Source organism: Typopeltis vanoorti, chromosome 9 (genome assembly GCF_054136105.1).
Source record: "Typopeltis vanoorti isolate ZY-2024b chromosome 9, IOZ_Tvanoo_1.0, whole genome shotgun sequence".
NCBI lineage: Eukaryota > Metazoa > Arthropoda > Arachnida > Uropygi > Thelyphonidae > Typopeltis > Typopeltis vanoorti.
In genome coordinates, this window is record NC_143557.1 from 125975401 (window position 1) to 126097296 (window position 121896).

Consider the following 121896-nt stretch of genomic DNA (forward strand, 5'->3'; position numbering starts at 1 on the left):
GATGTTTCACTGAAATGCCGTCGCTAGAAAAGAACACAAAGATCAGTAATAAGATCTAGTTTTGGTCTAAAAGTGCATATTAATATTTCTGTGAGAAATTTTGTTCGAGTTACTACACTGCGCTGTATGATTCTTCGGATTCTCAAGATTTATAATGATTTTAACTTAACCTAATTGAAAAAATGCTTCACGAACTTTTTGAGAAGACTATAGTCTTATTATTCAAGTAACTGAATTTTATCAAATTAGAAGCTGTATTGATGCAACTTAAATAAGAAATTTTATTTCATTATACATTGAAAGCAGAGGATTTTTCTCCAACCGAAGTGTATATTTTTTTAAGTACAGTATTGGACTCTAAATAAGAGAGAATGGATATCGGATTTACTCAGAATACAAATAAAACTCAGTAGGACAGGAACTGCATAAATATGAAAAATACTGAACCAGTTTTCTAAAATTAATTTTAGAAAATTATTTTTAGAAAATGCATAATGATTTAGTTCTTTAATAACTTTGAATAAAACTAAAATGCTATTAAGTGCAAGAATATTCAAAAACTTTCTTACTCTCTCTTACTTACATAAATGAAGTTGAGAGGTGATGGGGACCATGCAGGAAAGACATAATAAAAAAACAGAAAAGTAGTTAGTGTCATTAAGAAATACGTACTGCAACTTCTTATCCAAGTAACCATGAGGACTATCGGACAAGGTCCAAAACAACATAAAATGCGCACCAGAAGTAAATATTATGTAAAACCTGATTACGTTAATTCAAATAAAAAAACAACACGATGAGTTGTCGTTTCTTTGCAAATCAACCTAATTTGTTTGAATCATTGCTAACCACGCAAACGCCTCAAGCAGTTCTCCAACATCTCACCTTCTTCGAGTATTATCTACACTAACTCTCATATTTCAGCGATACATGCAAAGATTAGAATACATTTCAAATCTGAGCTAAACAAAAGTTAAGCAACTACAACAAACTCCCTCAAGGACATCACCTGGTGAGAAATGAGGTTATCGCTAATATCTACATCAGGTGTGTCCGCCGCGTGCCGCAGAATAGTTCCCCACCGCCTAGGGTGTACTGGCTGCACTTACCTCGTCTGCGTCCTGCACGCAGAACTTCCGACGCTCGTTTTTCCTTCAGATATCTCGCACTGGGAAGGTCACTTAAACGATGACCCCCCTGCGGTCGGAAGAGGGTTTGTATAGATATCCACGTGTGGTCACTCAAAGAGGGGTCATTGTTGTGCGGACTGGAGCGGGACGTTCACGTGCATGCTAGGAATTTCCTGACCTCTCAGTTCCGCTTTACTTGATCGGACTATCGGAAGTCTCTCTCTTGGCTGTGACGTCATGGGAAACGTTCGAAATCTCTCTCTCTCTCTCTCTCTCTCTCTCTCTCTGACTGACTCCTTCTGTTTCTCGGAGGAGGAGGACAGTTCAATATTGCGTGTGAGGGAGTTAGGTTGGCGGGGTGCGCATGGTATGGCGGGATTGCCGACGGAGTTCCTTCGGCAGTCACAGAAGCCTCCACCTGACTGAGAGTTTAAAGAGATGATAAATTAGAGGCAGGTGACATCTTGGAGTAGACACCACGCTATATAGTCGCTCTTACGTAAACATTAGGCTTACGAGAGACCAAACTAGCCAGCCGCCATTTTTTTTTCTTAAGAGGAAATATTCTTCAGATAAGTTTATACATGAAGATATCTTTATATCAAAAGGTTAAGGAAAGGACGGCGTTTTCTTTTAGATTACCGTCACACTAAGTTACATTTACGCACGCACGCATACACACATACACGACTTGACAACCGCAAACTTTTTCGCAGTAAACCCTTTCTTCTTAAGTTTAATCTTGGAAAAGCTTCGTTCTGAGAAAGCGGCTGTCACTGAACTGACAGAGTCACCCTTGTGTCAACAAATACATTACGACATACTTTTGGCAGTTGTTCACAATTATAACTTGAAAAGTGCTCACGGTATCTTTATTGATCACCCTGGTCCCATAGCATCGGTAAATTTCTTGATTACTGGTCATTGGTAGAATAGCTGAAAACTAAAATCAACATCCAAAAAAATCGCTATTCACCTTGTTTGGATTAATATTTAAATTAATGTTCTGATAGCATAACATTCATTGTGATATCAACTTTTAATTAAAATACTTTTAAAAAACAACAGATGAATTATTGGAAGAGGTTAGCAGCTTGTTGCTGATGCACTTGCTAACACTGCGCAATTTTTCATTTACAGAAACAATCGTAAGTCCAGAAAGATGGGTCATAGACATTGCTTTAAGTTCGTACTCGGTCTTATTTGCGCAATATTGTAAAAGAGAGCATAGAACCACATTAGAGCGATAATCGCTAGTTAGTCAAAAATTATTATTGTTGTTGTTACATGACACCTTTAAGGAGTCCAAGGACTCATCTCCGGAAGGCACCAAGCAACCCACCGCACACACTACTTATATACTATGTTATGCCATCAATCACAAGCCAAGAGCATTTTTGTCTATCAACTGCGTGTGTTCTCCAGCCGATATGCCTGTATGCCAGATGAAAAAACAGAGTGTGTCAGAAAAAAATCCTTTCTAACTCCGTACGAGATCGGTTAACCTACCTTTAACTGAAATAGCCAATACAAATATTCCTCTCGATAAAATAATCGAAAGTCAGATTTCGATGTCGAAATCTGAGTTATTGACATACCGTAGAACCAGCAGGTTTTCATTCGCTCTAGGGGATTAACAAATACCCACAAAACTTCAGTAAATCCAGTGTCCTGACAGATCGTTAAATTAATAAATTTCATGTAACTAAGTTAGATGAATACACACATTTATTTGAACCAAAGAAACCTGCAGAACCTTATTTGTCTTTACAGTATAAATTAGTCTCGTTTTGTTTGCTTTATTAAGACAGGTGTGATTCCAGGCGTCTGTATTCCCATGGTAACAATTGCTGCTCCAGTATACCAGATGGTTACACAGTGGGCTCGTTAAATAACGAGACAGTTTATTTTTTATTTATTTTTTACAGCTTCATTATTTCTAGTGTAGACGCTGAGTGAGACAGTATTAATACCCATGTCAAGAATTTCCTTGAAAAAGTTGACCAAGATCGTACCATTTTAGAGAATCGTGACCAGTGATGAATCGTGATCCTTCTAACACGACTCTTTTTCTTCCTCATTCGTGGAACTGTTCATTAGGAATTTATTCGATTAAAAGTCAATATTACATCGATGTTATGCAATGTCAAAATTAACGCATGAGATGAGTCACAAGAGAGCAGTACTGAATAAAAACAACTGGCTCTTTCCACACGACAATGCACCTGCACATTATGCGTAAAACATGAAACAGTTTCTCTCTTACAAATCCACCACTGTGATCAAACATGTGCAGTATTTGCATGATTTGGTACCACAGGTTTATTTATTTATTGTAGTTTTTGTTTGCGAAACTGGAAAGAAAATTTATATCATAAAATATCACATAAAGTTGATATTTCAGCGTAAATAATCGCCAAAAATTTGCACATGATTTAAAAAATTATTTCTTGCTGTTATTAACATTTTTAGAACTATGTTAGATTGCTGTAAAAATGAGTTTTTTTGACAATAGTGACTTGCCTACATAAGGAAGGATTATTGTGTACAAAATGTTGACAAGAGCGTTTTGAGGATACTTGGTCATGTTTCTCGTTTAATTCCACAGAGAAATGAAGCAAGTTTTGAATGCTTTAGTTTGGGAAGAGCTGTCATACTTTTAAACGGCCTGACAGTTCATTGAATTTTGTTGTTGCTCTTTCACTTCCACTGAAACTCAGTAAAAGTAGTAAGCCTATATCTGCTATGAACTGCATTTACTTTCCCATAAAAATCACTTAAAATTATGATTTGTTTTCATTAGGTAACAAACCTTATGAGAATTTTGCATTGCTTTATGACATACGCAAACTCTTTAATTATTTGGTAAATTTAAACCATTCCCGAGGAAACAATTCGCCTGAGGTGACGCTGCCTAATAGCACACAACTAGTTTGGCTTTCTGCCAAGGGTAGTTTTATTTCACATAGATAGCTAGGAAAATGTAAAAACAAATGGATAAGAAAGGCAATAAAATGAAAATTCAGCTTTATGACTTATTAACAGACATATTATTATTTTAATGATCTAATTTGCAATTAATCTTAAAAGAAATGCCACTCATTAATTATGTACAGTTTACTTAAACGTTCTGATATCTAAATAGCTTGTTTCGACTCAACTTCTATAACTAGACGTAGTGACGGCACTTCGATATATTTTCACTATAACTTTCTCTCAGTGATTCTTAAATTCTATGGAGCAGATTACCTAATCTTCCTAGTTTAGTTAGCATCGATAAAGCCCTATGGTTTGAATGGTCTGAGTTCGAATTCCATCTAAGAGACAGAGGTTTCCACATCCCGGAAATTTATGCTTTTTTATTTTTTTTTCATGAGCCAAAATATTACGACCCCCCCCCCATCTTGTTTTGGCAACCAAACTACACAGCTGGTTGGAAACAGGCTTGTGGTGGCGATATTTTGGCATGGGGTTTGTTTTCATGGACATCACTTCGTCCTCTCATATCCCCAATGAACACATCTCGGCCGCTAATTCTTACCTAGAGATTGTTTCGGACCAAATCTTGCCCACAATAGTGACAATGTGGTCCGAAGAATCGGACTCTTCCAGCAAGACAACTCAAGGGACTTCCTTCCCACAACATTCTGGGGCCTCATTACATGCCTACAGGAAGAATGGTTCAGAATTCCAATTCAATTGATCGCTATCGTACGCTTGTTGAAAATATGCCCCATAGGATTGCTTCAGTCATCGCAGCGAAAGTAGCCTATATCTTATAAACAGCCATGGTGGGCGCCATGGCTGTTTGTTCCTCAAGCTATGGTGTCCTTTGACTTCTTTCCAAAGCAGTACATATTAGACATATTTTTAATATCGATTCCACACGCTGGATGTAGAAGAATCTACAGCACAGCAGTGCCGTGTGTGATGGCGCAGGTTATTATTATTATTATTAAAATAGACCTCCAGGGAGTCAGGGACTCATCGAGGGAGGCCACATATTACATACACCAGCTGTCATATCTGATCTTGAATTCATTCACACTGTTTGCACTCGCAACATCCAATGGCAATCCATTCCAATCACGCACCACCCTCTGAGAAAAAAATCTGGCCCTCACACCCTTCTTGGCAACATTCGTTTTCAGCTTCCAAGGATGCCCTCTCTCATCCTTTCTCCACCCTCCATAAAGTTAAAAACTCCATCAATTGAAATCCTGTATGACCCTTTCAGAAGTTTAGTGCTTATTATATTTTAATAATAAAAAATTATAGTCATACATGCTAAAACTAAAAATTTTAGAACCCACTTATTAGATCCGTGTTTCTCAAAGTGTGGTACGCGTCCCTACCCCCCCCCCGGGGGGGGTTCGCGTACCACACTTTGAGCTTATAAGCACTTTTATTGTGCGATATCCCCGTAGAGTAAACATTTAATTAATATTATTATGTAATCTTTTGCATTAATGTTTCTCTTGTAATAAAAACAAAATAGCAATTGGATATTTTCTTCTATTTTTGTCTTATAATCCATCAGGGGCGATATTTAATTGTTTGTCTCTGGGCGCGATCTGATCTGCGACAGCCCTGTGCGCACAATAGTCCAAGTGAGGTCTTGACAAGGTCTTGTAACGAGGCAAAATAATATCCTTATCTTTATATATTAAAGTTCGTTTCAGCATTGCAATTATCTTTCAAGTTGTACTTGCAATCTTTGCTACATGGCCCCTGAACTTCAACCTGCTATCTACTAACACTCCAAGATCCCTTGCCTGCTCAGTTTCTTCTAGCATAATCCCACCAATATCATGCGACGGTGGATATTTAATCACGTCAAAGAGCGTGACTTTATATTTACTGACATTGAACTGACGATTCCTGATTATCCTACCTATCTTTGCATCATCAGAAAATAACTGTATGTCGCTTGTCAAATCCTTCCCAATATCATTAATGTGCAGATTCAATAACAGTCGACCAAGGACTGATTCTTGTGGTACGCCACTGGTTAGCTTAAATCTTGTAGACTCACATCCCCCGTATACCACTTTTTGGTATCTGTCAGTCAATCATCCTCTGATCCACGATAATATTTCATAATCTAAACTCATATTCTCTAATTTATTCAACAGTCTTCCATGCTGTATTTTGTCAAAAGCCTTCTTAAAATCCAAAAACTTCATGGTGTGTCGATTCCCCTTGTCTAGTTGTAAGATTATTATATAATATGAGCAAATTGCTAAAACATGACCTTTCCTAAGTAACTCCATTTTGCTCATGGCAAAGTAGAGATTCCTGTCAAGCTATTTCTGAATGCGAGCCCCAATTTTTCCAAAATCTTCACCACCACTCCTGAGATACTGATTGGTCGTTAGTTCGATACATCAGTCTTTTCACCACCTTGTGCAATGATATTACCATACATTATTTCCACTCCTGTGGAATCTTCCCTGTTCTGAAACTCAAATTATATAGTCTGGTCAAAGGAATGGCCAGTTCAGCTGAACACTCTTTTAGCACACGCGCTGATATCCCATCAATCTCTATTGGGAGTTTTTTTCACTTGGTTACACTATAAATTATATCTTTAGTTTAATCCTTTATCCAAGTGTAAGGAAACAAATTTTGCGCCTGAAGTATCTTCAGGACTAGGGAAACTCGTGGTAGAGGTGGCATAAGTTCTCGTCCCTTGCCTTAGTATCTCCCATAATGCAAAGTACATCTTCTTACAGCCATGCATAATGCTATGCATTAAGGAAAGGGCCACTACCAAGACCGGTTTCAACCTTTTATTGAGGTCTCATCAGTGGGAGCCAGACCTACTGGTGGTGATACCAAGGTGGAAGTAATGGAGAAGTCATATTTGCATATACGAATTGCCAAAAGGTGTACCACCTTATTATTAAATTACTCTGGATTAGAGAAAGATGTTGGAAGTTATTTTTTTCACTTGGTTAGACTATAAATTATATATTTAGTTTAATCCTTTATCCAAGTGTAAGCAAACAAAGTTTGTGCCTAGTATCTTCAGGACTGGGTCTCCCACTGATGCGACCTCAATAAAGGTCAAAACCGATCTGGGTAGTGGCCCCTTCCCTTAATGCATAGCATTATACATGTCCGCTAGGAGATGTGCTTTGCATTATGGGAGATACTAAGGGAAGTGATGAGAACTTATACCACCTTTACTACGAGTTACCCCAGTCCTGAAAGTACTTCAGGCGCAAACTTTCTTTGCTTACACTTGGATAAAGGATTAAACTAAAGATTTTTTTAATAACGAAATCTGTGGTGAGATCATAATTAAAAGAAACACATGTTAACCACAGCGAAGATTATTTAATTGTAACTATTTCATCCTAAGTATCTTAGGACATCATCAGTACAGTAGTTTAAAACAATAATAGGAATAACATACAGTTAGTGCGCATGATTACAATAGAATCTCATTAAACGTGCGTAACGTGTTACAGAAGTAAAAAAAAAAAAAAACCTAATAATAATTATTTAACACAATTTTGTATGACAATTTCCCATACTTTAGGAATAGTAAGAACGTCGTTGCGGTTTAAATTTGGTCTGTGTAGTAGGGCTTCAGAACTTTCTCATCCATCTCAGAAATCGGGCATTATTAAATCACTAGTTTCCAGAGCACACAAAATCTGCTCCTCTGAAGAATCTCTAAACCAAGAATTAGAAGTAATCATACAGTTCATCCTAAATAGATATAATCCTAAAACAACTCAAAAAATCATCAGTCACTTTCCCACACATATCAAACCATTGGATTCCCATACCTTACGTCAAAGGCATCTCAGAACGTCTTTCTAAAATTATGAAGAAATACAATTTTTGCCACTACTTACAAACCTATCAACCAAATTTACAACTTGTTACCTTCTCCTAACGACAAACTCTCACCCTTGATGTTACCTGGCGTTTATGAGATTCCATGCTCATGCAAATTGTCTTACTTTGGACAGACAGGTAGGTCTGTTCAGAAACGCATCTCGGAATATCAAGACCACATTCGTCTTTTTAAACTGCAGAAATCTGGCCTCTCTCAACACGGAATTGAAAATCCAAGCCATAGGATCCATTGGGAAAAGTCTAAACTTTTACATAGATCTTTATATAAACATGAACGTTTATACAAAGAAAGTTCTGAAATCCTACTACACAGACCAAACTTAAACCGCAACGACGTTCTTACTATTCCTAAAGTATGGGAAATTGTCATACAAAATTGTGTTAAATATTTTTTTTTTACTTCTGTAACACGTTCTGCACGTTTAATGAGATTCTATTGTAATCATGCGCCCTAACTGTATTGTTATTCCTATTATTGTTTAAACTACTGTACTGATGATGTCCTAAGATACTTAGGATGAAATATTTACAATTAAATAATTTTCACTGTGGTTAACACGTGTGTTTCTTTTAATTATAAACTAAAGATATAATTTAACAATCTCTATAGTTGAATTCTTATTCAGTTTGTGCAACAGACTGTACTATGGGTTTGGAAAGCAAGCAGTTTACTGTCATTTCTCTTCATGAACTGGAGTTCACAGTTTTTTGAGAAATGAGGTTCCTGAGGACAGAGATAGATGAAATAAAAGAGAAAGAGGAGAAGATGGGTAGTGTGCTTGCAGTTGTACTGAAAGGGGTTGGGAAGCTGTTTCTCTTTCTTTAACAAGTCCAGAAAGTAGAAAAATGATGGTTACAATTCTCTAGAGAATTATCAGTGGAAGTAACTGTGGAAAACATACAGAACCGAAACAGCACATCTGTGAAATAGGAGGTCGAAGTGCTGCTTTATAAGGAAGGGTCATTTTTCAGCAGAAGCGCCCTCCTCAGAACAGCGTCGAGAAATTTTAGTGAGATTTGAGAAGCATCACCCGAAACATGTGCACAGTACTGTAAATATGGGTGGATTTGAAAGTTTTATAGTTAATAGATGGATGAATGAAAAGTAGCGTTGATCGTGAAAGAATGAAAAGTTTTTCGAGCTGAAGACGTTACTGATGTGATAAGCTTATGCCAAGAGCGGCTGGAAGTGAATGTTAGTCCAAGAAGAGAGAGAGAGAGAGAGAGAGAGAGAATCTAATATTGTCTGACTTCTATATTACTCATGGGATAACTTATCTCAAGGCTGAGATAGCCTTCTGCCTGAAAACAAAAAAGCAAGACTGCGCTTTGATAGCACTGAAGGAGACCAAACTATCCTCACTCCACCAAAAGAACAGAATGAAAATTATTTTGTTCTTTTCGTGGATACAGATATTTTTGAAGCTTGGGATGTCTTTAGTACTGCATAGTTTGTTAAAGAGTAATCTGAATGGAGTATAGTATAGTATCGTAGTGGGTAGGATATGTCGTAATGGAGAGTAGACCATGTATGTATAAGAGAAAGAAGGTGAGTGATAAAACAGAGTCCGAGGCGCTCCTGCATTGATGGCAAAGCTCGAAGAGGGGGAAGCCATCGGCTATGGCCAGCAGTGAATTACTAGAGAGTCAGCTGGCTGCCCAGTTACAGAAGGCAGCAACTAGACGAGTAAGCATGTCGCGAAACTAGACACGATCATATGTTCTGGAAATGCCAAACCTTTCCGTATGGTCCATGTGTGATGGTGGGTGGTGTAGGAAAGGTCATCCGTAGATCATCTTGATTGGCAGAACAGGCAGAAGTTGACTGGTGATTCCTTATTAGGAGAGGACAACGATGAGAAAGGATTCTTAAATCATTTTACTAGATTCAGTGTTCTATCCATTCTGCAATTCATTTTTCAATAATGAAAACACCTAAAGGAAGTTTCAAAGAAAATGTATCTCTTCGCATGTATCGACTGACCTCCGTTAAGGCCAAGTCTAGCTGATGGCACGGTGGGTGTTCCAATCATGTGGGTCCAACTATTTGTATTAAAAGTTTAAATTTAAATGGTTCACACCACGCTGTCGAAAATCTCCGCTAAATTTCAGAATCATTCGTATCTTAAATTATGAGAGTCCTCGGTGATTTTTTCAATACCCGTGCGTGCATCTATTACATGCTTTCATCGCATGTTAGAAGTTGTGATAGATGTACAGAAGTTAATTCAATTAACTATCTATTTTGTATTTCTTATACATTTTCAAAAAGATCACTGGTTATTTGAAATGCACAAAATAGAAAATAGTGAAAAATAAATAAATAAATAAAAATAATTCTGATAACTGTGAAGAAGAACACGTGATGCAGCAGAATAAAATATTTGTAATAAAAATAATCAGTGTAAGCCATTAATTTATTATAACCCAATTTATAATTAGTCGTCTTGGAAATAAACATTAGTCTAATTTCCCTCAAATTACTTGCCTCAGAGCGGATCCAGAAGTGTCATTAAAATTTTAAAAGGGATTCGCAGGAAGGAAAGCTTGTGAAAAACTGTGCTAGATGATTATTTTACACATGTATTAAACATAACGTTTCCTTAAAAATAGGACAAGAATCTTTATAGTTTTTATGTGTTCCAACTGATTATATTTCTCACAGATAAAGGTAAGTTACAGAACAGTATGGGAGCTAAGTAAATGCTTAGACGTATTTTATATTTTTCATATGCTTATATATTTCATGGCATGTCCGCTAAAGAAAACATCTGGTTTAATATTCACATATTTATTATCCTTTTTATGAAATATCAGTAACCCATATATATACATCCCAAGTTAGCAATCTTCGTAGCTCGGTCGGTATCGATGATGCCCTTTGTTTAGAAAAGATTCGAATGGTTCGTAGGATACGAACGACTTTCATTAGGGCGTTTCGCATAAAGGAGAGTTAGCCAATCGCATACGATGGTGACAGTGTTTGTTTTTTCCTCCAGACACTCGGGTTTTTCATCTTACAAAACACGCAAAGTGTCATCATAAAAACACACAATTTACAGACACCACTGCATTATAGCTATAGTTTCTTCGGCCGTAAAAAAATCAGTAAGAAAGTATGAAAACGTTAAGAATATAATATTTTAAACATTTAAATTATAAAATGTACGCAAATAGTCAAGTCTACTTATCGTAATCCGTACTCTATTATACTGTAATAAGTTGTAAAATTAAGTTTGTGTCCTGAATTGCAGGTGTATATTATTATTATTATTATTATTATTATTAAGAGAGACCTCCAGGGAGTCAGAGACTGATCGAGGGTGGCCACATAACCACTAGTTATGATACTTATTCTTGAATTCATTCACACTGCTTGCACTCATAACATCCAATAGCAATCCAGTCCAATCACGCACCACCCTCTGAGAAAAAAAATCTAGTCCTCACCCCCCCCCTCTTCTTGGCGTCATTCTCAGCTTCCAAAGATGCCCTCTTGTCATTTCCCCACCCTTCATAAAATGGAAATTCCATCAATTGAAATCCTATATGACCCTTTCCGAAGTTTGTAAGTCTCAATCATACCGCCCCCCTCTTTCTCCTGTTTGCTAGTGTCAACAGTCTACAAATTCTCAATCTTGCTTCATAATCAGTATTCCATAATCCTCATATCTTTGTAACACTCTCCTTTGCACTCTCCAGTATATCAGAATCACAACGGAAATCAGGAGACCAGACCTGCGCACAATAGTCCAAGTGAGGTTTTATCAAGCCTCTTTACAAGGCCTTATCTTAATAAGGCCTTGTAAAGAGGCAAAATAACATCCTTATCTTTACATGTGAACGTTCGTTTCAGCATTGCAATTATGTTTTGAGTTGTATTTGCAATCTTTGCTACATGGCCCATGAACTTCAACTTTCTATCTATTAACACTCCAAGATATCAAAATATTTTTCCTGAAATCCTATAACTTTTAACTCCCCAAAAACGTAACTACTAATAGCCTACTGTTGACCAGGAGCCTTACCGGTCAACATTAACACATATTTCGTATGCTATGTATGTATTATATACTATATTATTACAATAAAGTAAGCTAGAGAAAAGAAAATCACAAGTAAGTGAAAATGCATTTACAGTACTGTACTGTTTTTATCGATACCGTAAGTTTACGTCGTCTGCTTACAAGATGAATCGTCTGCCTGTCAGTACCTACATCAATATTGTCTTATATGATACAAAACACCGTAGATGTAGATGTTATTACTAACACTAGACATCAAAAATGAAAAGATAATGTGAAAAAGAAATTCCTATTTATTTACAGGTATAACGATTCATACATTGATAACGAAAAGCATCAATATGATTGCTTTATGGTAGGCTAGTGTAATCGATACGATTGTTTCAAGGTAGCCTAGCCCATACACTAATGAATGAATCGTTATAAAAATTTTATTTTATATTAATTAATTAATTTAGTTAATTAACTAATTAATAACAGTTAATTTTATGCAGTTATGATTTAATAATGCATCTTTAAGTTTATTTACATTTCTCTCGAACTACAAATGGTCATCTACAGTCTGTAAGTGTTTGTGTGCGTAAGTTTTGATAAATTTTACCTTTTTATAATAAATCTATGTTTATTTTATGGTAGTAAATGATAAAATAGACTAGCATCTATATATAGTTTATGCATTCATGATATACCTAATTTTTTCGCTATTTCTAGAACTTGATCTAGACTTTCTTAATAAGCTACCATCTTATGGTCTTCCTTGAACCCTTTGCGATTTAACCACCAGCTTCCTCTCCTGTCGTTCTTCATACTCCACGGTAGATGTCTTCCTTTCATCAGATTTTTATCTGTGCTGGAGTGCCTAAGGTTCAGTACTCTTATTCACACTCTTCCTCCGACTTCAAATCCTATTCATGCTGATGACAGTGTCTCCATTCCATTCCATTTTTTCATTCAAGAAACCTTGTAGTACTCAAGTGATTCAAGCTTAAAGATCTTCCATAACAAATGTCTTAAACACTGATCTCTTCGCCATTCTTCAGTGGAGTGAAGGTAAGCTAGTTAATTTCAATGCCATCAAAACACAATCTTACACGCAAAAAAGATCCTACTTCAGTCCCTCTTGCGTTTGATAATGTTTCGAGTTCTTGTCGACATGTTTTCCTTTCGTAGGCTGATAGTTGAACTTGGCATAAATATATTCTATCCATAACTCTCTGAAAATTAGTATTATTTTCTTTCAAAAGCAATTTCTCTCCTGCTCACCTCCTAATACTCTTTAAATCCCAAATCCGACCAAAATTCTAATATCGTTCTCACATTTGAGATGAGATTTTGCATCCAAAAATTCCCTTCTCATAAATTTCCTCTTTCCTGTGTAAGAGTTCTCTAGTAAACAGAAAAGGGCAATCCGCCTAAGAGGTGAACTTTTTCCCGGGCAGTCTGTTTCTGCATTATACTTATTTTTGCAGGTACTTTCATTGGCGTTGCTCCACCGAATTGCCAACTATTATAATTCCTTTAATTATGTAAGAATTAGAGTAGGCAGTGGTCAACATCCATAGACAGTTCGACTCCAAACATATTAATCCAAGCTATCATCCTCCTTTATTCTACCTGGGTGGGCGACTTGGTTGGTGAGTGTGTGAATGTTTATCTTTTCCTCTAACAAAAACGCAATGCATTTAAAAAATAGATTAGTTACCTTGGAATAATATTAACAAAGAAATATAAGGGGTAAACGAAATCAAATTAATTACAAATATTATTTTGCACTGACCTCAAATACAATGACTATCAAAATGTTAGTACAGTAAAAAAAAATCAGATACATTTTCTAACTTCTTTATAAACATAGGCAGGCACGAGCACGCTTTTATTTTCAAGACCACAATTTATCGCCAGACCACTCGAAAAGAAAAACACACAATGAATCCGAACTAGAACATTCTTCTCTATTGTAGAATAGGTGAACCAGGTGAACTGAAAAGTGCTTCCAATCTTCAATTATTAATCAAGGAAAGAGAACTTTCTTTCACAAAGAAGCGATCATTTCCTGAACATGACCATGCTTGACATGCTAGCTCTGAACAAGCCAACCGCGATGTCTTTTACCTGACACAAATAACAGGGAAAGAAAAACCGCCGATGTGAGTAAACTATTGTATCGTAAAATATTCACAAGGTCTCTTTTAGGTACTTGTCTCCTCTAGTCGTATTTGTAGTGTTGCTTAGCAACCGGGTGTCTGTTCGGAAGGTGTTTCCCATAAATCCCTTGTCTTACTATGTCATTAGATAGGAAGCAGTGTGCAGTGAAATTGGAGATTTGTTCCATCTGACTCAGCCCCCCTTCCCCCCTCTCTCTCTCCCCCTGCTTCAAGGGCTGTCATTCGTCTCTGGCAACAAGACGTGGCTTCCTGACGCTAGCGGACAGTCACACGTTTGACAGGCCTTCAGGGACTTGGCGATCCTCGCCAAAGGCGTTAACTTGTATCGCTGGGAACAACTTAATGAAATTACGTACAGGAGTGGTGATGTAAAAAATTGTGATCAAACAGCCAAAAAACTTAATTATATAAATTTAGGGCAATAAAACAAAGTTTATTAATTTTTTCATCAATAAATGACACATTACATCGCTAAATATGAGATCCATCGTGAGCGGTTGCCCATCACCAGCAATGGATTGACCTCTTAGGCTTAACTGCAGATATTGTTACACTCTTACAGGACCGTGTTATGATCTTGTGCGCGCATGCGATAGCTTTATCAGATTAGAGGAAAGTGAGTGGATGTACCTCATCGCAGAAACTTCGGCTACTTATCTGATGTAGCGGATTCTCCTAATTGTGATGTATCGGCTATGCTTTGCTGGTTACAGTTCTACTAAGTGAACTTGTACTAACGAGTCTAACTGCTTGTGATGCCTGGAGAAGTATGTTACGTTTTAAATCAACTAAGAACATGCCCAAAATTAACTTAAGATCATGGTTTGTTCGCATGCGTAATAAATATTCGTTTATCCTATGTTGGAGATATTTATAGGGTGCACTTGTTCGCCCCCGATAGGAAGAAAATGTCAAAAGGTATCGATTGAATTAGTCTCAGTTGATCTGATTGGCCAACTTAGAAAATGAATGAAATAAAGTGAGCAACGTCAAAAATAGAGAAGATTAAACTTTGATAAAGTTCCCATAAAAATTCACATCGCAATTACAAGCATGCATGTTACTGTCTGAATTAAAATAGACTCGTGTGACGTCATCGATTGAATCCATTCTTCACGAAAGTAAAAAAAAATAGCTTTAGTTGTAACAACACAAAACCTTCGGCTCTATCACGAACAATTGAATGAATTTCAGTAGCTTAGGGATTTAATTTGGTGGTTGTTTAATGCCCGAGGGGAGGGAAAAGACTGTGACATTCACCCTATCGGCATAGACATATTTCACCATCGTTACACATAGCTCCGACTACGTCACCTCCAGCTGTCCAACCCTCCATTACATTCCACTGTAGGGGTGATTTACATGAGCTCGTGCTACAAGCGCATCCCTGGCACTGATGCATTTGATGCTTATCTTTGGATCCCATTAGGAAAGAAGGGTATTACTACAACAAGAAAAAAAAAAAAATCTCTATTACTTACAACATTTGTCATTCTGTCTTGCATGGGAGTGGCCGGATGTTGCTCTGTGCCGGTTCTTTAAGATCGAAAGTTTTTTCGTTTTAGCCCTACGGCCACGCACTGCGCACGGCAGTGGTCGAAAGGTCACAGGTATAACCTTCAATGTGTCCGCTGCAAAACCTGTTGGAGATCTTTCTATAAATATAATACAAGTCGATTTGAGATTCCGTAAAACTTTTGAGCACTTTCTGGTCGTTGTTTCTCCCCGATTATGATTTTTACCAGTAGAACAGACGCTAACGGATCAATGAAAACAGTGGATTTGTGAACTGAGAAGAATACGTTAAATAAAGCGACTTCCAACTAATTAAACAGGTAAACTGCTCAGTGTCAAACAATTGGACGATAATTCACTTCTTGTTTGTTTGTGGGGTTTATCAATGACCGGTTAGGCGGAAGGCAAGATTTATCACATAGCGACAAGGTTCATTAGAGACTAATGAAGTTCCCTCATTACGTGTTGCCCTAATTGTCTGTTATCGCTGATAATTAGCTCTCGGCTGCACAAGGGACGGATTTTACTGATGCTGGGTGTGGCCCCCCTCGTGCGAGAAAACTATGCGCTGTCAATAGTACGGGAAACCAATACCAAAGACTAGGGAAAAGCACGGACACAATGCATGAAAGTTGACGGTTCATCTAAGGATCACGTGATTGAATAATGAGGAAAGGTTGTCACTTGTTGGTTCTAACTCCTCCGTCAACTTAGTGGGTTTGTAACCCTATATTTGAGATAATTTATTTTTTCTAAGGTTCTGATCCCGCTAAGTAAAATATTGAAAAATGATATAAAATACGCTTTAATTCAATCCAAAATAGCAGAATAGAATAAGAATCTGCACTAAAAATCAATGGTAAACAAATTTGTAAGGAACTGTACTTGCCTATATACTTGTCGCTATGCAACTTTTATTGTTTACGTAGCAAATATTTGCCTGTACGTTACTGCGCCCCCTATGATATCAAATTAAAACACTGTTGTTATAGCAACAGAAAAACGTGTTTATTCCTATCATAGCAATGGATCTATTACTTTTAGCGATTGTGTGTTAATTATGGATTGCACATCATGTCAGTTCGTATACGCTTCATATTGGTCAATTTAACATGATCACAAAAGATACTAATCAGGAGAACCTTATAAAATAATCAGACAAAAATATTATTGTTATTATTTTGTCCTTAAAGTATAAACTACAGTTTTAATAATGACAGCCTGATTGACTTTGGTCAGTAAAACTTTCAGTTTTACTGACCGCTGAAAACAGTGGTTTTGTTTTACTGAACACAAAATTTTAATATTTTAATTTTATTACAAATTAGAATATTAAAATTTTGTTTTCGATAAAATCAAATTTTATTATTTTTTTAGAATAATAATACCGTAATAAAGAAGTGAAAGAGAAAAATAAGATCCATTATAAATGTATTTTAAAAAATAAGGAATTGGGCTCTTTTTTGTTTGGGGGGAGCTATTTTCTTTTCTCTCTTTCTCTATCGCTTTCCTTCGTAGGCCAATCATATTCTCCATGATGGGTGTCTTTGATAAAGTCAAACAAACACGCGTGACAAAAATCAAAAAAAAAAAAAAAAAAGCATAAAAAAGGCTTCATTATGCTGATGTGGGGATCTTCTTTGCCGGGAGTCATGCAGGTACGTGTGTACCGAACCACACCCTGTAGCAGTGGCGACCGGGTTCTTAATGACACTATTCCGCTACTTCAGATTACTGCATGACACTGGAGGGGACTTTTTAATCTCGTGCTACACTTCTGCCCACTGGTACTAGAACTTATCACACTAGTAAATGTCTTCAAGGGGAAGAGCAACTTCTTTTCTTTTTTTTTTCTTTTTTCTAGATTGGCACATCTAGAGGTGGACATGAAGTCATCTCTACTCAGACAATTAGCGTCCAACGTTCGTAGCTGGGGTGGGAATTCGGTCAGTACGTTATCAGTAGCAGGTAATGATGTACTTCTAACCCTAATCGTTAAGTGACTGGTTGTAACCTACTTCATTACGACCTCGCCAAGCTCCTGACGAATGGGAGAACTGGAGGGGATTCATGGGTTGCAACGATACATGAAAGCTACTACGTATTAAGGAGCTAGTAGAGGAAGATCATAATTTAAGCCATTAATGTTTTAGGTTTTATGCAAGACAGATTTTACTATAAAATAATGAAATTCTAGATAAATGAATTCAAAAAAAAACAAACAAAAATGACTAACGATCCCCTTAATTTCAAGTTATAGATCAGATGTCGTTCATAAACTAGTTAGCACTATTTTTCGAATTTTTAAAGAATATCCTCCTAAAAATTACTAATAAATAGGACATCCTGAAACAGAAGTCACATAAAAAAGCTCATGTTATTTTAAGGTCTTCATTTTATAATATAAAATTAAATATTTTATTTTATTTTATAATAAAACAGATATATACTATAGATATATTACAATTTGGTTGTTTAAATCATTCAATAAAATAGAGTATTCAAAGCTTAATAATTATTTATTTTAATATACTTATCTCACATATTTAAATAGTCATGAATATTTAAATATTCATGACTATTTCGTCAAAATTCATCAGGTTTGTCACTAGTCAATCAATTTCATTTATTGATGAATATTTTATTAAAATGAATATTATGTTGATATTACTTTTTGAGGGATTGTCCAGGCGTATTGTTCATAATTTAATATTATATTATTTCGAAGTCCGCGAGGTTAGCCGAGTGGCTTTGCGCTTCGCAAAACCACTCGGGAAGGAGTGTCCTAGGTTCGATTCTCGTCGACGACGTGTAGGAGTTTAAGGATCTTCCTCAGCCATAGCCAAGTTAGCCAGTCTTGGGCGTGGACAGTAGGGTTTTTTCCGCCAGTTTATCTTGGATTTTCATCCCGCAAACAGGCCCTTGAACAAATCTTTAAACTGTTATGGATTTGAAAGCCTATGCTAAGATAGAAGCAAAAGAACAAGCCTTGGACAGGATGGCATGGAAATCTCTTTGGAAAAATCTCGACGCTTAAAAGCACAACAGATCATAGACGAAGAAGTCTATGCTTAAACATTGAAGACTAAATAGTAGATCATGTCGTTTAATGATTGAATCAAACTACACTTTAATCAATGACTCTAAGCAATGATCATCTAATAAAAAATTAACAATTATTTTTAATTGTAAATTAATTTTTTTTTAATTATAAAAAATTAATCAACAAAAATATATCACTCTAAGACGATTTGCTTTTGTTGGGTTGAATCATGGCCGAAACGACCAAAGCGATTAAGGCCAGTATTATGTTTGTTAACTGCATGTATTCTGCTAACTGTTTTGTAGAACAAAAATTTCGAGTTTCCAGGAGGGGAAAAAAACCTTCCTCCTCCGATTGAGACTAGCTAAGCACTTTCAGATGAAAAAAATCTTTAAAAGTTCGCGTTCTGGACCCAAGTCTTTCCAACTAAAATCGTCGATACCGATTGAGCAATATCTTTCGAACGAAGGCAAAGATGCACTGATTACATGCAAGCATATCCTACTGTTGCAATAGATCTTGTTAAAATTCATAAAACAACGAGTTGTATCAGTCCACAGACTTTATTTTGTACCACATTATGATGCAAGGAACAACAGACTGACAAATTAAGAAACGCATCAGATGCTGCACATACTTTCTCGGCAACCTTGTACAAATCAATGAAACAGTACGGTCAACAGAGGGAGTTGTCAGCAGTTTCGCTTTTTACGGCAGACGCCAGCCTAGTGCTGCTCACATTGCGCTACGGCAGAAGGGTGGAGTGGCGTTCTTGAGTTAATCTCTCCTTGGCGGTATTATTAAGCGTTCGGAGGAAGGACGGGTACCGTGACTGACATACATACACGATCAACGATATTAAATAATTCAGGGCAGTACAATGTTTAATCACGTCTGTCAGCAACATTTGGGAGAAATGGATGAACCCCAAGAATAGAAACAACTTGTGGAAAAATCCCTGACGCACGCCTTTCACCGAATGTTCCCAAAACTCATTAAGTTCGGTAGAGGACAAATATTTTACTCCCGGATTCAATGTAGTTTATCCATTACTGAATAAACTGAACTGTGGGGAAATAGTTCACGACAGATTTCCATACTGCGTACATCGTTTGTTCAATTTTGTGTACCAATGCTTTTATATAAAGGGTAGAAGCGGAAAGGTCTTAGAGTATCGTGTCAAGCTGGAGTAGTTCCTTGACTACTTAGCTAAAATCTGAGACATTCTTTCATATTTGTAAATACACATACTAGAAGACTTCAATACTTTAAATCCAATAAAAATGCCGGAATCGTGATAGTTTTTCAGTCACTAAGGCACATTCTTATCAGTAACATAGAATATTCTTTATCTTCTCCGTGTATGTGTGGCTTCTACACCTTTCGGTGTACTGAAGGGCAGCCCGTGCCGTCGGCCGTCCTTGGAGACTCCCTAAAGGGTGTGATACAGTGGCATGAATCACGGACTTATCATTTAGTATGGGGGTGGAGCCCTTTTCGCGCGACAACAGTAATGACAGATGTAGTTCCGCCCACAGGAAAGCAACGGATTGTTTTAGTGAGTAGTGTGGGTTCGATTCCCTTGTGACAGTGGGAGGTATCAGGCTGACTTTTGATGGTTAGAATGATAGAGTGACCGAGAGAATCTACCAATGGACAATACCGATGCTTCCACCTCCCAAATTTCTTGATGAAGCCTAACTTAGTAGTTAGGTTTTAAGTTTGTTCACATTTTATTTTACTTTTAAAACAATCATGAATTAATATTAGAAACAGAGTCGTAAGCCTTATCTTCGGAGATGACATCCCTACCCAGCAGGTGTTACAAAGCGACATTAACTGTCTTCTCCTTTTCGGCCATTCTGCACTCCCTCTGTTTTACAGTTTAGATTACCAGCATCCACAAACCGATTAGCGGCATCCTGTCTGTTGTTTATCCTGCATCCATCCCTCGCGTGCCACCACTTATTCCGGATACTGTCCATTAATAATGTGTCATCGTTAATGGTACACACATACAAAGCAAGAAATAAAAAATGCTATAATGTCTGGCGGACGCTAGAATATGAATGGAAAGAATATTATTAGTAACGCCAAAAGACCTTGACAATTATGAAAGCATTTGGTAGTAAAAGAACCTTCAATTCGATGGCCAGATTTGTATTTCAGTAGGCTTTAGATTTTTAAGCTTACTAAATGACTCCCGATTTCTCTTGGCATGACAAATCTAGTTCCATAGTCCAAACATTCCATAGCCTAATAGGGAAACCATGGAAAAGCATGGAAAGCTGTCAATGTAACAGAATTAGGGAAAAACTTGGTCTTATTTGTTATGAATTTTCCTCGCGCACACACCCACACACGAAATGTATAATTTGAGATGAATGTCTACAGAGATGCATTCGGCATAGCTTCAGTTCCTTTTTGAAGAAATTTAAACTGATGAAAAGCAATGTGGTCAAACCCAGTTATCTCTGTCAAGGACGAAGGCGGCCATTTTATTCATAAAGTAATGTTTGATGGCTCTCTCTAGACATACGTACGTCAGATTAAGGAAAAGGCGGTGCGTGACTAGCGTTGCACGAGCAACAAATTAAGTCTGCATCATATGACGGGAAAGATGGCAGGCAGATGGATGAGAATGGCGGAGGTAGAGGCCTGTCATTATACTTGGGACAACATCAACACTCTGATGAATCCTTCTTTAATTGCGTCCTTGAACAATGAGTGCACCTGAAGTACGCCCATTAGATATCAGCGGCCTCTAGCGGAGGAGGTTGTATCATGCGAAGTTATCGACGTTAACAGATAAGACCTATCGGATGTAACAGGCTAAAGGGGTGTTGATCGTATGTTCTAAGAGTTTTCTTTTAATTATCAATTTGATGGATGTTCAGATATTAGGACCAAGAAGTTCAAGGGTTGACATGTTTAAGTCTCTCTCTCTCACTCTATCTCTCTCTCTCTCACACACACACACACACACACACACACACACACACACACACACACACACACACACACACACACACACACACACACACACACACACACACACACACTATACACACATACGTACAACTCCAGTTAGATTTGTTCTCATCCACATAAATACGTCATCTCCCTTTACTGCCCTGCTTACAAGCAAAGTAAACATATCGAGTAAGGTCGGAAGTTGTGGCCACCCACACTTTTGTATCATTAATCTGTTATTATTGGCATTTCGTCGGCTCAAGAATGTTCATAACGTTTTTGTGTTCTGTTTTGATCTGCCAACTCTTAATAAAATCAAAAATAAAGTTTTAAAATATCTTCGATTTGGTGTCGTGAGTTCTCTCGTGGTGCCGATTGAAAAGGATGAGCTCTTTGAAATAACTTTGCTGTCCACACAGTTCATTCTACTTCCATATTTCAGCGTTTCCGAACTCGGAGACCATCAAAAAAGCCAATGACGTCAACACGAGTGAGTGTCGCTGTAACAGGAGTCGAAAATCTAGGTGCTATTTTTAGTTGAGCGAATTAAAGTGTGTGTGTGGGCTTTTCACTTTCTCACGGCGTCACTCACGGAATTCTATCTCCTGCCGATGATTGACAGAGGAACAAAGTTCGCCGTCCCGTAAAGAGATATACAAACGATTTAGAGCAAAGTTCGGTATCAAGTATTCTATAACTTTATATAGGTGTCTCGTTGGAATTTTGCATAATAGATTTTTTCCTTCAAATAATCGACCCAGCCTTATTTCTAAGGCTACTAAAACTACTTGCTAAACTTTATAAACTAATAGATATAATCTATTAGTTTATAAAGTTTAGAACAGTCAAGTACTGACGACTGACAGCTTAAAACAGCACCAAGATTTCCTTCTCTTTATTCTAAAAAAAAAATACTTTAAAAAATTATAAAAAACGTATAAAAAATGGTGCGAAGTAGCACATATTTGCTATAGCAGGTTATAACCATACCATCACAGCCTCCAAATCACTTTATATAATGTCGCAAAATTAACAACAACAACAATATTTTTTTTGTATTATTCGTGCGGGGTTCCCCTCGTTCCTCGACCGCTCCTTACAACTTGTTGAACCCTTCTAATGAGGGATTAAGTACACAGGGCTTATCTTGCTTGCGGGATAAAAAACCCCAGATAAACTGAAGGGAAAAAACCTGCTGTTCACGCACAAGACCCCGGCTAACAGGCATATGGTTGCAAAGCGCATAGCCACTAGGCTAACCGAAGACTATAATAATAATTTTTTTTTTTTATTTCTCAGATAAATTACATACATTATATGAAGACAATTATGAATAACAAATACTTTCTCGTACATAAAGTTTTTTTTTAAATAATAATAATAACAATAACTGTTTACAACATATATTATTATAATATTCATAATGATGATTATTACAGGTGTTTCTTTGCAATTTTTACACTCTATATATACAATATCAATGGATATAATCACTCTATATTGCATACTTTTGTTACAGTTATTACATACATTACGTACATTGGTTTACATATAATACATACATTAAATACTTTGGTTTACATGTGATACGTACATTACATGCACTTGGTTACATATGATACATCTTCGATGAGAAGTAATTTCTCTGCTTTCATCTTCGAAGCTTATGTGTAAGCTTATCTGAGGATGACACCAGTTGGTTATTATTTATTGTTTTTTTTTTTTTTGCTATGTTGGGAAGCTACGAAATCTATGATTGAGAAATGCGCGCGCGCACGCACGCACACACACACACACACACACACACACACACACACACACACACACACACACACACACACACACACACACACACACACACACACACACACACACACACACACACACACACACACACACACAATAACTTGGAATGTATTGATGCGTCGCTGAACTGGAAGCCTGAACGAATTTATTGTGTTTCATTAAGTTTGTATGGTATTTTGGGTGCGTGGTTCTTGTTCGTAGTATGTCCTTAGAGCTCTTTTCAGGCTATTGTAGTTTGTAAGGTTTCTGTATTCAAAAGGTAATTTGTTTATCATGTCTGGGATGTAGAAGTTTCGCGTGGCCTTTCCGTAGTGATTATTGTATTTATATGTGATATAATTAATAGTCTGAGTTCTTGTTATACGGTATGTATTTCTGACTGTCCTGTAGTTGGCATCGAAATAATGTTGTAGCAAGGCTGCATAGTGACATAAATGTTTTGCTGTCAGTATTTTGTGTTCTGACATTGCAATGCTTATAAGGTCGTGATTTTCTCTTTGTTCCCAAAAGATCAGTTTTATCATTTTGTACTGTAGCGACATTAATCTATTTAATTTGTAGGGTGCACAGAAAGCATACGTTGTTATAGCGTATTTAATATATTTTGGCATAGTGCTTTGTATATTAGTGTTTTTAGGCGTATGGGGAGTATGTCTTTTAACTTGTAGAGTTTGCCAATTATTGTTCGGAGTTTGTTGTGTAGATGGTTTATGTGGCTATTCCAGTTCATATCTGCATCGAGGTAAATTCCAAGGTATCGTATTGTTTCAACCTGAGTGATTGTAGTGGTATTGCTGTTCTGTGTGTTTTTTATGTTGGAAAGAGGATGTTGGATGGTTATATATTTGTTATCAACTGGTCGAGTCAGTGGATTTCTGAATATCATTAATTTTGTCTTTTCTGAGTTTAGGTGTATGGAGTTTTTCGTACTCCAGTCTATGATCAGATTTATGTCATGTTGCATATTTGTTTGGGCTATGCTTGCGTTATTATGGATGGATATTATTGCTGTATCGTCTGCGTATCGTCTGCGAGTGGTAGCAGATTAATATCGTGCGTGTAAATGTTGAATAGAGTTGGGGAGAGTACAGCTCCCTGTTGTACTCCACAGGTTACTGGTAGCTCTCTGCTTCGGTTTGACCCGATACGTGTGATATGCTTTCTATTTTGAAGATAGTTTGTAAACTACCTGTGAAGATAATAATAATAATAATACGAAAGCAAGTTTTGTCTTGAAACTTTTACACACTAATCGGAGTTTTTTTTTTTTTTAACAAAAGTACCACATTAAAGTTCTTCCGTTTATTCTTTGTGTGTGTGTGTGTGTGTGTGTGTGTGTGTGTGTGTGTGTGTGTGTGTGTGATTCTGTTTTTGTTGGCAAAACAATTTATAATTCAATTTTTTTTTCGTATTTTTAACTGTAATTAGGCATTTTAACTGTGAAATTGGGTTAATTAAATATTTTTCATGTGAATTATCTATGATAAGTTGTAAATCTCTGGTAGATTTGTACCATACATAGGTGGACTAAAGATTTTATTTATTTTTTTATTTTTATTATTTTTATTTATTTATTTATTTATTTTTTTGCATAGTCCTGAAACCCTGTAGAGACCAAACATGGAATTGTTCAAGCCACTTCGGCTCTCCAATAAGCGGTCTTACACCGGGCAATGAAATTCATCTTCTCCCCCTTCTTTAATTGAACAAAATTTGTGATTATCTACGATGATTTTTATTTGGTTATGTACTGTAGAAGTAAATTTATTGTGGAAAATAATAAAAAAATCCTCTGAAGCCTGTTATACTCCAAATTAAAAAGGTGCTTCTTTAGCTAACTTTTAAAAGAGGGGAAAGAGGTCTCCACCTTTCAAGCATTTACTAATTGTGAATCCATGCTATCAATAAATCAAAGGGTTTCAGGGAAAAAAACGAGAGAGAGAGAGAGAGAGAGAGAGAGAGTCTGGCAAACGATTGCGCTATCTTGTTGCACTAAAGTTAACACTCGTATTATGATCGCCTGTAATAGTGTGAGTCAATTTTCTTGAGATGCAGGGTTAAAAACCACAGTTTCCAGGAGGAATATTCTACTTACTCGTGCCGGAGGTTGACTAACTAGGAAACCAGTGAGAGAAAGGCTTAGAAAACGTTCTTCTAATTAGCGGTTAAAATCGTACGTAGAACGCTCTTTCTTTGGGCGGTTTAGTCCTATAAATGCAAGCACCAATTTCACAGAGCAATACACCTTTATTTATTATTATTTGACATAATTTTGTTTCTTATTGAAAAGTAAGAGGACTAGAATTTTAATAGAGATCCTAACTACCAATGTCGTAAAAGCCATATAAACAAAGTGGGTTATTACATTTGTGCTAGCCTGAATTATTTTGCTAAATTTTGCTAAAATTAAGATGACTCATTAAATTTTAGTAGACACATCAAATTTAATGAGATCTGCTCAACTATAACAGAATCGTTTAGAGTATTTACTCGAATATAACTCGCACTTTTTTTACGAAATTAAAACAATCATGGTGGGAGATATATGCGGGGATTTTCAGAAACTATAGTTTTTCAGGAAAACATTAAATTGTCGTTTATAATTAAATTCTCAGTATTCATTATAATTTAGAATTGTTCCATTTATTTATAAAATGAATGCATTTCAATTTTAATTATCAACATCATTTACGCGATCGGCCGCTCACCATCATCACGTGATATATTTGAAGCTTTTAGCGAGAATGCTTCTACAATTAAATTAATTATTTCTATCGAAATCATGTCCCAAGCTCTCAAAATCCAGTTATACAACAGTTCTAATGATGGTCTCTTAATCTTAATCCACTCCTGCGCAATCTAAGATCGAGTAGAAGTTAATGCTCTCACTCCCACATTTCCTCTACTGGTTCCTTCCATCTCTATGATTGGTGTGGTATTGATAAAAGATCACGCGACTCAACGACAAAGGCAAGCCGACGATTGTTGAGTTGAAATTCTAATTTTCTTCAACCGAATGCCAAAATATATGAAACTACCATAACAACATTTCTTATCTAGTTCTTAAAGTTTTAAACTTTTTTCGTGTGCGAACTATATGAGATATATTTTCTTTTTTCTTTTTTTTTTTTTCTTAAAGTAAATTATGGGGTGCGAGATATACGTGAGGGCGAGTTATATTTAAGTAAATACGGTATATGCGAAGAACAACACGATTTTAATAAATTAATATTTTGCGAAACGCACCCGATAATGGCTTAGTCATAACCGGAAAAGTCGATAAAGGAATTATGCCTGTATTCATCAACAGGATTCAAAAAATATTTCTGGACCACTGAAAATAAAGAGCCAAGAGGCTTCACTTCGGCGATGCAAAATTGTTCAAATTAAGTGGATATTGAATCCAACATTATTTCAAAGCTGAATAGAGAAACTACAAGAGTTTCGTACCGAATAGAGAAACTGCAAGAGTTTCGGCTGATCCAAGCGTAAATAAACCTTTCATGACAGGGGCAACTCGTTGTAAAGGTGGAGTAAGTTCTGATCACTTTCCGTAGTATTTCCAGTAATGTAAACCACATCTCCTTATATAACATCATACATGTCCGCAAGGAGATGTGCTTTACATTATGGGAAATACTACGGAAAGTGATCCGAACTTACTCCACCTTTACAACGAGTTGCCCTTGTCATGAAAGGTTTGTTTACGCTTGGATCCGCCGAAACTTTTATAGTTTCTATATTCGGTACGAAACTCTTGTAGTTTCTCTATTCCGCTTTGAAATAATGTTGGATTCAATATCCACTTAATTTGAACAATTTCTGGAACATTTTAATTAATCTTAAGACTTTAAAAAAAAAAATTCGAATTGGAACGAAGCGATTGCTGATAGCATACATGAATGCTATTGACAATTACAGAAAAACTATTATTTAACATACTGCATGTAATTCGACCTAACTGATTGTGATTTCTGAGTTATTTCTATGAACAGGAACTTCGCAGAAGTAGATACCAGAAAGTGAAATTTTAAATTTTAAATTTTAAATTCATATTATATATGAAAAGAGTTTCTTTGTTTAATGGCAGGTCATCCTCTGGAGCGTCACCGATCCCTTGCAATCAGTAACTCGAATGGCCCACTTTAACTACTCTCTTCGTGGTCACATTATATCGGTGTCTTTTTCGGGAAGCTGCTCCATTGAAGTTGGCAGGACCTCACAACAAGCAAACAGGAAGTCATACCCTAGTCGAACCTCTTTTGTTACGGGATCCCTGCCTTCATTCATTGTTTAAAGGCAAGGTCGCCCGTGGGAACGAAGTCGTCCGCTTTACTTGGTCTCATGATAACAAAAAAAGATTTTCCCATTTTATGAGCTGCCTATTTGTAGATGCGTTCGCCACACACACACATCAACCCTTTGACAGGGGAGTCTCCTTGGTTGCATGTGTTCAGACGACACAGGGCACGGCTTGCGCGTGCAAATCACTCGCCTGAATGTATTAATGTTCGGTACCCACGGAGATGAAAAGTACTTGTGACATTCGCGGTGCATTTCCCAACCCACCCTTCCCCTTTATACTTAACATGATTGGGTGTTCTCTCATCAGTTAAAAATTTCATTTTTTTCCGATATTACGATTCATAACACGAAGTTTTAATATGCACTTCTTGCTACATAATAATACATTAATTTCCTTTATGTTAGAAATATTTCTACTTCAATAAGTCTACTTCAAATTATGAGTATTTTTTATTTATTGTTGTTATTATTATTATTATTTATTTATTTATTGTAAAAATTATTTGGATGTTTCAATGTTTCAGCGGAATCTTGATTTCACAAAGATCGATACATTATCGAGCCACGTTCGGAGCGATTTCAGATGACGCACCTTGCTAGACTTTACATTAAACCCTAATACAAAATCACAGGTGTTTGGTTTTTTTTTTTTTTTCCCTATCAAAACGACAATCGATTCTTGTACTGAAACAACGTATTGATTTTTTGTACCATTTCCTCAGATATCATCAAGGTCCTTGTAGTATGATGGATTATCATACTAATACTCAGCAGATCATATCCAGCTGTCTGCAGCGTGGGCAACACCAAAGTATCCAAAATGTTAATATAGCGTTTGTTGCCCATTTTCAGGATACCACGATATGCCGTCTCAGTCCTAATCAAAAGAATCATTCCACGAAATAACCATTACCATCGTACTTAACAGACACTCTTCTTGACATTCTCTCGATATTTTCATACCAAACAAATAATTTGAAAGGTCTGTAATGTAATTTTTCACTCCAAATCAAAATTTTCCAGCAGTCAGTTATCCAACCACAGTATATTTCTATATCATGACAGTGGCAGAGAAATATATTTTGATACGAACAATATACTGTGATACATTTTTCTGTGACTCCCATCAATGGTTGTAAGCTGTAGCACATTACTACCGTGAGTAGGCTAAGATTTTTTTTGTTTAATTAATTTTTTTATTCCACTTTTAATCTCCAATAAACAGAATGCTGGTCTCGCACGCACAGAAGGATAAAATTCATCTCCCATCTAAAGACAATCACAATCATCCATATCCGTGACAGGATTTGAACCAGTCAGTTTGATAAACTGAACAATGTTGTGGCACTAAAAGCTGGATTCCTAAACTCCTAACGAAAAAGAGTCCACTGATGCAAAACGAAATGGACACCAATAAGCTTTTTCATCACTCTCCTAAACTTACCATCGATTTGTGCAGTCTTCCAACTGGTTCTTATTCAATTTTTTCTTCACAACCACGTTTCTTTCTTTTAATGATGTCAGCAGTAAGTTGTTCCGAACACAGATGCATATTTCATATTTCAATGCATGTCTCCTCAAAGTGGGAAATTGCTTATCATTGCTAATGTAATGTTTATACAACTCAAGCAGTGGGAGGTTGTTGTACCTAGCTTTCAGCTCAACATCGCTTTGCAACTGAATGATTTAGTGTTGTAGGTTATCTGGCACATCAGTTGATTCCGCATTGAACGGCATAGCAAAGATGTTCGATTCCATTTGTTTACTTTTCACGTCCTTGAATCTTTCATTAAATGCCGCAATTAGTTTCGCACATTCACCAGCATATTCAAGTGTGGTAGAAGGCTTTTGTCCTTCCAGAGTGGGGAAATGCAGCGTGTTATTCCTTTCGAGTTTCACTTTCCACCACCTTAATTTAGCTTCAAATGATTTCATGTTTGAAAGCAGGGAGCTGAGAAGCTGGTTGGGATCCTGCAGCTTGACGTTCAGCTCTGAGAGGTACTTGGTAATGTCCACCATGAACGCTAGATCACACAGCCACTTCCTATCATTGAGTTCCTTGACAGGTTTTCCCGTCATCTCCATGAGCTGCTTGTCTTCATCCCGCAGTTCGTAAAACCTCATGAGCATGTTCCTGCGACTCAGCCACCGCACTTCATAGTGATAAACAAGATCATCGTACACAGACTCAAGATCATTCAGTAACTCCTTAAACTGGAGGCTATTAAATCCTCTGCTTTTGACAAAATTTATGCATGACACTACTGTTGACATCACATTGTTGAGCTGCAACCACTGTGAACAGAGACTTTCTTGGTGTATGATGCAGTGGCATCATACACCAAGTGATTTCATATATAATTAAATCACTTGGATCAAGACTGAGACGATTCAGTTCTTTCTTGGCAAATCCAATTAACCCTTTTTGCAAGCGAACCATGGCTGGAGCTCCATCTGTAGTAAGGCCACTTACTTTTTAAATGTTAGCTCAAGTGTTTTCATTGATAAAACAGTCTCTCAAACAAGTCCTCACCTCTTGTAGTGCCATGTATGGTTTCCAGTGACAGCAGTTCCTCTGGCGTGTCAAACTCTGCAGATATCCCAAGAATAAAAACGGCCAGTCGAGCAGTATTTGTTATGTCCATTGTCTCATCACAAGCCAGAGAGAAAAATTGGAAATCTCCTGCAGAATCCTTCAATGTTTTTTCAATATCTTGTGCTAAGTCAGTAATCCGATCTGAGATGGTTCTCCGAGGCAAACTAGCACTCACAAACCCTCCCTCTACATGAAACCTCAGCTTCTTTGCGATTAGCTCGCTCACTACGTAACTCGTCTGAATAACGTTGTCTCTGTCACAACGAGGTCTAGTGAAAGCAGCTTCCAAACTCCGCTGAAGAGCATTGATTTTATCCAGACGCATTTGACCTCCCAATTCATTGATTTAGCATGTTTTGAACTGTAATGACGCTTCAGATTGGCATTTTGCATCGCCACAAACTAGGCACACAGGTTTGCTTTGACTTCAACAAAAAAATAGTCATTTGTCCATTTCTCTTGGAAAAATCGACACTCTGCATCAACTTTTCTTTTCGTTGTAGGAGCCATTTGTAGGATGTCACACGACTTAAGTTTTAATAACTATCCAGTGTGTATGTCGCCAACGACGCGATTATTTTGCTTTGATCTCTGTTCTATCCTGCATCTTGGAACATATCCAACGTTCGTACTTGTCTCGTAATGTACTGGTATCTGTCCTGTCTATCCTGTAATGAACGTTCCTTGCTTGTTCCCCAAAATTTGCGTCATTATTATGATTCACTTAATGTAAATTTATATTGCTGTGAAAAAAGCTCCTAGATTTATTGAATTTCGAATCCGGCCTGCTGTTGTCTTAGCAGGGCCAGACCAAATCCTGCTCGAAAACATACAGGGTGTTCAGGATAAATTTGACAGTTTCGTAAGGAAAAAGAAAATCTTCTTTGTATCTATTAAATTTAATGAATTGACAAAAAAACATTACAGGCAGAGTTAATTACAATACTATCAACAAGATTTACTCAAAATAACCACCATTAGCATCGATCACAGCTTCAATTCTGCTTCGGAACCTCGAACAAGCTGATGCTACAGTCTCCCTGGGAAGGGCCGCAAAAACTGTTTTAATTTTATCCATTAACTGGGCTTTTGTATTACTGGAAGTGCGATTGGTGTCTTTTTCAACTGCGCCCCATACAAAATAATCCATGGGATTAAGGTCTGGGGAGTTTGGAGGCCAAACATTTGGACTGGTGAAGTCGTAGAAATTTTCAGACAACCATTTTTGACTTTTCCCAGAGGTGTGGCAAGGGGCCGAATCCTGCTGCCATACATACGGCCTACCATTGGCTACCCTTGTTATCCAGGGCTTGACTACAGTTAGCAACTCCACGAACAAAGCCCGAATTCCAATGCCAGGGTTCTTCAACACCTGTTCCTGCAGATTTGCGAGGAATTCTGCTGTACGAACGCAATCAGATCGTCTGCTAGGGATCTTTCTTCTTGCTACATCCTCGTAGTCACCATTGCAAGTCTCTAGTTCATGCCTGATTGTTTTTACTGTATTCAGGGAGCATTGGGCAGCAGACGTAATATCCTTATTTTGATGGCGGGCACGAATCATCATGATACAAGTTATTCTCTTCCATGATTCAGGTGGGTTCCAGCTATCCATCCTTTCTGACATCTTGTATATGAATGAAGAAGGGTCCAAACTTTTAAATAAAGAGAAGTGTGTGTTAATACATGTAACTTACGGAAAAATATAATTAATTATAAATATGTCAAATTTATCCCGAACACCCTGTATATATATATATATATATATATATATATACACACACACCATTTCATAAATAAATTTCCTAAATAAATATACCTATACGATTTACTGAATATCACACTTCTACAGAGTAATCAGGTCTTAACATTAACATTTCTGGCTAAATGGGTGAAGCAAAATTGCTTTTCATATTCCCCTTTGTCTTGTAATGGAAGAACTTTGAATGGAGTGTTTGTGAGCTATATGCTGGCCCATTTAGGGCAGTGAAGTTACCTGTGTTCAGCTGAAATTAAGATGGACTTTGGTCTTTTATATTTGTTAATTTCTGATTCATTATATTCCGAGGCTTCCTTGATTAACGGGTTTGGATGGTTACTTGTCTTGGTAAAGAACTTCTCAGCTAGATTTAGGAGAAAGGAAGAGATATACGGGATATTAACTTCTCTATGGATCTGGGTGTTTCTTATAAACCAAGGGGCATCCAGAATCATCCTCAGGCACTTATTCTGTAATCTCTGAAGTTTTAGAATGTTTGAATTCGAGGTGTCGCTCTATGCTGGGGATGCGTAAGTGATCACCGGTCGAATTACCATCTTGTAAATTGTTAATTTTGTTTGTGTGTCCAGTTTACTTTGTCTGTTGATCATAGGGTAGAGCTGTGCTAAGACTTTGGATGTCTTTGAGATAATGTAACTAATATGTTTGCTGAATAGGAGTTTACTATCAAGAATCACTCCAAGATATTTAACTTCAGCCTGCCATGGAATCTTTACTCCCAATAAATAAATATCCTCCATGGTATGGATTTTTTTTCTAGTAAACAATATAGGTGAGCTTTTCTGAGGGTTAACTTGGATCCTCCAGTCTGCCATCCACTTTTCTAAAATGTGTATGCTGGTTTGGAGTCTTTTAGTCGCCAGTTTTGAGCTCAGTGATCTTGCCATCAGTGCAGTATCATCTGCGTATAATGCAGTGAATGTTCTTGGGTTCAGAGGGATGTCCGCTACATAGATTGAGAACAGGAGAGGTGCCAGAAGAGATCCCTGAGGTATGCCTGCTGAGATCCTGCGTCTGGTCGAAATCGTTTTGCCGACCCTGACCTGCATATATTTGTCTTTCAGGTATGAATGTATTATTTTTATTAACTTGACTGGCAAGTTAAATTTTATCAGTTTGTAGATAAGGCCTTGATGCCATACTTTGTCAAATGCCTTCTCTGCGTCGATGAAGATGGCAGCTGTGTTGAGTTTCCAGTTAAAGCCTTTAGTAATGATTTCTACCAGCCGGTGCACTTGTTGAGCTGTACTATGGGCCTTACGGAAGCCGAACTGTTCATTAGGAAAAAATTCCTAACTTATCTGTTTTTGCCTGAAGTCTTGAGAGGATCACTTTCTCTGTCACCTTTCCGAGGCTGGATAATAAGCTTATGGGTCTGTAGCTTTCAGGAAGGTGAGCATTTTTTCCTGGCTTCTTCAGTGGTATGATGATGGCTGTTTTCCATGAAGTAGGGAACTGCTGGAATCTAAAGATGGCATTTGTAATGTTGACGAGATGGACTATGACCTTTCTTGGAAGTAGTTTTACTATTCTGTTGGTTATGCCATCCGGTCCTGGAGCTTTTTTACTGTTTAGATGGGAGATGATATTTATCATTTCTGCCGGATTTGTAGGAGTGATATGTTCGGAGTTAACAGTGTTCTGACTTAAGGTTGTCCTAACATGACGATGAATCTTGTACATAAGGTTGATATTTAGATTTGTATGAGCTGGATTGCACTGAGATTCTAGGTTATCTACTAGTGCTTCGGCTTTCTCTTCATCTTTGCGAACTGTCCCTTTCTTGGTTTGAATAGGGGGTATGAGTTGCTTTTTGGTGCGGATTACTCTTAAGAATTTCCATACAGAATGATCTTCAGTATTGATGTTAGCCAATTTGGTTTCCCATTGATGGTTTCTGTGTTTTTGAAGAGCTTCCCGGACCTGCCTGTTTAGATTGTTCAATACTGTTTTATCTTGTGGGGCTCTGGTATGGTGGTATCTCTTTCTGGCTCTATTTTTTCTCTGATAAGCTCCACGATTTCTTCAGGGATAGGTTGGTTGGGTGGAAGACAGTGGATTGTCTGACTGATTCTATTGCTTTCTGAATTTGTATGGTTAAGTTATTTATTGCTGTGTCAATCTCTTCCTTTTTACTGATATTGGGCACCGGACCAATATGATCAGGAAGAACCTTGGCTAAATTGTCCCATGGTATGAATGTGTGCAGAGCAGAGAATTGATCTGATGAACCTAGATTGAGCACTATGGGACTGTGGTCAGAAGATAATTCGTTAACTGATTCCAATTTGAATTGGTATCTTAAATTTTTAAAGATGACAATGTCTAGTACATCCGAGTTACCTGAAGGGCTGTAGTGGGTGGGCTCGGTAGGGCCGGCCACAACAACAGAGTTGAGCATTACAAAATTGAAAAGTGTGTGCCCTTTGGTGTTAGTTGATGAGCTGTACCAAGCTGTGTGTTTTGAGTTGAGATCTCCTGCTATTATTATGGAGTCTTTCGGACCAAGTATGGAGTCCAGATCTGTTGTCAGCAGAGGAATGCTTGGAGGGTTATAAGCAGCATAGATCTTGAGACTCGCAGCATTGAAGGTATGTACCTCCACACCGGTCACCTCCAGGTTTACTGTTTTGGGCTTGTCTATTGTATTATGATTCAAACAACTCTTAATATATATGGCTGTGCCTCCACCTCTTGTGGCAATTCTGTCGTTTCTGTACATAGTGTACCCCCGGATTTTTAGGCTATTAGCTAGTCTTAGGTGTGTTTCACCAATCAAGATGATATCAGCACTGAGACGAGTTGAAAATTCTTGAAGTTCCAAGATCTTGTTCATCAATCCATTTGCATTCCATGCTATTATCTTAGGAGCTTTTGGTTTGAATTTATTACTCATCACAGATGCCTGTTATAATGTTTTGAATGTCTTGCAGGAATCTCTTTCTGGAAGATGTTGAGGGGCATGTCTTTCTGAATTCCTGCAGCATAGTGGCAAGTGAGGCTGTTAATACGGATGTTATGTTGGAGTTTTCTAGCTCGAGAGATGTAGGAGGCTTAGTTCTTGCAGCCTCAGCATGTGTTTTGGTCATGGTAGTTCCTTCCTGTGAGGTTGAAGGCGAGGTGTTTTGGACTGGAGGACGATTTGTTTGGTTGCTTAAACCGTTGTTACGTGGAGGAGCAAGATTGTCTTTTGTTGATCCTCGATTTTTTGGATTGGAAAGGCATCCCTTGTAGTGCGGGGTGAGGTCTTCTGCAATTTGCACAGCATGCTGTAGTTGTGCGTGGTTTGATGCATGTGATGGTCTGGTGTCCCTCACCACACTTCAAGCACCTGAAGGCTGCCTTACATAATTTTTGGGCATGACCAAACCTTTGGCATCTATGACACTGACCTGCAGATGCTCTTTTCCTAAGAGGCTCAGTTGCAATCTTGAGTCCGCATACTACAGTCAGTTTATAGATCTGATTTTGTGTGTTGCTTATTTCCATCAGCACCAAAGGCATTGGTCTTTTATCGGATCTGAGCATTCTGCTCACTTTTACTGGGGATAGGCCCTGTCTGGAGAGATCAGTGCTCACATCTTCAGGAGTGATACCGTCGGCTATCCCACGTAGAACTACCTTTAGGTTCTTTTCGCTGGGTAAAGTGACGGTGTGATATGGGACTTTAGCATTGTCCATAAATCTAGTTATCTGTCTGTAATCTGAGACAGTAGTGGGTTGTATTTTAACTCCCTCATCTGAGTTTTTGGCCCATGAGAATGAGATGTTTTGTTCTCTGAGGAGACAGGGATCCATTTTTCCTTATCCCTTAATATGACTGGTGGTATCTTTTCTTTAGGACCATTGAGTGTTTCTATCCCTGTTGTTTTGGGTTCTTCCACATCGGTGGAGATTTTCCTCTTCTTTTTGACCATTTGGAACTCTGTATCTGTTTCCAAGGTATGATAACTGCTGTCTTGGGATGTAGCATCTTCCATACTTGGGGAGTGTGCAAAATCGGATTGCGTCAGAGTTATGGGCTCTTCGCTTATGTCATCCATATTGTCCTCTGTGACTGCTGTGGGTGGGAATGTGTCAAAGAGCTTGATTTTTCCTGGCCAATTATCACTCAGCAGCTTTCCTAGTCTGAGGAATTCCATGTACATTTCCTCGAATTTGGTCTCATTCAGAAGTTTTGCCATTACAATAATTTAAAATGTGTTAAGACACAGATGGAGAAAGAGTAGAGATTTCTCAGGTGTCCCGAGCAGGTAAAGATAATCCTGTAGACATTTGAGGGTCCGCTAGCAAATCCCGTAGACACTCTTAGGTCTCTATCAGCAATAAACGCCCTTGTAATTACAAATGACTTACCTGGATATTTCTACTATTACTAATGAATAAGCATAAAGCGCTAAAAAACACATACTAGACGCCATCTTCTTATCACTCAATACCAAACTCGTAATCAGGTCTTAACATTAACATTTCTGGCTAGATGGGTAAAGCAAAATTGCTTTTCATATTCCCCTTTGTCTTGTAATGAAAGAACTTTGAATGGAGTGTTTGTGAGCTATATGCTCGCCCATTGAGGGCAGTGAAGTTAGCTGTGTTCAGCTGAACTTAAGATAGACTTTGGTCTTTTGTATTTGTGTCTTTCTGCTTCATTATATTCAGAGGCTTCCTTGATTAACGGGTTTGGATGGTTACTTGTCTTGGTAAAGAACTTCTCAGCTAGATTTAGGAGAATGGAAGAGATATAAGATATATTAATTTCTCTATGGATCTGGGTGTTTCTTATAAACCAAGGGGCATCCAGAATCATCCTCAGGCACTTATTCTGTAATCTCTGAATTTTTAGAATGTTTGAATTCGCGGTGTGGCTCTACGCTGGGGATGCGTAAGTGATCACCGGTCGATTATCAGGTCTAAGTCCTTATAAGGACTGGCTTAAAGGGGAGAAGCAAGAATGCTTTTCATCTTCCCCGTTATCTGTAGAGGACAGTGTAGCATGGATAAGGTGTTAATGAGCTATTAAAGTTCTGATCATGGCAGGAGGGTAACAGCAATAGCCGAGCCTCAGTTATAACTTCATTGATACAGCATTGCCATCCATTACCCTCCAAGGGTATTAATCACAGCATCTCGCGGTCGATTCCTAATTTTCCCTCTAAACCTAATCAGATCTTATAGTCCTTATAAGGACTGGCTTAAAGGGGCGAAGCAAGAATGCTTTTCATCTTCCCCGTTATCTGTAGAGGACAGTGTAAGGATAAGGTGTTATTGAGTTATAAAGCTCTGATCATGGCAAGAGGGTAAGAGCAATAGCCGAGCCTCAGTTAGAACTTCATTGGCTACAGCATTGCCATCCATTACCCTCCAAGGGTATTAATCATTCTTCCCCATCAGATATTAATCATTCCTCCCCATCCAATATACTCTAATCAGACCTTCATATGCCAAGTAGTTTATTATTGATATTTATTTCAGAGATATAGAGGTGTCCGAATATTTTTGCGATATAGTATCTGTAAATGGAAAATAATTTTTATTTGTGAAAATTATTTAAATCTGTGTAAAGCATGCATTATTTAAATTAAAGATACCATGAAATTTTATTCTTGTTTAATCCTTTATCCAAGTGTAAGCAAACAAAGTGCGAGTGAAGCATCTTCACGACTAGGGTACTTGTATAATGAAGCTAATGAAGTAGCCAAGTCAAGAAAATACTTTATCCGCAAACTTTGATTGCTTACACTTGCATAAAAAAATTAAACAAGAATATAATTTCTTGAGCTAATCAAGTGAAAAAACTTTCAGCAGGTGCTGTATTTTCTGGGTATATGTCTTCTACAAACTACTAGTGTGATTCTTTGAAGAATTTATTTAATTTGAAAACAGAAAGGAGACAGATTGATTTAGGAGCAATTCATGGAATTATATATGATCTTATAAAGCATCTATCAAATGATTTTCAAAAAAAAAATCTAAGTAGTGCTGGGTCCAGGAAATATGTGGGATATCACCTGTGAATTTCTTTTTTGGTATTCAATGACATTTTTTAAAAATAATTTTTTTTCTTTTTCTTCATTTCTCAATTTTTTTTTATAGATTTGCAGTTGATTTTCCTCTGCTATTATTTATACAATTAAACATTCTGTTTTTGTTTTCAAAACCCAACCCCTTCAACAGTTTCATGACAATATGATGTTGGACCTCAAGATAGCTTGTAGTGCTTTGTAAAGAAATGTAATGTCTTGAAGCATTACATTTCTGCTTAAGCGTCGCTCCATTTTCATTACAACGTGTTTGAAATGAAATTGGAGTACAAGACTAGTCAAGAAAATACTAGGGTATTGCATGGTAACTACACCCTCTGTCCAAAAAGAAACCGAACTTTTCGGAAATAGAAGAAACTAGTGGAGCGACGACCTGTTGTATCTTTTTGCTGTCGACAACGTTCATTGGTGTTGTGTCAACTGTTTATGACATTTGTTTCATTAGAAGCCGAGTTATAGTGCCAAGAGTCACAGTGAGTTTGGACGAACGGTCGGAAAATGAGTTTCAAACAGAAAGCTGCGATTGACTTTTGTGTTAAAGTTGGTAAAAGTTTTACCGAAACGCATCAAATGCTTCAAAAAAAAGCATACGGTGATGAATGCTTATCCCGTACTCAAATTGACGAGTGGTTTAAGCGATTTCAAAGTGGTCGTGAGATGCTTGATGACGACGAAAAGAAAACCCGAAATCGTCCGTGAGATTGATTGAAGATGAATTGGGGATTCCAAAATCAATTATGCACAACATTTTGACCGAGAGTTTGGGCCTTCGTAAATTGAATTCGCGATTTGTTCCCCACAAGTTGACCGACGACCAAAAAATGTATCGAATTGAACACTGCAAGGACCTCATGAAAACCGCCACTCAAACTTCCTTGAAACGATCGTTACTGGTGACGAAACGTGGTGTTTTGAGTATCAGCCCGAAACAACCAGAGTGCTGAGTGGAGACCACCAGAAAAGAGGCATCCGAAAAAAAAGTCGCTTGGAGAAGTCAAAGTAAAGACAATGATGATTTGTTTCTACGATTCCAAGGGCTTTATCCACAAATAGTTCGTTCCGCCTGGCCAAACGCTCAATTGTGAGTTTTATGACCGAAGTTTTGAAGTGATTGATAGCTAGAATTCTTCGCGTACGGCATGAATATCGTGATGCAGGCAGTTGGTCACTTTTGCGCGATAATGCACCATCTCATCGTTCTAACATTGTGAGACAATTTTCGAGCAAAAACCAAGTTTGTGTTGGATCACTCGCCGTATTCACCTGATTGAGCACCCTGAGACTACTTTCTCTTCCCCCGACTTCATTTGCCGATGAAAGGAAAGCGATTCGACACCATTGAAAACGTTCAAGCAGCAGTAACCATGACCCTCAACAGTATCCCAAAAACCGATATAAAAAACTCATTCAACCAATTAATTGACCTTGCCAAACGCTGTATCGAAGCTGAGGGAGAGTATATTGATTGCAATAAATGATTTCGATAATTATAATTGGCCTGTGTTTTGTTTTCTATCAAATTTCGGTTTCTTTTTGGACAAAAGGTGTCTTGCGCCTTGTCAGCTTCTACGTTTTGTAGGAGGAAATGCTCGAATTTCGAGAGGAAAGACTTAATAATTAATAATAATAATAAATAGGGAAATTTATTTTTTTAAAATTCAAGGGCTGTATTTGCATAACCGATATCAGATGACGCAGTACTGAATTTTGAAAAAAAAATGTAAATTAAAAATAAAACAACACTTAATTCTTTTCTTTCCTATCTTTCTCGTCCGTCCTAGGACGGGTTGAGGGGTTACTGGCGTATTAAGGGGTTACTCCTAATGAGGGGTTACTGGCATATTAATGCAGCAGGTTGTGGGATCAAAAATCCCAGATAAACTGGGGAGAAAAACCCTGCTGCCCACGCCCAAGACCGTCTAACTTGGCTATGGCTGAGGAAAATCCTTAAGCTCCTTACGTCGGTGACGGGAATCGAACCATATGCCTGCGTAAGGACATTCCTTCCCCAAGCATATGGTTGCGAAGGACACAGCCACTAGGTTAACTGCGCGGATCTTAATTCTTTTAATAAAATAAAATTTATATATTAAAATATTATATCAAATTATACATGATTTAAAATTTTTTAAAATATTGAAAAGAGATTAAAAATTTTGATTAATATAAAATTGAATAATACAAAATAATAATTGTACACCTTTTTTTAATTACAATAATATTTATTGAATTATAAATTGGAACAGCTACAAAGTCATTTTTAGGACTTCCAGGGTAACAAATGGCAATGCTTTAGCCAATGAAGTTTTAACTGAGGCTCGGCTATTGCCGTTACCCAGCCATGACTAGAGCTTTTTAGCTCAATAACACTCCATCCACACAGATTTTCTTCATTCAGATGACGGGATAAAGAGTCAAGGACTAAGTCCATCGCCCAGTTCTTTTAAGAACTTTAAGAACAGTCGATGGGGGACGATCGGATTGATTCATTCAATCCAATACCCTTGGAGGGTAATGGATGGCAATGCTGTAGCTAATGAAGTTCTAACTGAGGCTCGGCTATTGCTGTTACCCTACTGCCATGATCAGAGCTTTAATAGCTCAATAGCACCTTATCCCTACACTGTCCTCTACAGATAACGGGGAAGATAAAAAGCATTATTGCTTCGCCCCTTTAAGCCAGTCCTTATAAGGACAGTCGATGGGATTCACATGTGATTAATACCCTCGGAGGGTAATGGATGGCAATGCTGTAGTCAATGAAGTTCTAACTGATGCTCGGCTATTGCTGTTATCCTCCTGCCATGATCAGAGCTTTAATAGCTCAATAACACCTTATCCCTACTGTCCTCTACAGATAACGGGGAAGATGAAAAGCATTCTTTCTTCGCCCCTTTAAGCCAGTCCTTATAAGGACTATAAGGACAGTCGATGTAGAAATAGAGAGATTGAATGAGAATCAATCGACCGTGAGATGCGGTGATTGATTCATTCAATCCAATACCCTTGGAGGGTAATGGATGGCAATGCTGTAGCCAATGAGGTTCTAACTGAGGCACGGCTATTGCTGTTACCCTCCTGCCAAACGATCAGAGCTTCAATTGCTCAATAACACCTTACCATACACTGTCCTCTACAGATAGCGGGGAAGATGAAAAGCATTCTTGCTTCGCCCCTTTAAGACAGTCCTTATAAGGACAGTCGATGTATATCTGTTTTTCTTTCGTATATATCTTTTTTTCACTAGTTCACTAGTTTTTTATTACTATTATTATTATTTGAAAACAGCGTGTGGCTTTCAAACTGTGGAAAAACCCTGAAAAAAGCAAATAGTTCATCTGCTTTTTCCAGGTTTTTTTTTAATTTTTTTATTTATTTTTAACAAGTATATGCAATTTTATGGGGTATGCTTTTCCTTCGTGTTGGGTAATTATCTCGTTAAATATCGTTACTCAGGAACTATTAGTTTTTATATTATATTTGGTCTGTTGTAGGTGACCACATAACACCAATGTCAGAGCCTGTTTTAATTTCCTTTCCTTCATGTACGTCATTTCAATTGAATTGATAGTTGCTCAACTAGAATAATGAAAGTTTTTTTTTTTAAATCATTAGCCTGCTACCCACACAATGAACAATCTGAGAATAGCCTCACGAGACAATAGAAAGAATAACAATGCTGTTAGCTAGCCTTAAATTAGGACGAAATGAATTTTAATTTAAACGCAAAACAAACGAAATGCTCCAATTGAATTACTGCGCATGTTCTGTAAGGTATTTCTAGAAAGAGAAAACAAACGAGGAAGATTAAAGGGGGGGGGGTGAGTGTTAGAAGGCATATAATACAACTTCATTGATCATAATCTTCCTTCCTTTGCCCATCCCTGAAGGAAATATAGAATATTGTGTACGTACATGTGACTCACTATTTCTGCCGATATCACGTCACTGTCTACGCCTGAGACAAGTCCAGTTAAAGTCAAGGAGGAAGTACATTGCATAACATAAACTATGACTTCATCACACACCAAGGAAGTGTCCACAATAAAAGAAACACATATGAAAGGCTAAGTTATCGTTCCCTGGAGCTGTTGATTGAGGTTGCTCTGTTGAGCACTTCCGACTGGTTGTAGATCATATTCTGACCTTCACCCAACTGTGTAAGTGTTTTGCACACTGTACGTCTCTTGTAGGGTAAGTACTTAGTCAGTCTATCTAATTTATCATTGATACAGATAGTATTTGGCGATATTGTGATCATAACTACTCATAGATCTTGATTTAGATATAGTGATACGCTTTTTGTGAATCTTGAAGAAATTATGGATACTAAACAAGTAATATCACAAACACTGATAAGCTGGAAGAAGCAGAATGCTGTAATAAGTCTAGAAAAGTGGCTAATAATTCATTTAAAGTCAGTTCTGCATACCCATTTGTATTAGTGTTTCTTTCCTTATAAAATATTATAATTAATTAAAATGTATTAATTATTATAAAAGTAAAATCTTTATTTCATTTATTTTATAAAAAAAAAGAAATATCCTTCATTCATTAAACATTATAATGAATAATTATAATAAAATCCATTTGCACAATGCTGTTAAAAAAGATTTCATTGGAATTGTGGATGATTTTAAAAGAAAATAAGTTTGAATTCCATTTAAGATGCCAGAAACATTTATAATGGCTCTTTATTTATTTATAAAATTATTTTTATTTTTATTCAACTTGAGTTAAGTAATTTCAGATCGAGTTCCCCTACAAAACAGATAAAAGGAACAAAACACACGCAAGCACACACAAACGTATCCAGTTAACCGATGTAGTGTACTAATACTATATAAATATATATAGCAATAAACAGATTTATATATTCATTGTTACATATGTATGAGAATAAATTCATATAGAATACTTAGTGTTTTATGGAGCGCTCCTACACAATCTACCTCATTGGCAACTTAGCCAATAAACATGATTAAGGCGTAAGATTCAACAAATTTTAGGTTAAGAAAAGAAACGTGGCTATATCTTTCAAGGTTAATGGAAGGAAAGACCTACCTTCGGAAATTCTAGTTGGAGGACCTAATTGATTCTTCTGTTTTGGTATGAAATCCGTAGTTAGCCAAATTAAATCCTACAATATAAGTAAAATACAAAATAGATAAAATATATATCAAATTAAATAATTAATTGAAATCAGAGCTTTCTAATCATACCCAGGATACGTTAATAATAATAATTCAGTCTTAAAACAATCATGAAAGGCACCTAGAGCATTGATAATGCCATGATTTGAGAGATTAATTTAAAAGTTTTAATTTAATATAAACAAAATATAAACAAACATATCAAAATTGAGAATTGGGAGAAATTGAGAGTTCCTAATCGTGCCCACGCATCATAAATACTTGGTTAATAAATAAAATATAAATAAGGATGAGGAAAAGTCAAAGAATAATGAGATAAAGATAATACCAACCCAATTACTAATTATGTAATTTGATGAAAATAAAACAAAAGCCTAAGCTGGTGTCTGTAAAATAGTCAAGATCTTAGGAACGACTGATATTTGTTACCAAGCCAATGATACATGAATGTCCAAACATCCTTTGAAAATGAAAAAATAATTCATCTTAAATTAAAATAATTAAAATTGATTACTATAATTTTTTATCAATTCATACTTGAGTCTTCCGCAAAGATCGCTAGAACAAATATCTTCTAGAAAGAGAAGAATTTACAAAGATAAGCAGTGGCAGGTCGTGGCTTGAAATCGCGGGGGGGGGGGGGCGCTGCAATTTTTCGAAATATACATACACACTATAAGTACAGTGTATACGTGTTTGGATAAAATATCAAAATTATCGTAAAAATTTTTAAAAAAATAAACATGAAAAAATATTGTTTATTATCGATAAAATTATACGGTTTAGTATAATTCAAAATTACTTAAAAATAAAATCCATTCTTTAGTCAAGATCTTAGGAATTAAAGGAATGGATTTATAATTTTTGTATATTACAATTAAATCCTTTAATTGTAATGTCCAAATATTTAAAGAGACGGAGTAAACACGATAAACACTACGAACACTCTCTTACTGGCGCAAACTGCATATAAACAACAGTGGAACTGCGCGACGGACAGTGCCGCATTACGCTAATAGATCGCATCTCACTATGACGTGCATATGCTTGCGCGCGTAGCAATATGACACTGTGGTAAACACAGTACTGCTAGCGTCCTTCGCCCTCCTAAGTGCTAGAAGATGGATTTTTATTATTTCTTATACAAAATAAGAGAATTGTATAGGATTGTTGATGATAAAATGAAATATTACGAGCAAATATAAATAAATTAATAAATATATTTACATATCGAGAAAAATTTGGGGTGCTGCAGTTCTGTAGTGCCTATGCATGAGCTGCCCCTAAAGATAAGGGAAGGAAAGTTTTCAGTATAAATAAAAGAAAACAGAAAACCGTTTCGTATCTTACTATCTACGAAGATAAAGCAATTAAAAATAATCCAGTGGAATTCTCATATCAGTCAGTTAAAAGAGAGAGTAGTGGAAGAGTAAAGGGATCTACTGATTTAGAGCATCGTGCATGTAACACATTCCTGCATCGAATGTCCAAATTAAGTATTTCGTGTAGGATGGCAGTTGGCATTGCCTTCCCAGAAGACCATATACGAATTAGAAGGGCATCACGGTCTGCACGTGCTAGCTAAAAATACTGTCTCTTACTTCATTCATTCGTTTTTTTTTTTTCTTTTTTGAAGTGGAAAAGTCGCGTGAGAGTTGATGCAGATTTACACCGGCAGAGTGAGAAGGAACAGCTGAATCCGAAACTGGATAGCTGCTGTGATGTACATCATTATGAAAACGACTCGTCCACCCATCCGTACATAGCCCTTTTTCCGAGTCTCGTGCTATCTCCCAACCCTCTCTGTCACTGTGCACGAATTTAAATGATTTGCGAAAAGAAAATAATTACTCCCTGGGCAGTTGTATGCAGGGCGTGCCTCGAGCAAGAACGGAGATATACGAGATGGGGTACGACTGCTTGATTTTATAATTACAGCGCGAACACTTTAAAATTGCAGCTTGAAGATGCCTTTCGTCTATTTGTCGATGGAGGGATTTCAGTTTCGTAACCTGTGGGTTGGAGTTCAATACACTTAAGGTGTCATTCACTGCCTGATTTCATTCCAGGAATTTTATAAGATGAACGTGCAGGTTTATATTTCACAATTCCTAGTACATTATCATAACATAAGATTATAATGCTCAATTGTTTTCTCTCTCTCTCTCTCTCTCTCTCTCTCTCTCTCTCTCTCTCTATATATATATATATATATATATATATATGGACAGGCAAACAATCAAGAAGAACAAAGACAATTAACATCATAATACATCCTTGGATGTATCTACCGCAATTTGAAGCATCCCAGTTCCCTCCCCTTCTCTCTCTCTCTATCCATCTATCTTTCAATTGAATCGCACCTAGGACGCTGGGAGTTACTTTTCTTTTATTTGGATATGAGTTGAGTTTTGAATACACAAGCATGATACACGTTACCAATTGATGCTATTTGAAATCTAACAAGGACGAATTTTCCTTCTTTTTTTCCCCCTTCTAATTTTGAATTCTCTTCTTCGTAGGAATTGATCATCGTTGTTTTATTGATCGAATCCCAACTTTCGTCTCCTCTTTTACATCTCTTATCATTCAGAGATTGGTAAAGCATGGGTGATGAAATTATTTTGGTTCGATTTTGATTCATTTGTGCCAAAATACATTCTCGGGTCAGGGGGGGGGAGGCTTAAAAAATACGTAAAAAATGCAAAAAATACCTATATTCAAATTTGGAATATTCGGTTGAACAATTGAAGTGTTTGCGGAGGAAGTCACTTGTACTGTGAATTTTTTTCTCTTCATTTAGTCTGCTTGAACTAAATTATCAGCAGACCTTAAGCAAGCGTAAGAAACAACTGTATTCCAAATTTGATTAAAATCGGATGAACGATAAACTTTGTAGAAACACATCGTTCGGTCATGATACTATTGTGAATGTTTGTTAGGTTATTTTGTTTTTGTTTTTTTAAATTAAAATCGCAACAAAAAGATATTGCGTACTTGTTGTACCTATATGATCTAAAAGTTAGTCTGATCTAGAGATCAAATGATATTCTTCATGCCACTTCAGACTTTCATGAAGCAGGGTAGTGGTCTTCCACCGTCGATAAAAATCATCCACCAGCTCAAGTCATGTGCGAGCATCTTGCCCATAGTGGGATTCCAAACACAACCTGTTGATTGACGAGTAAAGGTCTCCACAATATCCACAAGGCAAGTAGACGTCTCTCTCTTTCAAGCGCACGCACATACAATATGCGCTTGCTTGTTCTCCTGTTCCCCTTCTTTCTTTCTTTCTCTGTATTTTCTATTTTCATTCCTTTTCCTTGTGTTTTTTCAAGAAAAAATAGAAGGAATGTTTCTTTCAGAAGTAAAAATACTCCTGAAAGAAACATTCCTTCTATTTTAAATTGTTGGGAGATCCGACAAGGAAGTTGGGTTTACTTTTTTTTTTTTTGCCCTATTTTTAAACTCTCTTCTTCCTGAGTATCGATTATGCACGAGGTGTGTAAAATCTCTCATTACAATATAAAAAACGATGCGTAGAGCATCAAGGATTGTCAGATAAATGAGCTTGTTAAGCACAACTAGCTGTGTGAGTAGGTGAAGTCACCAAAATAGAAGAGATCGAGTCACTTCCTTATTACTTCCACTTACGCATGTGGCGGCTTATCACTGTACAAATCCATTGTAATCCCTTCACCTATGCGGGATACATCTACGGAAACGAACCCACGCAACTTCCGTGCAAAAAAAAAAAAAAAAAAAACCTGCGACTACACCTAAAAAGACGAAAGCAAAAGAATTCAGTGGGCCAAGTCAGAGTAACGGGAAACAACAGAAACAAGAACTTTAAGTATTTAATAATAAAGAGAACGGATGCGATTTTTAAAAGATGAGATTTATTTATATCAACAAAGAAACAACTATTTAAAAATGAATAAGGAGTTTTGACAAACAAACGGAAATAACTTTTACGTCATAGAAGAAATGTCAGTTCTGATAGCATCGCGTGTCTGAGGCTCGAGTCAGGTGTACACGTATCTGGTTAAATGTAGATTTGTATTCCGGTGATACTGCCATCTGGTGACAACTATTCGAACACGAGTGAAGCGTATCTCAAGGTTATCCGGCTACCTTCATTTGAATTCTTGGTCACGTTAATACTTCCTCCAAATGTGTCAAAGGTCAAATTAGGGTGTTAATTCTCGGCATTGCCTCCTTCCTGGAAAAATGATATGTTTTATACGTGAGCTATTTTAATGTTTTTACTCCTTCATACTCGTAACATAGACGCAATCTCAAGCGAGAATACAGTTCAAATAAAAAGAAATATTGCCATTTTAGCATAGAGGTGCTGAGTTCGTTTTTGCTACCTTGCAAACCAGATTTGTTTCAGCATGTTTCACAGCGGGGAGGTTGCCCAGGAGTGGTCTTTATTGAGCTTCACTGAAACATTATTATTAGCTATCCCCGAAGCAGTACAACTTCCTGTTTTCAGGTAAGTGGAAAAAGAGAAGAGAATTTCTAAAGGGAAAATTTTCTTTGTAGGGTTGCCATGGGGACTGCGTTCACCGAAGCCATAAGGTCGAAGGGCAGAACGGGAATCTAAGGAGGCTGCCAATCATTTTTATTGAACACCAATCGAGAAGAGGGGTTACAAGATGGGATAGTAGCTTTTGAAGACTCCGTGCATTAATTGCAGATGGTCTATGACCGAAGACACTACCAGTACACGGGAGGGAGCTTTTCAAGGTAGTTGAACCTCCACAAGAAAGTAGTTGATTCCTTGAATTTAGCTTGGCAGTGTGAGAAAAAGTAAAAGATCTGTGGTGGAATTTAGTATTTGCTTACTGAAGAAGAGAAATGAAAAAGTTTGTATTAATCAACAGCTAACACACAACTTTTGATTGTAATTTTTGCATAATGGATTTAGAATTCCAAACTTGGGATATATTTATTTATTAAATTATTATTATTATACTGTCACAAAGTTTTAAGTTTTTAAATAGTATCCCATATGCAAAAAAAAAAAAAAAAAAAAATTATGAAAACTATATTTAATATAGAATTTATACAAATATTAAAAAAGGGTATTAACTTATTATAAAACTACTCTGGAGAAAAATAAGATAAAGAAAAAATTTTCATTTAATTACAAAGTAAATTATACTTAACAAGTAATTTATTACTTGACAAGATATTTTTTATTATTTTCAATAGAAACTAATGCCATTTTAATTCCAAATTTCAGTAGTGCAATTGTAATACTTTAAAAAAAAATGCATCAACGACTTAGAAACTTTAGTGGTAGTTGCTATGCCAACAACCACTTAACAAATATGCAAATATAAAAAAAGCTGTTTTCATTTATTTCTTTTAATTGCATTTGTTCGTTCTTTAATTTATATTCATTTAATTCTCAATTATTCATGAATTCATTTATATTCATTTTCATTTATTTCTTTCTGAATTCACATTTCATATATTTTAATTAATTGAGAATGACTGCATAGCAATTAGACCTCAACCACCAGATACTCTTTTTACTGATGGTCGCAACAACTATGGAGTATCGCACTACTTAAAGAGTGCGGTAATAAATTAGCTGTTGCCTCAATAAGGAAACATGAATAAAAGAGTAAGAAACACTACTAACTATTGCCATAGTAACAACAACTATGTTGCCATAGTAACAAACACAAAACAACGTAGCCATCAAAATTGAAAGAAATTTACTACACGAATCTGAACTTGGAAAGAAGAAAAATACTATCACACGGTAAATTTCCGTTGCTTAAAAACTTTAAAGGACCATCATGGGATTTGTATGGCGTATTTATTTCAATTATACGATCCACTCAGGAGTACTGAATCAGCTAAGCTTACGGTGATATCATAAAGCAAATGGGAGGAACAAATTTACATAAAACACAAAATATATCTTTTTCTCTTTTCTCTTTTTTTTTTTTTTTTTTACTTTAAAGAATGCTACGTGGCGAGGATGAAAGTAAGTATGAGAGATGACATAGAAACGTAGACGGGAGCTGATGGCAGAAGACATATGATCGTTGTGAGCATGCGTAAATGATGTTGGAAAAGGAAAGAGAGTGAGACATCATTTGGTTGGTGACCAGAAGCCTGTGGTTCGCGCTGAACGAAGAAAGATAGCCAAACACAAATGGATGGAACAGAGGATACCGAATTTTGCTGGATATGTCATCAAGGGGGCCTTCAATTCCCCGTCAGCTGCAGCAGGCGGAGGTTAGATGGTGCATCGCAAACCACACCAGAAATAGTATTCTGACACCGCTACTTGGAGTGACAGGAAAGAACGATTATGGCTCGGTCGATAATGTTACAGGAGAGAGAGAGAGAGAGAGAGAGGTAACAGCTGGATGCACAAGATCGAGATCTAGTATGGGGTTGCAATTTTGGAGGAAGAGCACATTTCCTGTGATTTTACCTTCAAAAAGCGTCTTCTCTGTCAACTACATAGAACATACGCACATACACACAGACAAAGATTTGAATAATACATTCTAAAACAAATCTTTCTCTGTGTGTGTTTAAACAGAGATGTCCAACTTTCTACATTGTTTGTTCATTATATTACTCATCCTTTTAATGAAAAACCAGGAAATCTCTTCATTCAAAGGAATATTTGATCACTCGAAATCAAAATTGTTATATCATAAAATTCTGTAAATCCTAACACCAATCTATAAATGCAATTTCGATTTCATTTGCAAGTGGTCATAGGTGTATAATAGAAGAATCAAATAGGGTACTGCAATGATAATGATAAATAGCTAAAAAGCGATGCCAAGCAGAAAGCATATATCTTGGCTGCAAAAACTGCTAACAATGCGAGCGTTATAAAGAAAAAAATTTAAAAAAAAAAGGAGTGTAAAATGCTGTCAGCATTCATTCCTCCAACAATCGTCTTCAGTTAAAGACATTTAACAACAGATGGTAAAGAGAGAGAGAGCTTTGGTATAGTCGCAAGATCTTACATACATGTTTCTTTATCCTGCTGAAGACTACAATAAGCTCATTATCCATTTGTAGTCAGATAACACACAACAACCATTGTAATTGAGACCATAAAGCGAAAAAGAACAAAGTAAGATCAAAACTACTTTTTTGTTCCCACACTTTGACTTGCTCTGATTGCGTCAATGATACATCCGCCATTCAACACGAAACGTAGATGCTATTAGTGCAGTTATGCGTGTTTTAAATTACAAAAAGAAAAAATAAAGAACTGTACGGTCTCATTTGGTGGGTTTGAATAAAGGAAATAAAAATCCATTAAGAAAAATAGTCCGCTCGAAAGACAACTGTTTTTTTCCTGTCCTATAGGATATTTGTTCTTTTACTACCCAGGGATTTTTCTTTCCCCTGCTCGCCCCCATCATCCCCGGCAACATACCGTGTTTACACATCGAAGGTCAAGATCCTGTCGGCCTCCTCGCCTTCCGTTGTCTGAATGTGCGTCCAGTCAATGCGTATTTGCTTTTTTTTTTTTTTTTTGCTCAGTCGTCTTTGTAGGTGACCTTACGTGTCTGTTAGCCACACCCCATTGACCTCGGCTACTGTGCGTGTTGTATACGAACACACGTTCCGTTGGTGCTAACAGAAGAACGGAATTTTTCTTACTCGCACGTGTTGTCCTCCGTTGCCCTCATTAGTTTCGCTAAGTGCGTGACAACTTTTAAAAAGCTCGCTTAGTGTTCGCTTTCTTGACGACAAACTCACCCCCTTGAAAGTCGCGTGCAACAAAGATGTGCCATCCGTTCTGTCACGTGTTTAGGCTGCTTTCTAATATCGGAGCTTAGAGGCCCTTCGTCCGGATGTGAAATTTAGCGAACTTGGGAACACTTCAGAGTATGAACTTTCTCTCTCTGCAAGTCTCCCTCTAACTTTAAGCATGAAAATATTTAGCCAAAGCAACTAGCTTTCTCCGTCATATTGAATATGGGAAATCCCAGTAATTATCATCACCGTGAAGTTCCGGAAGACTTCGTTATTTACTCTTAGTCACGTGATATGCAAACTCTATGTAGCCGCTCAAATTAATTTTGCGACGAATTTTCTCTGCAGTCAGAGATTCATAAACGCTTATGTAATTCTCTTAATTGCACTTGGGAGAAGGGAAAGAAGATGAAGATCTAGCCACTGACATCAACTCTCTGGTTTAACTTTAGGTAAACCTCTATCCCCTCTATTACACCTATAATAACGAAAAACTGCGACTACATACCAATATTGCTCATCTGAAAATACAGTTCTCTAACGACTAACGACATTTAATATTTACGAAAAAAAAAAAAAAATATATATATATATATATGGAAAAGCTTTAATGACTGTTACCGAGAGATAAAAAGATGACAAGATATATTTAAAAAGATACTACTAGTACACTAGTTTCGTTGAATAGATCAACATCCTCAGATATCACAATCAAAGAAGTAAATAAAAAATTACAGAGACTTAAAATTGTAATAACAGAACAAGTATAAAAAGACAGTAGCGTGTTTGAAAACAAAATGCGAGTATGAGTTCCAAACAAACGTATACTACGCGCTGTCGCGAGTGCACCAGTACTGAACAGAAGCAACGTGTGCGTCAGAGAGATTGTAACTCAGGCTGTTGTTGATATGAGAGGAATCTAGAGAAATTTCCCTGGATTCGACAATCTTTCTTTCGAGTTCATCGTAGCACACATGGATGTTAGAAGTTTGAGTCCAGTTTACAATGTGCTGGCGGCCTTCGTCTGAGTTAGCTGAAAAGAGAACATGGCTAGAGAGAGCGCTAGCTCTAGTCCTGTTATAGGAGATATCTCTACGGTGTTCATCCAAACGTAGAAGGATGGATTTAGCAGTCTGCCCATAGTATGGCTTTCCACAATCACACAAAATCTTGTATACTCCTGGAAACTGAGTAGGAAGATGTTTATGTTTGCTAAGTAATGAACGAAGTTTTGGAAGCGTAGTGAAGCAAATTTTGAAGTTAAATTTCTTGAGAATCTTACATCAGCTCTCTTTCACCAAAACTGGCCAAGATTCTCAAGAAATTTAATTTCAAAACTTGCTTCACTACGCTTCCAAAACTTCGTTCATTACTTAGCAAACATAAACAGAAACATCTTCCTGCTCAGTTTCCAGGAGTGTACAAGATTTTGTGTGATTGTGGAAAGCCATACTATGGGCAGACTGCTAAATCCATCCTTCTACGTTTGGATGAACACCGCAGAGATATCTCCTATAACAGGACTAGAGCTAGCGCTCTCTAGCCACGTTCTCTTTTCAGCTAACTCAGACGAAGGCCGCCAACACATTGTGAACTGAACTCAAACTTCTAACATCTATGTGTGCTACGATGAACTCGAAAGAAAGATTGTCGAATCCAGGGAAATTTCTCTAGATTCCTCTCATATCAACAACAGCCTGAGTTACAATCTCTCGGACGCACACGTTGCTTCTGTTCAGTACTGGCGCACTCGCGACAGCGCGTAGTATACGTTTGTTTGGAAGTCATACTCGCATTTGTTTTTCAAACACGCTACTGTCTTTTTATACTTGTTCTGTTATTACAATTTTAAGTCTCTGTAATTTTTTATATACTTCTTTGATTGTGATACCTGAGGATGTTGATCTATTCAACGAAACTAGTAAACTAGTAGTATCTTTTTAAATATATCTTGTTTATTTATATTATATATATATATATATATAAATGCCATTTTTTAAATAACGAAAATATATATACATAGGTAATAAGACATGAATGCTTGTAAAAAAGGCTGCTCTAGCGAGCAAGGGTACTCTATGGTTATTATTATTATTATTATTATTATTATTATTATTATTATTATTATTATTATTATTATTATTATTATTATTATTATTATTTCGGGCTATTCCAGTTCCTTTAGTTTATAAGCTTGTCTTTAATTTAAAAAATATATTGTAATCGTATTATTAGATACATCTACTTAATAGTGAGTAGCATCCTCTCCTGTATCTTCTTCAAATAGTCCGAACTTGTCAGGACATGAATGCCATAAAGTGCTAAAAGTGTTTCACAGGGATGCTTACTTACACGACTCAGTCGATTCCATTGTTGTCTCAGACTGGTCGACGTCAATTTTTTGCGCGAACAATTCGTTTCACTTCGTCCCACAGATCCTCCAATGGATGGAAATCCAATGACTACTCAGATTAATGAATTATGTGAAGTTTCTTGGAAACAGTTCCTAAATGACCTTGTAAAATTGTGCTTGTGGTATACATAAACTGGACATGAAGGCTGTATTTGCTTAGACTATGTCATTCATACATAGCACCACAGGTATTGAAAGTGATCTAACCTGTGTCCATGAACAACTTTCCAAACTATTACACCGCGAACAACAGCCTGCAGTTGATACAATAATATCCATTGATTTGGGGTGCTGTCGCAATATTCTTGTCCTTCCAAACTAATATTGCTCAGCTAGAAATGTATTTTGAAAGACTTTCATCTTTCTCATCCTCTCATTTCTCATGCGCAACCTCCCTGCCTTGTTCTTTCTGTTAGAATTCCAAACAACCAAGTCTAAATCTAGGGCCCAATACTGATGGTTCTGTATCCACTGAACCTGTAGCTGCATTTCTGTTTTTCTTTAGTAACCATTAATGATATAAAAACACGATGTTCCAGGTACAGCAGCACTTTGAACATGTTTATGAATAGACATGGCAGGAGGAGGTAATCATTCATAGCTGGAATATTTGCCCAGAGAGCTGGAAGGAAGCTACACAGGCCACTGAATTAGATGTGTGTATATGCTAAATATTGGTCACATGCATCACCACGTATTCTAAGCAACTATTTAAGAATACTGCTGATCAGTAATCGTCAAATCACATTGGGGAAAACAAAGAATCTTTCGGAGTTCGATAAAAAGTTTATCTGGCTGGAGTCGCGATTTTGAAAACAGCATAGCTGACTGTTTTCTCAAACTGTGAGATATCCTGAGTGCTAAATCAGTGGAAAAATAATACGCTTTGCTTGTCTAATAGGCGTGGTCATAAGAAAGTCTGTCAAAAATGAGATCGCCGTCGTCTTGTGAAGAAACAAAACTTCCTGCAGCAATTCACTGAAGCATTTGATGAAGGATGTCCCCGATCCATATATCACCGAACCATGCATGGATAAATAGTCAGCATTGCAGGATGAACTTCATCGGGAACGATGTTCAGATATTCATTGGGGGATACCCGACCTGCCAGCAATATCAGAGAACTCGTTCCGTACCAACAGAACATACCTCACACCATAACACCATATCCAGAGCTTTGTGTTTTGTTTACAAGGCAAGCTGGGTTCATTATTTCATGGAGCTCCATCCTCTCTACCTACCGTCGGTACAGAAAAAGGAGTTCCTGACACCTGTAGGCAATCAGAATTGGACCTTCTGATTGGACGAAGACGTTCAATCAGAATTGGACCTCTTCGCAGAAATCAATGGTTTCTATATAGGCATGCGACTGCCAATACTGATTCTCTTCAATTCCCTGAAAGAACCGGTTCTTTCAGGGAATTATCATTCATGAAAGAACCGGATGACGGTTCTTTCATGAATGATAATGCTACTATCCATCCCGAAAGAAATGTTCAGCGAGCATGACAGCGACTTTCACCATCTTCCTTAGCTACCACAAAGCTCGGATCCGAACTCTATTGAGAATGTATGGGACATGTTAGAAAAACAGATCCGGTAGCAAAGTCCTTTTCCATCAAATCTGAGCTAGTTCAAGAACTATCTGGTGATCGCCTGGTATGTTGTAGAAGTAGATGCAATCCAACACCTTGTGGTATCTATATCAAACTGTATGTGTGTGCTGTAATTCGGGGTAAAGGGGGGAGGGGGTCCAACACCGTATTAAATAAAAGTTTCTAATTCAGTGGTCGCTATGTGTATCTAAATAGTCTTCCATAATCTTAAATAATCTGGAAATTTTGCTCTAGCTCACCCGCGATACCTGACCTATGGGTTTAAAAAGCCGTTAGTGGATGCAATAGCCACTAAAAATTAATGTTATGTTACAGTTTTATTGGTCTGTAATAAAAGAGAAGAAAGAACTAAGTACAGGTAGAGAAGAGCCTGTACCAGCGCCAATAAAATGAGCCTATATAGCTCATTGGTGATGGCGATTTCCTTTGAACGGAAAGAATTGTGGCTTGAATTCTCTCTAGGATTAGAATAGCCTTTCTAAGGATCTTCAGCCGAATGTGAGTTCGTCGGTCTCACACGGATGTGGAAGGAATTTTTCCTTCCGCAAGACGGACAAGCTGGGCAGATAATATGAACAAAATCAGCAGATTCTACAGACAGGATCAACACCTGATCATGGTATTAATTAGGCCTTTATGAAATCAAGTTAATTGACTGTGATATGCCTTGAGTGGAACACGGTTAAGACAAAGATGAGATAATAAAAAATAAAATTTTAAAAAATGATAGTCATGTGAACTGGTTGTTTAAGTTTTGACAGTGCGTGCCTTAATAGATCCTACATATTCTACAATAGCCATCAATTTTTTTCTATACCACCCACCTAACGCAATTAACTTTCCCAGATGGGCAGTGTATGGAAGTGTTAGCGCAGAACATAATTATTGTGCAAAGACTTTAATCCTAAGCTTAACATGTAAAATAGTCCCATCGTCTTTTTTTTTTTTTTTTTTTTTTTACAGTCATAATGCTTTAGTTTGAATTGAACGTGCCTTTTGAGAGTGTTATTTGCTTATTTTATTTATTTATATGCGTAGGTTATAAAGAAAACATTTTTAAAAAATGTATACTAGTTTAAAAGTGCAAAAAGAATTAAATTTATGGAAGAAAGTGTTCCCAATGAACGTAGCCATTTCATATCACAGCAAAACATACTCGACTAATTTTAGTAGTAATCTGATTAAATTTCCTGTTAGAAAATTTAATCAGATTACTACTAACTAATCAATTCTGTGAACTATCATTCTATTTTCACGAAGCGTATCAAAAATTTTCGCTTCCTTCTCTGAATACTCAATACTTGCAATTTTCATGCATCCATCAAAACCTCTAAGCGAACAAAAATGAGAGCCTTGATCCAATATTGATTCCCATAGTTGGGAATCAATATTGGATCAAGGCTCTCATTTTTGTTCCGTACAACAGCATCATAATTCCCTCTTTCTCAACAAAAGTGAAATTCCCTACAAGCAAGTCTATTCTGTTGAGCTTCACTAGTTTCTCCATGAATGAAATATATACACACAAAATTAACGTCGCCATTTATGCAAAATATGAAAAGATATCCGAATTAAATCAGACAGTTCAAAAGATATTAAGATTGTACTCGTACTACAAGATCACTAGTAGAGATGTTGCCTCCAAAATCCGACCACAGAAGCGAGAGCTCTCGTTGGCAGACTACCAAGAAGAGTCAATTCATGTTGAAGGAGAGAAAGATATAAGGTGATGTACGAATTGGTCACCAACACGCGAAATCATTTGCTTTATACGTAAAATTTGCCAACTGTTATATACAAGCAAACACTTTAAAAACTACTATGATCATAAAAGAGAAGTTAATTTTCCGACGTGTAATAATAAACAACTCATCCCACATTACGGATTGATTACCCTATTATTGAAATGGATTCTCCTTCTTTTGACATGCGCAGAAGTGTCGAAGGTTCTCGAATCTGTGGGCGTACTATACTTAAAGAAACAAAATCGTTTTGTTGTTATTGCGCATGCTTCAGTTCCAGCCTCCTGAGGAATTTTCTATGATAGCAGTTATGCGCATTTCCTCTATTTTACTTATTTAAATCGTTCTGGCTTACACCTAGGTTTATTGTCGAGTGTGATGTCGAAATGAACAGTACACTTTCAACTGGAAGGGGATCGCATGGGAAATAGAAATATATTTGAGAATATCATTAAGAAGGCAATACATTTTAGCAATAAATCGTGTCAAGATAACATAGAAGAAAATAAATAATAACAATCCGTACTATGTAAATCTAAATATTATTTTTAAAAAAAAAAAAATCATTTCGCCCTTCTCTTCTAAAAAATAAATAAATAAAACGACAACTGCACACACACACACACACACACACACACACACACACACACACACACACACACACACACACACACACACACACACACACACACACACACACACAAATTGCTGGCATGAATATTCAGATAATCCTGAAATGCTGCTTTAGGACTAAACAATGCAACATTACAAAACAGCCCCCCACAACACACACACATTCAGAACAATTACGAATAAATGAATGCTACGATTTGATCACCAAAACAGGTTTTATGAATACTCAAGCATTGTGCAATATTTTAACTTTTCCATTTCCTCCTTTCTAAAGACTTACACTCGATTTTTTCAGGCTTACTGCCAAACTTGTATTTTTAGCTACGTTTTGCCCTTTAATCTCCGAAGTGTCGAGCTGATTTTTGTACCTGTCTTTAAGGTCGTTGTCCGGGATCATCTTCCAACTGCTGTCTGTTAACGCCTACGACATAAACCACAGCCAGTAATTAAGGATCAAGCTTTTTTTTTTTTTTGTCTGCTCGAAGCTATCCTGATGGGTACAAACCAGTTGAAAGAAGCATTTGCGAAGCTGCAGTATTGTGTGATAGTAGACCTTGGAGACAAGGAAAAAAAAAAAAAAAAAAAATGGGCGTCAAAAGTTTCGTCTATAGATGGGTGACCATAAGGAACGGGTGGCTTTGTTGGCTTTGAATTGGCAAAGACACTTGCTTTACAGGTGTGCCGCATGTACTAAACCCAGGAGGCACATGTGCCAAGTAAATAGCTATATTTGTTTTTAATAAAATCCAGTTATTTTCAAATATATAACTTTAATTGTAATCGCCACTATTTCAAACACGTTTCAAATCGTCATATTTAAGGCATTAAAGTGTTTTATTTTATTTTGAATTCTTATTTTTGTTAGTTTGCTCGGTATTTGTTATTTGACATTATCGAATACCTTAACTGGGTCAAACGATTAGTTCAAAACATATAAAGAATTTCCTTCTGTAATTTCGAGTACCTAGAGAGCGTTATTCACACAGGAAAGAGATGATATCATGCCAAATTGCATTCACTATGGATGCTGGAGCTCGCTATTCCTATAAAGTAAACAAACCAAGTGTGAAGTCAGTTATCATTTTTTCCCTCCACTCATTTTTAAACTGACTTCCTTCCGTTTCGAATCTACATTCCATAAGGGTCACGTAAACATGTTACTGTACTTCATAATCGAGTAATATCACTGTGAACTTCCTTTCTGGTTGTATGAAAAAAAATATGGCTTCTGAAAAAACCATGCACGCATGCGCACCCATATACACACATCCAATAATTGCGAATGACTGGTTGTAATTGACTAGCAAATCAGAGTTAATTGTTATAGGAACCTGTAATCTGTATAGAATCGCTGGAGATAAAAGTCACATACACTATCCCAACAAACGTTATGGTACACATATCCATATGAACCAAACATTTTATTAACAAAAACTAAACATGCCGTTTAGTTTTCGTTAATAAAGATGTTTTATTTATATTGGTTTTAAATTTCGTGTGTGTGTGTGTGTGTGTGTGTGTGTGTGTGTGTGTGTGTGTGTGTGTGTGTGTGTGTGTGTGTGTGTGTGTGTGTGTGTGTGTGTGTGTGTGTGTGTGTGTGTGTGTGTGTGTGTGTGTGTGTGTGCGTGCGCTCCACTCCTTTTAGTGTTAGTAAGTTCCTCCACTAATGAAGAGGATGATATCCTGTTTTTGATTTCCAGTTCATTACGGAAATGTTCTGCCTACTTGAGATCAGAGTTCTTTAGTCAATATAATATCCTAGCTTTATTCTCTTCAAACCACTTAAAATTGGGTAGAGTCTTCTAACACGATAAGTATTATGATCAGTACCATAACACTGCAACAATGTAGAACACGAACAGTTGTCTGGAACATCAACATGGGACCAAGCAATCATTTCATATATTAATAGAGGTAGTCCATACCTCGATATGCCCTTCAGTTGGAAAATACCTGAGTTCGAAACATATACTTAACATTAACACATATCATACACTAGCCTCATAGCCTGAGTTATAGCCAAAACAACTCAAATCAATCTCGATAAGCAGACATGCATCAGCAAAGTTCAAATGTCGTTGGACATTTGGACGTTACTGAGGTAAAAGATGATGTTCAGACATTCGTCATTCCGTAAGTCCGATGTCCATTGCTCCATAGTCCAAATTCTGAGTACCTTGCTCCATTGCAATCGACGACATATATTCAATTTTGTTAAGAAAAGCTTGTAAGCTGCTGGTTTCAGGAAAATGCACGTATACGTGTTGTGGAAATGCTTTATCTTCAAGACAAGATACTCTACGAGTACAGCATGATTGCAAGGTGAAAACCCGTCTTCTCAAGGAACGTCAGCTACTATCAGTCTGTCTGTTTTAGACCTACTTGATCGTATCTTGTTCACATGTACACTTCAACAAGATTGACCAAGACCTGATCCATTTTTTAGCGTGTTGACAACTATATACTTAGAAATGCTCAACAGCAAGTGCGTATATATATCTTAACTCTGTCCGTATACTCACGTTCGGAATACAAAATGAAGCAAAATTTGCATGCTGCATATCCGCACCTATTTTCTTGCAATCAAAGGAGCGCTTATTCATGAAAAATTGATTATAAGAAGGTTAGAGAATATTTCTGGAATGATATCATGCTAATGATTCGTTTATTTGTTTGTTTCGCTGGAGAAAAACAAATCTCAGCTGCTGGAAGAGGAATTCCTTTTACTTCCATTTCAGTTCGACTTCAGTTGAAAAAGCCAGAAAACAATCCTCGGATTTTTTTCACGAATTCACTTTATAGTAGAGTTTATTGTATAACTCTACGCACGCGAATTCCCCAAATGTGTACCACAACAGGATGTGAACAAACTTTTACAAAGTTCGAACATTTCTTTACTCGTTGTCCAGATATCTCATCAAATAGGGTGTAAAACACGGCTGTTGTTCCACATGACATTCATTCTGTGTCGCAAGAGTAGTGACGTCCTTGTTGCACTTTCCTAGTATTTGCATGATCATCAATACACCGCGTGGACGTCTGAGTTACAATCTCCGTTTTAATTCCTAAAGGAAACGGATGGTATTTATAGATGCGCTGAAAGTCATAAATGTTCTGATCCATTCATATTAACGGTATCTACGATATGGACGGGAAACGAACCGGGAGGTATAGAAGGCGGAGATATTTTTAGACGTCTGTTGCGTCGGCTTATAGTTAAAAGTTCCCTAACGAGAGAATCACACGACTTCTACTCTCTAGGAAACTTTCTTAGGAGACCGGTTGTGTGACATACATTGAAAACGCGCGCTGTTTATAGTATACCAGTCCAGGTGTCGCTTCTTTCTCTGCACAGAAAGTTGAAAGAAAGTTTGTTTGTTTTTTTTGTTCTTCAAGAAAGTACAAAAGTTTGCACGGAACAGGTTGCGGATTGATTTTTCCTTCCAGCCCTTGTGGCTACTCATTTAGTGAGCGTTAAAGCTTTGTGAATGTATAGAAGAAGGTCGAAGTACGTCACTCGGATGTCTTACAGCGCTCTGTTAAACAAAACATTCTTCATATTACGACACTACAATCATGTGACTTGATGGAAACGCACGTGCAACATCCTGGCAACGGGACGCTGTCGTCATCATCTCTTGTGGTCCACTAGAGAAGTCTGAACGTTGTTCAGGGGGCTAGTAGCGTCCCTGCACGCTAACCGACACTGCATTCGCGTTTGTTTCCGCTTCCACTGAAGTCAGTGCGGTGGAGTTTGTACCTGAGAGAGAGAGCAAGAGTGGCTAGTACTTTAGAAAGAACTGCGTAACATGCTCTGAGCTTTTTTCCCCCAACTATCTCACACAGAAGATCACCATTTTTTTCCCCACATGAAATGAGGTTGTGTTGATTTGTGTGGTGGAAATCTGATGGTGTGAAAACAACTTGTGTATAGTGAGGTAAGTGAATATTTTATGTGGCACGTGCTTCGATTCTTGTATATGATCCACGGTTTGGGAAACCATATGATTCCTACTCAACTAGGAATGTATTGTATGGTTTCTACTGCGTTATCAATAAAACCTTCAGTTAATTAAACCCTTTAGTAGCATTTGCTATAATTTTTAAAAAACAATGAAGATTACAAGTGTAATTTTTTTTACTAAACATTTTGGTTAATTTGCATGGAAATATTAATTTAAGTAATTGGTATTTAAAAATAAAACATGGAAGTTTTCATTATTTTTTAATTCTTTTTTTCATACATTTAAAATTGTGGCTTAATACAACGTTTTCTTTTTTTTATTGAGTAATAACAATGTAAATGATTTCTATGACAACAAAAAATAAAACTGATGGTAGAAAATTGACAATCAAAAATCAATTAACGTTAATGTAACAAATCTTTCTAACAAACATGAAACATACATTAATGTAACAATGCTCATTTTCAGGAAGGCAACATGTTTCTATGACAACATGAATAAATTGATATAGTTTCTAATACAAGAATAAAATCGACAATAATGTAGCTAAAACATTTCTATTGTGACTTCTGTGATGAAAATAATGAAACTGACTGAATGAAAAAGTGCTGAATTACTGCAGCTAGCCGTACTCTGTATTAACGATGCATCCAATGCTATAATATTAACATCTAGAATGCTGGTGCTAATTTCACGTGTTGTTACTTTGCATTATTTCCTGATTAATTCTTTTGTGTATTTTTTAATTACTCCTCATTTTCGAAGTTTTAGTTAGCTATCACAAACCAAAATATTCCAATAATTATAATGTCTTTCTTTAGTTTCTGATCGCTCTTTTATCCCAAATTAAAAGTATCGACGCGGAACAGTCTCGTCGTTATTACATATCTATCTTTTGTTGTGGATTTTGATTAATGATTTGATTCTTTCCACGTGAAAATTCCCCGTTTATGACTGGTGCAATTTACTACACTTGTTTAACTTCCCTTTCCCGGTGAGCAGAAGGAGGGAGGATGACAAACACGTGTAAGTAAAAGGCGAGAATATTTTCTAATGTTTCTTTTATTTTCTTTGGAGGCCGTTTATTGATTTCATAAAGGAACATGTTTTGAGTGGAAAGTGTCACTCCGGCGGAGTGCCCGCTGAGCTCTCGCAGTTTCCTCACGTGACCCATGTCCATGACAATTGACGAAGCCACTCCCAGACCGTGTCGGGCCTGTTTCGTTCACGTCCCGCGGTCCGTGATGCTTTGTCTACATCCCGAAGAACGCTTACAAAAGTCGCTCACCGGGAGATTTCTGCTGTTGACACGACGGAAGCTTGGGGTCGGTCAGAAGGCATGCTCGCTGATTCCAAGTATTTGCGTCTTTCCGCGTCATTCACAGAAACACTGAAGTTGTCACTTATATTTTGCTGTGGGTGACACTTTTCTTCTTGGGAAGCTATAGCTGATGGATTCGCTTGAGTTTTCACAAAGAGCATTGGCCTGTTGATAAATAACGTCTTACGTGTGTAGTATACCATGACAGCTCTTTATTAATACTCTGCAACATATACAATAAGTTTCTGAATTTTCTAGATGGAAGAGATTAAAGGTGTATAATGACAATTTGTCTTTCTTTACGCAAATATAAAGAGCGTGAAATAGACAAATCCATTAAGTCTAAGGTGATTGAATTCTATTGCTTTTATTCTTGACTTGTCGGGTATAAATTTACTTCAGTAAATCATTATTTAGAGTGTTATTGTTAAGCGTGGAAGCCGATTATCAACCATTTACCAAGTAACGTGAATTTATTTTTTTATTATTTTTTTCTCTTCTTCGCAAATTGCTCTTCGGGTTTTGACTAGAGACAAGAAATGAACATTCCTCTTTTATGTCACAACGTCATTCATCTACATGGGGTGTCTTTTTTTTTTTTTTTTTTAACAAGTTCCAACGAAGCTTATGGATTTCTATGAGAAAATCTATTAGTGATAATAATGCAATTCTTTCGCAAACTTTTCCCATTTAAACCTGTGCTTTGATCACCTTCTTACTCATCGCTCTCTACCAACTCTTTGTACACGACCGAGTTACAAATTCGTGTAAACACCTTTGCGCCACCTGCCATAATTCACGTCATCTACACACTTTTAATCTTTCTACTTTTTTTTTCTTCTTTCGTTTTCAACAATAGAACCTGACCGATAGTATTCCAAGCGGTGTCCGAAACTGTATGACAGTAGTCCCTCTTCCTGGGTGAGCTATATACGCTTATTGTCTATTGTATCGCACCCCGCCATCTGGACTGACAGCATTAATCCATCAGCTATCACCCTAACAATACCTCGAAGCGTAAGGGGGGGAACTCTCTCGATCTTCTTCAGTATAGATCAGACTGATTCATCTCCCCACGCCTCGATCTCCTTTCGGTGGCATTAGATAGATGATTCCTCATGTCGCATCTGTATTCTTCCTCCCCCCCCCTCTGCTCACCCTCAGACGGAAGCTAACTAGCCAGCGAATACAACCCCTGATTCAGGCCAGAATATTATTCTTATGTGAAACTGTTCGAGTAGTCAACCAACTGGAAGAGATGATAAGGGAGTGTCAAGCATCACAAAGCAAATGGGAAGCTAGAGAGAGAGAGAGAGAGAGAGAGAGAGAGAGAGAGAGGATGGAAGTAGGTAAGGAATGTGAGTAGAAATGATACACAAGCAGGACATGAAAGTACTCGAAGTGGATGTCTCGAGGAAGTGAAATAGGGAACGGATTCAAGCAGTTAAAGGAGTCATTTTTATACTCTAACGTGCACTCAGCATGAGCGAAGCGGAGAAAGAAAGAGAGAAAAGTATTTCACATAAAACTCTCTCTCTCTCTCTCTCTCTCTCTCTCTCTCTCTCTCTCTCTCTCTCTCTCTCTCTCTCTCCCTGCCTTTTTCCCTCCCACAAAGAGACACGATCATAATTTATTCTTTGTGGGAGCTGGGAAGGGATGTTTGTAGTTTTCCGAATGGCGATGGCAATTCATTTATCTTAAGAGTAATGTAATTCGCGTACGACACTGGCGTGAATGAAATTGTTGGCCCCTTAAAATAGCACTCCAACGGAACACAGAGAAGTTGTACATTCCTAGGGATGTTGACGCGATAACAAGCATTTCAATGGTTGTTCATCATCTGCACACTATCTGCCATTTTTAGATCCGACAACACATAAACTGGGAATATCGTGTATTCCTAGACATATTTTTGAAGTCTTTATGTTAATGATGCTGTCAGAAAGCGAGCGAGAGAAAGAGATGGGTTGTTCGTATCTGTACATTGACTCTGTTCTTTTAAACTTTCCGATAGTGACTGGGAAAAAAAGCATACAAAGTTTATTTACCTCATTCTACAAACACGTGGATCGCACCGCACAATACTAAGAGTATTCATAAAATACACAAAACGATTCGTATGCAGATATGCAAAAATATGTAAATAACAGTCTTTGCAACACAGTAGAATATAGATGATTCTTAAATTTACTTTTCAACATAATATTCATGAATAAAAATAAAAAGCAATACTTGTCCTAAATGCACTCTGTGATGTGAGTCGGACTGGACAAGCAATACCGGGGATTAGGATTCGAAACATATTCTAAAAATAAATATTTTATTAAAATTATGATAATAAAAACGCTTAATTAATTCATCATATGTTTTGATCAAATTATTAATCGAAAGACTAATTTATTTTCTAATAAATAATTAGCGCTTTCAGTAATAACAACAATTTATTGTTTAATTACTTAATTGAAAATAATCATTTCGATAAAATACTGAAAATGAGAAAAATAAAACACTCTGTATATAAAAATATGGTTTACATAAAGAAAAAGAATTCGTTTATTTCAAATATATATATATATATATATATATATATATATATATATATATATATATATATATATATATATATATATATATATATATATATATATATATATATATATATATATATTAAGATACAACTAGTTTCGTTGAATGATTCAACTTCTTCAGGTATCACAGGCAAAGAATTATACAAAAAATGACACAGACATGATAAAATTACATCAACAGATCTAGTATAAAAGCCAATAGTACATTTTAAAAACAGGAATGCGAGCTTGAGTTCCAATTAAAGTTGACTACGTGCGTGAGCTGTCACGAGTGCGCCAATACTGAACAGAGGCAATGTGTGCGTCAGAGAGATTGAAGCTCAGGCTGTTGTTAATATGAGATGAATCTAGTGAAATTTCTCTATATTTGATGATCTTTCTTTCGAGTTCATCATGACACACATGGATATTAGACGTTTTTCACCGGTCTACGAAGTGTTGGCGGCCTTCATCCGAGTTAATAGAGAAGAGAACGTGGCTAGAGAGAGCGCTGGCTCTGGTCCTATTGTAGGAAATGTCTCTTTGGTATTCTTCCATACGCAAAAGGATGGACTTAGCTGTCTGTCCGTAATATGGTTTTCCACATTCACACAAAATCTTGTAGACTCCTGGATACTGAGTAGGGAGATGTTTCACTTTAGGTTTACTTAGTATGGAGCGAAGTTTTGGAAACGTAGTGAACTAAGTAAACTAAGTACTAAGTAAACCTAAAATGAAACATCTCCCTACTCAGTATCCAGGAGTCTACAAAATTTTTTGCGAATGTGGAAAACCATATTACGGCCAGACAGCTAAATCCATCCTTTTGCGTATGGAAGAACACCAAGAGACATTTCCTACCATAGGACCAGAGCCAGCCTCTCTCTAGCCACGTTCTTTTCTCTATTAACTCGGATGAAGGCCGCCATCACCTAGTAAACTGGTCAAAAACTTTTAATATCCATGTGTGCTATGATGAACTCGAAAGAAAGATCATCGAATGTAGAGAAATTTCACTAGATTCATCCCATATTAACAACAGCTATACCTTCAATCTCTCTGACGCACACATTGCCTCTGTTCAGTATTGATGCACTCGTGACAGCTCACGCACGTAGTCAACTTTAAGTTGAAACTCAAGCTCGCATTCCTGTTTTTAAAATGTACTATTGTCTTTTATACTAGATCTGTTGATGTAATTTTATCATGTCTGTGTCATTTTTTGTATAATTCTTTGCCTGTGATACCTGAAGAAGTTCAATCATTCAACGAAACTAGTTGTATCTTAATATTAAACCTTGTTGTTTTTCATTCTCGGTATATTAACAGACAATAAAATAACAAAATTATTATCATAAAATTATTATAAGTGAGCTTTATAAAAATATTATTCTATGATTTAGGAAAGTAAAATTAACAAAATCAGCTTCGCCTAAATATTATTATTTATTAAGACCGTTATGAAATTAAATGCAATTACTTAAAAATTAAAACTACGTATAAATATAAATTAAAAATTCGTTTTTCAGTAACTTTTAAATCAAATTTTATCCAAACTTCAATAAACATTTCCAAATTTACAAGTCCCTAAAATTCGGAGCATCCTTATCCTTTGTATCACTTTCTTTTTCCGGATATTGATGAAACACTCCAAGAATGATGCATTTTGCATTATTCACTCGGTGCTCAAAGAGAGAGAGAGAGAGTGTGTGTGTGTGTGTGTGTGTGTGTGTGATAGAGAATAGGAAGTCGGTAACATTGGAATGACTTCGAATAGAGAAGTGATAGTGTGAGCTAAAGGAGTTGATAAGAATATTTTGGGCACTGTCTTGCAAAGATGGCCACGAAATGATGACATTCAGCCTGTAGAATCCTTACTGCCAAGTAAGGGCCTACCCATATACGGATGCAATATATATATAGAAATCATAAGTCAACATTGAGCATGTGGCCAGAATAGACGATCGTGCTAGAGATATGCTAAGAATCATTTGATCAATAGCAATGTTATAAATGGTCAAATGATTGTGTGGTACAACTAGATGCTGTAAAGGAATGTATATAAACACACCGTGTTTACGAGGATACTGTTCAAATGAGAAATAAATATTAGGTTATTCCTGTTTTAGATTGAAATATAATTATATCTCTGTTCCTTTCTTCGCACGTGGCCTAATTATATAAGTCAGATAGGTATCGTAGTCGACTGTACACATGCGCATCAGAAAATAAGTTTCAAAGAAGTCTTATACGATGTTGCATCAGTGTTCTATTGTTTGTCATAAAATTGTGCATCATTCGCAACAACTACAGGTAAACATTATCAATCGATGGAAAGTGCTGGTGTCACCTCATCCAAGAAATGCATGGGAAAATCTAGAAAGATAAGATTACGAACAATGGGGAACACACACTTTCTTCCTAGAGAAAGGCATCTTCACGTAATCTAAATGTCATTTATGACAATTAATAACTCAAACGACACTTGTTGTAAAGAAGAATGTTTATTTGTCTACCTTTCTGATCAGATAAGTGTGTGTGTGTGGGGGGGGGGATTCTTAAATTCAGATATCGAGTGCATCATCTCTGCTGGGAGTTTGGTGTTGAAGGTGTAAATGCTTTAGGGTAGCTTCTTCTTCTTCTATGAACTCAAACCTTTGGTTGTAGCAGGAAAGATGAACTGATGAGTATATGACATTTCTGACTAATGCAATAGTTCCTACATTAAGACAGTTTTCAACAACAAGCAATATCACTTTGAATACGACAATACACTCCACAAGACAGGTGGAGTGTATTGTATAATACCTGACTCTTATCAAAGCGGTGAAGACGAAAAGTGCGATCAGGGCCACAGGGTCCACAGACATGTGCAACAGCTGAGATTTCTGTATAATGTAATTGCCGTTGCAATATTATTTCAATGTTGTATCCCTTTTGCTTTCAACATTGGAGCAACAACTTTGCTGAAAAATAAAACTTTCAAAAACTCAATAAGAAATTTCAGTTCGTATTTGTTTATTTGCCTTTATATAAAACTGATATTTGTCGTGGCATCAAAAGTTGGATGTTTTCCTGAATACATCAGAAGTGGTTAATGTAGCATATCACATATACTGTCACAACAATCCTACGGCATTTTTATAAAAATACTACGAAATACTATCCAACTTGAATATGACGTGTTCTATTCAGTTTAGAGTGGGGGGGGGGGGTTCTGTGTAGGCTAGGCAAGTTTTTCAATATTATTTTTCCCAGGCCATGCTGTAATATCACTTATATGCCATATCACTTATAGTATGGCATTTTGCACTGTCATAGTGAAAGAGACATGCGCTTATTCCTTAAAACTGTCACATCGTTTAGGTGAAGCGATATGAATGCAGAATAACTGCTTTGCATTCTCAACGTAAGAAAGCTCAACATAATACTATCGATAATGGATCCCTCTGTGTTCAAGACGACGTCATTATACTGGCTGGAGAGGAGACTGAGATGTGGCAAGCATCAGCAGTGGGAAGAGGCCTTCCCCCACCTCGCCCGTACTCTATATAAAGATCAAATGCGTTAAAACAATTTGAACATTTAATTTAGTATTTTTGAAATGATTTTTTTGTGTGTTAATTATTATCAAGAAAAGTTTTTAATGTGTTCAAGTCAGTTTATTATATTAAAAATGTCTTGTAATTGTAAAAATTATAAATAAATTTGAAGTAAAGAAATTATATTATACAAAAATTCGAATTAAGGATATTATAATAGTGAATTACGTAAATTAGTCAGACCACGTTGCGCTTCTTTTTTTTTTTTTTTTTTTTTTGTCGTGTGCAATTAGGGAACCATCTGTTAGCCTTTACTCAACAACTAAAATAAGTAATCGCGATAGAATGAATAATGTACTATGCTTCTTGCTAAAAGTTTATTCCTTAAAGTATTAAGCTAAACTGGGACATAGTTTTTTCAATAGAAAAAAAAATTCAGGTCACGTTTTTTTTCTGATAATATGGCAAGAAGAGCCCTGTAGATGAAGATAGACTTTTCTCTTACTTTTTTTAGTTATATAAAGCATATGTCCATTAGAAAACATGCACGTACGCGTGGGATAGAGAAAGGATTTGACTGGCTATTGACTTTCATAGACTATTATAGTTTAAATAAGTATTGAGATAATTTCTATTTTTAAATCCTGTAGATCCAGAAAAATAACACAAGCTAAATAGCGCTTGGTAGGATAGTACGGAAATAGAAGTTCAATGTGGAAACAATCAACTATCAGCCATGGCAATCAACAGCTCAGCCTATACTGGTGTAAAGAAAGTTGTGATGATGATGATGTATACAATATTAGAAGTCCGTAACATACAGCAAAGATTCACTCTTTTTCGATCAGATGGGAGAATGTGGACCGATGGCTGACACCAGAAAAAGCCATTCTAGCTTGAGGTTTTGGTAGCAAAAGTGCAAGAACTGCTCCAGAATAAAAATACAACCGAATATCTTATTTCCTGGAAGGTTGATTGTCGAAAATAGGCATCATTTTTGCATACTTCAATGCTTCAAATCCTCAACGTAAGAAAGTTTCGATATTTATTGAAATAAACGAAGTTGAAGAACATCGGACTTTATTCCATCGGATTTTTCGTTATTTCGAAAATTGAAGACACATCTCAAGGATATCTATTTTCAAAATGGCGAGTAGGTCAAAGCAAATGTAAAAAAATCCTAAAATGTTGAAAAATAGGGTATAAAACTATTTCTTTTTTATTTTACTGACATATCTCTTGTGGGTAGAAAATTATCTCGATGGAGTTATTAAACTCTGAACGCCCTTGAATTTGACTTGAATGACGTGAACATGTGTATATTTTTTACTAAACAAACACGCGCAATAACCACAGTAATAAGTTTTAATTAGTAAATATTTCATCCTAAGTATCTTAGGACATCGTCAGTACAGTTAATTCAAACAATACTAGGAATAACATACAGTTAGGGCGCATGGAATCCCAATATGCGTGAAGTAGCGTATTTTATTTATAGAATTAAATTAAAATATATCTGGAGGGGTGGGGGAAATTAACATATATAAAAAAAATATTTTACACAATTTTGCATGACAATTTCCCATACTTTAGGTATAGCAAGAACGTCATTACGGTTTAGATTTGATCTGTGAAGTAGGGTTCACTTTATATAAACGTTCATGTTTATATAAAGATCTATGTAGAAGTTTGGTCTTTTCCCAATGGATCCTATGGTTTGGGTTTTCAACTCCGTGTTAAGCGAGGCCAGATTTCTGCGGTTTGATAAGATGGATATGGTCTTGATGTTCCGAAACGCGTTTATGAACAGATCTACCTGTCTGTCCATAGTAAGACAATTTACAGGAGCATGGAACCTCGTACACACCAGGTAGCATCAGAGGTGACAGTTTGCCTTTAGGTAACAAGTTATAGATCTGGTTGATTGGTTTGTAGGTAATAGCAAGTTTGTATTTCTTCAAAATTTTTAAAGACGTTCGGAGATGCCTTTGACATAAGGTATGGGAATCCTACGGGCTTGTTCTTGTCTAGGTTGATGTGTGGGGAAATGATGAACTGATGATTTTTTGAGTTGTTTTAAGATTGTGTCCATTTAGTATCGCTGTATTTTTTATTATTATTTCCAATTCTTGGTTTAGAGATTCTTCAGAGGAGCATAATCGGTGTACTCTGGTTATTAATGATTTGATGATGCCAAATTTTTGAGATGGATGATGAGCGGAAGAATTGTGAATGTAGCGACCTGAAAATGTTACGATAGATGGAAGTGTAGATGGAACCATCTTCTTTGGATATGTAAATCCAGAAAGGAGATACCCTGTAGATATTCTTTTTCTAGCGTGAATTTGATGCGAGGATGAAGAAGGTTTATTTTATCTAGAAACAGGTGTACTTCTTATTCAGAATGACCCCAGAGAGCAAAGATGTCACCAATACATCGTAGCCAAATTTTTGGTTTGGGTTTAAACGTGAAATTTTTTTCTTCAAGGTGTTCTAGAAACAGGTTGGCTAAGTTTGGTGATAAGGGAGACCCCATTGCTAATCAGATCTGTGTTGCTTGTAAATTTTCTCTTTCCAAGTGAAGTAACCGGACATAATAACAAATTTGAAACAACATCAGATGGAAATTTTTGAGTTAACAAGTCTACCATTTCCTTATGGGGAATATTAGTGAAGAGGGAGACAATGTCGAAGCTAATTAGCATGTCAATTTCCAACAGTTGAATGTCTTTTATTTTTGCGTGAAACTCTGATAAGGCTGAGTGGCCTATGTGACGACGGACAAAGTTAGATAAAAATCTTGATAATTTGTAAGTCGGGCTGCTAATAGAATCCACGACGGGTCTTAGTGGAACGTTATTCTTGTGAAGCTTAGGTAAACGTATGTTCTAGGAGGTCTAGCATGGTATGTCCTTAATTTTTTTTATTGTTTCTTCATCTAAGAAAGTGGTATCATCAAGCAACTTGTTGAGTTTCTTGAGCTCTCTTTTTGTAGAATCATAATCAAGTTTGGCGTATGTATTTCGATCTCGTTTGTTATGTATTTCAATGAAGTTTGCCTAGTAAGTCCGTCTTCTGTGCTCTGAGTTCTCCGTGAAGGAATAAGACTTTATTGTACAATGAAACCTGTGGAAAGTTTATGACTAAACAAACACACGCAATAACCACAGTAATAAGTTTTAATAAGTAGATATTTTAGATGAAGAAACGATAAAATAAAACCATGCTAGGCTTCCTAGAACAGTGCTTCCCAAACTTATGAATGTAAAGGCTCCCTTGGAAAAATTAAAATATTTCACGGCCCCCATCAGAAAAAAAATCGTAATACAGACATATATTATTATAATATTTATTCTATTTATATTCAATACAAAACATACACAGCGAATATTGCAAAATTCAAATGCAAATATTACATTTTTTAGAATCTTACATACACATTTGACATGCACACTTAGTATTAAAACATTTTAAATTTGTTTTCATTATTTAACGGTCCCCCTCAACAAAACTAACGCCCCCCCAAGGGGGCCGCGGCCCACAGTTTGGGAAGCGCTGTCCTAGAATATACGATGTACCTAAACTTCACAAGAATAACGTTCCACTCAGAGCCGTAGTGGATTCTATTAGCAGCCCGATTTAAAAATTATCAAGATTTTTATCTAACCTTCTCCGTCCTCACATAGGCCACTCAGCCTCATCAATTAAAAATTCAACAGACTTTCACGCAAAAATAAAAGACATTCAACTGTTGGAAACTGCCATGCTAATTAGCTTCGACATTGTCTCCCTCTTCACTAACGTTCCCCATAAGGAAACGGTAGACTTGTTAACTTAAAAATTTCCATCTGATATTGTTGAATTATTCAAATTTGTTATTATGTCCGGTTACTTCACTTGGAAAGAGAAAATTTACAAGCAGGAGGAAGGAACAGCAATGGGGTCTCCCTTATCACCAAACTTAGCCAACCTGTTTCTAGAACACCTTGAAGAAAAAATTTCACGTTTAAACCCAAACCAAAAATTTGGCTACGATGTGTTGGTGACATCTTTGCTCTCTAGGGTCATTCTGAACAAGAACTCTATTTAGTATGGCTGTATTTTTGATTATTTCCAATTCTTGGTTTAGAGATTATTCAGAGGAGCAGAATCTGTGTGCTCTGGTTACTAATGATTTAATGATGCCAAATTTTTGAGATGGATGATGAGCGGAAGAATTGTGAATGTAGCGACCTGAAAATGTCGGCTTGCGATAGATAGAAGTGGAGATGGAACCATCTTCTTTGGATGTGTAAATCCAGAAAGGAGGTGGAGATTCTTTTTCTCGCGTGAATTTGAAGAAGGTTTATTTTATCTAGAAAAAATAAACCTTCTTCATCCTCGCTTCAAATTCACGCTAGAAAAAGAATCTCCACAGGGTATCTCCTATCTGGATTTACACATCCAAAGAAGATGGTTCCATCTCCACTTCTGTCTATCGCAAGTCGACATTTTCAGGTCGCTACATTCACAATTCTTCCGCTCATCATCCATCTCAAAAATTTGGCATCATTAAATCATTAGTAACCAGAGCACACAGATTCTGCTCCTCTGAATAATCTCTAAACCAAGAATTGGAAATAATCAAAAATACAGCCATACTAAATGGATACAATCTTAAAACAACTCAAAAAATCATCAGTCACTTTCCCCACACATCAACCAAGACAAGAACAACCCCGTAGGATTCCCATACCTTATATCACAGGCATCTCCGAAAGTCTTTCAAAAATTATGAAGAAATACAAACTTGCTACTACCTACAAACCAATCAATTTAATGCTACCTGGCGTGTACGCGGTTCGATGCTCCTGTAAATAGTCTTACTATGGATAGACAGGTAGATCTGTTCATAAACGCATTTCGCAACATCAATACCATATCCGTTTGGAAAAAGACCAAACTTTTACATAGATCTTTATATAAACATGAACGTTTATATAAAGAAAGTGCTGAAACCCTACTTCACAGACCAAATCTAAGCCGTAATGATGTTCTTGCTATTCCTAAAGTATGGGAAATTGTCATACAAAATTGTGTAAAATAATTTTTTTATATATGTTATGTTATAATCTTTTTTCCCCTCCATATATATTTTAATTTAATTCTATAACAGGCTACTGCACGCATATTGGGATTCCATTGTACTCATGTTATTCCTGGTATTGTTTGAATTAACTATACTGACGATGTCCTAAGATATTTAGGATGAAATATCTATTTATTTTGTTTAGTCTTTGTTTAGTCATGAATTCTCCACAGGTTTCATTGTACAATAATGTATATTGTTTATGTTTAGTTATTCATTTATATCAGGTTCTTTTCAGGAGATGCAGTTGTAGGAATTATTAATTTTATATTACTTTAAATTTTATAAACAAATAAAAAAGTTCTTTTATGTATTTAACAATTTCTAAATCAGTGTTCTTAAACTTTTTGAGACCATGATACCCTACATAAAAATATTTATTTTTCGTATAACCCTCAGGAAATTTTTCATAAAAAACTTATCGTAAAGGAATTATGACAATGGGTTACCTGCAAAATATTTTAATCCAGAAAACATATGATACTTTTTTATAGTAACTACATCTAATGCAAGTTATAAATGTATGCTCTGGGGAACCCTTATTAGTTTTCACGGAACTTTAGGGCGCTGTGGAAACATAGTTTCTTCTATATCTTCTATAGAAGAAATAGTTTCTTCTATTTCTTCTATATCTTCTATACACGGGTGTGTGTGGGAGGGGTAAAAGTAAAGTTAGGGAAAGGGATATGTTACTGTCGCTTACTTATATTAACACACGTCTCGTTTGTTACTGTGATAAGGAAGTGAAGAGGCGTTAGTCCACACACCTCTCCGCTACTTGACCCAGAGACATTGGAATGTCTTCTCACATATCCACGCGAAACCCCACGTAGGCGTGGTGTGATAGTAGTGTTTTAAAATCTCAGTTTTCAGAAGAACTTCTCCATTTCACTCCTTGGTAATGATGTTACCTTTTATACTCTAAATTGTTAATCTTCAAAATTGATTCTCTCTCCCCCTGAGTTTCGCTCTATGGAAGATGAAATCTGCTGACTCTTTTGTCAACACGATGTAATTGTGCAACATGATGCCTGGAAACTCAGGCTTAGAAGTAAAATAAACAGCTTCATTAAAGTTCATAGCAATAACATGTAAATCTGCATATTCATTCCAATCTAAGCATGTTTATCCTAATATTGACCCGCTTCGTTAGTACGGATGTGGAGAATGATCCTAATTGTTATGTATTTTAGTTGGCTATGTATTCAGCCATCCAAGTCATTTCCTATGAACATTATGAAGGTGTAAAAGTTTTGTTAAGACATTTTTGAAGTTTTAAAAATTAACTGCAAGAAAGCAAATAAAAATAGTGAATTTTACTCTTAAGAAGCAAAACATGTAAATATCTAAAATATATTTTTAAGCATCAGTTATTACAAGCAGAAGATATTAATAATGTATACATTTACAGTATTACGAAACTGAAGTTAGATTAAACACTGTTTCATCTCTTGTGAATAAACAAAATTACAGTAACCAAAAATTGCAGCTCCCACTTAATATAATCTCTAGCAGTCTTGCTATGTATGGCACGACGTTTTTTTTTTTTAGTCATTCTGGGGAACAGCAATAACATCGAAGTAGCTCTCTCGTGCTTTTTTGACATTCTTTTTCTCACCCTTTCTGCCATTTATTCCAGACTAAGGGGTTGATTTTTCATATTTATTTTGGGATTTGGGGATCTCATGAACATGTGACATGATTAATGCTAGAACTGCGTACTCGAACCCAGAGGTATAATCAGAGCCATTAAAAACCCCTTTCATTTTTTTCATGCCTGTAGGTGATGCGCAATGATCTATCAGACTTGTCATTCTTTGACACATCCCTGGGTGCTTCTACGCCATTCAGAGGATGTAACTTGCCAGCTGTCTTTGAACCTACCCATACACAGATAAGTGAGGGACAGGTGCAGTACACTTTCTTTTTTTTTTTTTTAACATCTACCCCCCTCTCCTTTTCACTAGGGAGTGGGAGTATACGATGGCTACAGTGGAAAACTGTCATTTGAGGGTCATAAAGTACTCAACATTCAAGGTCTCATAGCGTCCAGCATGCAGAAAGAAAGATCGTCACCCCACCTGGTGCCCATTTATTGCAGTGATGTCAGACGTGTAAAGAGTTGGGTCTGATTTGTAGATACTGGAGGATGGGTTACCAAATGACTCACGAGGATCATTACCACCAGAAATTAGAATCGCGACCATAAATTAGATGGGTAATAAGAATAATTGCCTCCTTATCAGTTACATTTAATGTTCCAGACTAGCTGGTAAATTAACCTTCAAGGGGAGCCTAGGAAATTCCTCCAAATTTCTGTTCCATTGGTGAACTTCAAAATTCTATAAATAGGAACATGTCCGCTTTGCAAAAGGATTTGCCGGATCATGTGATAGGATCTTAGTAAGATAAAAGCGATTTGTCAATGTAGATTTCCGTCTCAAATATCTGCACGTGCGAATGTGTCACTTGAATTTCTGTCATTGAGCACTAGAGGGCGTCTCTCTCTCTCTCTCTGCTACTGTTGACGACACAAAAATCAGTGAATGAACGGACTTCACTGCTAACCCAAGCTTTTTTTTTTTTTTTCACTATTAAAAATATTTCGTCATGGTTGCTTTAACAAAACTCCTAAATAGTGATACGGCAAACTTTTCCGTTACTTCCGAGACATAGCGTGTCAAATCCGAACAAAGATTTTCAGTACTCGTGTTTGAGACACCAAGTGAAAATCTCCGTTTCTTCAATTTACACTTAAGTGCTCTTATAACAAGAATTTCTTTCCGGTCGTTTCCTTTTATTTTTAAAGGTGATCGTCTCTGCTCACAGAACCGTACCAACAGCAATCATTCTACCACTGCGGAACTAACAGTGGGCTTTTCATAGTGAGTTACTTAGTTTTCTCCCCTCCTAATTACACGCACCGTGACTAAGGTTAAAAGAACGTCCAAAGGAAGGGGGGGGGGGATATCTTTCTGATAGCCTGGTGGGCACTTTGTCTTCCCAGCTGGAACAAGTCGTAGACAAATATTTCTAGCCTCCACTTTGAACCCCCCCCCCCACAATTACTATAACCCATTATCTAACAATCCTTCCTCCTCACGGATACTCGCCATGAACTTAACGTCTGAAGAACTCCGCGCACCCTTCTTAGTATTCAATAAACCAAACCTGCCATGTGCTTTTCACTGTATATAGTGATGCCGTTGTTCACTTTCAAGTGGACCAAGTGATATTTTATACCTTCATTAAAATAACATTAGATGTAATATACATGCGCCATGACTCTCCTTTTAGCATATTTTACAGCAGAGGTTTAATAAGAAACAGATGTCTGAGTACTGAGTAGTCTTCCCAAAGACTTTTTTAAACTCATTTTATGCAATATGTCTACTGTATATTGTATAAGTAAGGCTGCACTAAATTTATGAATGTAGCCTTATACAATATAAGTATTGTAATTAATGGTCGTTTCCATGGATGCAGCTTTTATTTCATAACTGCATCCATGGAAGCGACCTTCAACTGAGAGGAAACATAAACTAGAATGAAACTTAGACTGACACCAAGGCTGAACTTGGTGTCAGTCTAAGTTTCAATTACGGCCGCTCTATAAAATCGGAATAAATTAGAAAAGAATAAAAATGACTTATGATTATAGAAGAAAATTTAATGTCCTGAATTATTTCTTGGAGTTTTATAAAAAGAAATAAAAAAAATTTGAAGTTTTATTTTTAATAAAAAAAAATTGATTATGAGAATCACTACTTTAAGGAAAAAAACTCCTACAATATTTGATAATAAAAAATTGACTTATTATTATTATTATCGTGCACGAGAAACAAACGTATAGTAGATTAATGTTATGTGTGTGTGGAAAGCTAGCATTATACAACACTGATATTACGAAATACGTCTTTTTATGATTGTTTTTTTTCGCCTCCATCATGAGCCACTTAAGAATATAGGGAAAGACTTAAACTTTGTTATTTTAGGAATTTTTAACTACAGAGTAAAAAAAGAGAAGAAAATTATTATACTTAATACCTATAACATTGATAGAATTAGTAGGCTGCATGTTAAAGGCCTGTCATAGTTTTGAAAATAAAATGCTTTTAGGCATTAAATATATACTGTATGCAGTCAAGTCCATAGGCAAGAAATGGGGATATACAAAACAAATAAACAGATGCTAAATCAAGTGAAACAATAAAAATTCGATGAAATTAAAAGAGCTTAAAATATGGGATGAAATTTAAAGAAATAATAAGGAGCAGTTAACGATAAATGCAGAAATGGGCTGAATCAAAAACTCAGATCTTTGATGGCGATTTAACCAATTTCCGTGTACTGGGGGAGCCTCGTTTCATTCCCCCATGGATATCACGCGTTAGTTGTTTGGCAATGAGACCTAGGTTCACGTTCTCGGTACCATTTAACGCGATTAGACAAAGAAAACACAGCTTTTCTTCCCAGCTATTTGCATATCGCCTACTTTAAAATAAAAAAGGATAGCAGAACTGCCGAAAATATAAGTATTAATTGCTAAGAAACGTCGATAAATAATTCAACACATGACAGACATTGCTAATATCTTGCAAAAGAGAAACCGGCAAAGGTTGGTCGATTGGTAGAGCCTCTGCTACTAATGGCTCAGTTAAGTAAGTTTGAGCGCGGTTAGTAGTTGGAAGGGGCCAATCGTTCGATGCTGTTGGCACACTCTCCCTCGATGAGTCTTTGGACTCCCTGGAGGTGTCAAATAATAATAATAATAATAATATTCGGAGGGGGAGAATTCGAGCCAATGGGTGACGTGATATGCGTATAATATCACGTCACCCACTTTATTGTATGTGGTCGTCAGAGCAATGAAATGAGAGTTCATTGATCATAGGAAGAAAAAAGATGTAATAGTATTGTTTCGCGATGAACAGATGTATTAAAATACGAGCTGCGCAACTAAATACATGTGAATATGCTCTCAGATAATTAGTCTCTTTTTTTTTTTTTTTTTTCTAGAGGAAAAAAAAAAAAACAGAGTTCTCCGGTGAATGGATTCTGCGCTGTTGTCTCGTGCCATGGATGCTATGAAACAGCAAACTTACTTTTAAAATCCACGTCATTTACAAACATAATACAGCTCACAACATTAATTGTCCCTTTTTCACATATCTACACCACCCAGTTCTTCAGTCTGCAGTCTCAATAACCTTCATTCTAAACCTATCCTTCACATTTTTCCATAAAATGAAGCACATGAGTTCGGGAGTCGAGATTTGTGCATACACTGTCATTTTGAAAATGATAGTGTATGCAAATATTACTTTAACAGACTTTTAACATCCAGAATTGCGTTACTGTATATGAAGTCATTCATATTTTTAAAAAATTATGATGTGAAGTTGGAAATAAATAGAAAAAAAATTGCCTATGCAACGTCCTGCATATTATCATAGCACTGCTATATTTGTAAATAGTCAGAATCATTGGCTACGTTTAGCTGCTTAAAAATTTAAAACCTGGCACACAGAAATAAACCAAACAATTTCTTATCTTTTTTTAAAAAAAATAATGTGTTTTAGGTGTAATGTAGTAGTATTTTTTTATTTTCATATTTTGAAGAAATAGTAAAGTGCAAGTAATACTTGTGTTACGAATTTTGGTCACAGATATCTCCTCATAAAATTCAAGCCAGAATCCACATGCCATTGCTTAGTGAAGAGTTTAATTGAAATTAACTGCTACTAGAGATGTAAGTGTCTCATTTCACACACACACACACACACACACACACACACACACACACACACACACACACACACACACACACACACACACACACACACACACACACACAAATCAATTAGGTTTCTTGGGTTTCGCATCTGTCTGCCAGTGTTTTTTCCTAAGGCCATCTCCGTCACCTTGGCGTTAAATCAACACCACAAGTCCCATTCCAAGTCACGTGACCTTATCCTTGGCCTTTTGCTGATGTCAACAAACCGTACGGTTCACGTGCGACACTCTCGCCTCCTCTGCATCTTGCTGACAGATTTAGAAGAAAGAGAAAAAAGTGAAACGAAAAAAATAGCAACAGCTGTAGAGTGGGAGGTGGGGGGAGGGGGGAGAGGAAAGAAAAACAAAAAACAGCGGTCGGTGTAGTGTCGGTCGCGAACATGCGACAGCAAACTTTTCGCGGTATTAGAGGAGAGGTGACACAGATGCCGCCTACAGCGCGCGAGTGGCTCGTGCTATAACAGATGGCCGCTGGCAAAAACCGAACTAGATAAATGTAGGCTAGAAGCTCACAAAATCGTTACGTTTTTCTTGGTTGCAATTAAAGTGACAAAAAAATTATACGCCACTAGATGTCGCTCCGGGGAGCGAATGTAATCTTGAAGAGCATTAGGTAAATTTGTCGATTCTTTTTATGCATTTTTCGATGCTATAAAACTGCTTATGCATTGCCATTCCTTTCTTTGCTTGTAATGACCAGTTCTTGGCACGGATGACCTCCTTAAATACGTTTTCCTTTAAGAATGCTGTAATGTTTTTTCAGCGAGTATTTATTTTTCCACCCATCCTATCACCATTCTTGTCACGTTTTGCAAACGCGTGCCAATTCACCACGCTACTTGTTTCGGATTAGAGTCGGTTGTGATACAAAAGTCAAGCTGAGGAGCTTTAATTCCAAGATGACGCAATTGTTGAATGTTTCCATGACGATCATTTGTTACACCGGGGGAACAAATCCGGGTAATTTGGCTCTGTGTTACTTACTCCATTAGAAATCACAGTTGTACTTGATGGCGTGTCTAATCACTTTACTTAACCTCAAATCTCCGGAAATCGTCAAGGCAAGGAAATGACTCAAATAAAACTCAACTTATTTGGTTCTTTAGTTTCGCTAGTAGGTGTTTCGATGTAAGTTTTAATGACAAATGTCATGTTCCAAGAAGTTTTCAAGATATGTGAATAGTTTTTATTTTTGTAATCGCCGGTTGCTGTGTGCAGATTAACTGAACAAAAATAGGTTTGCTTTTAAAAGCAATGAACAGTTAATGGAAAACATAAATTATAAACATCTTCATGGGTTGTTTTTTAATGGAAGATGCTTTGTCTTTGTTTACTCGTTCTTTTGTGGTGCTTTCTTAAATATATTTTTTTTATGGTAAGTATCTTTTTAGTTTTTTTTTTTATTCTACTTGTTTATGGAAATGTACTGGATACGTCTCTGTTGTTTGCACTTTAAAAGTATTAACTGGAACTGGATGGGAATTAAAACACTGCAGCTTAACGAATTAACAAAAGAAACAAAAATCTATAAGCTCCAGAAAGAATATTATTAAAATTGTTGCATAGGATATGACTTGGTAACAGAGTTGAAATACAGTCAACGTCCGTTAACTGGATCTCTTGAGGTATCTCGAAAATCCATTATGTTGAACAGCTCCAGTATGATCACATATTATGAAAAAAACAATGTATGCTTCTAGTTTCTCACGCTCTACGGCGTACTTTACAGCAACATAATTGTTTCAAGAATCGTTATCTTCCTATTTGTTTTATTTTTGACAAATAACTATACCACCTAAACACATTTTCAAACATCCATGCCACAGCATCTCCGCTTGATAATATCTCAGTTCTTTCCCTAATGTTGGAGAGAGGAAACGCTGTCTATTTTACCATACTAGGCCGGCAAATGCATGTAATGTCGTAGTACGAAAAAAAAAATAAATAAATAAAAATAAATTGCTCAGTTTTGTTACTTAAAAAATATGTTCGTATTTCCTTGAACTAAAAGCACAATTTCACGTACGATGAAAGGCATTTATAAGGACGTTTGAACTAAGCAAATTCACTGATCCCATAAGGTGGTACTGTACGCCCACAGATGCGAGACCCTTCGACACTTCTGCGCATGTCAGAAGAAGGAGAATCCATTCCGATATTAGGGTAATCAATGCATTTCGTGGGATGAGTGTTTATTATTATATGTCGGAAAATTAAGCTTTTCTTTCATGAAAATTCTAGTTTTTAAAGTGATAACTATTTTGCGTACACAACAGTTGGAAAATGTAATGTAAAGCACGTGATTTCGCGTGTTGGTGACCAATTCGTGTATCATTTATTTCTTTCTTCCCTTCAGCATGAATCGACTATTCTTGGCACATTGCCAGACTCGGTTCTCTGAAGTGTGGTCATACAATTTTGGACATTTTACTGTCCAAAAACTCAAGTCTCCTCCAATCTGAAAAACAATTAGACAATGTGCTTTTTTTTTTTTTTCAAACAGAAATCTATTTTTTTCATAAAATCTACAATCCCGAAGGTTTTTAGAGCTTCTTGCAATCAAAATTTAAATATTTATTTTTTATAACTAAATGATATCAATTTTATCATCGATTACGTTACAGTATAGTTAGAAACAGCAGCAATGATCGGTAGCCATTAGGTAGTACGGTTTTAAAAATACGTTCGTGTTTCCTTGAACTAAAAGCACAATTCTACGTACGATGAAAGGCATTTTATAAGGACGTTTGAACTAAGTCAGTTATATTCAGGAACGTAGTGAAGCAGCATGATGACCCATACTCGATATTCGAAAATATGCTCCATATTTGTTTATATAATTATTACAAGCGTTTACTCTGGAGAATTACTAAAGATTGGTGTTAGTGTCAAAATGCATAATACAATGCAAAATAAAAAAATATAAAGGAATGAGTGATTATACTAGACACGTTTGAATCTCTACAAACATATTCCACTATTACAAACTGTCCATTACTTAAAACTGTTATAAATTTACTGTTGAGAAAAATGCAGAAATACGCATGCGCATACAAATTGTCGATAACTGAGTTTTGAAGCATAAAATAAATATTGTAATTTTTACTTGAATGGCTTGGAAATATTTGTCAAATTAGTATCGTCTGAAGTATTGGATAAAAATATCCAATATTGTTTAATAACCAAATAAAACAATATTTGTTATATTTGTTCACAAATATTATTGTGAATCAATAATATTCAATAAAAGTATTGACTTCATTATAGTTGGATGAAAGTTAATGAACATTTGGTATTAAGGATCTCTCCTGAAATTTTTCGCAACATTTTAGTTTCGGTTTAAACCGAGTCGTATATTTCGATTCGGTTTAAAATATCTCGATGAAATATGCAAAACAGTTGCTCGTTTATATTTATCTGTAATAATGAAGAGTGTCTCTATACAAGAATGCTATTTAAAAACGGCTTTTCATGTTGTCTCTGATCATTTCCCTAGTAGTTACACTTTGTTCTCCTTCCTCGGTCTATCTATTATGCTAGCTTTTTAATTCTGTTATCGTAGACACTATAATAGCAGAATTAAAATGCTAGCATGATATTGTAGACACTGCCTCGTCTTCCAAGTTTCAAGCCTTAGCATTTATCGTACGAAGTGCTAACAAACACTTGAGAATATCACAAAAACTAATCTCAGAACTGTTTCAAAATTCACTACTTATGCTGCAAAAAAAGATCTGAGCACAGAAGTGCATAATACGGAAGAGTATTTTAAAAAAAATGCAAATTCAACTCTGAAAATTTTGCTAAGCTTAATATGGAATGAATATTAACTTAATGAGATCACGTTAGATCTCATTAAGATGAGATAAAACAAAATCAGATCATATTAGTACATTATTAAAAGTGCAAGGGCATTTTTTAAAAATAGAAAACAGGATATATGAACGCCCTATAATAGATTAGAAAGATCGATGTACAGATGAGGATATACCAGCGATTGAGAGATAGACAGAGAACTTGAGAGGAAGTTGGTAGAACGTGATGATGTATTTAGAAATCGTGAAAAAAAAAAAAAAATTAAAGAAAACAAAAAAGGATTGAGTGAACAGTATTGTAAACATTGTAATGATACTTGCAGTTGAGACCAACAGACAGTGCCTTGGGTGCAGGAAAGTGTAGATCCGGCACCAGGTGAAGAAGTCAACGGACTCTCAGAAAGAGGCTGCTTAAATAAGTGACGAACACCAGTGGAAGAACCGGTCTTTACTTGCCAAGTGACCACCCTCTATAGCCTGCGTGCTGTGCGAACTACCCTGTTGAAGTTCATTGTGAACGTTTTCCCGGTGAGATATTCGGTATACTGTGAAAGTCTGCGGAATAACGAGGGGAGCCGCGAATTGCCCTCGTCTTGAACTGTTCTTCTGCAGATTAACAAACAATGGATGCTTTTAGTCATGGGGCGATGAACAGAAGTCTCCCGTGTGGTGACCGGTGACCGATAATGGGTGCATCGTCCTGACATAGATTCAAAGGCCCAATTTGTATTTCCCTAGTATGAGTGAGGAACAAGAACTATACCACCAAACAGCAGTAGAGCACCCCCTTAGAGATCGATCTGGACTGACATTAAAGCGCTTCCCAACAAAGCTCTAACCGTTAGTGTACTTCACCAAGGCTGACAGGGATATTCATTTCGACTTTCCCCCATATCTGTTACCCTCTTGAGCCACAAGATTAATCTCTAGCTGAAAACCGTCGTGAAATTGTTTTCCCTTATTTTGTGTCCCTCCGAAATGAATATCGCGAAAGACATTTCCTAAAATCTGCTTTCACCACATCCATATTTCAAAATGGTTCGCAGAGAGAGAGAGAGAGAGAGAGAGAGAGAGAGGGGGGGGGAAGCCGTTACGCTAGCACACGTCAGGGGCCTCTGGCACACTTCAAACATTTCCCTACTTGCCCCACATTCCCTAACACACACGCACATGCTTAGTAAAGGTGGCGGAGAAGTAAGCAAGAGATACCCGATAAAGTGCGAGGTCATGTAAGTGCCTGTCAACTAACTGAGTAGTAGGAATGTGAGTCTGCGGAATATTTGAGGTTTAGGGGATTTCTTGAAGACATTCTGTCAAACACGACAGCTGCAAAGAGGCGGGAATAGCTTCAGCTATAGAGTCGACAGAACCTATACCATTACTCTGCAAACAGTTGTGAGTAATGATTTAGTCATCGCATGCTAAAACGTATGAAAATGCCCTTATATCGCAAACGGCTCGTGCGTCAAGAGAACATTCTCGTGAGTATTGATGACACAGAGTCTTCAAACCATTTCTCAGGCTACCTGTGTGGCTGTCCTCATATTTCTTGTATTATGTGTTCTTTTTGCAAGTTTGCTGTCTTGCGAGATGAAAAACCCGAATTTCTGGGAGGAAAAACTCTGCTATCTCCGTTATGACACCGGTTAAAACTTAAATTAAATGAAAAGCCATTTTAAAGGTTCTTCGGACTTAGATGGGAATCGAATTATAAAATATAAAAATATTTTATAAATAAATATAAATGATAAAATAACTTATTTTATAATTCAAAATCCTAAAATTAAACGCGATATATGAATGCTTCATGAAAAGGACACTTTTCGACGCGTGAACATTCTCGTTAATAGCGCGGGTGTGATGTAACATATAATGACACCTTTGAGTTCTTTAAACTGGCGTGCAGATGGCGCAGCCTGTCGAATTCTTAGCGTTCCGGTTTTAAACGGCCCAGAAGGCGAGACAAGGTGTGCGTTGAGAGAATAGCACCCAAAAGTCGTAGTGACTGTGATTGGTTATTGTGTGAAGCAATCCAATTGAACTTTGTCATTTATCATGAGTTACTGTTTTTGTTTTCTGAGTTTCATCTGTTTTACGTGCGTGAAGTGTGAACTGATGTGTTTATGACATCGATATAGAAAAATTTTAATACATATTTATAATTTCCATAAATAAGATAACTTTTTGTCCATATTTCATGGGAATCAGTGTTATCGATGTACTGAATGTCCCAGTTTCTGCCAGAGCTTTCAGGGATTATATGATTATAACTAAACGAGGTTGAAATTTGTGTATGATAATTAATTAAAACGAGTTATCTCAGCCTTTTTTTGATTCAGTCCGGAAAAATAATAATGTCCCAAGTCAGTAGTTCAAACTGTGGGGCGCGACCCAGGGGGGCAATAGCTTGAAAGGGGGTGGCATACTTTCCTACAGATAAAAATTAAAACTGTCCTAAATCAGTTTTAAAAATAACGACAAATAAAAATACAGAAAGAAAAACTTTTGATGATACAGGTTTTAATCGATCTCACTAGTGATACTTCACTGAAAAGTAAATTTGAGGAATTGTCTTTATCAGAGTTCTGGATGCATATTGGCAAGGAAGTCAAAGTATCGTTCAAGACTAAATATAACTTAGAGTGGCCATTTCTGATATTACACCACGTTTTGATAAACTTTGTTCTCAAAAGCAGGTCCATCCATCACATTACTTTGACATTTAAATGTTTGATTATTTTTACAGAGAAAAATTAAATACTTGTTAGTATTTAATTTTGGTTAATTGCAAGTGTTAAAACTAATTTTTATTGTAGGCCTAATATTGTGATACTTTAATTATTTTATGTCAAAAACTGTTAAATAGTATGTAGAAAACACAAAATAAACTGAATAAAACATCAAACTTAGTATGACTTCTATTTTGATAAATAAAACCAGCGGGGGGGGGTGGCTGACAGTGTGGGGCTCAGAGGTAAAAAGTTTGAGAACCACTGTCCAAAGTGATTACTTTGTATTTTTGCCTGATTTGTGCGCATTATATGTCAGTATTTAGAAATCGTATCAAAATTCAAATTATCCGTGTCTCACTCTAGTATTTGCTTTACATTATGGAAAATACTAAGAATAGTGATCAGAGCTTTACCCACCTTTATAATGAGTTGCCCTGGTGTTGCACCACCTTTAGACTTGAACTACGTTCGGGCGCAAACTTAACTGTTTGCTTACTTCGGATTAGGAGTAAAATAACCAAGCTTATAAAATTACTTAGTAACCCTAATATATATATATATATATAGATAGATAGATAGATAGATATACGATGTATCTCTCTCTCTCTCTCTCTCTCTCGTGTATATATATATATATATATTGGGATTTCAAAATCCAGACTGACAAAAGCTTGGAATGTAATACACCCGATATAACAGTGGTTGAAAAAAGTGAAAACAAGGGTGTTACGTTTATCGAAATATCAGTACCAGGAGATAGTCGGATTGACAACAAAGAAAATGAAAAAATTACAAAATATCGCGATTTGCAAATCGAAGTTGAAAGAATCTGGCAAAAGAAAACGAAAGTTGTTTCCATAATAATAGGTCTTTAGGCGCCATCCCTAAAACATTGAAAAAACAACTAGAAGCACTCGAGTTAGATGGATTAAAAATTGGGCAGCTGCAAAAGGCCGCTTTGTTCGGCACAGCTTTCATTTTCAGAAAGTATTTCCACAACTCATAGGCCCTTGGATAGGGCCCGAATTAGTAGAACATAACCAGCCTTTTCTTAAGACTGAGGAAGCAAATCAAGCTTTGATGAATATTTTATATATATAAACTTGGAAAGGCAAGAAAACTGCATGAAATGCATCATGATATAATGTGAATACTACCCGAATAATAATGAATAGGATTTCCCTTTCAAAACATGAGTGAGTACACAGTCCCCTTACTATGATATTCTTTTCCATCCAGTTGTTCTACTTTCTTTATGTTGCTCAACAAGTTCATTCCCCTTCCACTAAGAAAGAAAGAGAGGCGTAGGGAAGTAACGTTAAGAGTTCATTTAGACGTAACCTGGAAAAGAACAAATGCGACAAGAATGACGAAGATCTAAGACACTACGTTGTCAGGTCGCTGTCTTAAAGATCTGCAGCGTGGTTGGCTAGACTTCAAATTACGAAGGTGTGCTGTCGTGACCGGCTGACGTCGTTAGCGATGAAACCGAAGACGGATGAATCCGGAAAGTGAGATAGAAGAGTGAAGATAGATGTGCGAGAAGAAGATAGATGTAAATAGACTGGGAGAAAGAGAGAAAAAGAGACAGAAAGAGGACAGATTATGAATGACAAAGATGAAAGATGGGAGTGTAATTTGCACCAGACAGAGCTTTAATATCGAAAGAGTAAGTAGAATGGCACAAAGTTTAAAATGCCTTTAGGAGAAGATGAGTCGTGCATTTTTGGTACAGTATTAGCATTCGCATTTTATATGATTCTAGCAAAAAAAAAAAAAAAAATACTGTAAATATTTGCTTTGTGATGTCTCTTTACTGGCTCGACAGAATGCGGAGCTTGCACAGCAGTCGGGCACCAGTGGATTATTGTTCGAACCTCTGCCTGCATTTTTTAGTGGCTGTTCTTAACATCGTTCTGACATGGCGACGAGCCTGGAAGGTTATGTAATCGTGTGGCCACGCATCCCTCTCCCTTCATTATTCTAATGTCCGCTCATCTCCGGGACCTTGGTTTTCACTTCCGCCTTTCTCTATGACGCGCACACATCACGGCCCTAGTGCAAATTTAATCAAGTCTCTGCTACTCTAGTACGGGGTCACTAGTGCTAATGTGGCAACTGGAACGTGAGAAACCTTATGTTACTCTGGGGGTTCTCACATCAAAGGTTTAACATCTTGACTGTAAGTGGGGCGATAAACAGGCTGCACTGTAAAAGTTCGAACTTGTTCTCCAACCTCTTCTTTAATAAATTACTGTTTTAAAGTATTCTACTCGAAATATAAATATTCAAACACGAGGCTTTAAATATGTAGCAGACATTTAACCTTTGAACTCAAACCAATAATTAAACACGGAACACAGCTGAAGCCAGGCAGATTTCCCCCCCTTTTTTACGAAAGGAAGTATAAAAATGTTTATTTAAAATATGATTTAAACTAAGATATCCGTCATGTATCAACTCGAGTAATTGGTTGCTCCCTAAAGTGACAAGGAATTTCATCCCCGCCCCCAAACGCTTAATTATAAACTGAAACTATCCTATAGTATATTTAATTATACAATATTTTATTATCCGCTTGGAGACTTAAATCCATGTTGGGTAGCAACGGCATGAATCTACTTACCCGTATTCATGTTTATACCTCTGGATGTACACGCACCAAACATCTTCAAGGTCGGTTTTATGTTTATGAGGGAAAAGAACCGGAGCACCCGTAGGAACACATATCTACAACCATATCATGAAACCGAGTAACACGGATGGAAAATATTATCAACTATTTCATTAATATTAAGTAAGGGATGGTTTCTTTAAGCTTATTTCATACTGTTAAGCACGTTTTACAAAATTCAGAGCATCTGTCATTATTGGTTTTATTTTTTCTTATTGAACAAATCATCCACACTTGTTATTTTCTCTGCTCTGGCTGAAGTAATTTTATTGCTATTTCACACGTGGAATCGTTGCAAAACTTTGTTGAATCCTTCGGAAAAAATAGATCGACACTGTTTCTCGTCGAACTACTTTTGGTTCGACGACAAGTTTCGTTTCAACTGGACCATTAGCGGCAAAAACGACTGAAACGATTAAAGTCGCCAGCCTGGTTGGCTAAGTGATTAACGTATCTATTCTCGAACCAGTAGGTTGTGGATTCGAATCCCACCATGGCATGAATGCTTGTGATTGCCTTTAGGTGGAAGATGAACTTCATCGCCCAGTGTGAAATCGCCCTTCTTATTGGAGTTTTCCATGTTTCATATCTAGAGGAGGATTTCCAGCTGCACACACATATATATATATATATATATATATATATATATATATATATATATATATATATATATATATATATATATATATATATATATATATTAAAAATAGAAAAAATCCTTAGCCCATCCAGGGTACGAATATGTACTGTCATATAGTTTACATAAACCTTTCGTGGGTAGGAGCCACATAATTATTATTTTTTTTTTTTTTTATGTGGCTCCTACCCAACTCCTATCCAAAAATGCGTTTCAAATGACAAAGAGAAATGGCTGTAAAAAAAAAAAAAAACCCGTCATAAATATCTCTGGGTTCATTGCTACAATAACGATTGACATCATTATTCACAAATGATAGTACGAAAAGTAGTATTCTTATGATGTGTGGAATCATTTTTCATATTTCTTTCTTCTATAAAAGAAATATGAAAGATAATTACTGAAATAAAGAGCCAAAAGGTTTCACTTCGGCGATGCAAAATTATTCAAATTAAGTGGATATTGAATCCAACATTATTTCAAAGCCGAATAGAGAAACTACAAGAGTTTCATACCGAATATAGAAACTATAAAAGTTTCGGTGGATCCAAGCATAAGTAAACCTTTCATGACAGGGGCAACTCGTGGTAAAGGTGGAGTAAGCTCTGATCACTTTCCTTAGTATTTCCCATAATGTAAAGCACATCTCCTTGCGGACATGTATGATGTTATACATTATGTGGGGTTTCGACCTTTGTTGAGGTCTCATCAGTGGATAGGTAGACTCAGACGTAAATACTCAGGTTGAAGTGATGCAGAAGTTATAGTTTACCATACCAGTTGCCAAAAGGTGTCACATCACAAAAGGCACCAAGACTTTACACTATGGGAAATACTAAGGAAAGTGATCGGATCTTACTCCACCTTTACCACGAGTTGCCCCTGTCATGAAAGGTTTGCTCACGCTTGGATCTGCCGAAACGTTTATAGTTTCTATATTCGGCACGAAACTCTTGTAGTTTCTTTATTCGGCTTTGAAATAATGTTGGATTCAATATCAACTTAATTGGAATAATGAAAAATAATGTTTACAAAATTTAATAGCTCCGAAATACAGTGTCTGCTCTAAAAGCCATTACTAATGAAAAAATGCGTAGACACTAATAATTTAGACTTATTATACAATGTGAATACGTAACTTTTTTATGATTTTATTATTTTCAAAAATTTCGTGGGGGTTGACTACCAACAATTCCACCTCATCTGTAAACTGCGGATTCAATGACCATCGAAGAAGTTTCATGATTTCTAGCTAATTTCTACCAGCAGCATACCAAAGGGGAGAGGGGTATGTTATGGTTCCCTTTACTTGGATCCATAGATGTACTCCCTCCTTGCTATCCTTATGTTATTTCGATAGCATACGGGCTCCTATCGTTAGGCACAGAATCAATATGCTATCAATCAGCGTGGTCCAATTCCCTCTGGGTATTATCCCCCCCCCCCCTCTCTTTCCCATACACATATCCCATCTAAATCCGTCACCGCATGCACGGAAGCGGCTACCACTCGCTTACTCGAATGTGTGACAGGTTTTGCACGTGCGCCAAGCGGGGACCTTTCTAGGGATATCGCCTTGTTATTGTCTAATGTGAAGTCAGCTGTTAGTAATAGGCTTGTCAAATCGACTTAGTTCGCGTGAAAGCGAAGTGCGGGCTACACCGTGACGTCAGGTGGCGTAAGGCAGGGTGACGGGGACCACAGCAGGACATTTGTAATGCACGAAAATTAGGAACACCTCGCCGTAGCGTAATAATGGAAAGATTTTTAAATGGGTTGCACAACATTTCTGTGAAAGTTGTACATTGTGGGAAATTTTATTAATTATACAGACCTTCCCTTCTCCCTCACATAAGTGATATCCAATAATATCCATCCGAGTACATTCCCCCTTCTTCGGCGTTCTATTTGCTCATAACACAGTTGATAGTGAAGTTGCTAAACAAGAATACCATACAAGTTCCCTGCAAACATTAAAGATACAGAGATGATTAATTTGTGAAAATTACTGAATTTGTCTCGGAGTTGGAAACTGCTATTCTAAGGATTTTATTCAACCTACAGTTGAATAGAGCATTTTTTTTTAAAATAGATCCAGAGGGTCCACCGCTAGCATTTAAAATGATAAACGTAAATTCATAATTCTGCAGTTGTTATTCACTGATACAAATAATGAAACAATAAATGATTAAAATGCATTTTATATTTTTAGTATATCTATTTATTTTATCTTTCAAAAAATATTCCAGAACGTAAAATTAATGGCGCCATTAATAAACCTAGCATCGGTATGGTCATAGGAATTCTGTGCATTTTATTTTTTCTTCTACACTCCGGATGTCCCATTAAATAATCGACAAATTAGCACTTGGTAAGTCAGTACCCATTAGCTAATTTGAACTCCTATTTTTTATTTTTGTTTCTTTGAGTTGACGTCAACAAGTAGGCTAGGGGAAAGCTGAGTCAAAAAAGAAAAAAAAAAAGAGTAAATCTTACAAGGAGCTCTTTCAACAGAAGGTTTAGTGGTATATTTTGTCTGGAGTTTACAATGAACACTCCTTTAATTTGTTATCGGATAAGTCTAGAGGAGGTTGGGCCGACTAGTTGTCTGTCAACGTCACAATAAACCCCTTTGTGGAACTCTCGAGTGCGTTTTTCCTCATCCGACATTGATGTTTCCAGATTTAGTTGGCCTCAGTGAAAATATTTACTCAAAAGGAAATGTTGTCTAAAAGAGAGAGAGAGAGAGAGAGTGAAGGGGTTGTAAGTTAATCTGTGTTGAAAGCTGTTCGCGTGAAAAAAAAAAAAAAAAAAAAGCGGAAGTTGTTTAGAGACGAAATATGCGGTAGTTTAATATTGTTTTCCTGTTGAAATGTTTTCAGACGATCCTGTTTATTCTACCAAATTGCACAACAAACATTTCACAACTTCTTGCTTCTCATCTCACTTTTTCTATCATGGAGGTAGAGGGTGCACTGTTAACTATACGATAATTATTTTGACTAATTGTAATCGAAAACATCTCTTATGTCATGATGAGTTGCGAAAGGTGGGGAGACGAGAATTAGCTTCACTTAGCCAACCCTATTGGAATGTTTGATTTGTTTACATTAGCACAATGAGAGAGACCTTCATGTACTTGGCTCTAGTCCAACCTCATTCACCAGCAGAGAGCAAAATAGAATAATCTTTTTATATCATTACATGACGCTGATGTACAATAGGGACGTGCTTCACTCTTTTGATAGGTCAAGCAAAACAAGGTGGGAGACATTTTTTTTTTTAATGCAGACAGAGTAAAGTTCTTTTATACTTACTTGGTAGTTCTGATGTCGATAAAACTTCATATGTCAATAATTTCAGCTGTAGAATTTATTAGCTCATCTAACTTTTCCAAGAGAACTCGTGATAAAACTGGGGGCGATAAGGAACCCCCCCCCAGGTCAGTAGCAGTAATTTACTTTCACTTTAACTCCCCTCCCCTAGTTTCTAACATCCGTGCAAATATTAAAATCACTGTGCCTCATTTTCCTGTTATCGCCGGTCATTGTATGCTGCCCTCACAATGGTAACCTCCCTGCAGGGATCTAGGCGACACACACACACAAAAAAAAAAAAAAAAGAGGGGGGGGGGGGCAGGAAAGAAACGTGGGAAGAAGGAAAATGCAAAGCAAGTAACGTGGCTATGATGCCTAATGAAGCGCCAGTAGAGCTATCAAACGTATAAAGGAGTATATTTGCAATACGTGAGAACAGACATTGTGCTGCATTACCAAAATGAGTGTCGATGGGAACGGGAGTCGAACAATTGCACTGCAACCCCTGGCCACGCTCCTGATGTTCGTATTAATAGTGGAGACACGTGACTTTTGGTTGCTATTTGTGTCTGACAATAATCTCCATCAATTTCTTGCAACTAGGATGTCAGCTTACTCCGGGCAGTTTGCTGATCGCAAAATCTTCTATAGATGGATGTCAATAGAAAGAGAAAATACCCTGTGAAAGGACCCAAGCTAAGTTATTTAGATAATGATTAATGAGACGAATAGGCAAAAATTCATGAGGGTTTCCTACACTGTTTTCAATAAAATATTCCTTTTAACCTTGATGAAATGAAAATCCGAAATTTAGTCATGACAGGAAGGCATCTTAAGCTACTGAAAGAATAAGAAATCGCAATGAGAATGGTTATTAGAAAGTGTGATCTTCGAATAATAATGTTTTAACGGAATTTCTCATTTGATGTTACTTTTTTTTTATTTATTTTACTCACCTATCACTGTCATGTGCAAACTCAATTCGAGTTTTAGAATTAAAACTCAAATAGATTTGGTTTAGTTGAAATTAGGACCGAAGCCATGAGGCTGCGGGGTCGTTATGCCTCTTTATTATGTGTTCCCCAGCTAGTTCGCCTGTTTTAGGGAATGAAAAATCTTTCCACCTCTGCGTGGGATCGGCTAAATACCTTCACCTGAATAACTTTTTTCTAGACTGATTCGAACCCAGGGCTTTCCTAAAGATATCGCAGATATCGAATGAACTAGGTTCAGAGGTAGAGACGAATACTCTTTTAAAGTGGAGATATACCGCTTTGTTAATGTATTAAAAAAAAAAAGGAAATGACTGAACTATTTTATCGTCTAATATACAAAAAATGGCTTTACACTATCACCATCCTGACTGAACCTGGATCTGAAATAGATGGGAAAGATTTTCTGCTTGGTTGAGTGCAGGAATGGATGAAGCCTTTAATTGTAGAGAGGCCTATAGCGAGTTTAGATTGAGGTAGTTGAGAAATATTTTTATGCATTTATTGTTTTATTAATATATTTACATTTTTACTAATGTTCAATTTGTATTATAACTAAAATGTTTTATTTATGTTACTTAACTAAAACTTCACAATATTTCTTGATCCGTTTTCCTGTGGTAAAGGATATTGCTCATATTGTTCCCCCCCTGGAATTTTCCCCTGATTCATTATACAGGAACACCTTTAATATATTAGTGAATAATAAGCTCTGTAGGCATTAAAAGTCAATCCTTGATTTACGGTCCCTCGCATTCTTCCAACTTCAACACACGCAAATAAAAAAAAAAAAAAGTACCAAATTTATCGCATCTGATAAATTGAATTGTAGAATCGTAACGAAAATAAGTTTAAATAGCAGGAAATATACCCTTAAAGATTTCCACACTCACTTGTTTTAGAACTTTGTTCTTAACGAAAACTAAAAATAATTGCGCTTTGATTGTAGGTCCTTATCCTTATAAGGACTGGCTTAAAGGGGCGAAGCAAGAATGCTTTTCATCTTCCCCGTTATCTGTAGAGGACAGTGTAGGGATAAGGTGTTATTGAGCTATTAAAGCTCTGATCATGGCAAGAGGGTAACAACCGAGCCTCAGTTAGAGCTTCATTGGCTGCAGCACTGCCATCCATTTCCCTCCAAGGGTAATCACCGCACCTCACGGAAGTTTCGAACACAATTATATGTTCTCATTATGGGGTTTAATCAGTGGTGAGCTATAAGGGGATCGCGGGGACTCGCCCGAGCCCTTTGTTAAATTTTTCTTAAATTTGCGAGTCCCTTGTTCTTTTTGTTTACTTTTTTATTTAAAAAAAACATACTTTTTTTTAATATATTAAGCGACAAACTTATATGGTAACCTAACAAAGTAATTTTATTAAATAAAATATTATAGTTACTGTTACCACCATTTTACAAATAAGAATTCATTTTTGGTAATCACATATAAATAAATAGGAATATAAAATAATGCCCCTTGATTGGTACCTTTTGATTATCACTTGAAGTATAAAAACAAAAGAGAAATATAACACACTTCAATATTATTGCGTTTAGATAAGATTTATTTATTCTTTATAGATTGTTTGTCATAAAAACTTCTGTCGCAAACAAAAGAAATTTATTTTGTTTATAAAAAATGCGGACTATTTCATATGTGCGATTATAAAAGATTTTATTCTTATTATATTTTGATAGTTAAAAAATGTTTTTCTTATGTAAGATAAATTAACACAGATGATTGTGTGCAATATTTCATGTTTAGATCATGAAATATTTGTTTAAAAATGATAGCCTTTACAGGTTGATTGTCCCCTCATACTTTTTGATTGGCATTTGTGCATAAGCTGTATTAATAAACGTTTTTGTGTGAAATACGTTTTTTTTTTTTTGCTCGACGATGCGAGCCCTTTGTTAAAATTTTCATAGCTCACCACTGGGTTTAATGGAATAAACACAGCGCATATAAATAATTAAACAACATGCCTAATCACTCCCGTATTTCATTTCACTCACTGAGACATGGTCAGAGAAATATTAAAATTTCAAAAACATACACAAATTTGTACAAACAATAAGTGGAAATGATAAGAATGAAAGCCTCAAGTCCTATGAGGAACACTCTCTATGGATGCTGTTGGCTAGCTTTAGCTGTGTTAGACGAGAGGTCTAAGAATTAAAGTTTCCCAAATCTTGGAAAATGTAATACATAATAAATACATGTTAATAACGAATATTAACAAAATAATATTTGTTAAGATTAGGTCGGGTTTATTATTATTTTTTTTTTAATTCTGCTGCTGATTCTAAAAAAAGTCTTTCAAATTGGTTATATTTTGTGGTGAAGCATAGCAGTTTTTTTGTTTTTTTTCGTTTGATTCTGTGCAAGGTATCCAAGGCATGTTCAGCAAGACCTGAATGACGACACTTATGGTAACAGATGTACTTTTATGTTCTTTTAGGCGGATGTTTGCAGATCCCCTAGTTTGACCATAATAAGATAAGTTGCAGGAACAAGAAACCCTATAAATACCTGGAACAGAGAGAGGAGGTTGAGGATCCTTAGGAGAGCGGATGAGGGTTGCCAGCTTTAGATATGGTTTGAATGGCGTGCAGAGATTGCATTTTTATAGAGTTCTGGCTATTTTTTCTGAGGTTCTTCCCGGATATAAGGAACAGTGGTAGCATAACTATAGTCGGCATGTTGACAGGGTTGAGGGGGATGGCAGGAACAATTAATTTGTTTGTTTTTTGGCATTGAAGCCATTGGACAGGAAAGTCTGGCGAATAAAGGACAATTCAACAGTAACTTCAGCCTCACCCATATCCACTCTCCTATACAAATTTGCAAATATTCAAGTTTGAAAGACTTTTTTTTATTTTTAGAATCAGCAGCAGGATTAAAAAACCGACATAATCTTAATAAATAGTTGCATCTTCCTAAGATTTGGGAAATTTTAATCCTTAAGCCTCCCGCCTAACACAGCTAAGTCTAGCCAACAGCATTCATAGAGGACGTCCCTCATAGGACTTTAGGCTTTCGGTCTAATGTTTTCCTATTATTATTTTTATTTTATTTTATTTTATTTTATTATTTATTTATTTTATTATTATTATTATTAAAAATTTATGTGTATTTTTCAATTTTAATATTGTTTCCCTGACGATGTCTCAATGATATGAAATATACGAGGGAGTAAACATGTTTTTAATTATTTACAGGTGTTGTATTCATTCCATTAAACCCCGTAATGAGTTTAAACCAGCACGAAGTCTAAATATTCAATATATAAAATATGCCACACTGTGTATAATGTTATCGGTGTAATAAGAATCGTTATCAATATAATAAACCCACTAAAACTTTGTTAGATGATACTAGTGGATTCTATCCTGCTTACACTCGTTCCATTGTTCAACTGATTTCGATGAAATATGGAACATGATCTTTCTTAAGTTGCTTCTTTTTCCTGTGAATTTCAACCCAATCGAACTATAATGGATCTAAGGATGAGGCTGTAAGAGGAAAATAAGTTGGCTCCAACTAGAAACACTTGCGCATTTCACATCATTCAACCAATTTCGGCCAGTTATTCTTCATCTTATGTCTTAAAAATATCTCACGTGTAAAAACGTGAAGTAAGTATCGAGAAAACTGGAACTGCTACAATTTAGACGAGGCTACATAGCTGATATATTATTTTAAATATTGTGGATTTAATACCTTTCCAAACTCAATATTAGAAGCAGAAGAAACAATCATGAATGAAAACAGTTGGGCAAGTAGCTACTTCTGAAATGCAGTAATCTTCTGTTTCCTCAGTACCAGTGGCGGCTCGTGGCTTGAAATCGTGGGGGTGCTGCAACTTTCGAAATATACATACACAGCGTAAGTACAGTGTATACGTGTTTGGATAAAATATCAAAATTATGGTCAAAATTAAAAAAAAATTAAACATGAAAAAATATTGTTTATTATCGATAAAATTATACAATTTAGTATAATTTAAAATTACTTAAAAATAAAATCCATTCCTTTAATTGTAATTGAAGGAATGGATTTACAATTTTTGGACATTACAATTAAATCCTTTAATTGTAATGTCCAAATATTTAAAGAGACGGAGTAAACACGATAAGCACTACGAACACTCTACTACTGGCGCAAACTGCATATAAACAACAGTGGAACTGCGCGACGGACAGTGCCGCGTTACACTAATAGCTCGCATCTCACTGTGACGTGCATATGCTTGCGCGTGTAGCAATATGACACTGTGATAAACACAGTGCTGCTAGCGTCCTTTGCCCTCCTAAGTGCTACAAGATGGATTTTTATTATTTTTATACAAAATAGGAAAATCATATAGGATTGTTGATGATAAAATTAAATATTACAAGCAAATATAAATAAATTAATAAATATATTTCTATATCGAGAAAAATTGGGGGTTCTGCAGTTCCGCAATGCCTATGCACAAGCCGCCCCTGCTCAGTACTTAGTTCTTTTTCTTTGCTTTCACGTACGAGATTTTTTTTTTTTTAGAAGATCATTAAATGTTTATAACCTGGTGGTTTTAAGCAACTGTTCTTAACATGCATCAGTTTTCATTCTGTATGCAGGATCTGATCCTTGCCATTCAGAGAGAGAGAGAGAGACAATGGAAATATCTTCAGCTCCATAATGTTCAACAAAAGAAAAAAAAAAGTAACAGAGACTAGAAGAGGGAGTCGCATAGACTAAGTTTGCCTGAAACATTACTGCAAAAGCGCTCTATTTTTAGTAAGTCCCACGTGTATATCTCCACTTATTGTCAATGAGAAGTTGCACCTGGCCAGCCCACGTTTTCTCCATCGACCTTCTAGAAATAGCAGACGACCTCTAATAGTCAGGAACTGACAACGTACTGCTTTTAAAAGTGCAGGGAGAGGGGAGAGTAGTTAAGAAAACATCGCATTCTCTTTGGATAAATTTCACTTGCTAGTTTTCCATTCAGAATTACTTCACCTACAGTTGCATAGTAAAAAATCTTTTTTTTTTTCCGCCAGGGGAGTGTCATTTTATTATTATTCTCCCGAGCCATGGCGGTGATCTCGGAGGGTATATCCTTATCTTTGCGGCTGGCGTTTTGTTTAAGCTTCCGAGCCATCCCAGATAGCACTATCTGAGGAGGTAGAAGAGGGAACTTGCTCAATACCAAATCACGTGATGACGAACCGGGAAGGGACGTCGATTATGACGACAAATCCTTTTCCCCATTTTTCGACCCACGTTATCTGTCTACTTACTAACCGTGCCGAAAACGAACGGAAGACGGGGAGCAGTCATCTCTATTCCAAGTGCACAATTATCTTTTGCAGCACCCAAGAGCCGTTACTAAGATAGATGATTTCTTCAATGCCGTGTCTGACACACTACAGACTTTCTCCATTAGCCACCCGCACATACAAACTTGGGGTGGACAAGGGAGGAGACAAATGAGGGTGGGGAGAAACTGACAGAGAAGAAAACAACGCTGTGTAGAATGATCTCCTCTTGGTGAAGTTACAAAGACGTGCTTCAAACTTGGAATCAATGTGGGCATGCAGGTTGATCGCTTTCTCCATCTTTCGACGTTCATACAGGACAGGAGACTTCTGTCTGTTCCAAAACGGAAATGAGGGTTGTATAGAAAATAGACCATTGTTCGTATTCACATGTTCAAGTATGACCCGCAAGTAGCATGATTGTTAACAATGTTGAACACTGCGAACTCTCACGTTAGTAATTTGTGCCTTCCTTCCAAACTAGGTAAGACATCTGAATCATCGTTTTCATTCTACATTATCAGGGGTATTTCGGTATTACGAACTTCACTTTTGTCTCTAATACTACAAATTCCTTTATTACATAAAAAATGACATTCTTTTCATGCCTTTTTCCCGAATTCAGGTCTCCGAAAAAAAAAAAAATGCATCCTCTTATTACCTAGTGGACAAGCTAACAAATCTATCACGTTGTGTCCATACAATTCCTGTGACCTTTCACTAATTGGATGTCCTTTTCGTCCTGACATTACCCTCGGGGCAATTAAGTACTATTGATCCTTAGATTTTTTTTTTTTTTTTTTCTGTAGCCATGTGCACTTGAAGTTTTTTCACCAAAGCCACTAACGCTGCCAGACGTCGTCGATTCTTGTTATTCCACAGAGAAACATTGTCATAACAGGCACAGAATTGATTTTACGCTTATTATAATGTGGACTTCCAATTTAGGATAAGCTAAACAATGCCATTCAAATCTTACTAAAAGAAGATAAACTGTGAGCAAACAATTTGGAACGGATTATAGGAAAGCCTTTACTTGTTCTTTACGTGAAGACAGGATTTCGAAGAAACTGGCTAGAAAGATTATGTTGTTGCCCCTTAAAAAAACAAAATTGCCAATTTATAAAAGAATAATCACGATACCAATATGCAGAAGAGTTCCTGTCTTCCATATTTCCGGATATATTTATTTCTTCTTTTGTAATGATTCTTGTAATAATTACTGTAATGTTTAATAATAATTAATAATCGTATTATTATTATTATTATATCACACTCCAGGGAGTCCAAAGACTTATCGAGGGAAGGAATCAACTCTACAACTCTGTCTCACTACTCCACCAACCTTCATCATCTAACACCAACGCCATCTACCGCCGACTACCACCACTAGTGCTTTCACAGACAATCACAAACATCCATGCCGTGGGCATGGATGTTTGTGATTGTTTGCATTGTTTAGAAAATATTTTTTCAATAAAATTATATCTGATATTTTACTTTTTTATGTACTTTTTTTATTTGGATTATGGGCAAAGTGGAATCACTATTTTAATATCTCGCATATAATTGCCAGCCTCTACAATAAATTTATGAGGACGCTTGGAGAGATTCTGGTCTTCTGATAAAAAAAAAAAAAAAAAGAGGAATGGATAGATTCTCAATTCCCTATATAAATAGTCGTTCCTAATTTCTTTTTTTTATTTATATATTAATTATGTATTTCTCCAGAACGATTTGTTATTGTTTTTGCTGTTAACAAATAGGCTTTTTTTGCTAGTTGTTCAAATAATATTACAGAGTTAAGGCTGTTTGAATTTGGCAGTTATTAACAGCGATATTTGTCAGCATTTTAATGTAACGCATTATAAACACGTTGACTACTAATAATGTGAACTGATCACCTTGAAACACTTGCCTATACAAAAACAGATAACAATGAATTTGCTAGTTTTTTAAATTCATTTTTTACTGACGTAAAGTTTGTCATGCATTCAACCATATGCTAATAAGCAAGATCTCACTTGGTCGTTGTTATGTACAACACAGGTGGCAAGATTCACGTTAGTGGCGTTACAATACACCTGTTAGACACACTACTACCCTATATTTAGCAGGCATTGTCTGCCGACCATTCAACAGTCTATTTTTCTATGTATTGCACAGCGTCAGCACTTCTCGCTTTACTGAACAGCAGTTCATATTTCGAAATTGAAGAGATATAAACCTTGAACGAGTGAAAGCACATTATTAACTGCTAACGAATACTTCGAAGTGATTTTTGACCTCTACATTCATCTTCTTAGAAATCTTGACTGCTTGAAATAACAAACCAACAGCAAGTCGAAATTGGAGAAATCTAGTGGTATAAATACCTCTGAGTAAAACCGTTACTACAATGTAAAACAGAATTTTACACATGAGTATTATGCGTTACAGTTTCGACCAATATCTTATTGCTTGCCATCTTCAGGTACACATTATATAACATCCAAGAAACTAAGAAAATAAATACAAACCCCATCATATGCATTTATATTATACAAACATTCGAATAAGATCAAAGTCCGAACTGACTATTGTTGACATTAGTGGCTCTTATTACACTGCTGACATCGATGCTTTATATTCTACTCGAATGGTTGGTGAAAAGTATCACTAATCAGAATATTAATGCAACCATCGTCTTCATTCCACAATAGAGTTGAAGTAGATTATCAGATCGAGCTTAAATTTAAGCCGTCTCACAGATTAAACCATCAACAGTTTCTTTTTACTGGAACTGCTTCAGCGAATTCATGTTTCCATTTGTTGTAGAATGCATGATGTCTTTGTCCCAGTAGATTTCACAAGCATGGGCTAAGAGACCCAATTTTTCCGTTGCAGATATCGCCATGGTGCTCTTTTTCATATTTCAAAAAAGCGAGTTTGATGAGAGTATGAGATATTGATTGCAACCTCATACATTCCACGGTTTGTTCCTTTAGCGAACATATCAACGATAAGGTTAATGGATTTGTAATATGGCTTTGATGTCGTATCTCCGAAGTTCAATACGACTTTACTTACACACGACTTAACTGCACCCTGTTGCTGTCTTCACAATGTTCGGGGATGGAATGGAAGAGATTTTTTTCCCCCTCTAATTTCGATTTGTTGTAACAAGTGCGTAGTAAAGATTCGTTGAATGAATCACTTCAGCATTTACAAACAGCAGATCCGATTGGTAAATGAAGATTACGCAGTTTTGAACATGCAAGCCTGAATTGAATTCGAATTCAATTACATCATGTTCTAATTTCGTATATGATTCTGACCAGTTTGACTTTCTTTCAGGATGAGAAAAGACGAAATGAAAAAAAAACTGACTTGCCTAGAGGAAAAACTCTGCTTCCTTCATAGGAGACTAACTCACACTCAGTTAAAAATCCCTTATAATGTTCGTCTCACACAAGACGGAATTCGAACCTAGGCCTTTCCAATGAAAGGTCATTGTTACTACCGACTTTCAAACAGAAGCTCCTTGATTAACTGGTTGATTTATTTCATCGTTGTGGGGCACCTAATGGAATGATCACATGTATGAATAACATTGTCTTTCTGTGTTATTGTCTTGAACAAGTTAGACTTTTGTTTAACTTGTTCAAGGAACGGTCTGAACAGATAGCAATAGATACAATAAAATGTTAAAAGGCTAAGAAGTCTGCTAAGTAAGTCTTATATGTTGATGACATATTAGTCATTTGGGAACACTCCACCACCCAAACACCGTACATACTTCTGTGTTATTCATTTTGAAAGCTGAGAATGACAACGGACTACTTTTCTACATGCACTCATATCAAAAGGCAGAGGCGTGGCTAGGGGGGGGGGGGAGGTCCGCACCGGGCGGCACTTGGAACCATTTTGAACTTTTGCAGTTAATTCTAAAATACGGTCTCGAGAACTCAATTCCAAATATTGTAATACTACTGCGAATTTTCCTCACAATTGCTGTAAGTGTTGCTAGTTGCGAGAGGAGTTTTTCTAAATAAAATTGATTAAGAAATACCTATATTACTATGAAATAGACTTCGCCAATGTCATCGACGATTTTGCTAACAGAAAAGCAAGAAAAATAACATTTTAGAATGTTGAAATTAAAGTTTTACTTCAAAAAGTAAAAGTGGTGGAGGTGGGCGGTAGATGGCGTTGATCCCGCGATGAGTCTTCGGATTGACTCCTTGGAGGTATCCGGAATAATAATAATAATAATAATAATAATAATAATAATAATAATAATAATAATAACAATAATAATAAATATAGTGTTTTAATTTATTTCCCTATACGTCGTTTTGACTTTTTGTAGTATTTTTGGTGTGTATTGAGAGGGGCGGCAAACTCAAGGACTGCCCCGGGTAGCAAAAGCTCTAGCTACAACACTGTCAAAATGTATTCAGAAATGCACCCTAAACCCACCAAAACATAGTACACTGCAGCGAGAAGAACACTACAATCAGGACCAGCAGACTTGTTAGTATCTAAGTATTTAAGCTTTTTCTATGGCAAAAGAACAGAGAAGATTATGCAGTATGGTGTAATTTTCTTGTTACAGTAGCAGGTATTTTGTCTAGGTCACTTTTGTAGAAGTTGAAGACGTATACTGATGCTAGGCGGTCAGGTTTGTTATAATAGTACCATCTAGTTATGAGAAGTAGAAGCGAGCTGTAATTTTTGTATCTCAAGCTATCGCGATATGATGAATGTTTGTTGTCTGGATGATGACACATGAAGATCATTAGTAAATTAATGTCACTAAATGGAAGTCTGACTATTTTGTGGTGTTCATTTTTAAAAGATATTGCTAATGCTAATAAATATACTATATGACACTGACTTTTTTTTTTTTGACATGATAGCAAAACTGAAGGTATTATTTATTTGACACATTAAGTTTTTTTTTTTTGCACCTATCCTGGGAAAAAAAATCGAAACTGGACATCATACTAGAAAACAAAATGTATTATAGTCTTCCTAATTTTTCCTTATACAGTCTTGTATTTCCCTGCAGGTGTTAGTAGTTTCTGACAACGAGGCCTTGCTCCTACAAGGTCAGACTTTGAAACCAGAATGTCTAATTGATAAAGTTATGTAATACAAAAGTTAAGCTATAAAGGTTAAATGATCATTTTTCTTCCTAGAACTGAATACTCTTTCAAGGTAATTATTGGCTAAATGCTCACCCGGAAAGAATATAATCAACAACGCATGGAATAACTTAAGAGCACCAACAACAAAAGAGGCTTTCTCAAGGTCCCCACCTTCCCCATTTCTTATCTGTAGAGGTCCTTTACTCGGTAAATCACGCAGCGACTCTCGCCCTCTTGCGACACTATTCTGACGGTCCCCCCCCTCATCCCCTTTTTGTGCCTGTGGTGTTTTTCAATAAAGGGGTGGTTCTGGTGCACGGTCTTCAGTGTACACCATAACAAAGGCACCATCCCGAGATAAGGATTTCAAAATGTTGGGTCTTATTGAGGCTAACATTCGGGAAGGCTCAACTATTGTTGAAACAGCTGTCCGTAACTGGAGGGTCGTTCACTATGCCCAGAAAGATTTCCTTCAGTGGCAACTTCTTTCGTTTACAGAGTTAGCATTCGTCCTATGGCTTAAACGCAACTATAAATTGGTGGTAATGAGAGTTGGAACCTTTTATTACTTTGCTCCTCTCTATAGTTAGCTCGAGGGAAGGGGCGAACAGTTAAGAGGGGTTTTTTTGTGAATTCCAACTTGAAAATTGACAGTTATAATGCCTGAATAAACAGGAATGCCCAGCCAGGAGTCTACGTGAAATTGGATGGTTAGGGCTTCCAGCAGAAAGCGTAAGGATAAAGAAAATTGCTCCCAGTGAGCAAATGTCCTAAAATCGATAGAAAAGTGTGGAAGTAACGATTCTGGCATGTAAATGGCGTTATCTATGCGATAAAGCTTAGATATATTCACCAGTGGAACGGGAATACAAGGTATTATTAGCACGTGCTGCCATCTCGCAGGCAATCAAAAGATTATATTAAATGTAATATGGGGATAACGTAGGCAGCTAGAAATAAGATGGTTACTCTAATTTTAATAGTGCTGTGCACATTTTTAAATCGAAATAGTTACACAAAATTAAATACGCATGTTACAACATCATATACGTTAATAACAGATATAAAAAAACAGATAAAGAAAATTGCTATCTGTCATTTATTTATACACCTTATATATTTCAAATTATTTTATAAAAAATCATTACCACTGACTACTCTTCTTTTATTATATATACTCATAATAAATGTACCTGTGTACATTTATGCACACAGGTATATTAATTTATTTTATCTGCATAATATTTGTGATTTGGAAGAAAAATCTGTCATTGGTGTATTTTTAAATTTGAGAAGAAAAAAATCGTATCATTTGATAAAAGAAATGCATTTAGTTAAATTTTGTACCTGAATAACGTATACATTAACTCCAGTATTTATTGTAAGTTTCATTTACTAATTCTGAGATGACGTCATTTTGTTATGCTTTAAAAAAAAAATATTCTCAGCATATTATTTTTACCGGCAAGATTACTCGAATATTGGTTTTCAATTTAACATAGATTTGCTAGCACGATACTTGGATCTTTGAGGTGGAATTTTGATACGGTCTATAATAAAATGTCTAAAAAAAATCTTGTGTAGTCATTAACATATAGCGTATGTGGAAAAAATTGTTTTTATTATCTGTTATTGCTTTATTTATTTTTATTGTATGGATACTTCCATGGAATACGTAGATTCGTGAACATCATATTCAATCTTTGAGGTAGAATTTTGATATGGCTACATAAAACAAAGCCTAATAAGAAAAATTTCTTTCCCGTAACTAACGTAATATATTGGAGTGGGGATGGGGGGTAGTGATTTATTATTATTATTAGCTAATTCATTCATCAACCATATTTAACCTAAGGAAGTGAACGAGTTTGTCTAACAACTTCACGACCTCCCAATGTTCTTTATGTATTTATTTATGTATCTACGTCTCGCGTATCATTCTATAAGCCTACAGCTGCCAGTTCCACCAAAAGACACTACAAAGTAGCAATTACGGAGGATAAAGTGCACCTTTTCCATGCTACAAGAGTAACAGCTTCCATAGCAGGAAGACACAGGAAATTGCTAGTTTTCTGTGATTTCTGCGTCAGTTGCATTTTCTGCGATCGGAGGTTATTGCTTTCCCCTCCACTCCACCTCCCAAAATTGTAGTGTTAAGTGAAACTGTACCATTGATTTATTGACTAGTGTGATTATATTGGTACTTGTGTCTTAGAGGTTCATCGTCAGTGGTAAAAGACACTTTTTTCCCCCTTCAAAACAAATTCTTTTTATATATATATATATATTTTTTAATGTTAACTCCATCCACAAAAAGCTTGTAAACGTATCGTACATTACAGGAAATACTAACATGATTTACTACTGAGATTGCATAGGTAAACAGCAGATGTGTTTTTAAAAATGACATCATTCCACTGACTCACCGCTTGCATATCATCTACATTTCTAATCCCCCCCCCCCCCACACACACACTTAATATTATACATTTAAAATTGAAGGTCTGGGATTATTTCACTATTGGACGGTTTTCAAAAAGTAAGTTATTTTTGCGCCAGTAATTATCAGAATATATAGTAATATCCGTTTCAGATGATAGGATAAATTACTGAACACACCACACGACCTGCCCCCTGGGCCATAGCGACTTGGGAATTCAAGAGGATGGAGAAATTTACGCATCAATAGCTACTGCAGTAACAGTCCCTTTGCTTCTACATTTGTGCGGTGGGGAAGGTGGGGGGGAGGGGGAGAGAGACTGGAGCACGCCCGCTGCTAGTAAAGCTGTTCTCTAGCCGGAAGGGAAGGGAACTCCGCAAAATAATCACCAACGAAGACCCACAGCTTGAGATTCTGGTGTCCTAGCAACAGCGAATCACAAGAGTTTAGCAAGATAAGTAGCGACGGAAGAAAAATGTAGTTTTTTTTTTTATGCGATTCTACATTTTACATCTTATCTTTTTTAGCTAAAATCCACTCTCGTAAAATAGCTTTCCTTTAAGGCAAAAATTTGACTTAATAAAAGTCACCATTCATTAATGATCCCACTGCAAACTCAAAACGCACGGAGAACGAAGAAAAAGAAACGAAACATTAGTATGTAAAGCTTAATATTTTTCTTTATCTTATTTTTTTCCTTTTTTTTTTATATATTGCAAACTGCTATATTAAGGAAAGCTCTGCCGATGATTCTAAACTCTTTAAGTAATAAGTTAGAAATATTTTTTGTGAGTTATTGATTTAAAAAAATATAAAAAAAACTTAGCTGTCTTATCTCATTTACAAGACAAAATCACGTTTAATCGGAAGGTGTTTCTCTTTTTTCATTTTTTTTTTAAATTTTTCATTTAAATAAATGAAACATCTTACTGCACTAGGAGTCAAGTTAGCGATTAATGTAAAATTGTTTTCATATGATTGCTTTCGATAATAAAAAAGTACACAAAAAGTTACCTGGAACTACGAAAGGCGTTTTAAAATATCGGATCATAACGAAATTATGTGAGTGTTTTAACTGCGTTAAATGAATACCAGAAACTCTTTTTAAATTAAAAATTACTCATAATATAATCCTAAGAAATGTTAGATGCTGCATTTCAAAGATTTTTTGTTTTAACCAATTTTATGAATGTATTTATATAATCAATCAGGCATCCATCAACTTTATATCGTAATTCAATACGATAGCAAGACACATCAGATCGTTTGGAAAAAAAAACAACATCCGCCCTGCCATCTATGGGAAGAATATGTTGTTGAATAAATAAAGCACAAAAAATGCGCTACACAAAATTTATGGACACACACGACAAGAGACTGAGCGGAAACAGAAGCGCATCTGTTTCCTGATAAAAAATGTGGACAATTTAAATAATTTGCATTTATTAGTGGTATCCTTAGATCACCACAATGCATTTAAAAGCATTAACGGGCAAGTATGGCTGGCTGACTTTTATTATAATTAATTAGGACTATTATTTAAGTCTGAAATATATTCTTGTTAGAATGCATACTAATATATTTTAATACTTTGAAAAAAAAATTGAAACAAACGGAAAGGAACTGACTGACTCTTCAGAACAACGACGGAAATTATCTTATAAAATGTTATTTAAAACCACAACACATATTTATCTTCCATGCTTTCTTTGCTGGTTTCAGATTAGTCGTATCACTCGTAATGTTCAAGTATGAGGTTTAAGAGTCTGGCTATTATTTAATTGCTGTACGGAAGTACAAATGATTTTTTTGAAGTAGATAATGGGACAGTTTAATTTGAGTTAATTTCGTGATGAATATTAGCTGACAGTATCGATGTATAGTGGGAAAAAAAAAAGTAACACATCCTCCAATCTTTCTTCTGCAGATAGCGTTTACAGAATAGCGTTTACAGATAGCTGCTTAACTTCATTACAATGAAGTTAAGCAGCCACAAACACTCTCTCTGCATTGCTACTAATATTAATAATTAGAAGTAATCAATAGTACTGCTAATAATAATGAAACAAAATCAAAGCATCCATATTCAATATATCAAGCAACGTTTCTGGTACCATAATGTAACCTACCTGCTAATTATACGTTGGTTCGATTTTGATTGCCGACTAGATGAATTCTTAGTAGGTTATTTTTAACTGCGCATTTTAGGGGGAAAAATCACACTAAATATTAACATTTCCACGCCAAATAGTATGGAAATGCTAATATTTAGGAACACAAGTTGGCAACAGTGATCCACTGCCAACTTGTGTTCGCCAAATTGTATCGGAATTCTGTCCGATACAATTTGGTGAGTGTGGTGTATCGTCCATTACGAGTAGCACTTGCAGTTGACTCCCTCCACTTCCATGTCAGTACGATATCACTGATTGTTGAGATGTAAGTGCAGGGAGTCCACTGCAAGTGCTACTTGCAATGGACGACACACCACACTCACCAAATATGACCGCAGAATGCTGCGAATGATAATATGAAAAACCACCATTTGTCAGCCGACACTGCGAATGCGGAGTTTCGGGCATCGACTGGAACACGAATCTGCACAGAAACATTCAAAACCGAGGCTCACAACATCAGTTTCTATGGTAGGACTGCAATCTGCAAGTTCCATATTGCCCGAACCAATATGAAGCGCCATCTACAATGGTGCAAAGTGCTTGTAGAGTGGGATGTGGAAGTTTGGAAAGCTTTGTTATGGCGCAACAAATCACTGCAGATGTACTGGTATGGGTGTAGCGTATTCTCTGTGAACGCTTCTTACCAGAGTGCATAATCCCAACTATGAAATTCGGAGGTGGCGGTGAGATGGTATTGTCCTGTTTTTCTTGGTTTGCCTCTTTTTGTGGTGTCACGAATATTGAACTCCGAGAGGCATCTGAACTTTTTGGACAATGCAATGCATCCCACCTTTTGGGTTTCTACGGAACCGACAATTGTCTCTTTCAGCAAGACTGTACCGTATCATAAGGCTGCTGCTGTATCTGCATGATTTATGGACAGAAACATCATCACACTGGTATACACAGAACCCTGATCTCAATCCTATTAAACATCTGTGAGATGAACTGGATTGTCGAGTGAGGTCAAAGGACGTCCGCTCCACAACATTCCAGCAACTCATTACATGCCTAACGGAAGAATGGTCCAAACTTCCCATTGATTGCTATCGTACGCTTGTGGAAAGCATGCCTCGTAAGATTGCTGCACTCATCGCAGTGAAAGGAGATCCTACATCTTATTAAGTTGGGTGTCATGGCTGTTTGCTCCTCACACTATGGTGTTTGTTGACTTCTTTCCGTACAGTGTATATGACAAATTTCTTCCATCATTCTTATAAGGTCTAGTTTTATTTTTATAAGCCGTTTGATATTGTAAATAAGAAATACATATAATGTTTATTATCTTTCTCTCATCTAAACCTTTTTTTTTTCCTTTTTCTCTTTATGTAGATATTCCCATCAGTTTCAAGAATGAAGTTCATATTTCTGTTAGTATTGTTTCTGCTGCTGGCGCAAGTAAACGGAAAATGTCCAAAGGAATGCGAATGTAAGACTGTTTCTGGTATGAAGACCGTCACATGCTCTCAAGGAGGAATGACAAAAATTCCCATTTTAGAAATCGAACTTGGCACGCAAATACTTTCTATTACAGCTCCCCCTGAAAAACCGAACAATTTAACGATTGGAAGAATCTTTATGCAGCATCGACATCTAGAAGAAGTGCAGATAACTCATTCCAACATTCCCGCTATTGGTGATACTTCATTTTTTCCTGGCTTAAAATTAAGAGAACTTGATCTAAGTTATAATAATCTGACCCTTCTTCATGCTTCGGACTTTAATGGGTTGAAAAACTTAGAGAAGTTGAACTTGAGTAATAATAACATTTCAGCACCTTCAGCTCCTTTTCGTCATCTTTCTAGTTTAACCCATCTGTCCCTCTCAAAAAACCGCATGAAGACAATACCACCTAGATTCTTCTATCTCATTCCAGAACTAAGATATTTGGATCTAAGTGGTAATCCACTTCTTTCACTGAACTCCAAACTTTTACAGGATGTCAGAAATCTTCAAGTCCTTCATCTGGAAAACTGTCGTCTGTCTCATGTTCATCGACAACTCTTCCAGCATTTGCCATATTTGGAAGTGCTCAATTTAAAAAACAATTTACTAACCGTCTTGCCTTCGTACGTTTTCAGACCCTTGCTATCACTCCATACTCTGAATTTGGACAGAAACAGAATTAGTATTCTCAAAGAAAGAACATTTGATGGACTCAAACTACAGACTTTGGGTATTGCACACAATGTTATCTCCAGTCTTTCTATATGTGCCTTTTGCAATGCCACGGTAACATCTTTAGATATTTCCAGCAATCGGTTAACCAATGTAAACAGTGTTTTAGCTCCTCTTGCATCTTCCCTGCATGTACTCAACATAAGTCGGAATAATCTTCCCGGAAATGAAGTAGCAGCTGTAGTGAAAGGATTGAGTTTTCTGGAGGTCCTAGACTTACACCGATTAAAAATAAAGTCACTACCAGAGGAAGCTTTCATCACTAATCGAAGACTAAAATTCCTCAATATGTCTCACAATAAATTAGAAAATATGTCATATCATATGTTTCTCCCTCTGACAACCTTAGAGGTTCTCGATTTCTCCAAAAATCACTTAACTTCTCTTCATGCTGACGTTTTGAATCATTTTGGTAGAGCTGAAAGTTTGTCTGCAGTTTATCTCCATGACAATCCGTGGTCTTGCACCCGTTGCGATATTTTACCTCTCCTGTCTTGGGTTAATTCATCTGCTCTATATAGTCAGTCATGTGATCCCGATACCAATAATGGATGCTTATTCTGTGCCTATCCGCCATCCTTGTCTGGACGTGAGTTGGCCTCTGTCGATTTCAAAGAGCTAGAACCATGTTTATCTCCAGTTACCGAATCGCGAATTTTGGTAATTACTTCACAAGTGGGTTTGATAGTTGCTGTAACAATTGTGGTCATTTTGATATTGGCAATTTTACTAGTAGTTATTTTATACCGGCGCCAGGGAGCAGTATACTACACACGAGAAGAACAAAGAGCTGGGAGTGGAATGTACGAACACCTCACACCTGGTAATATCAACGGATGGAACGATGAAAAAAAGCCAGTGTTTTATACAAATATTGATAAAACTGGGGATATTATAGAAGAAAAATCACCTTCTAAACACGGATGATTGATGAAGGTGAATTTTTCTAACCTACTGAGGTGATTCTAAACAAATGCTGACTTCGATAGAATTTGGGGAAACCCATTGCTTCAAAAAAGACATATTTTCGTTGCAAAATAACTTCATAGTGTGTTTTATTAAGACATCCTCGGAATAAGGTTGTAATAAACGCCCAGTGTTTTTTATTTTTATCTCGCAGGAGTCATATTGTGGGAAGTACGAAGTCGGCCAGTATACAAAAGAGAAAAATGTACTTACTACTTCTCATATTCTGGCAGCTTTATATTTGGATGACTACAGGAAGTTCAGAACAATACAATAAAAACACAGTGAACAATGTCTTAGTGATGGAGTTCGATAACATCCGGTGATATCATGAGCAATCTTTTGGATGTTCCAGTGTACATAATTGTGTGAAACATAAGAAAACTGAGTCAAGTGCTTTTATTAATCTCAATAAATAAGTGTCAGCCATTTTTAAATAAAGAAACAAATGAACTTATTAGAATAGGATGTAAGAATTTACCAAAGAGTATTTTTCAACTGTTTTTTTAGGACATTTGATATGCAAAAAAAAAATTGATTTGTAGACAAAAATGTTTTCTATGACAGGGGCCAAATATTTAATTTCTTTTAATAATTACAATAGGCCCAACATATAATTCAGTGTCTGTGTTGGTTAGTATAAGAAATCTTGGTGATGCAATGAATAGTTTTAATGAACAAATCAAGTGTGCAGGGGGGAAATAATTATGGATTGATCCTTACACTGCCTTGAAAAAAATATTCTGTCCTTCGTCATGTGAATGTGCGTTCGAAATTGTATCTGTTATATTATAATAAAGGCGCGATTTCTTTATCTGTCGTTATTCTAATTTTTAAAATAATAATACTAAAATCAGAAGTATTTGATCATAGGTCTGAAAGAAATCATTTTGGATTCCAGTTTAATTTTTCTGCCTTTAACTATTTTATTTTTTTATTTTTTTTAAATTATTTATACTTTTGCCAAATGTTGAGATCAACTTGCTTTGCTGTTAGATTATGTTAAGTCTCAGATTATGATGCGAGCAAATAGGATGAGTGGATAAGTACCCAGGTAGATAAAAAACTAAAAGCTCGATAAACAAAACGAAATCAGAAATATAAATTGATAAATGCAATACAGAACAAATGTATAAACGTAGAACTTGTTCACCAGTTCTAGATTTACTGCAAACACTGATTTTTTTTAAATTTTTTTTCAAGAAATTGAAAATGATTATATTTATATTAAATTGTATCTGTCTTATCGTATAAGGCTCGGAACGATTTTTTAAAGTGTTAAGAGACCGGTAGTGCTCATTTGCGGTATAGAGTCCTGCAATTAATATAAGCTGGATCGATAAAACGGTTTTATAAAGCTTGCATACAATCATCTGTCTTCAAAAAGGGAGAATGTGTTAAATGACTTTGCTACTTTAGTGGCATTACGAGTATGTCAACAATGAGTGGTGTTGTTATCGCTGCTATTATAGTGTTGATTGTTCAAAGGAGAATTTACAAATAATAATAATAATAATAATAAGTTAACGCGTTTTATTTCCGTATAGAGAGCAGGCGAGGCCGTTTTAGCCCTATCTAACTTTTTGAGACTGAGGGGACAGTTCAATGTCCATTGGTAGCCAATCAGAGATTGCTGGCCCAAGACTAATTTTAATATGGCATCCGGCGAAGAGAGGCGGCTGAGAAGTGCAGCTATCTCGTGGTCTCTAATCCTAACACTATGTTTACTGTGTGAAAATAGTGTGAGTTCTACGGTCGATTTTCTAAAGTTTACAGGACGAAAACCCAAGTTTCCTGCCTGTGCCAGAGATCGACTAACTCGGGAACCGATCGAAAAAAGATTTAGAAAAAGTTCCTCCAATCGGTTACTAGAATAGAACTTACGACGTTCTTTTTTTCGAGAGGTCTAGCGCCGTGGAGCTCACACGCACTTCCACTGAGCTACGCAGACGCTCGGGGAAGAATTTATATTTTCAATAATTCGATCGTCCCGTACCTTTATCAGGACTTTTAACTGAAGGTGAGTTAGCCAGTCTCGCGCTAAAGTGGTGGGGAGATTCTCCGAAAAACTCGTTTTTTTTTTTTATTTTTTTTAAAACAATTTAAAGAATCTAAAGAATAATCACAGAAGAAATGTAGCTAAACACACTAAGGATAGAATTAACTTCCTAATCAATAAGCAGTAATTAAGTTTCAAAGAGAAGACAAATTACTTGTCAGTGACAATCCATTGAGCCTAAAGTATAAAAAAGAGATAAGAATAACAATTAAACAATAATGCCGTTAAGTAGTATCTTCCAAATTACAACCGACTTTCTGCTTCCTCTATACTTAGCTCATTTTTTAGTAAATAGCTCCAAGCACGGCTCTAGGAATCGCACAGCATGGAGGTTAGAATCGGCTTCATGGAAAACGTGAAGAAAATGCAATAAGAAAACTTACGATTAGTTCCGTGTTTTTTTTATAAGTGAATAAGCACAGGCATTTAGAGGTAAATGCAACTGGAAAGCGTGCAATTAATTCTGTACTTTTTAACAAAGACATAAGGATAGGCATTTACTAGTTACAGTTACTTCTAACCAGTTATTTGTCAACTGGTTAGACGTAACTGTATTTTGCAATGAGTTTCGTATTCTTTTCAAGGGGACATGAGTAGAACTTCAGAAGTAATGTGCAATTAAAAAATATGCGTCTAAAAATACGGAACTAACTGCATGCTCCAGGTTTTCCATGAAGCTGAACAACAAATTTATACCTCCGCACTCATTCAGGATTTCATGACCAGTGTACACCTGAAAGAGTGCAGTTTTTAAAATACGAAAATGAAAATTACACGTTCTTGTTTTTAACTGATAAAAAAAAAAGACCACGAATTTCGCGATTTTATTGCCAAATTTGGAGAATGAGAGAACCGTGCTCTTAACTATAAGCCCAGTTTTTTACAATTACCTTTTTATTGCAAAGCCTGTGTGGCTTAGTGGAAGTGGCATTCACGTCCACTTAGCTAAGCCTACCGAAGATAAGTACAAGTCTAGTCGCCGACTGGAGGAACTTATTTCTAAACCTATTTTCGACCGGTTCCCGAGTTGGTCGATCTCTAGCATGGAGAAGTGAGTTTTTTTCCTCCCAGAAACCCAAGAAAAATAGGATCTACACCATTTCAGACAATAACATATCTATCCCTGATTTTCTACCGGCGGAGATTTAAGCTCCAAAAAGAGAGTCCAAAAAGTTAAGGCTAAAACAACCTCGCCCACTCCCTATAAGGAAATAAAAGGCATTAACTGATCTTTTTATTGCCGTTTTAAAGACATGATAAGTAAAGCAGTTGACAAATAACTGGTTAAAATTAGTTTAATTGCCTAGTCGTGCAAGCTAGTGGAGTGTGTGATATTCTACTTTATTCTCGCTCCCTACCCTCCATTTTGGCCTAGTTGTGCAGATATTGTCAGAAAAACTTAAATACAAGAAACAACTATATTACCATTCTGATCGAAAAACAAATGACAGATGCGACATAAAACAATATGCAGAGAAACAGATCCTCCTTCATTTCACTTTGAATAGGCAGAATAAATGATGGATAATTTCTTCCAAGTCTGAAGGTCACTTTTTTATAATCTCTTGAGTCCATCACAGTGACCATGAACTATTCCATTGAAAATGTTGATTCGTGATACGAACTTCCCGGAAAGAAATCGTTTGAAGCATTTTAATCAACTGATCCTCTGAAAGAATAGAATTTCTATTTAAAAAAAATGATATGAGACACAAATCATTCGTAAAGCAATTCCAAACGAAACGTACAACAGCAATTACGGTTAATGTTCAGCCGCATCTGTGATTTATCTTTTAGATTTATCTTGACGATATTGTTTCAAGGTCAGAATAAAAGTCTGGTCATAAAATCCTTGACAATTCCTGCATTAACAACATATTAATATTATTATTAAAAGAGACCTTCAGGGAGTCAGGGACTCATCGAGGGAGGCCATATACTACACACATCACTGTCATACTTGTTCTTGAATTCATTCACACTGTTTGCACATATTAAACAATCCATTCCAATCATGCACCACTCTATGAGAGAAAAATTTAGCCCTCATCCTCTTCTTAGCGGCATTCATTCTCAGCTTCCAAGGATGCCCCTCTTGTCCTTTCCCCAAATTACATGAACTGAAATCCTGTATGACCTTGTGCTAGAGTGTTAAAAATGATATCTGGATATTGTAATCAGTAATCCAATATTCAGATATCATTTTTAACATTCTCCTTTGCACTGTCTTCCTTGTATCAGAATCACAATCTGATACAAGAAATCAGACCTGCACACAATAGTCCAAGTGAGGTTTTATGAAGGCCGTGTAAAGAAGTAAAGTAAAATGGCATACTTATCTTTACATGTCAAAGTTCGTTTCAGCATTGCAATTATCTTTTGAGTTGTATTTGCAATCTTTGGTACTTTGCCCCCTGAACTTCAACTTCCTATCTACTAACACTCCAAGATCTAAGCCTGATCAATTTCTTCTAGCATAATCCGACCAATATGATACGATATTGGATATCTAATCACGCCAAAGTGCATGCCTTTACATTTACTGACATTGAACTTACATCCATTTTCCCATGCCATGGAATATTGAAATATTACTGGAATATTTCAATATTCCAGTAATGCGTTCCCTTCAGTGACATTTCTCCATGTAACAAATCTACTACACACATCCCTCGTTACTACTCTTAGATAAATTTATTTCAGGAATGTCCTCTGGTTCTTCCCTTCTCTTTGTATATAATCCACCTTTGGATTAATCCCACGGAATTCCCTAATTTAAACGTCTGTCATATCACATCGTCTGTTTTCCTCCTATCCACCAAACTGCAATCCACATTCTTGCAACCTCTCTCCATACCAAACATTCCATAACACTTATATCATCAACTTTAACATGTAGAATTCTATTATATTATAGTTAAGATACGGTTTCCGTAGGTTCTAAGAACTTTATTTTGGACTGAGGAAATAGAGAGGACATAGCATCAGGAATGAAAAAGCGTTTTGGTTACGATGGTGAATGTTATTTGCATTCAAATATTAGTTTAGTAATCAACGCTATTTTTGATTGTCTTTTCTATTAAATATTTAATAAAATTATAGACATGCAAGTCTCAAATCTGTGAATTTATCACTGAACTTGGTTGGTTATTAGTTTCGAATTTGAGGATTAGTTTATATGCCCGTTTTGTAGAGAAAAACTTGAGTTTCCAGAAAGGGGAACCTTGCCACCTCACTGAATATCAGATATTAGTAGAATATAAACCTGGTCATTTTGCCATTGCCAATTTGTCGCATATCTATCTTTCCTTTATAAATTAATGGCTAAGTAACTGGCAAATCATTTATTTTCATTAGCGATGGCAAATTATTTTTTATTAATAGTTCTAATTAAGGTTCCAACACATTCTTGATAATCCGATATGATGTGGATCAGCAGGAAAAAAAAGTCTGATTTAGACCAATTAAAAGAAATTTCTCTAGACTTTTTTTCTCAAACAAGTTTTGAGTAGTCAATTATTGACTCCAGTGAGTCATTATATATATATATATATATAAACAATCCCTTCTAAGTTACAAAGCACCTTTATTAGGAATTTTCAAGTGAAGATGAAATAGCCAGTCCTCATACGGAGATGAGTATTCCTTCTGGATATTGGAGGTTTCCATACCAACCAGAACATCCACCATGAACTATGCATATTCAAAGGGCTTGGTAGCAAATGACCAGCTGGTTCTAGTTATAAACCAAGCACACACACGTACACCACAAACAGAGGTCCGATATCAAACCAGGACCATACCACCTGGTGTGGTATGGTTCAGCTCCTCACGTTATCGAATCTAGGACACTCCTTCCCCAGGCATATGGTTGTGAAGCGCATAGCCACTAGGCTAACCATGCAGATATATATATATTCTGCTTGGAAAGAAGTCAATGAACACCATAATGTTAGGAACAAACAGACATGGTGCCCAACTTAAGATGTAGGACCTCCTTTCACTGCAGCAATTCTATGGGACATACTTTCCACAAGAATACAATGGAGATCAATGAGAATTTTGACCATTCTTCATGTAGGCATCCTAGATTTCAATGTATCCCACAGATATTCAATAGGGTTGAGATCAGGGCACCATGCAGTGGGGTGATGTTCATGTCCACGAACACGCATTTACAGCAGCAGCCTTATGACAAGGTGCATTGTTTTGCTGAAATAGATAAGCAATATACCTTTCGTAGTTCAATGTTCATGCCACCACAAAGAGAGGTCCCATCCCAAACCATCACACTGCCACCTCCAAATTTCATAGTTGAGGTTACACACTCTGGTAAAGAGTGTAATCCATTTACTCAGTAGGTGTAGTGGGATTATTTGTTGCTCTATAACAGTTTTCCAAGACTCCAGATCACACTGTACATGCTCTTTGCACCACTGAAGATGCATGTTGGTTCAGGTATGCGAGGCATGCATATTGCATTCTTACCATGGAAACTCATATGAGCCTCAGTTCTGAATGTTTTGTGCAGCTTCATGTTCCAGTCGATGCCATGTATTCCACATTCAATGTGTCGGCTGATGAATGCAGTTTTCACATATCATTTGTAGCACCCTACGGTCACGTTCAGTGAGTGTGGTGTGTCATCCACTGCATGTAACACTTGCAATTGACTCCCTGTGCTTCCAACTCACTACAGTAGTTTGCTAACCTGAGATGATCAGATTTGTTAAACAATATTCCTGCAACATGGCATCCTATCACAATTCCCCTTTCAATCTCCCTTTTTGCAGCCATTTCACCCAGACATTTGCATTGACTTGGAAGTATCATATTCCTCCAATTAATACGCTTTGCAAACATGTCTCTCATTACATGGCAGGATGCACTTTGTCCACTGACTTCTTTGCAAACAGTTATGTCTGAAACAGTGTTGAAGAATGGTTAGAAAAAGTTCCTCTAGTTGACTTGATTTGAACTAAGAAGAACAGTCTTTGATGGCCAAATACATACAATGGAGGCATAAAATACTAATAGTATTTTATCATTATTATTATCAGAGACCTCCCAGGAGTCAAGGACTCATTAAGGGAGGCTATACATCACCCATACCATCGCATAAATTCATTCCCTACATGCACTCACTACCCCCTAAAGGCAAACTATTCCACTCACTGTTCTGTGAGAGAAATTCCCAGCTCTTACCCCTTTCTTGACTGTGAACCAACTTCCGTGAATGCCCCTCCTGTGTTCCTCCCCACCTTCCATGTAATGAAAAATTTCATCAGACATCCTATAATGTCCATTCAGAAGTTTATAGATCTCTATCATATCATCCCCTTTCTCCTATTAACCAGTCTGTAATCCACACAATCTGTTGTTATAATCTAAATCCCATAATCTGGATATAATCTTTCTAAATCTTCTTTGCACCCTTTCTATAGCTTTATTCCTTTGGAATCCAGGAGACCAAATCTGAACACAATAATCTAGCTGTTGTCTTATCAAAGTCTTATAAAGAAGCAAAATGACTTCCTCATCCTTAGATATCAAGGTTCACTTCAGCATCCCAATTATCCTCCGAGTTGTATTTGCAACTTTTGCTATGTGCCTTTCAACGTCAAATTCCTAACCACCATTACACAAGATCCCTAGTCTCATCAGTTTCTTGTAGCATAATCCCACTAATAATATAATATAATATGCTGCTGGAAATCTCCATGCTAAAGTCCATAATTTTACACTTACATTAAACTGACAGCCATTTTCATTTGCCTAAATTTCCAGCTTATTCAAATCATTTTGTAAGTGCAGGATATCAGTAGCATCTCTGATTGATCTTTGCATCAGCAAACAATTGCACATTGCCAGTTAGACCAAACCAATTTATTAAATTTTTTTTAAAAAATTACTTAACTTTCAAGCAGCATCATGACCAAACAGTTAAACAGGATTACCTAAAACCAATGCATTTTTGTAATTTCCATATTAATATGAAGGATAGCTTTGTGATCAACTCTCACTGAAACATTTTCATGCATTGCCATAATTGATGGTTGCCATTATGTCCTGAACAGTTCTTGGGGAGAAAAACAATAGAGTTAAGCTGCTTCAGAGAACAGAGATTGAAATCGAAGCGAAGATGAATACAGTGTACTAGCTTTGGAATTAGACAAAAGTAAATGGATATTATTAATGACAGCTGCTCTAACTCACAGCCCTAAATGAAAATGAAGCAATAATAGCCAGTTCAGTGCTCATGAGATGAAACTACACATAAGGAGAGTCATAATACATAAACACAGTGGCAAAAAGAAAGTGACCAAAAGTGAAAGAGGAAAGGATCATTAATTAACTAGTCCTTTTCTAGTTGGTTTTAAGAGAATTTTCATGCTCAACCCTAAATGTGGGATGAGCATTGAGAGTGGATGAATTGGGGATATATAATACTGTTAGCAGTTGTTCGGGTAAGAAGTAAAGCCTTCGATGGGAAATATGGTTTTAGTCACTGAAGTGATTGATGTGGTGTATTTTTGCTAGGAAAGTGAAAAGGTAGAGGAGAAAGTATGATCTTGTGTGAAGATTGGGTATAATTAAATTCAAGGGAATAGGAGTAAAGTTTTTCCTTGTCTTATTGAAGGAATAACCCATAGGTACAACAAATTTAGTGGGAAATCTAAGGGTAGGAAGCTATCATGATATTTGATGAATGACTAGGAAAGGAATAATGCAAATGCAAAAGATAGAAGGTAGACTATAAGATCGTAGTCAGGTGAACAAGCATCTATTTTCAACCAATGAAATGCCTTGAAAATATCAAAAGCAATCATTAATCCCTCCAAAATTTTCCATGACTTGTATCTAAAGGCTATGAGATCAAATGTAGTGGCATCCTTATTGCTGAGTGAGGAATCTCCAGATGAAGTTGGTTGTTAATTACAGTCTTTATAATTTTTGAGAGAAAAATTACATGAAGGCAATGAAACAATAATTCATTGGTTGACTTCTATCATCTATTTTTTTGGAATGACTGTGGATTTTCCTTAATGCTGCTGTGTAGATCAAGATACTCATATAAACAAGCAAGAAAGATTGCAAAGGCAATATAGGATAAGTGGGCTGTTAATGGTATACTCAAAAGATGCCAGAAGGTTAACCTTGTTTCTGTTGATGGTTTCATCTCTCCTGATGTAGAGATACTGAAGCATGAACGGCAGAGGGAGCATTTAATGGTCCTGGCTCACCTGCTGTTTGAGCAAGAATTTTTGTGCATTTGGCCCTTTCAAATATTTTTTTTTTTTAATTATTTTAATTAGAATGATGGCCAAGATAACGTGTGTGTGTGTTCAGTGTATTATTTTCTGTTTTTTTCTTTGGACAGCTTATTTTTTTTTTCAGGATGAAAACTCCTATTACTATTGTGAGCTACAATGTATGAAGTAGAGTTTTGACTCTTCAGCCATTTGTTATATGCTGAAGAACTAAGTGCCTTCAGTCATTTGGAGAATAAGGCTTGGACAATAAAAATTTTGAGAATAATGAAACTCTCCATTCCAGTTAAAATGATGTTATACAATCAGATCATAATA

General features: G+C 36.4%; 2 protein-coding genes across 3 annotated transcripts; one reads left to right on the forward strand and one right to left on the reverse strand.

The window, feature by feature from the left end:
- Positions 1–29521: 29521 nt before the first annotated feature.
- LOC150103510 (general transcription factor II-I repeat domain-containing protein 2B-like) lies at positions 29522–30109 on the reverse strand. Its single transcript, XM_090398492.1, has one exon. It carries the CDS (start codon positions 30107–30109, stop codon positions 29522–29524), a length of 588 nt encoding a protein of 195 aa, XP_090254618.1.
- A 31002-nt stretch (positions 30110–61111) lies between these two features.
- Positions 61112–113062, forward strand: LOC150103511 (uncharacterized). Of its 2 annotated transcripts, none has more exons than XM_090397530.1 (2): positions 61112–61502; positions 110437–113062. In XM_090397530.1, exon 2 carries the CDS (start codon positions 110458–110460, stop codon positions 112207–112209), a length of 1752 nt encoding a protein of 583 aa, XP_090253656.1. In that variant the 5' UTR covers positions 61112–61502; positions 110437–110457; the 3' UTR covers positions 112210–113062. The 2 variants fall into 2 exon arrangements, with proteins under 2 accessions (XP_090253656.1, XP_090253657.1); XM_090397531.1 differs by lacking the exon at positions 61112–61502 and adding an exon at positions 97787–97937.
- Positions 113063–121896: the final 8834 nt, after the last annotated feature.

What these genes read in the sequence shown, in the direction of transcription:
- LOC150103510 (XM_090398492.1), bottom strand. Translation starts at nt 30,109, where the DNA reads ATGTCAACAGTAGTGTCATGCATAAATTTTGTCAAAAGCAGAGGATTT.
- LOC150103511 (XM_090397530.1), top strand. Translation starts at nt 110,458, where the DNA reads ATGAAGTTCATATTTCTGTTAGTATTGTTTCTGCTGCTGGCGCAAGTA.